This window comes from Paralichthys olivaceus, chromosome 17 (genome assembly GCF_024713975.1).
Source record: "Paralichthys olivaceus isolate ysfri-2021 chromosome 17, ASM2471397v2, whole genome shotgun sequence".
In the NCBI taxonomy this organism is placed as follows: domain Eukaryota; kingdom Metazoa; phylum Chordata; class Actinopteri; order Pleuronectiformes; family Paralichthyidae; genus Paralichthys; species Paralichthys olivaceus.
Window position 1 is genome coordinate 19,215,434 of NC_091109.1, and position 144,179 is coordinate 19,359,612.

Below are 144,179 nucleotides of genomic sequence, written 5' to 3' on the forward strand. Positions count from 1 at the left end.
TCAAACTCCCGCTAACGCGTTTCAGTTTAAAATGAGAACCTGGTTTTTTTATGTGGTTCAGCTGGAGAGGGAAAGTTATTTATCGACATTGGAAATTCAAATAATCGTAACCTCTTGTCGGATTACGATCCTCTTCTAGTGTTTTCTTCTTCAGCGACTTGTGCCGCTCTCTGAGGTGCAGTGAGAAGCTTCGGTAAAGTAAAGTGAGTGAACCGCGAGCTGAACACTTTGTTATTATTCTACCCTCCGAATCCTGTTTCTGCCATTTGTCTGTGTTTGAATCACTGTGTTTGCTGTTGTTTGTTGCGACGAGCATTTCAACCCGACAAGAATGAAGAGTCGACCTTGTCTCTCAAATCCTTTACTTCTGTCCTCAATCAGTTGTTGGTCTTCAGTCCTCTCACGTGTCTGTGGTCACATGTTGTTCTGCTCCTGTGAAGAACGTTTGTGGACATTTCCTCGTCTTCGTTGGTTTTGTCCCTCCGCACTAACACGGACAGACACATGAAGAAGTCGTGTTTTACAACATCTCTCACTCAGTTTGCTCGACACGCACTCGGTCGTGACTTTCACAGATTTGAGTCTGCCGCCCTGTTGATGGATGCACACTGACAGCGTGATGAGAATGAGTCCTGACACTGGGTCTGGAAAATGTGGGGGGGGGGGGGGGGTTATTTTAGGAATGGAACTTTACAAAATTCATATTGCTCAACAAGCAATCAGGATGACGGCACATGGCGAAGATTCACACTTCAAACTGCATTAAAGATTTTTGCATAATCGCTCAGATGTGTGTATAATTTTCCGGAGCCCATTTTGTCTGACTTTCTTTTCCTCGCAATTTTTTTTTGAGTGTGTGAGTCCAGCTGAGATCGTCCCGTCCGGACGGATTCAGGCGGCTGATTGAGGCGCTGGCGAGAGAGGCAAAGAAAATGTTGAAATTAAAACGGATAAAAAAAAAGTCTGAATACGTCACAGATTCCAATCAGCTTCACCGCTCTCACCTAAAAGCTCCGGCTTCTTTAGAAATGCATTTCTAAAAATCTTACAAAAGACAGTGACAGAAGAGAGCGATTCATGAAAGTCATGGTCAGAAGTGATCAGAGGCTGGAGGCTTTAGAACTGAAGCAGCTTGTTCATTAAATTTCTCTTTTCAGACGTAGGAGAACTTGTAAAACAAGAAGCGGAGGCCGACGCTGCCGCCCAGTGGAGATATCTTAAGTGATAAATGAAAAACAATTCGACCTTTGACACGATCACATCAATGGGTCGTTTGAGGATCTTTAAGATTTCTCTGATACCTGGTGGAAGGATGGAACATTGGAACTTTAATATTGTGAGATACTTGTTTTTATTGATTAATAAAAGATAATTCATGGATCTCGATGGAAAATATCCGACGTATGCGGTGAACTGATGTGTCCGAGTGTGACGGTGGTTTGGAGCAAAGATTTTCAAACCTTTAACGACCATGAATCTGAGATGATGTGGATTCAGCAGGAGACGCAACAGTTTATTTGATTCTTCAATATTTTGAGATCTACGTCCAAATGAATATAATCTGGTGAAGAATCTCAGGGACAGTCCGGAGGTGTTCAGTCTATCTAATGTCACTTTGAATCACAGTTACTCAAACACTGCTGAACCTGTTTACATGGTATTTGTTGTGAGGCTGGGGCGGAGGGAAAAACACGTTCCATTCTCAAAGCAATCTTTTCTCAAATGGCGACTTTACGGAGGTTCATTTCACTCCCAGTTTGATTTCGTCTCCTGCAGGTGATTCCAGTATCTGTATCGTCTGTGGAGTTCCGTTCTGAACTGTACCCACTTGATGTTGGAGGAAACACAGAATACTAAAGAAACTTTATTTTAAAGAAAACTGATTGTTATGTTTCAACCTCCAGCTCAAGTCGTCCATTTGTCCGGATTCTGTTCCGCGTCCATTCTCGCAACTTAAAAAAAAAACTTTTCAGAGCTTGTTCGTTAGGAGTCTGTCACCGTTTCACTTTGAGTTCGGCCTTGTTGCTCATTTCGAATGGAGCAGCCACTGTGATTTGATGGAGCTCTTACTGCTCTTTAGGAAGGTGGATGTGTTATTCTGCACTCGGACTGCAGCTGTATGATGACGATTAGACCGGTTCTACAGAAGCCGTTCATTAACTCTCAGTCTGGATCCAGGATCAGTAACGAGTCGCTGCTGGAGCCTGCGACAGAGCCTGGGTCTGCTCCGCTCCAGCGGCCGGTCACTCAGCTTTAAATAAACCTTATTACTTTCATTTCCACCGACTTCACTGCTCAGCCTGCTGGAAGCTCCTGCTTACAAAGTCCAGACCCACAAGCCTCAGAGTGGATGTGAGCTGGATGTTAATGTGTACGAACGTGTGCAGCGGACGTGACGGCTCATCAAGACCATGACATGTCACTTCAACTAACAGAACACGGCCCTGCAATTAATATTATATAAGATATTTGAATGCATGACCAGTGTACGAAGTGGTGCGTTTGTTAATTGGTGCAGCTGCCGTGCACAATGTTTTCTGTTGTCCTGATTACATGCGAGATGCGTGTTCATCATCTCCATCTGGTTCTGAATAAACGACACAGAGGAGGTTTATTCTGCAGCCGTCGGTACGTGATGTGTTGAATCACATATACACAGGAGGTTGTTTTATGGTCGTGGTTATAAACAGTATGTTTGACGATAAAGTCATGGAGCATTCTGCCTGAGAGCAGGAGCCAAGCTCCACCGACACTTCACATGATAGAAGCCTTGTAATTCAATTATAATCTGTGTTTATATAAATGGGTTATTCATCTTCATCCTTGGAGCACAGAGCTGAAGTCCTTGTTCGGTTTGAATGATGTGTTTTCATGTTCCATAGAACCTCATGTAAAGCATCAACTCAGAGCGACGTTCAGAACCCAGGTTTAATGAAACTCCGCAGGAGACAGATTCTGTTTCGTGAATGAGATTGAGATTCGTTTCTCGTTCTGTTGTCGTGTCAAGGATTCGAGAAACAAACCTTTTAGTGAAATACAAAAACCAATTTCTGTTCATTTCTTTTGGCTGATAAATATGAAAAACCTTTTGTTTGTTTGGAGTCCACGTCCATTTTTATAAAGAGTCTGTGTTCGGAGCAGATAATTGATCAGAGGGTCTGAGGATAAGACACGTTCAAATCTTTAAGTCAGGAGTGAATCTGTCCCGATGAGACCTGAGGCTCAAACACAACTTCACCTGCTCAACAAACTGTGGGGCTGGAAATGATCTCTGCATGTGTGTTTGTATATAAATGTTTGACATGATATCAGTTGGTCCTGAATCTGCCTCTGAATGATCAACTCTCCCAGGTTCAGGGCACAAATCCAGGCTCTGATCCGCTCGGCTGCTGCCGCCTCTGTGAGGAGGACGGTTCTTACAGCAGCAGATTTGTCAAAGATTTGAAACAGCTGACTGGACACATTAAGGAAACACTTCACTAAAGTCCTGAGAGCTTAGGCCGCTCATGAATTACAAAGTGCAGCTCACAACTGTGGCAACAAGCAGCTTATTTAGGAGAGACTTCATTTGACAAATGAACAAAATGTTATTTCCGTGCACGGCGACGTGATGAGAAGTAAATGGTTTCCAGCGTTAACAGTTGATCCCAATTTACATCTCAGCCCAGTTTGTCAGCGACTTGAGGCTCTTTCACTCCTCAGGCTCTTTCACTCCTCAGGCTCTTTCACTCCTTGTTTGGTTCAGAGCTTGAGACTTTTCAGTTTAGTCTGAACCTAAATATCTGCTGTGAAATGTTCCTCAGACCGCGGTCGCTTAGAAAAGCCGCCCATCCATTCACCAAACAGCATCTGTATTCTGCAGATATAGAAGAAAAGGAAACGTTCACCTCTTGAGCTCCACATCTGGAGTTTGCTCTGTAATCTGACAGATTGCGAGGGCGTCATCACGCCGCCCCCTCGCTCGGCCAACTGGGATCGAACAGTATTAAACTGGTACCTGTGTCCTGTCTGGATCTGCTCTGATGTGAGTGGTTCAACCACTGACAAATTTCTTACAGCGCCACAAAAATATCTTGACTAAGATTGACGAGGTGCAGGAAATAAGGTGCTCAACATGAGACTCTCGGGTGACTCCGGTGTGGGAGCGTCACTTTACAGGGAATCAATCAGACGGGCCCGTCCTCTTACTCTCGACTACACACTGTGATTAGAAAGCACATTTCCATTTCATTTTCTTTGAGTGGCTCTGGAAGCCCTCAAAGAAAATAACGTCTCATACCGAGCTCCGGTAAAGAATATAAACACACCTGCGTTCACACATTCAGCAAGAAAACACATTAGTATTCACAATAAGTACAAAGATGAGTAGCAACAGACTGAAACCTCACCTGTAAGAACATAAAGTTTTATAAATCAGTTAGTATTTGAGATTATCTGAGATTAATCATTGGGTTTTAAAGAGATTTTTAGCGTGAACTTAAAATAGATTTGTATTTATTCCGATTGTTGTAATATTACTGACATTATTATTTCACAATAACCACATTGTGTTGAAGTAAACAAGACGAGGACGGATGACAACATGAATTCCTTATTTTATTTCCTACGCTGGGATTTAAAACAGCTGCTGATGCGTTCTTTGTTTTTTCTCCTTCTCTTTATTCGGTTAGTGTGAAATATATTTCTTTGCGCCTCCTGTTGTTTCAGCGTCTCACGGCTGAAAAACAGTCCTTGGTTGACGACTGATTGAGAATCCTGCACATTTTACATTTTAAAACCAAAGCAACAACATTATAAGACAAACCTTCAAACCCTCTGATCTCGAGCTTATTGTGCAGGTTGCATTTAGCTGCAGGATGTTTGATCAACTTAAAACGTAATCACGCACCAAACATTAGCATCAGCGAGGTCGTCGGTACCTGAGCCGAGAACAAGTAAACTCGCTGGCCCGTGTTTTTCTGTGAAATATATTTCCTCTTCCCAGCACTCTAATATAAATGATGAAACTGTGCTCCGGTCTCTGCATGTTACTTTTGAAATGATGTGTTTCCATGTGTGTGCATGCACTGCACTTCACAGCGAGCGAGAGGACGCTGCTAAACTAATAAAGAGCATAATGTCATTTTCTTCAGATGCAACATTTTTTTTTATCCTTTCATCATTTTTTTAATATATTTCAGTAATCAGAAATGTTTTTTTTTCTCTTCAACAACAAATCATGTTTTTCCAATCATGGTTATGGTCAGAACGCTTTTACTAACTCAGTGACTCCCGGTAGTTTTCTGAAAATAAGACATTCACACATTAGACACTTCTGTCCTTGCGCCTCCACATCTGGACTGATTCTGACTGTCAACCACATTTTCTGTCCCAGAGTCCAGATGTGGAAGCTTGACGGAGGTATGTGCATACTACGGGTATAGATACACACTCTATCTAGCTCTACGCAGCAAAACAAATATATTTTCTAAAAATGTCTGAACCATCCTTTCAATTCCATAAACGTATGTACTTGTATATATGTCACAGGTTTTCTGGTTAATTCTGCAAAAAGCCTCGGGCGGCCGACAGTTACTCTCCCTGGAAAACACATTAAGCTTTTCCTCCCGGCTGTGTGAGGGAGACTAAGTGTTTCTCTGCGCGCTTTGACCGGAACATGGGCATCAAAGCCCGGACAAATTATCACAAACATCATGCATGTAAGTTGGAAACATCATTACTCGGGAGCAGTAAAAGCGAGGACCTGAGTTTGGCGTTTTCTCCGAGGTCAGACCCTTTCTCCCCGATTAGTTTACAATGATGAACCATGTTGGATCAAAACAGAACCAGAACGCTGCAGAGAAGAGCTCCTGAGTTTTATTGGACCTTGAACACAAAAAAAAAAAAAAAAAAAAAAAAAAAAAAAAAGCTATTACAGCAAGTAAAACTCATCATTTATCAAAAACTTGAGAGAAGTTTGTGTATCTGTGGAAACTCGGGTCATTAGAGTCGTGCTGTCGTCTGGTTTTCTGTCACTGTGGTTCATGTTAATACTCAGATAATCATCCTATACACTGTGTGGCTGCTGCATCTTTCATTTGCTGTGAAATCAGCATGATTTCACACAAAAACTGTTGTATGACCCGTAGAGCTCATGCTAAGCTGTTGATGAGCTCGTATACCTCTTGTATTTGGATTTTGCATTTAAATGATGCCTTACAGAGGAGATCTGTGCTTCTCTGCTGAAAACAGAAAACTTTCTACAGAATAAATCCGATTTGATTAGTTGTTTATTCGATTTGCAAAAGGGGGGGGGGGTTGTTTTGACCTCTGTCTCTCTCTCTCGGTTGGTTTGTTTGGTTGTAAGAAAGATTACATGATCAGGGAAGAGCCTGTTAGATGTTGTGGCTCAAGATCAGGATTTAACTTTGTCAGATTTATTTTTTAAAACGTTTTTGTTGAGAGACTAATTAATGGATCTTGATGAAAACATATCAGAATTCAAAATTTCATGGGTATTGGTTCTGTAGCTTGTGTGTAATCCTGCTAAATAACAAACAAACGCCTTTGAGAGAAGAATAGATGATTAAAAACCTATTTACACTCTGACATGTGAAGTTAATTTGACATTGATTGTAAATGAGTTGAGGTCAATCAGATATTAACATTCAAACCCATTGATTGAATCCTCCTGGGGTGTGCCACGCATGTAAATATTCAACGGTTCAACCTTTTGCACGAGGACACTTCTCTCCACTTTCCCACCGTGTCACAAAACAAAACCCCATTTCCTCTTCCAGCCTGACTCCGTCATTACGAGTGAAAGTAATGTACGTTTCCACGCTCGCTCTGCGCAGCATGTTTGTACGATCGAGAGGAAAATTGCAGTGGATCTTTTGTTCTCCGCTCGTTGACTCACTCTGCAGAGGTGTCGCTTCTACACCTGCCAGCACTGCAAGGTCAGCACTGCGTTTATTTTAATGAATTCAATGGTGTCACTTTTCAGCTCCTGATCTTTTGTGATCACTGAAATAGAAATCGTAGAAAATGATGAATCTGTTGAAGGAGCAGTGCAGTGAGCAATTAATTAAATGAAAACTGTTTTCATTATGTCACTTCTCTGTGCTCTCGTTCATATCATTCTCTGAAGTGCAGCAGATGCCAGGTTTTGGGTTTTCTCTTGAGAGAGAGGGTTTTTTTTCTGTTTTTGAGGAAGCGGGGGGGGACGACTGTCACCAACACAGAGAATATTAATGCACCCTGAGGCGACCTGAAGTGAATGATAATGAACATGTGCTGACCATCAGACACCTCAGATGAAAACCAATAAGTCTGATAAAAGTCAGGTCTTTTCTTCAATAAAAACTTTGCTGATATCAAATCTCTGACATTTATTCCTGTAAATATGAACGTTTTTGTTGTGAACAAGACATTTTGGTGGAAAACACACGGCAGCGACAGATTGATCTGCTCCGACTGGAAGAGTTTGTGGTTTTTATAACTTAGATCGAGCAGTTTGCTGAACTTGACTTATAGCATGTTAATCAATTTAGTTTTACACTCTACACACACTTGAACAAACATCAGTGTGATGACGACCTTAAATGACAGAAACCATCGTGGAGAAACATTTAATTAATTTGTGCATTGACTTTTCAGTCTGGTCCCTGTCCCATCTGTTAACATGGAGGGGCGGGGTTTATGACCTATGTTGCAGACAACCACCAGGGGGCTTTAGACACTTTGGCTTCACTTCACAATCTATGATATTTTCCATTTGGTTAATTGGGAGTAAAAAAACAATCAGTAGATTAACCAGAAATGAAAATGAAAGTTTCAGTGGCTTTTGAAATTTTTCCACTTAATTTCACTAAAACCAGAGAAACAAGGGAAAACAAGTGCGCAGTGGTGTCCACATACTTTAGGCCACAAGACATGATTTCCCAAGTTAGATAATTAGTGGTCAGTACACAATGTGAGCGTTTCCTCAGAGGGAACTGTGTGGGCTCGTGAACGTTAACCTTCAGCCAGCGAGAGCGTACTGTGCATATCATCATCGCAGAGAACTCAACAATGGTACCACGGGTTAACAAGTGGGCGCCGAGCCACGTATCCAGACCGATGTCTCCTGAGACGGGTTTGGATCAATGGTCCGATGGTTTCTGCTCTCGGAATAAAGCAGAAGATTCATGACTACGAGCAAAGGTCTCCCCTGGTTCCTCAAGAATCCACTAACAGAGTTTAGCCTGAAGAAATGAATGTAATGTTTTAGATGATTTGTTCTGCGGCCTCCTCATTCATTCAAGAGATGAATGGTTATTTTGTGTGTTTCCATAGTAATGTTGCACAGGTTCACTCTCATGCATCCAAAAAACTCTGCCGCTCTCTAGTGTACATATGGTGGAAGTACACAATGGTCCTTATTTTCTTTTTTTAAATGATTTATTTCAAAGGATTTAAAAGATAACAAGACGGTTTTAATATTAAACACACAGCTGCCAGATTAAGATAAGAAATATTATAAAAATAATTCCTTAAACATCTCGAACAGGTCAATAAATACACAAGACTTTACATTGTCAGGTTAAGTTTTGAGCCTCGACAGCACAAATGGAATTTGTTCTATTGTTTCTATGTGGAAAGAAAAGACAATGTGATGTTTTTAGTGTGTGTGTATATTTGTTTTCTGTTTTTAACTTTGTGACTCTGTGGAAATGTCCTGTATAAATAATCTGGATTTATTTTTCCAAACCCAAGAAAACTGAGATGTGGTGCATCCTGTCTGATTTAAATGTGTAAAAAGACCGTCTCATGTGCCAGTTCCTTAAAAAGTCATAAATGAAGCAGAGTTCAAATGTTGATTCATTTTTTAATCAACAAACCTCTTTAGTTTACTATAATTTATTTTAAATTTGTTTTATTTAATTTCATATTATTTTTATTTTATTTTATTTTATTTAACTTCATTTGAATTTCATTTCATTTTATTTTATTTAGTTTTATTTCATATTTCATTTCATTTCAATTTCATTTTATTTATTTTATTTTATTTTATTACATATTTTATTTTATTTAATTTTATTTAATTTTATTTCATTTCATTTTATTTTATTTTATTCATTTAATTTTTATTTAATTTTATTATTTCATTTGTTTTTGTGCTACACTGAGGATCGACCCGGCCGGAAACAATTCCCGGCCTCTGATTGGCCGGCAACAAACCGCTGATTGTGATTGGTCAACTCCTTTGTCCTCCCCCGAAACGTTCCGGCCAGAAACACGGCCTCACGGAGAGCGTGGTACCCAGCAGGTCAGTCATCGCTCTGCTCAGCATCGTTGAAATGAACTGAATTAAATCATCATTAAAAACATCTCAGCCTCGTGTGAATGTTAGTTTGTGATCAGAGGATGAAGATGAAGAAACAGTTCTGTGGTTTTATCTCTTCTTCTTCTTCCTCTTCTCTACCGTATCTTCTTCGTAGCCTAGCATGATGTGCTAGCTGGTTTGCTACCGTGTTGCTCAAACTAGCTTCTGGAAACATCAACACGAGCACAGAGTCGGTTTCTTCTCGCGGTCACACGGACTCTCCTGCTTCCAGACGCTCCCCTGTACTTTAGCATGTTTTTGTATTTGTGTTATATTTGCTGTCGCACTCGACACCTGCTGTAGTTCGCTGGCTAATGAAGCAGCAGCGGTTCATTTGCGCTGTTTAGCTTCAAACCCTGAACTCTCGTGGCTCCTTGTAACTGCGATTAAATGACACTGTGATAACAACGAATCCTCAATGAAGCCACTTGAATCTCTCACACAGATTAAGTTGATTAAATAGAGGAACCTTTGTCAGATATTATCCACTGAAGACATTTGATGTGCACTCAGCATCTAAAGATAAGAGAAGTAAATACTAATCTTTGTTTTACTGCTCAGCTGAAGAAATGACTTATTGATAATCAGACATGTGCACATGAGACTACTGGCTGTCTGCTGACTTGACTTGGTTTTTACTTGCTGTGGTTTGTCTCATATGTTCTTTATTGTTATGCATTGCACCTGTGTGTGTGTGAGTCTGTATTAATTGCTTGTATGTGTTGACTACAACAATTCTTATGTTAGGTTGCTATTTTAAAAACAGATGAGAATTAGCCTCTTGAGCTGTTGATTAATGAGCATTGTCCCGGTCAGATAATTGATGAAATGAAATGTGAGATAATGCTGAACTAATAATTCTTATTTTTTAACATTAAGCTGTCGTAGTTATACTGTGTAGAAACAGCAAAACGCAACTGCATGAGTTAGTCTCACAAAAATAATCATCAAACATCTGCCTGGCTGTAAAAAACTGGATTCAACAGTTTTGCGAAAGGTGGAGCACTGTGCTCGTTTATTTGAATGAGAGAAAAATTGCAGAAAAAGCTAATCAGCTAAACCTCTTACTAACATTACAAAGTGCTGTTGTGTTTCCCTTAAAATATTGATTTCTCCTTATCTTAAACATGACCTGTACACAAGAAGCAGTGTGAAACTACTCTGTCATAGCTCAGAATTTGTACAGTGGCCTTTTGAAACTAATGTATTATGTGATTTAATTAATCATCAGTTAATGTTCTTTTATCAGTAAGTAAAAGAAAGTGAAGTCATCATCAACAGGTTGATCTCTAGTTTTATTTTACATGTGATATAAAGGCAGTATGAATTTTAACATGATTTTTTTTTTTTCACCTCCACAGTCATGTCTTTCCACCAGGATCGTGGGGGAACCAGGGGCGGAATGCCTCCAGGCCAGCAGGGCTCCCCTCAAAGCTTCCGACCCACCAACCTGAGACCGCCCCCTCCCCAGCCTCCTGTACCCCCATACCACTATGATCCACAGGCTCCTCCCAGCTCAGGCTACCATGGGAACAACAGCTACATGCCTCCGCACTCTGACTTCATGCAATACCCTCCTCCGGCACCATCCCAGACTCCTGGTTCTCTGAACCAGTGTCCAATGCGCCCACCTTTCTCCAAGCCTCCTGTCCGGCAGGGCTTCTTAGAACCCCCGCCCAACTTTCCACCCCCTACCTTGCCCAGCGCCACAGGCGGACCGACACCAGGGTCCCAGGTGTCTGCTCAGAATGCCTACCACCCTTACATGATGCCACCTGTTCCCCCACCACCATTACCACATCCGCCCATGCCTCACCCGATGGCTTCTCAGTCGATGAACTATCACCCTCCGTACTCCATGAACTACCCTCATCCTCCTCACCCTCCATTCCCGCCTCCCACTTTCAGTCCTGGCTACACACAGAACCCGAGCTCATTTAAACCAGACCACGGCTACAGGCACGGGGGGCAGTACAAGTATGATAAACCCATGGAAAACAGGAGGTCTCCAGAAAGAGGCTATCGCCATGATGACCACAGGCAGAAGGGCTACGCCTACGGTAACCATGGTGAGAGGCACAAAATGGAATTTCCCGGAGAGAGGAAAGATCGTGGGCGGAGTCCAGACAAGCGCATGAGGCCAGAGGGGGGAAGGTACAGGTCTGAATACGACAGAGGCCGGACTCCTCCCAGACACAGGAGCAGGGATCGCAGCAGGTACTCAGACAGCACTCTACTGAATCACATCCATTTGTGAAATGTGTTTTTGTTCCTCACCACACATGTGTGTGTGTGTGTGTGTGTGTTTGATCACAGAGAGAGGCATCGTCACAGAGAAAGTCGGAGGTCCCAGTCACCTGACAGGCACAGGAAGAGGCCTCGCAGGTACATGTGTAATCCTTTATTTATCATGTTAAAGCTGATATGAAATGCTTGTCCACCATCATTTTTTTTTCAGCTAATTGTAAGTTGAGGTTCTTCTATTTCATAAGTCCCACATTTATACTTTTTTTTTGTTGATGGATGATGATTCAGTTTTGAACTCTTTATGTTTATGTTCTTGCATGTAAAAAAATGGTCTTTGAATATATGAAAAAGCTTAATTGTTAAAACCTCGTGGAATCTAACCTTAGCCTCAAACCCTAAACTGAAAAAACAGTTTTTACCTGACAGACACACTGAATATGTTTTCCTGACATGATTTATCGCTCATCCCTGCTCACTGCCGTCCTGCTTTTTGTCATTTCCAGTCGTTCCTCAAGCAGAGACAGGAAACGTGGCCGCTGGGAAGACGAGAGGGACAGGAGGTCGGAGGGCTCCTCGGGTCTGAGCAGGGAGCGCAGCCACACGTCCGTCAGGAGCAAGGACTCTGAGGAGACCTTCAGTGACAGAGACCGAGAGCGAGACAGGGAGCGGGACAGAGACAGAGAGAAGGAGAAAGAGAAGGGGGACGATGAGAAAGAGGAAGAAGAGCTGTTGAAACCTGCCTGGATCCGCTGCACCCACGCTGAAAACTACTACTCCAATGACCCCATGGACCAAGTGGTACTGTTTGCACTGTGTCCTCAGTTATACGTTCTACAGTTTGTCGTTTGTAAATTACACTTGGCCGGCAGTTTGTTAAAGGGGGTCAAGAGAAGTGCTTATTTTGTTTGACTGGATTTAACACGTTATCTAACCTTATCTTGCGTCTGCCGTTATAAATATGGTCCTTGGTCGTGGTGTTAAAGTTGGATTCGTTTATATTTTCGGCTTCTCAGATTATATCGAGCGCTTAAAAGGCGTCTTGGACGCTCTCCACAAATCACCGCCTGACCCTTCAGGTTCTTTTCTGATGTGTCTGAATCTTTTGGACTTTGGTGACTCATTCTTCTTTTTTGAAATTCTGACCTTTATCTCTGAACGCTTGCTTCACGTTGTCCTCGGCTTCTTTCTTCACATGAATTTCACACTCTGGTCGGGACCTTACCTGTCCTTCAGTTAACTTAAGTGCAGGTGAATGTTGAGATGGAGCCCAACTTTATGTCTTTGTCCGTCCGTGAACAGATCAATGACTGTTAGGTCTCACTTGTGACAGCTGGAGTGCGACCTGTGGGAGTCGGTTACTGTAGCTCCACTAAGAGGGTGTTGAATCTCCCTTACGCTCGATGACACTTTGAGTTTAAAGCACAACCTCTAAATCTATATGAATCGCTCATAAACAGATACATGTACGTCTTCTTCATATCATATTTCAAGAGTGTATTAGTGACATCCATCTAACAGCCAAGGTCAAACTCGACCATTATAATTTTCACTAAAAGAGTGACTCACAAAGTCAAAACTAACTGAAATGAATTTGCTCTTAATCTTGAAAAAAAGTTTTATGGCTTTTGTTTTCGAGCCACTGACCGTGTAAGCGCAGCATCTCTTGGTTCTTATTTGTTTCACAGATCCTCATGTTGTATTTTAATGTGTTTATTAAAGGGAGACTCTACCGTCGTGGGGACCAGTAAACTGCGCAACCTTTACGAACGCTTCGAGGAAGAGTTGGTGAGGCGGCAGGATCGAGCCAAGGCTGCTCGACCGTCTTGGGAACCGCCCAAGACCAAACTGGATGAGGATCCAGGTGGGTAGAGTGGTGAAGCGTTTCCACCTCCTTCCCCGCGTCCTTCTGGATAATCTGATATTTAAAAAGACCTAAATCCTGGTGTTTTCGAGGGACGGATTAAAACCACGAGTGTGATATAATCTGAGATATAATTTCTGTTTTAATCTTCCAGCTCTAAAGATCACTATTAGTTTTTTCTTTTACCTCTAGCAGCCAGTGATTGATTACTTCCTGTCGCGTTATGTTTGTACACGTGTAAAGTGTTGCTGGTAAGTGCAGCAGCTAAATAACAATCAACAGTTAATACGTTCGTCGACAACCTTTCGTTATTGATGCACCATAAAAACTGGCTGCGTTCTCAGCCGTGCGTTAGGCCGAGGCAGAGATTAAGTTCGGTGTTTATGATGTTATCTGCGCGGCTGTTAGCTCGATTGTCTCTTTCAGCGCCTCGCTAGTACCAGTCTCGCTCAGTGAGATCTAATATAACTAAACAAGTAAGAACAGTTTTATGCTCGATAAAAAATCTGCATCAACAACGTAATCATTTATTTTACTTCGTGGATTTGGTTTTATGGTAAATTTCTCAAGTTAAATGATAACAATAGAAGTATTCACTTATTTAAAGCCACAAACTATTCTGCTGAATAATAATTATAATCCTCATTTGGTTTCTTTGTAGCGAGTCGGAGGACTGTGACAGAAATACAGAAAACATGAAAAAAATGTCTGTGTTGGAAACCCTGCTGCTCTTTAATCTCACAGAATCATATAAATCTGCAGATGGTTAAGAAAATATAAAGTGTAACGAGCTGGAATATTTAATCAATGAATCTAACATCGTGATTGATAAATGATGAAAACACGATTTGTTTCCCTGAAGAAACGTTGAAGAGAAGAGAGTTTGCTGTGTCATCAGCGTTGTGTGGATAATTACTCCTCTGAAACAGCTGACAAGGACATTTTGACACGATGCTTCACTGTGACTATGTTGTATAATAGTGTGCGAGGGCACAGCTGAGCTTAACCACTCGACCAGCTCCGGCTCAGCGAATTATGTTTAACTCGTCTGCCCTACGACGTTCTAATGATGCAAGACCTTTTCTGAACTTTGGTTCCAGACAACAGCAGCAGTGAGTCGGACTGTGAATCAGACGGTGAAGGAAGCACCTGCTCCAGCAGCTCCGACTCAGAGGTTTTTGATGTCATCGCCGAGATCAAGAGGAAGAAAGCGCACCCCGACCGCCTGCACGAGGAGCTGTGGTACAACGACCCAGGACAGGTCGGTTCGTCTTAACGAAGGGATGTTTCAACTTGTCGTGTTTATTATCATAAAAAAACACATTTTGCTATTTTATCTTCGACATTGTGTTCTTCTTAAGTTACACCACAACATAAGTCTCATACCGTAGAGCAGCGGCAGGTAAATAGAAGCCTGAGGACCCAAACTGAATATTTGGGCCTAACACCAGGGGAGATTTTGACGTATAGAAAGAAAATAGATGCTGACTTATATGGATTTTTAAGGCTGATACCAAAATTATGGAGAAATGCAGCTATGATGTAATTGAGACTTTATTATAAATGACTATAAAAATACAAACAAAAACATAGAAGAAGAAAATAAACTTTTATTTTTACAGGAAACATATATGCACATTTCTCTATAAGTAAGAGCAGGAATTAATCACATACTTTATTTATTCCTGGAATTGGTTTGGTTAAGTTTTACTGAGTTTTGTAGAAATCTGAGATGAATAAAAAGTAAACTTTGACACCTTAAGCGATATGCACAGCACATATATGACTTCATTCAGTTCTAAAACAGACAAAATGTGTCTATAAGACCCAAAATAAGATCTCACAAGTCGTGCTGAATGGTAAATAATGCAGAGAAACATGAGAATAAACTCAGACGCTTTGACTTCAGGTCAAATAATATTATTAATTTAGTCTTGCAGGATGTAGCAAGAAGAAACGTGCAAACGTGAATTGACTCTAGGTCTCATCAGGAAGGAAGAAGAAGTAATGGAAAGCTGCACCTCTGCTCCGTTAAAGAAAGAAAACGTGTTGGGATTCTGGTGCCAGTGAATGTATAATTTATATATACATCTAGATATAATACTTTATCAATCATTTAATGCATTTCCAACAGTGTGTGTGCAAGAGTAGCAGGTTCAGGTCTCTGGGAGAGTTTAAAAACATTCTGGTAAATAATGCTTCAGTAGACGAGGCAGGAAATTGAAGTTTGATCTGATTCAAAGTGATTGAATTTGATTTCCAAGTGTTTTAAGATGCAAGAAACGGTCAGTGACATTAAAACTGAAGACACACTTGTAGGCCAGCAGTTTTTTTATATTGTGTCTCGGGTGAAACCTTTTTTGTCAGTTTGCCTTCACGTCACCCCGACAACCATCACACAGGAAAACTTTAAAAACTCCAAGCTCCACTGGAGAAGTAAAGGTCAGGAGTGTGCATTTAGGAGATGCGAAATGTTCAGCGGCTCCGGTGTTATACATGGCAAGTGGAGCGGTTGTGTCTGATTTACGTATTTTCTTTCTGTCCAGATGAATGATGGCCCCCTGTGTAAGTGCAGTGCCAAGGCCAGACGTACAGGGATCCGCCACAGCATCTACCCGGGGGAGGAGGTATGACACGCTGTGAATAAATCACCCCTCATAACCTTGAAGTTCTGCCGCACGGGTGCATGGATGTTATTCCAGTCGGCCCAAATATTCTCTCAAGTCATATCACTGGTTCCATTATAACGTAGGAACATGTGTAATGGGCTGAGTTCGCTTTTAAAGTTGGAATTAAGATTGTGTTGGTTTTTTTTCTTTCAGCCGGTGAAACAGTGTCGCACAATGAACAACAATGCAGGGAAACTGTTTCACTACAGGATCACTGTGTCACCTCCAACCAACTTCCTGGTGGGAACTTTTTTTTAATACTCTTTACTTGTTTTTAGTAGAAAAACATTAATGTGAATATCATCAGCGGTGTCATTAATTCAGAGTTGATTCTCACAGTTTCGGTAATCACTGTATAAAAACATGACCTGCTGTTTCCTGTTTTCAGACTGACAGGCCGACGGTGATCGAGTACGATGACCATGAGTACCTGTTCGAGGGCTTCTCTCTCTTCTCCCACACTCCTCTCACTAACGTAAGCCTGCTTTCTATCGTTGACGGTGCAGCCATGAATGTTACACCGATATAGTTTCAGAGTTTTGACAGTAAGTGGGTGTCAATGTACAGTCATTTCTGTTTCTGTATTTCACGTCATCCTTGTTTATTTAGTTACCTGGAGTTTGTGGTTTCTCTCAGGGTGTTTTTCAGAGGCAGGTGTCTCAATGAGTATATTTGACTGTTGTATGTTTACTGTTCAAATATCACAGAGATAAAACAAAACACTTTTCCATGAGCTAAAATCAAATGAGACATTTCACTGATGGAAACTAATTACATATTATTATTACATATAAGCAAGTATTTGTCTAATAATAATAATAACATGATTAACTTTATTAACAATTGATTCACTGAACTGAAACACAACTGAAAGCTGCATATTACCCATGATCCCCAGCCTCCTAAACCAGAGGAGCTGCCGCTGCAACAAATCCTCATAACTTAACTCTTCAAATCGACATTTTGGTTTAAGCCTTGGTCGTTTGTCGTCTTTGTCTCCTGGACAACGTCCTCTTCTCAGTGTGCTGACCTTGTGCGGAGTCACTTTTGAAGGCCCCGTCAGTGACCGTCAAATATGAGAGGCCGCGACTTAAAAGGGCCGCTGCTCTTTCTGCAGCCATTTGAGCCACGAACCCGAGTTTAAGTTCAAACGAGATGAGAAATCGACGGGAGACGACAAAACCCTGTTTCTTGAAAATTCCTTTCAAAGTGTTAAAATTCCACGTGCGTCAGGTTTTGTGGGTCAGCGTCTACACGTGTGTGTTCTCCTGCATGTTTGAATAATAAACTACTTGGTCAATATCTGCCTCGTCTGAAAAGAGCCCTGAGGATTAAGCATGATTTGAACTGGATAATTTAAGCAGTCCTTGTTAAAAGCTGGGGTAAACGCTTTGTGGCAGCGTGGGGATTAGAAAACCTTGGAGCGTGGTGATATTAGCCCCCTGCTAGTTAGCCGCCAGGACGGGCAAGAATGAATGTGACTCCCAGGTTAATCCCGTAAAATGGACCCCTGCGCTCAGACAACAAAGACCGTGTAACTAGGGAGATTAAACACAGAAGAGCAGGCTTATCTATTTAGTGAGATTTGAGTTACTTAATTTTCTTAAGAGTCAGGTGCATGCGTGTGCGTGGAGGCATGTCCTCCTGTCGGGGCCGAGTGCTTGTACATGTCTTGGTGTTTAATTTGACCGAAGGTTTTGCATGTTTATTCACACCACAGTGAGTTCGAGTGAGATTCCTTCAGCGTGCATACATTTTCTGTACATCTGAGTGCGCCATTTTGGACAAGCTGTGCAGTGGGGATGAGTTTTTAATGAGTTTCCTCTAAAAGCTGTAACCTCTACCTAACGCCATGGTAATGAGTCAGCCTGTCCTTTCTTCTCCCTGTCCTCTGTTCCTTTCATCATCACAGATTCCATTGTGCCGTGTGATCCGCTTCAACATAGATTACACCATTCACTTCATAGAGGAGATGACACCGGAGGTCAGTAAAACCCCACTTTATCTCCCAGCTCTTTTTCACCCCTTTTGTCTCTTTTTTTTATTTTCTTATTTTATTTTATCTCAAACGGCTCAGTCTGAGCACAGCTGAGCCGAACGTAACCCTCACACCTCAGCGCCCGGGCGAGCGAAGGTGCTAATCCTTTCAGAGGAGGGAGAGGAGATCCTTTTTAACCTGCTGAAGTTGATTACACCGATACAGTGGCTTATGTGATAAAGTTAGAGGGCTGGATTTACTTATCACTCATATCTACACCAACACTTGCGGTAAAGTCTGTACTGTATGTTCTCACACTGTCACACATCGTCTGTCTCCTGTGTCCAGAACTTCTGTGTCCGAGGCCTGGAGCTGTTTGCCTCCTACTTGTTCCAGGACGTTCTTGAGCTGTATGACTGGAACCTGAGAAGTAAGAAGAGATGGAGCAAGTTTTTACAAATTGTGTTTTGCAGGCAGTGCTTCCACAGAAATCAGAAATAACTGTGGCAGACATGTGATTCACAAATGATTGTCCACCCCACAAGTGATATAATCGAAAGGAAATAGAGAATAACAACACAATGATTTGTCTTGTTATTTAAATTAGATAGTGTTGGTCTGACTGACTAAGACAAATGTTTCCAGTCAGAAAAAAGATTCGAAATGACGACAGAACAAACTCCTGCTACGTTAAAGTCTGATTCCCGGTCATGAAATTGGGAGGCAGCAGAACTGTGGTTGTCATTCCAGCCACAACTTTTCACTCTAAATCTAAAATGTGTGTGAAAAGCATGTCAGATTTGTATTGCGAAAAGAAACAAACAACCAAACACCAAAACAATTCTGCTCCTTTTCCAGGTCCTGACTTGGACAACGAGACCCCTGGGTGCCAGGGTTTCCATTTCATGCCGCGTTTTGTCCGATTCTTACCTGGTAAGACTCTTAACGACCTGCACACAGCGTCCACTGCGTCGCTGTTTGTCTCCCTCTGTTGGTCGGTGGTAACAGTTGTCCAGGTACAACAATGCAGGGGAAAAGAAAAAGCAATGCACGGCTCCAGCAGTCATACATTTCTGCATGCGATGCTGACATCAGTGGTGTGTTCCTGAGCTTCGGCTGCAGAGCCTCGGCAGCTGTGTGGCTGCGTGATATTCATCTTCGATGCACATGATGGTGCTGGTGCACTATGATATCGCTGCTGAGTTTGTTATGACAGCCGTGCCACCTACCTTCTTTCCATCAGAAAAACAATTTCTCTCCCAGCTCTTCCAATTTGGTCCGCTACAAGCATGTATCTGCCTCTTTTTACAAAAGCACAAAAAAAAACAAAAAAAAAGTGTCCAATCCAATGTTTGTGATGTGTAAAGAGAGAGTGAGAGCACGGTGATGTTTGGAAGTTACAGTCTGTGTGTGTGTGTGTGTGATTGTGTATTTGTTATTGACTTAATGCATTTACAGTGCACACACATAAATGGTGGTCAATCAATTTTGCATGAGTGTCTATTAAACGGAGTATGTTTGACTTCACGTGTGTGTGTGTGCTTGGTTGTATGTCTCTGCACAGTCATATGTGACTTCCTGTTCCTCCCTGACTTTGTAAATACAGATTTGAATGTTGACATTATGTCCCTTCACGTATTGTAAGGCGTCCGACCTTTCATCGGCGCCTGTGTTCACCTGTGCGTTACCTGAACAATGCAATTGTGATGCATCGGGACATTTGCAGGGCATGTAATATTGGCTCAAAAACTCTGGCAGAGGTGAAGTGAGGTGAGACGCTCAAATAAAAACAGAGTTTTTTTTTTTTTTTTTTTTAACATGAATGTTGATTTTTGGGCCAAGGATTTAAGCAGCGAATGAAAACACGGTGCAGGAGATCAGTGAAAGACTTTCCCCTGTGGAGCCACAGCTACTGCAGCCATGAAGCCTTGTCTTTTTCAATTAGTCGTGTCTATTTATTTTTTGTGTGTAATTCCCTTATTAAATATTTATGTCTTAGATGGCGGGAAGGAGGTGCTGTCCATGCATCAGGTGCTGCTCTACCTGATCCGCAGCAGCAAGCCGCTGGTCCCCGAGGAGGAGATTGCAGACATGCTGCAGTGGGAGGAGCTGGAGTGGCAGAAATACGCGGAGGAGTGCAAGGGCATGATCGTCACCAACCCGGGCATGGTGAGGCCTCAGCTTCTCTGTTACGACAGGAGGTGGCCTTGTCCACAGTTTCAAGGGCATTTGTCGCCCCCAACCCCGACGCTGCAGGATTAAGGCTGTTGTCGTTAGCTTGTGACACGGGCAGCCTCACCTATTATCCCCAAGGGCGTTTGCTGTCATCAACACAATTCGGGCCGAAGCTTTTATGTCACAGCGATGCTGGTTAACCTCCTTGTCTGGCCCATATTTTAAAGAATGTACAGTAATTGTGTTTGGGTAAAGGTGAAGATGTCATTGCTAGCTAAGAGGTTGCGTATGAACAATGAATATGATTGTATAACCTTTGGCGTGGTTGAGTTATTGAATCAACGGCTCTTCCTGACAGGACTGAATTGTTGCTGTCATGTTTTGCAGAGAGGTGGGTGTTTAATAGTCTTCCATCCTCACACTCAAGTTAAAGATTGGTCTGCCACTCAAACAAAGTATTAAAAAGGTCATGCACACAGACTTACTCTGTTTGCTGAAAATGGAACAATCTATGGAAACAGTCGACAGTGGTCATCTTCACTGTCACTCTGGTGGTGTGTTGGTTTTTATTACCTCCAGCGCAGTGTGCTTTGAAAATTCATTTTAATCAGCTTTTTTGAGTAAGTATTGTCCGAAAGACACGTATATTACAGATAACTCACCAAACGTATGGAGTTACAGAGCCCTGTGGGAAAGAAAAGATCCATGTGAGAATGTGTAGGCTGTGGGTTTTGTATTCTATGTGCAGGGATTTATAGTCTGTGCCCTCAGATTTGTAAACTGTTGCCTTGGAGCCAATCACTCAGACAACTTGGTATTTGAGAGCAGAGCAGAGTACACACAACAATACTCTATGAAAGAGCTGAAACATCCAGTGCACAGCATCACATAGCATCAAATCCCTCCTTAAACCCTGCATGTAAACAACATTACACGAGGTCAATACGGAAGATATTGTGTTATACGATGAAATCAAATCATGACATGCGCATGCAGTACCTTGCACTGCACTTGTTGTTCGTTGTTTTGCTCTTTTCTTTTGTCATGTCACACGTAGAAAACCAATGTTTTTAATTGCATGCCTTCAGTTTTATTCAAAGTTCGGCAACAAGTAGAACCGTCCTGCTGCCGAGCAAAGAGCTGTGCATCTGTTCATTCCCAATTCAGAGAAGTTGGGTACGCGGAACCTGAACTGTGTGTATCATATGTCTGCACAAGTGTGAAGCTGAGAACATGAACGGTTCTTGAGATTTGAGAGCCACATACAGACGAGATTTCTGGAATTGTCAGACGGATCAGTGAATCAGTAAACTCTTAAAAAGTAAAAAATACAAACCTTTGCAAATGGGACCGTCCCCTAAAAGTAATCGAGTCGATGCATCAGTCGAGAAAACAACGAGTTGACTCATATTTTCACAGTAAGGAGACGCTGCGTCCAGCTCAGCCCACAACCCGGTCTTGTTTTGTAGAAATCAAACTACTGTGTTACGTCAAGGTCAACATGTTTGCTGCCAATCAAACATGGCGTGCACAAACGATCGTTTCACACAGTGCCCTGCCCAACAACCTTCAATCAGCTATGGCCCATTAAAGCGCATGTAAAGAACCAGGAGACGTTAAATGGCCTCGTATATGTATAAATTAGCATTAACAACACATTTGCATCTGGACTGTAAACAGTCATCAAGCCGTCCAGCGCACCAATCAAACCTGATTATGTTGCCATAAAAGGCAAGAGCAAAGTCGGCCGGTGACCTCTTGCTCTCGAACCAAAGTTAGTATGCAGGTTGTGACGAGTATGCGCGGCTAATGTCAAGGTGAGCCCGAGCGCCTTGGGCCATCTGCCGTGCAGCTACTCACGCCTTATGCTCCAGCCCCCTTCTCTGATCTCGCAGAATGCCTGACAGGCTAACTGTGATTGGGAGTCTGCTGAGGACATGTTGCTTGTCAATCTTCTCCCCGATAAGAGCGTCAGAAGTTAGCTCGCCGTGCCTGACATCCTTTTATCATTGTTGTGCGCTCGCTACCAGACGAATCTGGGCCTCATCTCATTACGTCCCTGTGACAGACGACCCTCCTGGCGTGGATTATTTGTTATTTCACATATTGGTAGCAGATGGTTGAATGGTGGCTGCCTTGTAGTCATATGATTGTGTTCATACTGTAAAGTTTGACTTCTTTTTCCTCCAGAAACCCAGCTCGGTGCGTATCGACCAATTGGACAGGGAACAGTTCAACCCAGATGTCATCACCTTCCCCATCATCGTTCACTTTGGAATCCGTCCCGCTCAGCTCAGCTACGCCGGAGACCCTCAGTAAGATCACATACGCGCACACAGACCTACACGCTCCAACAAATGCCATCCAAATAAAGATCCTTCCCCTTATAGTTCCCACCTGCTGTGTACCGTCTCCCTTGTTCCCACGACTCCTTATTCACAACTGCTCTCCCAGGAAGCTGTGACGGCAGAATCCTTCGTGTTGCACACGGAGGACAAGAATGGCGTATGTTGAGTAGAGGGGGTGGTGGTGGAGTGGGACGGCGAATAGATTGAAAGGGGGAGTTGAGGGATGAGAAAACGAGTGGCATGACATTTTCAGGTGCGTCGTCACGGGTCCCAGGTTTCCGCTGGGTGCCTCCGCCGTGGGAGCTGCTGTGGTTTATGTTTTGTGAATAGTAATGCCACACACACACCACAGGGCTGCAGCAGGGAATACTGTACTGTGCTGCTGCATAATTAACAAAAGCAATGTATAAGACCATCTGAGCCGCGGCCTCTGGAGGTGTTCCGAGTGATGCTACAACGCCACGCCAGGCGCAGATAAAAAGTCGGCATTCATCTCTGTTGGTGCACTCGTTCTAAATTTAACCATGTGAACTTCTTCTTAAACTCAAATATCTGGTCTCGTTTACAACATTCAAGAGGAGGTGAGGGGGGGAAATTATTTTTGATGAAGATGCAAACTAGAGGACGACCAGTAGGAAATCCATTTAGACAGCGTTAGTTTGCTTCCTTCCTCCAACTAATGTCCTCTCTCCCCTGCTGCTACATTTTAGCTGTCTGTCCGCTTAGCTCTTTCATCCCTGTGCACCCTGCTGCCATGTCAAACTTCTCAAAGCTGCAGACAACGACAAATTTATGGATGTACTGGGACATCATTAGCTGATGCAGACACAAGTAGTAAGAGACCAGTGGAAAGGATTTCCTACCGCTGCTAATGATGCATGTAGCGAGGGCAGAAGTCGGTGGTGATTGCGGCGGCAGTCTCTCAGAGAGGGAGCCTTGGACACAGCAGAAGTATAAAGTCTATTTATTTACTCGGGAGACTGAAGAAGCTGTGCCGTCTCCCTCCCTTCACACACTGCCCACTGGACACATTTGTGTTCAGGGCCGCCACTCGATCTCCTGCAAGCGCCATCACAACCGCTGAGGCAAGAATGATGACATGTCAGAGGTCAGCGAATGTAAAGAAAAGGCACCAGGAAAGGAAGGGAGGATGGAGCAGGACAGAGAATGACAGCAAAAGACAGATGAGAAACATAATGACGGGACGGAAGGAGGGAGATGTAAGATATGCAGAGATGTGAAGGGAATTTAAGAAACCTAGAGGAGGATGAGACAAATCTATTGAACACGTGTCTATTTTCTGTCAAAAGCAGATCACGGAAATCCTCTATTGACCAAACCGTCTCAATTTGGCTCAGCCTCCGCGCTCTAACCAGTCCACAAAGACTGCGTCCTCCGAAGGATGCAGCCCTTTAATTGAGACACAGCTTAGGCCTTTGTTATTCTTTTGATTGAGATACCCCCCTAGTGGCAGAAGTTACATACTGGACGTTTAAAACCTGTCACTTCATCAGCTGCCATGTTTGAACGTCGCTATCCCCGAACAGTTAGTTAAATTCTAAAAAGCCATTACTTCAGCAGGTAGATGAAACCAGTGATGTTACAGATGCTGCATCTGAAAACGGCAAAACACCGGAGAGAGGGGAGGGAAGAGACAGGAAGCGGTAGCATATGCTAATGAAAGCTTGTGCAGACCTACCCAGAGAGCACACAGTGGATCTGTGGAAAGGTCATTGGAGCAGATTGGGGACGGGGGGGCCTCCCAGGCTGGATAGACTCACTCTCTCTTTCTCTTTCTTCCTCTCTCATCCACTCCGGCAGCTTCAGTGCGGAGGTGGTGGTGAGCTGATAATCGGGGCGGTAAAGCCGTCTCATTCCCTCGTCTCAGTCTCTAATGAAGTCTCCGCTATTAAAGCTCTATAATTCTTCTGTTCCTCAGTACACCCTCTCTCCGTCTTTCCATCTTGTCTCTCTCCTCTCTCTCTCTCTCTCTCTATGCCTCAGTCAATGCAGCGTCATATCCCCGAACAACCCCACCACCTTACCCCTCCGTCCCACCAATCATAATTGAATAACTCTGGGTAAATGAGGAGAAAGTCTCCTGAATGGGAGCAGAACGGTCACACTCGGCCCTCAGTGCATCAATCAGGGGGTCTGATTGAAAAGAGAGAGAGAGAAGAGGGGCAGAGATGGGGGAGAAAGGGGAGGCAGTTAGTGCGGCGGCTACATGTCACCTTGCCGATAACTCCCTGCCTCTTTTCAGATGCAAATGAGGGTAAAAGACAATAGGGTTTCACAGAAAATGAGAACGAGGAGGTTGTAAATTTGCTCTTGAGGGCCGATCAAATGTTTTATGACTTACAGCTTTTTCATCAGCAAAGAAAACAAGTTGAAGTGCAAGTGGTCAACGTGTGTGAACCTCTGCTCGCAGTTCAAACGGCAGACGTGTGCAACGCAGAGAATCCTCAGTGTACACAGGCCTCACATAAAGCAGCTAATGCAATAACGGCCCCAGGCAACTGTTAAATTATGTTTAATATCAGCCAGGCCGGCGATGAAATATTGATGTCTTGCTGCAAATCAGCAGAGTGAGGGTGAGACGGACTCCTGTCAGCCTGACATCCCCTTGTTCCCTGTCGACAGGTACCAGAAGCTGTGGAAGAGCTACGTGAAACTACGCCATCTGCTGGCCAACAGCCCCAAGGTCAAGCAGATCGACAAGCAGAAGCTGACACAGAGAGAGGTGGGTTGAAAGCTTACAAACGTGCTTTGATATTCCTCGTTGCCTTTGACACACTCGTGTTTTAACGATGCCAGCCGGTAAATCGTTTGTTTTGCGTGGATGTGGTGCAACGTGCTTTCAGTTTGAATCCTTCGGAGAGTTCATCTCCAGCAGATGAGAAAGGTTATGTTAAAAACACTTGCTCGCTCGTCTGTTACGAGAGATTCGCAGCCATTGATTTAAAACACCGAACTATTACCATTACTATTACTCCTGCCGTGAGTAAAGCCCTGACTCAAATGCTGCTCGTCTGGAACACGCCGCCGGTAGTCAACTTCTTCCTCACAGTAACAAGGAAGCTGGTTAACTGGAAATGTGAGACATGAATTTTTGGAAAGGCCACAGCCACACTTTAACACATTTAGAGTCATTAACCTTTGGAGTGGATTCGATTAAAAGAGTTGCTGCAAAAATAGTTTTTCACTTTCTTTAACATTGTGCGAGCAATTAGAATAGCAATCACAGAGCTTGTACCTCCACCGAGGCCCAACAGTCCGCTTATGAATTTAAACTCACTTGATACAGATTTAGATATCAGTCTCCCTAAATACGTCTGATTTAAACAAATGTTTAAATCCATCCATAAAGATCCATGAATTATTCTATAAAGAGACAAAAACTTAAACTCCTTGGCAAAGGTACTAACATGAAACATCCAAGTCGTTTTTTTCTTTTAATTTTAGATTTAAATACTTTGTTCTTATTTTCATGTGAAGGGGAAGGTGACATCTTTGTTAAAACAATAAAAGGATATGTTCATGTTTGAACAGTAATCAGGATTTAAATAATTGTCATATGTTGGGGTGAAACAGTTTTTCCTCTTCTTCATAGTGACCTTTAAGAAATAAAGTCCAAAGTCTGTCTGAAGGTAACACGAGGCTTCAGGTTAGTTCGACAAATCAAGGACTAATAATTGTTTTAAGACATCTTTAAAAAATGGGAATCCGTCCCTCAACAGCATAATTTAGATGAAGTTACAGCTCAGAATAAGACGGCGGTAAATGCTCCCCCGAGTTGAGAGTGAAGGTCAAATCACCGCCAGGGACTGAGGATGGAAAAGGTTCGGGTTTAGTGAAGTAATGACCGTGCAGCCACAGGGAACAGGTGCTGCCTGTGTGGCCCGAAGCAGCCGAGCCGGAGCGCTTTGTCCCGTCATATCTCTCCTGGAGGACGGGCCGCGATAACTTCTCTGCAGCAGATACAGCTCGTCCTCTCTCTGAGGACTTTTGACTGCGCCGCAGATCCAGTCTCCCCAGTTTGATACACTCTGAACCAATAATGAGCAAGAACTCTGAGCTCAATTAGCTTGTTTCCCAGGTAGCTCGGCAAAAGCTCTCCGGCTAACAGCCCCTGACAATCGTACTGTCAAACTGCACTGGAGCAATTAGCGAACCCAAACACATGCACACTCACACACTGGGTCCGTCAGGCTCCTGCGTGAGCATTAGCCGTGTCAGTGTCTCTTCACTGGAGTGGCAGTGTGGCATCGCTACTTATTTAATGCCGCGGGGAACGCTGGAGCTTCTGGGTGTAAATGGTCTGTCACTGACTGAACACCTGTTCCTCTGATAGACATTTGCTTCCATTAAGAATCAGCCTGTCAGAGAAGTGTGCGCTTCTCCGGTCGGACCTGTGATACCTTTGTGCTTGGTTTGGCGTTCGCTGAGCTGCAGGGAGATCAGAGGTGTGTGAACCACGGCGAGAACTGGACTTCACACCAGGGTGCACGCCTCTGCTCCCGTTTCAAGATCTGACGCTGAGAGCATGGAGGGTTGTCTGGAAGATTTCAGGAGAATGTCCACAGTTCAGTGCAGGTTTGAAAGCAGCATTAATACTGAATTCCTCTGAAACCTTATTCTGATGTTTGTTTGCTTTCGTAGTTTTTAATATAAATTAGAATCTACTGCACAATATAAACCTTTAAAACAAGACGAGACTGTGTCATTAAGAAAGTTTTGTAACGGTAATAAAAATGAAATACAGACGTATGTTTCTTCATTATCTCATATCTCTAATTTGAATAAGTATTAGCTCCCGAGTTGGTACTTTGGCAGTGAATTCAACTCTGAGTCTCCTCCATCAGCTCGGCATATGTGGATTTGGGGATTTGCTCTGATTCCTCCTTGCAGATTTGGCCGAGCTCGGTCGAGCTGTATGAGGAGATTCTTCACAAAGCTATCTTCAACTCGTTCTGCAGATTCTCTTTTGGACTTCAGTCGGGCCACACGTGAACGTGAGACATTAATTCATGGGATAAAGTAAAGAATGTAAAAATTAAACAATTGCTTGTCTTTACTGCATCGTAAATATTGAAAATTTGAAAAGTTTTAACATAAATGCTAAGACCAATATGTCTGTGGAACCCCTCCTTACAAAGACTAAAAGTTAACTGTGTTAAAAAAAACATTTGTCCTCTGGAAACCTGAAAACCTACGACAAACTATCTGCAAGTCCAGTAGCTTTTGTCTTCTCTCTTTTTCGTGTTCAGACAACGTGATGAAAACAAACCGACACCACTAAATTAACCTGCAAAGGGAGTCAAGTGCAACAGATGTGTTCTTTGCCATCAGCAGGCATTGAATTTCAGACGGTGTCTTTGGTGTTTGACCTCCACCTGATCCAAAAAACACAAGCACTCCTCTCGGCAGAAGGATGTGATGATACAAGTCAAATGTGCCGTGACTTGCCTGTTTGACCGGCGGAAAGTTACTCTCTCTTCCTCCCCGTCCCGGTTAATTATTTACTTTTTCTACTTCTGTCCATTCCCTGACCCTGTAGAAAGCCCTGCATAATAAAGTATTTACATATCGTTCGCAGTTCTCTGTGATTACTGCTTTCCGTATACAGCAGCTGGCTGTGCATGGGAAGATTTGCAGCGTGTGGTTGCACATGCATGCGTTGGCGCGTGGGCGAGCGTGTTCACTTTGATGCACAGTTCAAAGTAGGATGGCATTATTTATTCATGCCTTTGTTGTTCTTATTTTCTCTGCGAGTCAAAAAATTCCTGGCGTTCCATTTTGGGCAGATCACGGCGAACTCAGACGGAGTCAGTGGCGTCTCAGTTGAATGAAACACATGCGTACACACACACACACACACACACACACACACACACACACACACACACTTTTAGGAGGCGCAGTCTGTCAATACATCTCCCATCTTGCTTGTTATTTGTAGGACCCTCTTGTCTCAAACTCAACCACCCCCACTGAATTTGCAGTTATTTGCTTTAGGGCTGACATGATGCTGTGTGTGTGTTTCTGTTCTGATTCCTGCTGCTGCTGATGGAGCATCCTCCGGGCTCTTGTGTGGTTGTCTTAATGGGCAGGCAGGTGCCTCTGCACTTGGTGGCTGGGACCGAAGCTTCAGCAGCAGCCCTCCTACACCCTGTCCCACCACCACCACTGCCCACAACCATGCTGACCCATGGCAGCGCCTCAATTAGCCAGGACCAACAGAGCTGTCACTTCTCCTGCAGCTCCTGTCCACTGCTGTACCGTATGCTTGTCAGGCCATGTGGGTTTCAGTTTATTGCATGTGCCAGCATATCTGTTGGGAGAGCAGGAGGGAAAGAAGGGAAGGGGTGAGGGTGGGGTGGAGTTTTGAGGATACGAGCTGTCCCTGTGGGCTGTGTTCCAGCGGATCAATAATTGACTGGCTGGTTGTTTGGCAGGAAGCTCTTCAGAAGATCCGCCAGAAGAACACTATGCGCCGTGAGGTGACAGTGGAGCTCAGCAGTCAGGGCTTCTGGAAGACAGGCATCCGCTCCGACGTCTGTCAGGTAACACCCATCAACTGTATGCATGCACAAACACCGGCACATATACATGCTGTCACACATACTGGTGGATCTAACAATGTGTAGATTTGTACAGAGGTTTACATTGACTCACTCGCACAGACACACAAAATGGTATTTACATAATATAAATGAGAATCATTCAAAATCCTAACTCCATTAAAAAAGCCTTTAAACAAGAAGATTCATTAGATCATTAAAAAGAAATAAAGTGCATCGACACAACAGAGGCACACAAACATTAATATTAATTAAAGCAAGAAACTTAAAATGGTTTATGATCACAAGTTTCAATTTATATATTTTTAAGAAAGCGGCATTCAAAAGTCAAACAATGCCTCAAGCTCCTTGTTTTGTTTGCATTTTTCATTGATATGAAACGAAGAAAAGAGCAAATACTCACATTTAAGATGCACATTTTTGTTGATAATCGACTCACTGAGGCCATTGTTAAATAAGCCCGTTAGTTAAACTGTTAAGTAGACGAGGGGCCTTGTGTTTGAAAATACCTGTGCAGCTGTTGACACCGAGTCCAATGATGAAGAAACAGAGGATTTCAGATCCTGCTCTGGTGTGTGTGGGGTCAGAGTCTCAGCAAACAGGAGCCAGCCGACCAAGAGCCTCAGAAGTTGTCAATAAATTATTAAAAATCAGTTCTAAAGTGACTGAGAGCCAGAGCAGCTAAGTGCTGTGGTCATATTTAATGGATAATTCTTCCTTATTGCAACTTATTGTTATAGTTTTGATCATGTTTCCTGTCTGTAATAATTAGGATGCAGTCGCCAGGTGAACTGCTGACAGTAAGACATCCATTACCATTTACAGAACGATTTCCTGCTTCGGCTTTAACCTACTGTTCTACGATATACAAGCTGTGTCCCAACTCAGGGGCTGCGTCCTTCAGAGGCTGCGTCTGAAGACTGATTGCAGTTTACAGTGTGTCTGTGAATATAATAAAGTATGTAGAAAAGCTGTCCCGAGCTGCAAAGCATCTGTCGTGCTCTGCAATTATCCTTTAAGCGTGCACACATGCATGCACACAGACGCACTTCCACTCAGACAGACACAGACCAGTGCTCGCTGCACAAACACAGCCAGAAACTTGGCGTCTGATCTTTCCACATGTTGCGTCACTTCACCATTCAAGTGTCAAAAATCTGTGTTAGGAAAGTGGACTCCCACAGAGCCTCGGCTGCCATACCCTTCATTAAGTAATGTCTCAGAGCTGACACTTTATATACAACTTGAGCACCGCTGGCTATGGCAAGAGGACATGTACCGTTAACTCCTTCAAGCACTTGTTAGAGGCAAAATAAACCAGGACTTTTTCATCTCCACATACTTAAGACTGCACGTAATCTGGATCTCGGGGAAGTGGCTACAGCGAATGCAGCATTCAGTTTTAGCATGAGCGGTCCTAATGAGACTTGAACCGTAACCCTGAATGTGTTACCCACTGAAACATACGGAGCTACATGTGTTCACAGTCTCGTGAAGGTACTAAAATGCACTGGTGTGGTTTATTCCCTAATTCTCTTATTTATTGTCTGTTCCTGTATTTTCTGCCTGTTACTCAGAAAATAATTGGCGTCAGCGTTGAACATCTCTCTCTCTCTCCCTCTGAACACATCCCCTCTCCCTGTGTGCAGTGTGAGGATAGCCTACAGCTGATACTCGTGCTCACACTTGGAGACGAATGACAGGAAAGTTCTAGCCTCGCAAACCAGACCTCTCTTGCAGCAAGGTCTAGCAAAGAAGGAACCAATCCATAATTGCTGCCCAATTATATTTGCTTCAAGCTGTACTGCTACGACTAATTGGTTCATGAATAATTTCACTTCGAACTCTGCACAACATGTGACACAGACAAGAGATAATGGCAAAACTGACCTATAGTTTCTTGATTCTAAAAGCAGCCGCTCCATTTGGAACAAAATCAGCCCCCTTGTTACTGACAACGTTCGGCTACACCAAGGTTATTTCACTTGAAAGGCTCTGTCAAGGACCACGCTGCATATTACAGGCAGGGAGGGGATTTATTTATTCATCAGTGTTTCATTTCTAATTTTCATGTTTGCTCATTTATTTTGCATATTTGTTTTCCTGCCTCTTTCTTTTTCAAAACATCTCAAGTTAAAAACACAGCTTGTTTTCTGTTATGTCACAGAGAAAATCAAGTGTGGGTGGGTCTAACAATGCAACAGTAAGAGAGAGGGACAGGCTGGAGACACAAATAGGAAGTCCTCTGTAGAGCAGAATGTCTCACTTTGGCTCGGACTTCGTGGACCGAGTCCTCTGAGGGATGTGTCCCCTGCATCAGGACCAATGTAGATGGAAGACGCATCTCAAAGGACCAAATTATCCTGGATATGAACTGCACATTGGTGTTTGGGGGATAAAGCCGTGGTAGCGAGGTCCCACCGAGCTGTCGATCACGAGGTTTCACCCTGTTTTTTATTGCATCAGATAACTAATTAAAAACCAAACCTGAAAATACTTGTAATATTTCAGCCAGGGGAAAAGAAAACTCGCCTCTGGTCTTGTTGGACACTGTCCAAGCTTCCCAAGCGTCATCCGTGACAGTAAATTAGAAATTTCCCACCTTTTAATTACCGGAGTATCAATTCTAACAAGCCCCTGCCCTGCCTTTCTACACACACTCACACTCACACTCACACTCTCAGTCATCAGAACAGGTCAGGAGCTGTGGACACGACCAGGCCCTGGCTTTGTTAATTGGCTGCTTAACAAGGCCTGGGGAGTGTGTCACCACGGCCCCTGTGATGGCCCCAGGGCTACGTGGCAGCACTGCTTGTAGCTCCCGGGCCCCGCGTCCTCCCTCCCCAGCAGCTCTAATTAAAACATGCATGGCTCCCTCTTCTCTCTTGTGGTGGCACGGGGTTAATGTGTGTACACCAGCCTTTGCTACAGTTCCTCAGCCGCTCTGACTGGCCGCCTTGATACGCCTCCACTAATGATTCTGTAGATTGGCTCTCTGACTGTCGGACTCATTTGCTGACCACTGGCTGTTTTCTCTCCCTCCTTCATTCTCACTTTCCATGTCGCATTCCCTCGCTGACACCCACGTCTCCCTCTCTCCCTCTCTCCCCCCCCCTCTCCTTTTCACTTTTCCTTCACTTTGTTGCACTCAAACTTTTTCTTTTTATATAATATATACGAGGGTCACAGGGGGCTGTCAGTGTGTTTGTCCGAGTGTAAGTGTGTCAACATGTCGAGATGGGCTTTGATTTGACTGTCCAGACCACGTGTGGATTTCCCTCCTCGCTGTCATTCCCTCTCACAGTGCAGCGATTGGGTTTTTGATTATTTCATCTCTCTGTTGCAGAGCACCACTTAATAAATAATGACTGGCTGATTGATTTCTCCCTCCCTGTTCCCTCCATCAACCGTCTCCCTTTCTTTCTCTCAATCTCCTCATCACACTTTCTCTCAAAACATGCTCCCCTCTCTCCTCTTTCATGTAAGTCACAATTCTGATTCTCTGTCTCTTTCTTCCCCTCCCGCCCTTGTTGCCTTCTTTGTCCTCCACAGCACGCCATGATGCTGCCAGTTCTCACACATCATATCCGGTACCACCGGTGTCTCATGCACCTGGATAAGCTCATCGGTTACGTCTTCAAGGAACGCTGCCTCCTTCAGGTAAGGCACAGTCATGGCTACCTCTTACTCCCAAAGCTTTGAGCCTCTCACACCCTAAACCAAGCTGCATTATTTAAAGCATAGTGGAAAACTTACAGGGTGGATGATGGTAGGCACATCCCCTCAGTTCTTTATAGGAAGGGTGCAGTCTACAACTGGTTAGATAGTCAGATTTTAAAAAAGTAAGCACTTTGTGCTGTAGCTTCTTGTGCACAGAGATCCAGGGAGGCAGCATTTGCCTCATTACTGTTTCCCGTTCCACCTCTGCAGGGATAGTTCAGGTAGAAGCAGGGCCTCAGAAGTCAGCTGAGGTAACCCACACAGCGGCCTCAGTCACATCTCTGCAGCGAGCAGCCCGGGTCTGCTGTGAGTCGCAGTGACAGTAGTCAGGACAACAACAGCCTCCACCGTAATGCCAGCTCTCCCTTGTCAGGTCTGCAGCCTCAAGCTGTGTGCTCTTGGAGTAAGCCCCACGGCTGCCTCCAGCAATATTGAAGAGCTGTCATAACCTGATACATTAGAAATCAATGTGTTGTAGCCTATACAGAGTTAAAAAGGGAAAGGATGCATTAAGATTCGCTCAAGGCTCTTTGTGTGTGTCTGTGTGCAGCGCTCTGGGTGTGTTAATGTGCATGTATTTTCACGTATTGATCAATGATTAGCCTTTTGGTCGTCTGTATAATGACGACCTGTCGTTGTGAGCACTGAAAGGGAAACACTGACCCGCTGCCAGCGGCCGACACGCTGTGGCCCTTTCACTGAGGAGAGACGCCCATTTGAGTTTGACATCTCTGTCTCTTGGGGACAAGTTAATGGATTTATCCCTCCCCTCCTTTTTCTCATTCGGTCCCTTCATCTTCCAAAAAAAAAGACAAACAAACAAACAAAAGAAAAACGCAATCAGTTTGATCGTGACAGCTCACACACACACACACACACACACACGTCTCTGCAGTGTGTGTTGCCTGCCTGTCTGCATCACAATGCTATCCACTGAGGTGTTAATGCCATGACATTGCTCTTTGTGTGTACGCGTGTGTTTGTGTGGACAAAGTCAGGGCTGTCAGCACTGCACCACTACTGGGACTGAAATGGCCGAAGTCGGGAGCCATCATCGCTGGGCTTATAGCACCCTCCTCATCTACTGCACACACACATCAGTGGCTAATGTCCCACGGTACACACACTTCCTGCCCAGATAGGTTTGGACAGAATGGCTGCGGCGGTGAAATGGTGCCTGTTCAAACAGCCTTCTTCGAGTCAGAACTCATTTCAGATCCGCCATCACTTCCCATTTGCCTCCTCTCTGATGGGATGATCACATTTAATGAGTTGAATGTTTTCCAGTGGCAGTGTATTCATTGCAAACATGAGACATGGCACCACTCTTTGATTGCATTACAATGGATTGTACTCTGATACAGGCTTTGCGTGCTTTGAATTCATTTAGCAGTAGTTGTGTATGTGTGACTTATGGGTGAGTTTAAACTTTTTCAAGCTGAGAAAGTGGTTGTAAAAACAAAACAATAATAAAAACAAAATGAATTATATAGTTTGCTTCAACATTCAGAGCCTAATTTACTCTACTGCTACAGAATATATTGAAGTTGACAAATTTCTTGATCTCTTGTAAAAAGACCTGTTCTTTATGAAATATGGATATTTTCTAGTTTTTCATGTCCTCAAGTATGTTTTGGTTTCCCTCTGCACGGTTTAAAGATATTCACCGGACTCCGGTTACTCAAATTTCACGAAAAAAAGGCAAGAATGGGGATGTATGAATGACAGGCCCAACTCTGGGAACAGTCTCCTGAACGGTCCTCTTGAGTTCTTTTCCAGGATGACTGACACCGGCCAAGCGAAGAAATATTAATAAGCATTGGTCGAGCGTGGCCATGCAGGAGTTTCCCCTGGAGAACGAGATGATTGCCTCTATGCAACTGCGTGTTGTTAAGAGTAAAGACACTGACAGCATAATATAGACCAGTGTTAAGTGTTTTGACATTAACAATTCAAACACACACTCAGTCCTGGTGATCGGGAGCACGGGAGTGGTTACTCTTAAAGGAGTGTTTTCAGCGGCGGGAACAGAACTTGGGTGGTCGTCCTCGGCGTGGGACTGTTTAATTGGTTTCTCCGAATCGGAATCTCTGTTCTTGCCATGAAGAGTAATGACCTGTTCTCCCATTGAAGGAACGATAATTTATTTCCCTTGTTTCATATTTTCCTTTAGAAGCGATGAAAGCAGCTGATCATCTGGGAAACCACAGAGTCAGTGCAGAGTCAGTGCTTGTTTCCAGCTTGTTCTCTCTAATGTTTTAATGAAAGAATATCTGTGAATCAAAACTGCAAGGAGAACATATGTCGTAAATTCATAATCACCGTGCCAAAGTCAGGGAGAGCATCATTTGATCCTCTCTGCAGCAACACACCTGTTATTGCGTTACCGTGCAGCGATCTGACCGTGGCATGAGGCAACTGACAAAAACACAGCCTCTGCACTCGAGACCCCCCCCACACACACCCAGTACCAGTGGAGCAGCGGCCCTTTGAAGCTCCTCTTCTAAGAGCCTTCCCCCGTTAAACATTTAACATTTAAAACTTAGGGGGTGGGGTGGGTTTGGAGAGACATGTGTTCATGGTCGCCACATGCTCCCGCATCCCCACATCCACCACACCCTCATAATCCTTCCCACCCCCCATTGTTTCATCCCCATTCCTCACTTTTGCCTCATGCTGGCAGAACGAGAGGCATCACAGAGGATCTCAATAATTTAACTGTACAAGTCCTCGGCCCCGGCTCTGATGTTGCATGCTTTTGTTTGTGTTCCGTCATGAATGCGTCTGTGACTCCGTATGCAGAGTACTTGGGTATTTTTATTTGTTTTTCTCATTCATGGCGAAGCGTGCCCAACCCTGTGATTGAGGTGTCCACCTTCTCTCAAGCAGGGCTGGTTTGAATAAAATGTCAGAAGCTTTGAATATATCCAGTGTTTCCTCTAGGATTTATTTTAGCAGCAGGGGCAGTGCGGCCATTATGGAACCTTAGTCTTAAATGCTGCATATCAGATATATATATATATATATATATATATATATAAGTATATGAAACATTAATCATACAGGCCATGCAGTCGTGAAACACATCAACTAAACATCAACGTTATTATTGATGCCAGCACGGACCAATCAGTGACCTGGAACACTACCCAGCACCTGAGGTCGCATCTTGAGCCTGACTCAAACTTGTTGCAGGGGGTTAACAACAGCCCCCAGTGCAGATTTTGATTTATAGTTCAGCTTCGAGTTTCACCAGATGATCGCGCCACGAATGGACGTATCGTATGATCAGGCTGTATAATTACATTTCCCACAATAGCCATGTTCTGTGATTTACTGTGATGGATGACTGTTACTTTCTTGCAGGGTTTGTCCATCGCCGCCTTAACCTCAATGAGCAGTAACATTTTTGGGGCGTTGCACACCAGCTGTAGTGAGGCTACGTGTGTCGCTCTCTTTGGCTTGGAAGATAACACACAGATATAAATCCAGCCTCAGACTGCAGCTATGTCAACATGTCTGTCGTAATGATTAAGTAGTGGACCAAGATAGAAAAGAAGAAAAGAAAATGTTAACCCTGCAATAACTGTTTTTGGTCAACTGAGGGCAGTGGAAATAAAGGAAATGAGCTGTGAGTCCTTGAAATACAGTGGGTTCCAAACTAAAGACCCCGAACTTAAAAGTTGCTTATTTACACTCCCAGCATTATTAACTTTAATTTGGAGTCATGCTGTTTGTCTCTCCTCCAACTCCGAACATCTTATATTTGAGCTCTGCTTCTCACATTGTCATTTGTTGTATTGTATTTTTAGAAATATCAATTATAGCTGCTTTTAAGAAAACTAATAACATTAGAGATCTCTTGGAGGAAGTTATCATCACTCCCACAGAGACAAAATCTTTAAACTATTACCTCAAGTGCTCAGTAAATCAAACGTAATTACACTGCGACCGAGTTTAGAATGAAAGTGACAATAATAATATTTTGTTCCTTCGCTGTTTTCTGTTTGTACTTTTGAATCTTTTCTTTTTGACCAAAACAACAATGTGTGGACAATGAAAAGGTTGTTTTCCCGTGTTTTAATTGAATACAGAGGATGATAATGAAATATGTGCCCTCAGTCCATTCAAACTGTTGTTTGTACCCCTCACTCCTGATTTACTCTGCCACACACGGCGTAAACTTGATATACATAGACTGCATTAGTTGCTGCGGCACACAGTGAAGACGTCGTTGTCTTCAGGGTAGTTCGCTCATCAGTTCCATGAGTGGCTTTCAGTCAAGCCTCTCGCTCTCCACTGAGCGATGATGTTTATTCCTGTTTAGCCAAAGGAAATTGAGCAGCAGTAGTGTGATCACTAAATCCAAATCCCTGCGATACTTTGCGGAGTCATTATGTTGACAGGAACAGTTGCGGTTGTCAATCCCCTCCACAGACTGGGCTCTAAAAGCCAATGCTGTTGTTGGATGTTTTCCTTAACTGCGAAGGACCTGCAGTGTTTACAGAACAACTGATGTATTTTGCTTGATACGTCTCCTTTAGACTCCAAACTCTGTAGTTCAGGCTGTGTAGTAGGTAGTCATTGACTTGTGTCTGACATAGCACGATGGGGGAGTAGAAATTGGAAACTGACGTGGTGGTTGTTGTTGTTTTCATTTATATTTTTATCGAACTGTCAACGCGGCGCTGAGAGTTCCTAGATTTCTGCTCGTGTCGTGTCAAATTACCAGCTCTTTTTCTCACTCAAAAAAAAAAAAAAAAAAAAGGCTGCTCCTCTTAACCACAGGAAAGAAATACAACTGCTGTTGAATTTGTCGTGTCTGTGTTCAAGGCTACAAAGCTGAAGGCCTCTTGAGCAACCATAAATATTGAAACCTCTCTGTTAACGTTTTACATATATATCTCATTGGAGCTTGAAATTGATTTGAAGTTGGCTGAAAGGAGACAAGCATTTTGAAAAGAAAGCCCAAGGGGGAGTGTAGATGGATTTCTTTTTATTTTTTGGGGGCTGAGATTAACATTCTCATAATGTAAGATTGATAAAGGCTTGACATATCCTACTGAGCCCTATCTTTCTCCTTTTTCTCTCCTCAGCGAGTTTGAGTTCAGCCGCAGCAGTCTTTCTAGGCACAGCAGTTTTTGTCTTCTTTTCAAACAAAGCTGAGTGTTGACTAATGCGCCTCGTTTCCTTCAGGGTTATTTTACCTTAAATTCCCACTTTGGGAAGGTTTGAAAGTTTGAGTCGTAGATTTTCATACAAACAACTTTCACCATGACAACGAGGCAGTAGGGACATTCACTGTCTTTCTGTCATAGTGGCTCCACCTTTAGTTTTTTGAGCCAGTGCTAATCTAAACTTGTTAGCTCTGATCAGTATTACTGTTTAAAATAAACAGTAAGGATCTAGATTTGCCCCTTGTGACCAGTAACGTAAGACCGCTGTGACAACAACCTTCAGACTCTTCTAAACCAAAATATCAGGTGTGAAAAGTTCCTTGGACCCGGGTTCCAGACCAACGGACCAAAATTTAGTCTAACCACAAGAGACGATGTCAATGTCAAGTATAGAGACGACAGGATGTACGTATGTCATACACAAAGACTTAAACCTACAGAACCTCGAAACCTAAACTCGGCAACGACGGTGTCTGTCCAAAAGCCTCTTTTGTGAGTTCCTGTTCTCGACCACATCTGAATAACCGTGAAGCTGAGGTAATTTAGACTGAGACAGAAATTGCTTTTTTGCTCTAGATAAGATGACACAATCTCCCTGCATGTTTTTGTGTAATTTTCTGCTCCGATTTTTAAATAGAAGTTGCAAAGCAGATGTGCAGAGGTGAGATTAAAAAGACTGAAATTGCCACAAAGACAAGATGCCAAAATAAAGTACTTGTTTTTGTTTTGAGGAGAATTAGTCTCAAATTCAGTCCCTGGCTTCTGTCTCACCTCTGCGCAGCGGGCCTGTCATGGCACGAAGTAGGTGTGAATGTTGGATTATCGGATTCAGAAAGTCACAGATGCGGTCGGACACAAGCTTTCTTTATCCCGATGTCAGAAAGGTGCGAGGGGGATTTAGTTGCCGAAGCTAATGGACCGTCCAACGAGCAGTTGACAGGCCGCTTCAGATTTGTTGTCTGGAGTGCGTGTGTTTCACAGAATAGGCCGACGGCTGAAATTTGTATCCATTGTTTTGCAGAATCCAACTTGCTTTTCCATGGTACTTCTCCGTTACTGTGTCGCTCAGCACAGTTCACTGGTTCCTACAATTTCACTGGTTTCTTCAATTTCTCTAAACCACGAGGAAGACAATGGCCCAGAAAACTCACGGGGCAACAGGGCGCACAAGAAGTCGCACTGCATCTTGTGAATGCCTTCTGGGGCGCACTTCATAAACCCTGTGAATGTTGAACTGCAACAGAACGTAACCGCTCTCATTCCTCCAGCGTTTAAGCGAACGTGAGGCTTTTGTTTCTATCGTAGGACTTCACAGTGAGATTATTTTGCAGAATACAAAACACAGCAAAAGGAAGAACAGTGTATTGAGAGTCTATTTCTCAGGGGAGGTTTCGTTGGTTCATGAAAATCGTCCTGTAGTTGAAAAGTGATAAATCTCCTGTTTGCTTACCTGCGTCCTCTCTCTCTTTCAGCTGGCCATGACTCACCCCAGTCACCACCTCAACTTCGGCATGAATCCCGACCATGCCCGCAACTCGCTCTCCAACTGTGGCATCCGCCAGCCGAAGTATGGCGACAGGAAGGTCCATCACATGTACATGAGGAAGAAGGGTGGGTGTTTGTGTTTCATTCTCTCTCTGCATTGTTTCTTTTCACTCTGGCAAATGACCACTCCGTCTCTAATAGTCCCTGACCCTTAGAACCTGCTGATTTCTTTTCTTACTTTTTTTTTTTTTTTGTCAGGAATCAACACATTGATTAACATCATGTCTCGTCTGGGGCAGGATGACCCCTCCCCGTCCAGGTAGGCTGCCCGCCGGCACATATCTGTTCATGCCATCACTGACCACAGGAGCAATCAAAGGGACGATTCTTGTGATTAATATACCCGGCAGGCCCGCTGACAAGAAAATTAACTTTAACTGTGAAGAGAAGGGATATCTCGGGGGAAATGAAATGAGCTAATTTTAAGGGCAGTGACTACTTATTATTGAATGTGAGCTGCTGTTATTCTCAGAGCACTGATGAGGTGAGCAGCAGTGTGTGTGTGTGTGTTTGCCTAAAGTCCGTCTTTCTTGCAACTTCTTCAACTGCCTTCACATCTCCAACTTTTCCTCCCCCGCCCCCAGGATCAATCACAACGAGAGACTGGAGTTCCTGGGCGATGCTGTTGTCGAGTTCCTCACCAGGTGAGAAAGTGCTGGCGCATCTTTGATGGAAGCAACCGCTAATTGAAGCTGACTACAACACTATCAGCCTTTCTTATCCCCCTCCACTCCATTTCTCCCCCTCTCATCGTCTACATCTATCTGTGTCTGTCACAGCCACGCTCCTCTCCATATTTTGGACTCATTCATAGACAGTGATTTACTGCTAATTGGAAAGGGGATGTAATTTTTTTCCCCTCCCTTATCACACCCTCTAACGGGCTGAAATTCTCCATGACAACTTGCAATTAGCTGTCCAGAGCTGCTGTCTGGAATGCTGACTGTGTTATTGACTCCCAGGTGAGTGCGAGCGTTGCTGCCCGGCACTTATCTAAGCACAGCGCTAATTATATGTAGCTATTATTAATCGCATAGACTACCTGGTAGTGTGTGAGCGAGCTGCCCGCTAACCAACTGTACCTCCTCGTTTTTCGTCTGAGTGGATGTTATTTGTAGAATATATAAGAAATCGGCTTCCTGTGTTTCCGCACAGCTTAGCACACTCTTGTACACACACAGGTTGCGAAAAGGAGGAACAGATTTTTATCTGACTTTCATTTGCCCAACAGCATAACTCCTGCGACCAAAATGCAATTTGTAACCATCGATGCTAACACTTCCACAACAGTGAACATTCAGGAGCAGGATTAAACCTTAATAGGAACTGACACAGTAGTACACAGGACACTGCTTCTGCTCCTTATGCAGCGAGAGCAGTCTTACTAAGAAGGTGGTTAGCCTCCGTTTCTCTGGATATCTCTGGGCATGTTGTGCCACGTTCCCTCCTTCTTCCCCCTCTTCCTCTGCCTTCCTCCTTTGATTGTTAGCGTCGGACGAGACATGCTTGGCCTACGCTCTGGCCCTCTGAATTATTTATCAGCCTCTTGTCCAGTTAAATGGGTACAGCAGATCCAGCCAACTGCCTCGTGCAACGCCAGTGCACACTGCCCTTGGAGGCTATCTGTGCTTCTGCTGTCTGCTCCTAACACAGGGAGTTAGTGTTGAACAGAGGAGGGTCAGCAAACGATGACAAAAAAGTGCATGTGCAATATTTGTCGCCCGTCGCATGAGAAGGATTAAATATTTAATCAGGGGTTAGCAAAGATCAGGTGAGTTTAAAAATGAGTAATGATTATTAAAGGCCTGAAAAGGAAAACTAGAAATCATTATTGTAGCTGCCGTAAGAAGATATCACATCTGTTTTTGGGGTCTGCGAGACGTAAAGTTTAAGAATGACTACTGCTGAAGATGTTCGGAAAAGCACATGAAATATTGATGACAGACGAGACTCTGAGCCGCTGCCGGCCACAGCCTCTGTGTTCACTTAATGACCCTCAGATGTAGAGTGTGGTCAGTGAGGTCAGTAGTTCACTGCATCTTAAAGAACAAACGAACAAGCACTTGTAAAGGAAACGTATTCTGCTCACGTCCGGGTTCATAAGTTTTATCAGTGTTATTTTTTTTTTGAAAAGGAAAACACATCACTTTCTTCAAACTGTCCTTGAATGCAGCTCCTCTTTTCAGCCTGAAACCCTTGGTTTTTTTGTGAACGTAAAACTTCTGCAAAGTTAAAACCTTTGTGGTAAAAAGGGAAAATACTGAAGCTCCTAAAACTCCTCGTCAGTCGTCCAGACCACACCTGCGGGGAATCATGGTGACATGACGTCACATCAGCAGAATTTGCCATGTTTAACTTCATTATAAATTCAGAATGAAGCACAATCATCACTTTCTTTAAAAATGAATTATTCACTGAATAATGTGAATAGTCAGGTGACATCACAATGTGGAAAGAAACACTGAAAAAAATCAAATGTCTCATTTAAGCTTTCGGAAAATAAAATCCCAATCTGCTTCTGATGAATATGTACAAACATGATGTTTTTGGTACCTGGAGAACGCGGAGCAGCCCAGTCAGCTAGTTAGTGTGACTGACACGTTTGCCAGCAAAAAAAAAAAGAAGGGGTCTCCGCTGTAATTATTTTTCATCACTCTTAAGTGTTTTTTTATTAATTCCAAGTGCTTTGTTTCCACAGTAAGATCACAATACCCTGACAAATAGACCTCTCGTGAATTTGGAAAACAGAACGCCACCTGCTTTCCTCTCTTTGCATTGATTAGAAATGACTGAATTAAATGGCCTGTTTTAATTCAAATGAAATCAAATGACACGCAGCGGTTAGGGAGATGCTGGAACGTAATGAAAATGGAACCTGCTCTCCCGAAACCCAGCTGTGGAACCAGTGAAGCGTCTGCGGCCATTTCTGGGTTCCAGCACAGACCTGGAGAGGCTGGAAATCTCTGGAAAATGGATTAAGTGGTCTTGAGAAATTGGGTAAATGCAGGATGAGGGTGAATGACAGGAACGTCTCTTTACATTTAGTACATTTTTTGATGGTTGCGTTACCGCTGCGTTTTGGAAAACAATCCTCAGAGAAGAAATGAAGCGATCCTATGAAGAAACAACATGAAATCTGAGATCCAGTGAGTCTAACCTGTATTTCATTTCTCTTCCCACAGCGTCCACCTCTACTACCTGTTCCCCAGTTTAGAGGAGGGCGGCCTGGCCACATACAGAACAGCCATCGTGCAGAACCAGCACCTAGCCATGCTAGCCAAGGTAAACTCTGCTCCTGCACCTCATAACAAGTCCTCCCTCCGCAGGTCAATACGATGAAAGGTCCGCGAACTGACAGGAGAACATGTTTGAGACGGTGTTATTGTTTTGAGTCTCGCTGTTATGACTTGGCTTCTTTCTAAGGGGGCACTTGGGAAAAGTGTAATTTTGTCTTGCTGCCATTCCAACCCCTTTTTTTGCCTCTTCAGGTTTGTAATTGGAGATAAAAGGTTGTTGTTCTGGAGGACTAGACTAGTGCAGCTGGGGTCCCAGTGGGCCCCTAGAGGTCTCCCTGAAACACTCTCCAGTTCCTGTTATCACCAGACCCCCTTGCTTCTCTCCCTCTCTCTTGCTGGCAGAATGGTAGAGCCAAGCCGCACTCACTGGCACGTTTATAAAGAACACAACAATAATCGTCCCGTGATGTGAAGAAAGCAATTAAAAACTTCAATCTTTCATGTTGCTCCCCGCTGAATACAAAGATGCAGCCGCCCGAATCTGCATTAGTGCTGTGTAGCAGTTTGGCTTGTTTCAATTTGCCGCTCGCGGTAAAGTGAGTGTGATACAGTGTTGGACGTTGCCAAGTTGTTTACCAGGCTCCTCTAAAGCCTTCTGCTCAAGAACACTCGCAATTATCTTTCAAAAAATATCTTCGGCGAGCAACAGCACAATCCACCACTTCACTCGGAAGGCTTTAAAGTCAGAACGGTTCCCTCTGAGTTGGAGTATTTATGAATTGTGATTTAATTTGTGTTTGTGCAATCACGGGAGGTGGGATACCACCAACGGTTAGCAGCCATAATTAAATAGCACCCTGACTGTTTTTTGGTGGGTAATCATCTGTGGTGCACTGCCAGGGAAGTCAAGTTGGGCTACTTCTGACTTGGCTCAGAGAAACAGTTGGAGAAAGTTTGACTGACCCACACATTAGAGACTTGCAGACTTATTTACATGAAGTGCAGACGTAAACACTATTTTTATTGCAGTCAGAATGTCTTTACGTGAAGTCCTGCTTTATCCTCATGTAGTGTCATCAAACCTAGAGGTTACAAATATAAATAGAGCCACTGAAAGTTCAGTGTAAGAACTTCTTGGTTGAACAAGTCTGACTTTCTGGTTGTTTTTTAAACAACTCTGTCAAGTGCCAAATTCCAGAGATGCCTTTCCTCTGTTCCAGAGAAATTTACTTTAATATTCCAAATGGGAAATGATGGTGTTACAACAGCTTCGTCACAGAGGTAGAATAGACACAGGAGCTAAACACGAGGACCAGTACTTAAAAACTTCTGGACGAATTTACCATGAACCCAAGTGGAAAGATGAGGAGTCGGTCAAGAAAAAACTCTGAATCTTGAAAATTGAAATGTTGGTTTCATGAGGAGGCTTCTGGGCCCTGGTGGAGCTGTTACAGCCATTATCTATTTATGATTATCACAGGTTGCTAAACAAAGATAAAATAGGACTTTGGGTGTCGGGATAATATTACAAAAGATGATGGAGTCGGACGTTGTGTGTTTTTTAAAAAATTTGTAACATCATTTATTTTAGAAAGTGTTTCACCAGTGGAAGAACTGACTTACTTTTCATAGAGAATGAAGGTCAGCCACTGTACCATGTCACAATTTGTCCAGGGATTATCCATCGTGTGTGTGTGTGTGTGTGTGATTTTGTGAATGCATGTATGCACATGTGTGAACATTCTCCTTGTGTGCCGGCTTAGTGCATCATGCCACAGCTGGACAACACATGGGCACATCTGTCAGTGCCATGAAATAGAACCTTTTGCAGCAAGGTCGGGCAATCTTTCTTATTTCCCTCGAGTTTTTTCTGCCCTTTTTTTCCCCCTCTCTCTTCTTTTCCATGGAGAGCCTACGAAAATGTGCAATACCAAAAAATGCTATTACTTTTTAAAGAGGCTATTACTGAGGTGGCGGCGGCAGCGCGCTGATATGAATGTGTTTGTCTTTCACAGAAACTGGAGTTGGATCGCTTCATGCTCTACGCTCACGGACCGGATCTGTGCCGGGAGTCGGACCTGCGACACGCCATGGCCAACTGCTTCGAGGCTCTTATCGGTGAGACTCCCACGAGACAAAGATAGAAGCCGGGGTGATGGTTGTGAGGGAGACCACAAAAAAAAAAGAAGAGGAATACATATTTGAGTGAGCTTGATATGTAAATCTGTTCCTAAAAGGACTGATTTGCATTCTCTGAAAACAAATACTGTCTCTCTGCTCTTATTAACACAACACAAAAGTTAGTCGGGGCGTAACACTCTTTAATGCGACTAGTTTTACTGAAGTGCTGCTTTGCCGGACTTTGATTTATCTGAAATGCTTTTATGCATAAATGTGTTAAATGTACCTGCTGACTTCATGTGCTCGGATTAAAACGGAGTCGTTTGATAGTTTAATTCAGGTTTGTGTGTGTGTGTGTGTGTGTGTGTGAGTGTGTGTTAAAGTGTGTAAATAGCTGCAGTGAATTTCCCATCAGGCCGAGGAAACATTACGCATCGATCTCAGGAGATGTGGTTTGACCTCTGGCTGGACAGGCCATCCCCAGAGTGCCGCTCTCCTTTGCCCACACCAAACACATACACAAGCTCGCTATTCATCTTGATAGCGGTTCCGTGATAGAGTTTGTGCAGTGATTAGGACCCTGTGCTGGAAACCACACACTCACAGGAAAGTCTCTCACACACACACACACACACGTCTCTCGGTGGCGACGATCTCCCTCTCTCCATCCAACCCCATGGGCAGTGCTAAGCTAAGCCTCACTCCTGGAGAGCTGCAGAGTCGGCAGCTTTCCTCGTCTTATCACCATCTTGATTGAACCAGTTCAGCCATCTCCGCGCTCCCCTGATGATAGATACAGAAAGTGGGTGGCTTTAAAGAGATCTTCCTCGCCTCCCTCTTTCCCCTGCACCGAAAAACAGCAGCGCGCGAAGAGCGGCGGGGGAAAAGTGCTGACTGGCTCCATGGCCCCCTGTCGGCCCCGGGGGCCCCCGCACTTGTTACGGGTTCATTATCGACAGAGACAAAGTCATAATCTATTCTGTCCCGTGGCTGTCCCCGCCTCATTGCTGCACACGTTCCACGGAGGTAGCGGGGGCCACGGCTCTGGATGCCTCGCTCCGTTCCTTCCTCTTCCTCGCGGTCTCGTCTTCTGTCTGAAATTTTCAACTTAATAAATGTGATGAATAAACAGGGTTGTGGTTATAAGGGAACCTGTGAGAAAACCTCTGTCAGAGAGCACCCTGTGGTGACGGGTTTTAGATTACTAACTCAAAAATATCAGCAGCACCCCCGCCCCCACTCCGCCCCGCTCACCAGAGACACACATGCTGAGGGGCAGAGTGCGCGCACGTGCACACACAGTCGAGACATTCAAAGTCACTTGCATTGAGAATGCCGTCTGATGTTGCGTCTCTTCTTTCACAGAGAGTTTTGTCATCTTCATTTCAGTCTTTCAGCTCAAACGCCTCCTTTAAGACCTCGCTGTCGAACAGTCTGTCTCCACCCTCCTCTCTCCTCGACTTACCCTTTGTGTTCCTTTGCATTCCTCCGTCTCTTCCCTGCCCACCCCCACCCTGTGATCTAGAGTTTGGGTGTTATTAGGTGAACGATGTGCCCCACAGATGATGAGTCATCCTGTCACTCTGTCATCTCCTCCTCCTCCTCCTCCTCCTCGCCCTCCAGCCCTCCCGATTCTCTCACTGAACTGAGCATTTTCCACTTACACGACAAACTCCGATTGCTCGCACGTGCCGTCAGATTGGTACAGGGGGCACACGAACGCTGTCATTTCATCCTCACACGTGCCTCTCTGTCTGACATCAGACGTCAAACCACCACCTTCCCAAAAGCAGCAGTCTCCACATCATGCTCTTGCAGATGTGTCGCTGGCTTGTTGTCTAAAGGTACCATCTTCCTTTTTCCTTTTTAACAAGCCTTTTATTTTTTTTATTTTTTTCCTCCAGCACGCACATGGGTTGAATTCAAATCTTCCTCTTTTTCTTAGACTCCTGTTTCGAAAGCTGCGATAGAATATGACCCGCTCATAATATTTCCAAGGCCCTGGCAGATAGCTTTAACGGCTTACTATGCATGTTTTCTGACCTTTGTTTTATTTGTTTCTCAGCCACAGTGACCGTTGAACCTGGGCTGTGTTGGAAATGGCAGATAATCTCCTGCTTTGCATGGGCAAAGCTTTCTGTGCACGGAGCCGAGAATGTGTCTATCTGCTAACCCTGAGGCAGGGCCATTCTGCTGCTCGAGACACAGAGAAAGAAAGGGAGAGAGCCGGAGAGAGAGGAAGAACGGAGGGAGTGAAATAGAGGAATGGAAAGCAAAGGCATCTGCAATGCAAATGGGTGCCCTGCAACCCTGAATAATTCAAAGTGTTGAATGGAAATCTTGCTTTTCTGATCCCCCGTCATTAACTTCTGCCGGAGTGGGCCATTCTCATTTAGGCTCTTTTGGCCTGTGTGCCTCCTATTCTGTACCGCTGCCTCCCCCCTTTCTCTCTCTCTCTCTCGCACCCTCTCCCTCTGTACTTTTGCTCTCGCACACTTTACCTCTTTCGTCTTTAGAAACCACTTCTCCTTCTGCTTATTCATAGAAACTCGGCGCGCCTGTTGCCCTCCCGTTTCCCTCTCAGGTCCTCTCCGCTGATAAGCCACGTCGCTTCCCTCCTACCGAACAGTTTGAAAAGAATTGTGAGAGAATAAGAAAAGAGGCCCCACTCTGTTTTTATGGCCCTAATTTCTCTGTACAGTTGATCGGTGGATTATACGCTGCCAGCAGCCATGGGGGATACAGATGGTGAACCTTTGTGAGGGCCCTCTCTAAGCTCTCCCTATTAAAAGAACGGAGAGAAAGGATTATCTCTCACTTGCTGAATATCAGATTCATACACAATACCGCTGCTGTATTCACTGAACAAGTGCTGCTCCCTTTGTTAATTGCTGCGATGGTAGCAGCAGTAGTGGAGTTGGTTTCTTTGCACGCCCTCTTTTTTTTTTGTTCTTCCTCCTCAGCCTCTGCTCCGAGCCTCACATTTGGAGAGTAAGATGTTTGATGTGACAATGCACTCCTCCCGCCTTTGTCGCTGCTGTGGTGAAAATTCTATTTTCATGTTTTGGTTTAGTTTATTTTATTTATTTATTTTTTTGCCTTTAATATGTTGCTTTCTGTGTCCGTCTGCTGCTTCAGCCCCCGTTGAGCTGAGAGGGAGCGGCTTAATATATTATTTGATGGATTAGAGCCTGAGCGTTTTTGAATAATTCATTCTAGGTTATTAATGTGACTGTCAGCCGCTGGTGTTTCATATGCCCCTGACTCTGGGTTTTTATTGGTCACTGAAAGCCCACAGACATTGGAATTCCATTCCTAAACATAACAGTGTACAGCCGGCGTGGCCGTCTGAATTAGACTTGTGACAGATGTGGAGATTCATTAGTCGCTGGCCTTCTCTGGCCATGACTGATAGTCTCTTCACAGCACCGGATCAAACTTGGGTTAAAGTTTGTTCTGTTTGTGCTGTAGAGTATTTTAATTTATCAGTTCAGAGGTCGAGCACAATCGGGTCCAGGTTCCATTATTATGTCCAGTTCATAATTAGGAACATTTAATTATCTTATGAATCTTTAAATGAAAGAAAGCATTCAAAGTGACCTGGTAGCCGAATAGTTAGTGTGCATACCACATGGGGATGAATGTCCAGAGTAGCAGACCTGGTCAGACCATTTGCTGCACATCACACACTTTCTCTTTGAGTTTCATTTCCTGTCTCTCCACTAAATACAATTCTTAGATTTAGTTGAGCAGTTATCACAAGTTACTTTCACACAGAAGTCAGGATTTGTTTGAATCTAGAGAGAGACCATATGAAAGTTTGAGAAGTACACGCTCAGGACAATCATCAAAATTAAAGGTGTAACTGTTAAAGGGGGAAATGTTTGGAATCATGTCTCTTGCTGCAGTTGAACTCCTCCACAGCGTCCCTATGACCAGTGAACCCTCAGATCCACCGTGATCGTTCATAAACATATCGAGGCAGGTTTATCTCAGTTGTGGGCGTCGGTGGATTGAATGAGCTCGGAGACTGCAGAGTGATTTAGCCCGGGCATGATGTTACTGCACGATGAGCTGCAGGGAGATGATAGCACAGAACTTTGTGTTGAGCTGGCTGGGCGTTTTTTTTTTTGTGGGCTGTGTGTATTCGGGGCGTCAGCTGCAACTTTGCAAGTTGATGGGTTGGACTGTGAAGCACAGATCTCTGTTTAATGATTGCGGCAAGTTGCGCGATTGATTGAATCGCTTTGGGGCACACTTTTTGCACGGACAGCCTCCTTGTCAAGAGTGTTCTCGCTAGAATTAACTGCATACCTTGGTTTCTTCATCCACGAGCCCTTTGATTGACACCAAAGGTGTTGCTTTGAGATTTTTAATACCGTTTTAAATCCCTCGAGGCTCTCCTGGTCTCCCCCTCCCTCCCCTGCGTGCTTCCCACCTTCTCCTTCCTCTTGGAAAAAAAAAAAGTTCTGAAAATCTAATAAGAAGCAAGAAGTTTGGGTTTCAACAACTTTGAGGCCTCCATTTGTGGAAGTTTCTGAATTTGCTGTGTCATCAAAACACAAAGAAAAACTGCCTCCCGGCCCCACCCAGCTATCCTCAGTGTTCACACACACATGAATGCTTCATGAGTGGGGGGGGGGGGTTGAAAGACATTCAGAACTCGGGCCTGCGAGGGAGCTCTTATCCTCCCACAGCTGGTCTCCAGAGGAAACATCTGTTCCGTAGTAGCGTTTGGAACCGAGGTCCACATTATGGTAAAACCACAAATCTCCACGCTGATGCTTAGTGGAAAACATCCTGTGATGAACCGCTCCCCTCCAGAGCCTCCTGCGGTTCGGCCTCAGTGAGACGCTCGCCCCATCACCCGAGATTACAGAGGCCTCGCTTACTGATACACATCTGTGGCGGCACGCTGCGTTTGTGGACCTCAAGAAGAGTTTAGATTTATGGGTATTGATTTATGGGCTTTTTGTGTTTGGATTTTGAGCGTCACAGGAAATTACTTTTTTTTATTTTTTATTTTTTAAAAACCCTCAGTGGCCGGGACCTTCCAAAATACACAAGCCGCTTCCATCCCAACTAGATTTTTACATTACATTAGTGATGAGCCGCCAAAGTTGCTTCCGGGTGAGACGAAGTTGTCAGGCTTAATCAAATTTTACGAACATTTGGGCAATGGCTGGTTGTAATTTCCCACTCTGTTCAGAAGTAAAGGGCATGCGAGGAAGAAAGAGGGGGTGTGTGTTTGTGTTTGTCTTTGCGCTACATGGTTTGTTTGTATTTCTTTATGGGTTTTGGCTATGCAGACTGCATCTTCGTTGTGTGTGTGTATTTGTGTGTGTGTAAATGGCCTGTTAGCCATCTGAACACAGTTTCCCACCCCAGATGATGAATCCCTCATATGTTTTTGATGTCATCCATGAAAGCAGTTTGTGCGTTTAGACTTGCAGCCGCAACCGCACCCCATTTCCACTGCTCATTTATGCACATAATAAAAACTGCTGCACGATTGTATACCCAATTTGCCAGGTGGTTATTGCTTTCTAAATTGAATGAGCCACCCTAAGTGTGATGGTTCGAACTTGTATGCAGCTTAAAGGCACCATGATAGTTCCACTGATTTCAGTAGAAACAGTAGAAGAGCGAAACAACAAAAACACACAAAGGAGACTTGACTCGTGCAAATGAGCTGACGATTGGTGCAGAATGAGCTGGAGATGTTGCATATCAGTCACATAGATGGAGAAATTTGGGAAACGTGTCTTGGTCTTGCTGTGGCAGCAGCTCTCTGCAATCTGGGACCAATTTTCCATTGAATTTCTTTCTTTGTCCCTCGTCTTTTGTGGGGTTGCAGTTTGTGTGTGTTCATGCCCAAGGTGATGTGTTTTTTTTTTTTTTTCTGTCACGGTTCAAGTTGAATTCAACACATTCTGTGTTGTGTGTCTGCAGAGATAAGTTATACCTGAGTGTAGGCGAGTCACAAAGAGGACACTGCACTTTTGTTCACGCTGTGCATGAATGGGTTTGAGCACAAACTACACAAGTCTGCAAGTGAACCTCTATGTGTTTGTCAGTATGGCATGCGTGTGACACACACTCAAGTTTGATGTTTATGTTTATATGACCTTGGCCACTTCCATCTCAGTGTGGTGGCTCCGTCCTCCTCCTCCTCCTCCTCCTCCTCGTCCTCCTGCGCTCTGACAAGGGGGAGGTGGATCTGCACGGGAACCCCGAGGACATTTCACCGTCAAAAAGCAATAAAAATGCACTCCTACTTTTAATAAAGCAATTATAACTCATTACCGAGTTCAATTAATTTTAAGCTTTCCATTAGGAGGAAAGTCTGGAATTGCCTCAGAATTGCGAGAAATTTTTTGCACCAGCAATGTACTGGTGCAGTGTCATGGTTTTTTACTGGTACTTTGAATCTGTCTTGGAGGGGGTTGGGTTCTAATTTACAGATTTTTCTTCCCCCAGGTGCCGTGTACTTGGAAGGAGGCTTGGACGAAGCTCGGCAGCTCTTTGGTCGACTACTTTTCAACAGCGAGGTGAGTGATAAAAATCCAAAGACTCTGAAGATAAGACAAAATGACAGCTCCCAAAAATCGCCCGCCATAAACTCCTCCATGTTAGCAGATGGAGTACACGTACACGTTAAACATGTTTTTCTCAAAGATGGTTTCCAGGTAGTTCTGATCACACTGTTGTATGTTCATGTTCTCATTCTCCACTAAGTTTGGTTTTAATTAGTTATTTAATTACATAAAAGTGGTTTGAACGTCATGAATATCTGGATACCACGGCTCTACCGCCTCATGATTTCTGTGCAACACTCACGTGAATGTGCACATCAGTCACAGAGTTGAGCCGCAGACACACTAGATGAAATATTCCTATTTCGATCTGCGGATATCTTTCGCCTGTGTCCCGTCACCAATCTTGTCTCTATTATTTGTGCAAACTCAGACCGTGTTTAGGCGAAGGGCCACATATTGCACGATATTGAGGCCTCTCTATCCTTGAACCTGAGATCTCACATAATCTCACTTTATCCTGCAATACTATTCCCCCGCTGTGTGTTGGGTGAGCACTCACATGCACAGTGATGACAATATACGAATGAGGGGGGAAAAGATTTGGATAAAGCCCTGGCAGCAAAAACAGGTTGATTGTTGCTTGTATATCTTTCTAAATGGACTGGAGGTGTGTGTGTGTGTGTGTGTGCGCTTGAATAATTGATGAATGGATCAGTATTTGCATTTATCTTGGCGAGAAATGTTATGAATCAATTAAATGATTGCAGCAGGTCTAGTATGTAGCAGCAGGCTCGTTTATAATTGGCTATTGAGGGCGTTTGTCTAATAATCGGGCGGCGACTCCCACACGCCGCAGCACACACAAGGGATATATCAAACATGTTTGATCAGAACCGGTCGTCTTTGAGAGACCACATCAGAAGCCTCGGGACTGAATCTTTAAAAACTTCACATCTCAAAACAACAAGGGAAATTATAATTAATTAGGAATCACCCACCTGAAAGAAATTGCTTGGAGAATTAAAAAATAAAGCAGGTGTTGCACTGAATTGTTTCTTTTTTTTTAATCCAAATTTAAATTTTCAAGGTTCCAGATCAATTATTCAACGCTCTGTTTTAATTTGTTTTCTTTTATTTGTATTTGTATTTTTTATTTAACTGACAAGGTTTGGTTTGTGTGCAGGCACGAGTCCCTCGTTCTCTGCGGCCGGCGATTGTGTTTTAGTGCTGAGTGTGGAGTATTTCTTTCTGTGTGGAAAGCTGAAACGTCCTTGGTTCTGTTTTATTGTCGTCCTCTGGCCATGACAGCGGTTATCAAATTATAGAGTGGCCATGATGTGGAGGTATTTATTTGTTTCTTAGGAGCTGCTGAACAGATGTATATATATATATATATATGTGTTTTAAACTGATAACATTTCAAAGATTCAAATATCCTTTCTATAAAGAGCAGTGCAGCATCTATCGGAGCATAGAGTACATTGTGATAAAAAGAAAAAAGAGTCAACATATGGACAACCAGAAACACACATACACTAGTTTGTCTTCTGATGCAAAAGAATTCAACAGCATCAATATCCCATGGCTACAAAAGAAACCTGCTGTTCCACGTCTTCTTGATAGTCTCGCTGATGTGCGGACATGGAGTGCAGGTGTGTGTTTCATCACTCAGAGACAACAGATGAGAGGGAAATTAGTTTTGCTTACGATATAATTTCCAGATGGAGCATCCTTGTACAAAAAACACAGGGACAGGTTGTATTAACTGTTTATTCTACGGGAGAATTAGACAAAAGAATATGATACTAGGTGCAGAATCTTTAAATCCTTCAATAAAATCATTGTGTATGGTTGATGATTGATTATAATAATACAAACTCTAAAACCACATCTCGGGATGAACGCTGAGCAAGGACATTCAAGCTCACAGATGCAGACAGGACTAGACAGGAGATAAACCGTTCAACACTTAAGTAATCAGTGAGATCTTAAAATCAATTCTAAATGGAGGCCTGTAAAACGGATGCCCAAATGGGGGATATGTGATCTATATGCTTTGTTCTACTTAAAAGTGCCTCTTCTTTTGGAGAGTGCAAGCTCTGCAGCGTATGCAAAAACATCCATAGAGTTAAAGTTTTCAATAGAAGACCATCAAGAAGATAATGAAAGCAAAAGTGAATCTCTAAATCTCGAGCAGATAAAGAACCTGATGTATTGATCTTTTGTATGTGACCTTCGAACTTGATAATAAACACCAGCACCGATGTGAGAAACTGTTTAAAGACAATTTACTAATTCAAACATAAATATTTATCAATGTGAAACAACGAAGGAGAGGAGAAAAGAAGAAGAATATAAAATGAAATGGAATGAGCATCGTCAGATCAGGCTCTAAATGATAAATGTTGATGTTTCTCAGTATCTGTTTCCACCGCTGCTGAATATCGAGTCAGCGACGACTGCCTGACCTCGTCTTCCAGCTTGGGTTAAACCGAGTCTTCCATCTCCCGCAGCATTTTTCCTGTTTTGGACGTTGGAGTTTGATATAACGTGGATGTAATTTAAATGGAAACACAAAAAACCATTCATATGGAGTGGAAGTCTAAACTCTTCGGGGGCCTTGATAAGGAAAGGGTCTGAAAAAAATTCACTTCCGAGGTCTGCTGCTTCTTACCGAACCAAAGAAGGTCGATCTCCTCCAACCTGACAGCCAATCATGTCAAGTGTGCACATGTGAGAATATTTTTTCCAAGTCCAAGGTGCGTTACAAAGACTCCTTTACAGTGAGTGAGGATATTAAACACAGTGAAGTTAAACCACAGGTCAGGTTATATAGAATATAGCCATGGATGCTGAAGGAGCATTGGCTATGTTGCATGTGACTCAGATGCACAAGAGAAGTTATGCAAATCAAAGTTGAGTTACTTTGATTTGCAAGTTTTCAGAGACGCAGAGCGAGGATTGAAATAGTTTCTCCTCTCACCCCCTCGCCCCCATGCTGAATCCTCCTGATGGCTGTTCTGTCACACAAACTGAGAGGAGACAGATGGACACAGACCAGAAAGCCAAACACCAGCCAGGTGGTATGATGGGTAGGGGGGGGTGGGGAGCTGCGGGGCGGAGCAGAGACGGACAGACCGAGTGTGAGATACATTTCTATGGTCTGCAGGACCGCATGCATCCTTCTAGATTTCTACCTTAACATGTCAGAATGGGTCTTCACACAGCACATTACCAAACTAATGAGATGCTGTGCAGAACTGAAGGACAATGCATTTTTCTCCATCGCACCGGGTTCTGGTTTTGTCTCTCCTATTTGCCAGTGTGCTATTCCATTCACACACATGGGTGATCACTCCCTCCTCTTCTGTCGGGGACAACAGGATGCGTCCCGCTATCTCTTCTGCGACCTCTTGTTTTCGTTCGTCTTTTATTTTTCCACTCTCCTCTCTCCCCAACACTCCAGGATGTCATTACCCTCACAGATGTTTCGCACCAGGCCTCTTATGACAAGTCAAAGTAAAGGCTTCACAACTCCGGAGGTAAAATTCAGAATTGACTACCTAAGGCAAAGCCCGCATGTCATTTCCACCTCAAGACCCAGCCAGACAAACAGTGCCCCCTTTTTTTTTTTGTCTTCCCCCCCCTCTCTGTTATTCCTTAATTGGTATGGCATTCATGGACTGGAGCGCAACATTTTATTTTTTTTTATTTTTTTACATCCCCTTGTTTTTCTCTCAACGCATCACCTTTGCTGGCACCAGTTCCCAAACAATACAGCCCTTGCCGATGATGGAATCTAGCTTCATTGCGCACAGAAGCCCGGAGGAGACGATAGATTCTAATTTGCTAATGACATTACTGTGGAGGGTATTAAAGCGTCTCCTTCAGGGGGAGCTGCTCAATTGCTCCCAACCTGGACTCAACAGCAGTTCAATATTGCCGGGAAAAGATGTTGATGCCACTGTGATGTCCTGAGGGAAGTGCTTCTTATGAGGAGCAATCACGATAATGATGATCTCACCAGTTGCCCATGGGCTAATCTGCTGGCTTTTATTAACACCACCTCACAAGCATTCGCACTCAAACACCAAATCCAACAAAGGTTGCCTTGACAACTGAGATGGGTCACCATGGCGCTGCGGTGGTCGGTGGTGTGGCATCGCAGCCTTCTCCTCGGAGCAGCACCAGAGAGGGTTTTAGGGCAGCTTGCTTTCGCTCACGCTGGGAATCTTTCAAACGTTAAATTTCAAACCAACAGTGAAATTGTCTCTAAATCATACATATGATAACCAAGCCTTTTTTATTTTGATCTCCGGGTGCACCAGTAGAGTGTGCTAGGCTTACATGATCACACGGGTTAAAGGCTGGATGACAACTCCCTGCATATGAAGGCCACCTCTCCCCTGTGTTAGGTGGATTCAGCGACACATTCTTTTTAAAATAACATCCACTGGACAACAGTCCGTCTGATAATAAGGTCGTGTTTCTATTTTTCTGTTGCATGAACCGTGACTGCACTTTGCTTTTTACGCTCAGCCACATTTCATCAACGCCCCTATGTCCCAGTCTCTGTTGAGATCTTTGTAAATATTAGCCGTAGTTGTCAGAGGACAGAGTGCACAAATTGTAATGTTTGAATGAGAGCGCGTACGCCCTCTCCGCTCTGTCCTTGGTTCGGTAAAAGCCTGGAGAACGAAAGCATGTGCACATTCACAAGCCATTTTTCCATTCACACGCACTCCTGCCCACACACAAGAACTGAAAAGGGGGTCTGTTCTTTACCTCCACCATAAATCGCATGATGGACTTCACCAAAATGTCCACATTAGTTTTCCCATATTTGGAAGAGCACCTTCACCATTCACTGATAGAAGCCTGCGTTGCGGAGGTAGAGCTGCTTCTATGTTGGTATCGATCAGCTGCGCTATCTCTTAATCGATTTCTCTGCTGCACTACTACATTTGATGGATTGATTGGCAGCCTGTAGCTAGAGACCAATTTGTCAGGGAGCACTGGACCTTGTCAGAGAAGAGCACCAGAGAAGAGCACCATTATGTCCCAATCATGGATGGCCAAGAATCCCAGGGGTGAGTGAGGCTAGAGGGGCTAGAGACTATGTGGGTGGATAGAGGGAATAAAGGTGTTGCCTATTCACGGATGACTTGTGAGCCCTGAGTTTCTGCAAGCCTAAGCCTGTGTATGGATTCCCTGGGCTCTGATTGAAGGACACCTTTAAATGGACATCATATAGGTGCTTTCACCGAGTTGCTTTTCATTTCAACTCCTATTATGAGTAGGTTGTTGACACTCAAGTAAACATGTTTGAATATGTTTTTGTTTTCTTCCTGTTTGTACCACAAGAGCTCCATCCTCCAAATGGCTGTGATTCAACTGCTGCACATGTTGATTTGTGCCCCCAGTAATTATACCTTCCTCGTGCTGGGAGAGAGAGAGAGAGAGAGAGAGTAGGGAGAAGAAAAAAAAAATCTGTTGTTATTCTTAAATCCCCACTCGATGCTGGCTTAATCATTGTCTGCCTTGTCTTTGGAATGCCTGTAATTGAAACATTAGCTGTTCGGCTCTATATACAGCATGTGGGCGGATCACGTGCGCCCTGTGGATGGATTTTAATCATAAGCCGTAGCAACTTGTGTGTACTTCACACCCTCTCTCTTTGTTTTTATTCTTTGTTGTGTTTTCCTGTTCCCTGTCCTTTCTTCCTCGTTTTCCGAAATGCCTGGATGTGCGACGTATGTTCTAGATGCATCACTTTCACGTGTTTTATGGCAATTTGTGATCCATTAGTCAGTGATATCGACTTTCCATTTAAACGACGCCATCCTCAGCCTGTGTTGTATTCACAAGCAGGCTCCGTGTTGACTACTACCTGCTATGAACTCGGAGCTTTTCAACTCCAGTCCTCGGCTGAGACAAGCAACAAAAAGGAAGCATTTGCTCAAATGTATTGACCACTTTCATGAATTTTTCATTGGCTGCTCAAGGCAATGGGTTGCCAGCTGGGTGGGTTGTGAAGCTGAGGCACCCATTTGATGCCGTTGACCACACACAACTCCCCAATAGAGCAGCGCCGCATTTTACAGTTTTATCTCCTTGAACCTTTTTAACACTCGAGTGATACTGTACTTTAGAGGCCCTCGCTTGGTCTATATCACAGCTGCGTGTCAGCTAACATAGACGCCAGGACAGAATCTACTTGGTTGTTGTTGTCCCTGGCAAGAACTTGTGAGCTGCACGCAGCTTATGCAAACTGTTTCCCCTCTCGCTCTCTCTTTCCGTTGTGTTTTCTTTACAGCCTTGGTCATTCTACCATTCAGTCTTGTAGCGTTACCCCAGTGCGGTGTTGAGTAACCTTGTTGATCTTACACATGTTTCTCACAAGAAAGAGGAGGCAAAAGGAGTCAGACACTGTCAATGTGTGTCTCCAGAGACGGCACGCATATCCAGGGCAGATCCCACAACCCCTCCCTCTAACACCCCTCACCTTCGACTCAAATCCACATCCCAGACCCCCTGCATCACTCCCCGGTGGGTGGTCCAGACACAGACCTCTGGGTCTGAAAATGAGATGCTTACTCATTTGCTCTTATTCCGCTGCCTCCCACTGGGGCTGCTGATCGCACCTCAAAGCACTCGGAGTAAGGAATCCGGAGTGTCCCCCTACACAGAGCCATCAATGGCATATCGTCACAGGCTATTCTTCTTTTTTTTGTATGTTTACCGCATGATAAAAGAAATGAATGCATATTAAATGTTGAGAAACAGAAGCGCTGTCGCTGATAAGGAGTTTTTTTAGCATCTGAATGGGAGAAATTTGGCAAAATCCAGGTCTGCGTTGTTGGTATGGACGGACGGAAAAGGAAATGTTTGACAACCCCTGTCAGCTTCCTGTTTTGTTCTCATCAGTCCCGTCTCGACTATTAGCGGTGAATGCAAAGCACTGCTAACACCTACTGTCACCTGGTTGTCGGTCCAAGAAATAAATAATCCCCGTTCTTACTTTCCACCATCGCTGTTCGTCATTCATAGTGTTTTCTTCAACCAAGTGCAAATCTACCTCCGTTTTATGTGAATGGTCATATGATCTGTGTTTGTAAGGAACGGCTATTCTTAGTTACTGAAATCGTATGAGTTTAAAAATTGCTGTTTTAAAGCTGCTCTGATCAATATTTCGACATCGCCCATTACTGTGTAATGTGAACAGTTTCTGCCACAGAATCCTGCACAGATTCCTCCTCATCTCTATGAAGCATTTTAGTGTCTTTCAGCTCATTGCTTCAGACTTACGACGGCAGTGAGACTCACTCTCACAGCTTTCATTAAGCAGCAGCAGGTGGCAAAAAAAACACAGATAAATCCACTACTCACTCCCAGCCCAGCACCAAATTGCAGACTGACAAAGTTAGCAACAAGCTGGTGGAGTGTTTAACTGCTAAGTAGCCAGATATTTCCTCTAGGAGTTGTTGGAGAGCAAAACGGTGCGATATTGAACCTCGAAACTCAAAATGAATGCTGATGTTAATCTGTATCTGCTGGATGTTCGTTTAAATAGGAAACTGTTTTCTTATTATTCCTAACTGTGAGGTGATTATATGTTGTAGGTCGTGTTTACATGTTGTTCTACTGCCGTAATATATGGCCAAAAGAAAATCCATGAATGCAGATGTAGTAATTATGTTGAACCAGGTTGAGCGTAGTTAACTGGGGCCTTGTTATTTGTTTTGGACAGAATTGCATCCTGTGCAATTAACAGTTTGTGTTGCTAAGAGACGACACATTCCCCCGACTATTATCTGACACATCTACACATATATATCAGTTATATAAAGCAATCACGGTCGAGACGTTCTGGCTTTGGGGAGCTGTCATGTCCTCCATCTTTAAATTCAATCATCTACGGTCTCTACCCGTTAAAATTGTCAAGAAATATCTGAGGTGAACTTTTACGTTGTTGTTTTTAATTGCTTATTTCTTTAGAGAGTAAAATATTTATCAAATATCAATATTATGCATTGTTTGAATTTTTTATTAGCTAACTACCCTGTTTACTTTCTTGTTAATGAATAATAGAATGATATTTACTCACATAGACGACCCAGGAAAACGCTATAATCTCGTCCCTCTGACTCTTCATCTCTCTCTTCCCCACCTTCTGTCTTCACAGGACCTACGGGAGGTCTGGCTCAACTACCCACCACACCCCCTGCAGGTCAGTTGAGATATGTGTTATTATTGATGTTTATTTTCGGCTTGGCTTCGTTGAAACTCACCTTACCCTCAAGACACATCTTGAACATCTCTGTTCGCCCATCTTTGAAGTTTTTCCAGCCTGAATGTATGTTTATGTGTTTGAATGTGTGTGAGTGTTGCAAACAGAGGTGGGCATGCTGTTAGTTATTTTGCCTTAGGCTGAGTGAGTTCTTTGTAGCTGTCACAAGGCCCCAGTAGCCTTCCACTAGTCTCTATTGTCATGCTCCTATGTCTCGCTGCTCTCCATTTTAGACGAGACCCTAATCCCCTTTTTTCATTTTCTCCGTGTCTCTTCCTCTTCTCCATCGCTCTTTTCTCTCCTTCTGCAACATCATGGTTCTTGCACTCGCCCTCGCTGTCTCTTCGCTCCCTCTCTCTCTGTTCTCCCGTTCGTTTGCTCTACATGATCTGCCCAGAAACATTGAACATGTCAACAGTGTTTGTTTGAAATTAGGATTTGGAAGAAGAGATCAAAGATGCCATAACAGGATTACAGTCCCGAATCACATGGGGCCTCCAGGGACCGTCAGGCATCCTTCTCTCTGATGTTTTTGTGAGGAGAAAGTGTTTCTTTGTGTGTACGCAGAGACTCGTCTTTAGGCTGTTAATTCTCTTCATCTTCCTGCGTGTGTCGCTGCGTTTTCTTATGTGCATTTTTGCATATCAGTGCTTGGCCCAATTAAAGAAAAACATTGTGTTTCTGTTTACGTTAATCTCTATGGATATATTTATATATATATATATATATATATATATATATATATTTGTTTTTTTCCACATCTTTGGCTCCTCACGCCTTTAATTTTTCATCCCCAAACGCTGGAGATCAACAGAGCATCTGGATGTTTTCATCGAGCTCGTCATTGCTCAGAATAAACTCGTTTTATCCAGCAGGCTGTTTTGTGCCGCTCAAGCGGCCGGCACCGTGGCCTGGGTGGTGCCCCGGGGTCAACCCTACAACCGCTCTGTGGTGCGACGAGAAACCTCCACAGTGTGCTGCATGGGTAGTGATTAGCCACTTCAGAGCGGCGGCCTTATTACCACTCACCGCGCGTGGCTGAGGTTTCCTCTGGGTGGTCCTCTGCCTGTGGGGTAATGCCTGTTAAAGTGAGCCAACCTCCCTGTAGCTTGATAGCATCCTGACCTTTTGGCTCGAGATGATATAAACAGATTCACACAATGAAAAAACATCTTTCATTTATTATTTATTTAATTGTTCCATAATTGATGAACGCTCCTCCGAGTTTAGGCGAGACTCTGATGCCCAAAACTCTTACTACGAGGTAACAAGGTGTTAGCCCCCTCTCTGCTCGCCAAGATGACAACAAATCGGAGGTGAAAGAGGAGCTGCCTTAATGAGATTTGAGAGGATGGCTATGGCAGCTCGCCATGGCGTGGGTAATTATGCATACAGCCATCTTTGGCATACACGCATACATTAGCTGTGCCACCGACGTGCCCTACAGAGCGCAGTGGTATGCTTAGCGGTTGACAGGCACATCTTTATGTCTTTCGTGTTCGCTGGATTCGCACCAGCGCATCATCACCCGCAGCTCTCCAAAATAATTTATCAGAGCGTCATTTACGTTGAGTCTGGATTTCAAAATTTCTCCTTTGGTTTATCAGGGAGTAACACGAATGTCAGGCTTTCTGGGGCCTCAGAAGACCTGGGCTCTGATTCTGCTTTCTGTCTGGACTCAGCTGAAAGTGATGCTTTGAAGCCATTTCAAAAGTGGTTTTTATTTTTTTTTTATTTTTCATAACCGCTGTTGATTTTTTTTTTTTTTTCCCTCCCCTCTCCTCACTTCGTTTGAAGCCTTGCTGCCGGCCATTCCCCCTGAAGGATAGCTTGCGCCTGTGAGTGCTGAACTCGTCAGATGTCGTTAGTTTTGATGCATGACATTTAAACGGCTTTCGTTAATTAACAGAAGGAAAAAAACGGGAGTTTGGACGTATTGGAAGATGGAACCATGACATCAGCACTCCAATTAAAACACTGAGTTTGAAAAATACATCTCTGCTTTGCTAACTGGCTTGACATGAAGGACTCTGAGGAAGCTGTTTACTTGTCATTTCTCAATGAACAACAAAGACGCTGGAAAAAAGAAGAAAGCGACCATCGTTCCCTGGAGAGCCTTGACAGTAGCTTTCTTTATTCTCACGTGTGGGATACTTTATAGTGTACAGCTAAATGGATCAAGCTAGGTCAACTGAATGTGCTGCCTTTAAATCTCCACGTGAAATTATAGGGGCTCAATTTTTCCTTTTTTCCTCTTTCTTTGGAAAAGATGTCTTGGTCAAGCTCACAGTTGCACCACGCAGAGACCAATTAGATGTTTCTAGCTGCCTAATTAATGCACCCATAAGGATATCTCTTGATTCAACAAACACTCATGCCCATATTTTCTCAGCATATAATTTCTCTTTCTAATGAGCATAGGCATGAGCGAATACTGCAGTTAAAAAGAGCATCGTGATTTTGCTGAAGCAGCCTACCTCTGAACTCACCAAGCCGTAAAGCCAATGTTTAAAGCGTAATCTGCAGCTGTTTTCCCAACTCAAAGAGCCATTCTTTAAAAGACTCATCAGACGTCAGCCTGCTTTAAAAACCAGCGGTGCCACAGAGTCACCAGAGATGTTAACTGGTCCGATTGAATCTCCAGATTCAGGAAGAAAAAAAAAAAAAAACGCAAACAGTTTGACTTAACACTTAATGACTAAGATGTTCCATCTGCTGCAGATCTGAGTTTGTTTTGAGACGGAGTAAAAACACACACTCTAAACAAGCCCTCGAGCAGCACGTACTGTAGAGATCCATTTCAGTTAAGGAATTTATCTGACGAGCCTATGCAGAGTGACTTCATTGAGTAAGGAGGGTTTCATTTGCGTCTGGTTTCGAGGATCCATGAAGTTGTTGTTACTGACACTCTGCAGAGAATGGGTAATACACATGCAAAGACCAAAGGAGTAAATAAATCAAACAAAGAAATGAGATGTTTACGCCAAATTACACAAAAACAAATCAATGCCATCATTAGAATCATAACGGCAAAGACTTCCCAGACCATTTATCCGTCTCCTCCTTTTCCGTTCCGAAGTGTCCTCATCTGGGAAGCTGTTTTAAATCTTGACCCATTTGTCACAGTCTGTGGACAAAAGTATACGGACACCAGCATGTTGCACAATCTCATCCTACCAGTTAACCCCAGTCGTTAATGGAGCCTTGTCCCCGTGTTGCTGATGTTTGTTGTCTTCATTGTTTCGTCCAGGTCCAGGAGCCTCAGACAGACAGGCAGCTAATCGAGACGTCTCCGGTCCTTCAGAAACTGACCAGCTTCGAGGACTCTATCGGAGTCCTGTTCACACATGTGCGTCTGCTGGCCAGAGCTTTCACCTTGAGGACTGTGGGCTTTAACCACCTCACCCTGTAAGTACAGTCGCAGTTTGTTTGTTTGGTAATAGAGTTACAGCCAATAAAAATGCAAAGTGAGGCGCTAGATGGCCAGATGTAATTTGCAGGGATGCTGCAGGAGTAGCCAGACTTTGTCCATAGCTCCCTGAAGAGGTGATAAGGAACGGTGCATTATGGTTAATAATGCGATCTGAGATGCTGGGACTTTTATCATGAAGCATTTTAAATTGTTTGTTTTTGTTGTGAGCTGTGGCAGCCGCCTCCTCCCACATCATCACATTTACCCCCCGCAGCTTACACATCCTCTGACAGTCTCCGTGGCTTCCTGGATGGGAAGCCATGTCTTCAATGTCATGTTTAAATTACCTCGGTGAACTGTTTCTTCTGCCATGTTTTTAATCCGAGGGTCTCTCAGCTGACAGAGAGAGGGCCCTGAGGGACTCTGAAGTCACCATATCTGTAGTCGGTCTGGAGCTGCGAGGCCATAACCCCACTGCCCCATGGGAAATGGGGTTTTGATTCACTGGGTTGTCCAGGGCTGGATGTTTAAATTTTCTCTTTTTTCATTCATTGCAGCCACATCTCTTGTTTGACAGTTTTCTTCCTCTCATTGTCATGCTTCAGCCCTTCCTGTGAAATCCTGGCTTCGCATTTATTTAGTCCAGACTTAATGTGGACGGCTGCCATGTCCCACTGAGGATGCATCTGAAGAAAAATCCAACAAATTTGATATGACGTGCGATCTTAAGAATGTATTCTAATACCACCCACACCCCCCTTCATTTACAAAAGCAGTTAGTCGAGGTTGAACACTGTCCGCTCATCCGTGGGGCCTCCTCCGCTGCCTCCCTCGGGTGAACCCGCAGATCTGCTGTCGTTGAAGAGTAAGGCATTTGTTACTTTGCCATATTTCCGCACGCCGCTTATGAGATGCTTCGGTGTCCTGACTGTCTGTGCTCGGGGCAGCTTTGAATGCTGGTGTATTCCTTTTTTTTTTAGCAAAACAATGTAATTCTTGCGTCACAGCGGAGCGACCATGCTGTCCGACAAATGTGTTCCAAGTCATTGCACGCCGGTGACAAAGCTAATAGGCTAGCTATGCAGGTGACGGAGCTGCAGTAAGTTCAACCGATCATAGAAGCTAATGATGCAACAGCACAAGCGGGACAACCAGGGGACGTTAATAAGAAATCCTCCGTACACCACCGTCTAATTTCGTCTCGCCCTCAGTCGACTACTCGTGTCTTCGTGGACCTTTGAAAGATGCAGCCCCTGAATTTGGACACAGTTTGCTATGTACATAAGCTGCCCCAATATATTCTGCCAGAGGGGAGATTTTAGTTTAGTGTTTGCTCTGTTCCCTGCTGCATGTCACAGTGCTGCTGTGGTGATTTAGCACTGATACCGCTCAGCTTCTGCTTCTGACATTTCTGCGATAGTCGGTAAAGTTGCAAACTTCTGCAGGGAGGACTCGGAATTGATCAGAGAGCGAGCGGCTCGGTCAGTTTGCAGCACAACCTCGCTCGTTTACTTGGGAACAGAAGATGGCAAGTTTAAAAAAAAAAAAGATGGCTATTTTTATATGAAAATGTTTCCACTAATGAGACTGTTCACTCCAATTTGAGGTGTTTTTGATTTTGAGAATGAGAGGATTATCTGCAATGGAAGCTTAACTCACTTCTGAGCTTCACAACACAACACAATAGTGAGTTTGACAGCTAAAGCAAATTAGTCTTGGCAGCACGACTCTGATATCTTATTGGCAGGCTGCAGTCCGTAATTGCTTGCTTAGTTTTGCCACAAGGACATTGCCTTGTGTGTGTGCATGTCTGTGGTTGTGTGTATCTTGCCCACATGCAGTACAGTGCCGTGTTTGCTCTAATCCATCACTTAAATGTCAAACCTCTCCTCACTCATGGTCAGTGAAATCGACAAGAGGTCCAGAGGTTCGTCTGCCGCCGAGCTTTACTTTGAGGTGTTTCTTCTCAAGGTCGATGGCGATGATATTTTTTAACATGTCGGCATCACGTCCAGCAGTTTGATCTTTGTGTGAGCAACAAGCAGTACTTTTAACCCAATTAGTTTTTTATGTAGCTACATATTGTTGTTAATTTTCCCGAAGCAAAAACAAATAGATCATTTACACATTTCCAGGGTAATTGATGTTCATTAGCTCATTAGTGGCCAAAGGCACGTTGACCCAAATAGAGCCGACTGACTTGAAGATGGAGCCTAGCAACGGTTGCCCGTGAGGACCAAAGGTTGAACCGAAGTAGGTCGCTCTGTCGTGATGGAAAGAAGAACGAGGTGAGATAAGGAAAAGCAAGGTCAGACAATAAGGTGGGCAGCAAATGAGGAGACAGGAACCAGGTTGACCTTTAGCCCAACGCTTTATGCTGGAGTAGAGGACAAACCGACCTAGAGGAGGACGGCACAAGAAGGAAGGTTGGGAGTTGACCCTGTGAGAGGTGGAGAACGTAGGCTTGCATCTGACAGCACAAACAGAGCTGCGGCCCCCAGGCACCGGGCTTCTTCTTCTCTCACAGCGGAAACGCTGGGTGTTGCAAGAATTTCACCATTTGTGTAAAAGTGTCCACCTCGCTTGGTGTTCAGTGTTGTTTGTTGAATCAAAGTGAATTTTATTATGCAGCTTTGAAAGTGGTCATTTGAAGAATATACACGCAATTAAGTTCTATTAGCCAGATTTAGGGGACATTAAAACACGGATCGGTAAATGCAACATTTCGGCGTGTTGCAGTTTTTATAAGCAATAAAATTAAAGGAATTTTATGAAAATAAATTTTAATGTGTTGCAGCTCAGAGTTTGTTGTTGTTTTGTGTAGAAAAGGGGATTTTTAAAAAAAAAGGGTAGCAGGCCACTTGCAGAAAGGTACAAGATATAGCCTGAAATAGAAGCTTGTTATCAGGTCTGTACTTAAGGTTCATATCTGGTGATTCAGTAAAGTGTGGTGAAACATCTCAACTCATTTTCTGTTGGAAGAAAAGTACGAGTTTTGAGTTTTGGCAGTGGATTAAATATCGTGTCTGTAAAGATTTTATGTCATTCATTCTAAAACTTTAACTCCAAGGGAATATTTTTCCTCTGCAGGAAAAAAGTAATTTTCTGTTTTGTGCATTTTTTAGAAAGAGACCCTGAGATTTCATTACACCAAAGAACCTTTTTGAATTCATATTGATCTTTTGATGTGGCAAAATGTATTCTCAGAACCTCCAGTGGATTTTTGCTCCTGAAATTACACAATCGCTGAATGTTTGAGTCCAGAGTCACCGCTCCACTTGTCCTCCGCAGTTACATTTTTGTCCAAAGTAGCTGCGGTTTACACATTTGAACCTTGCACAAGCATGCACATTTGAAACAAGGACATAATTTCCCTAAGAAGCGAGAGGAAAAATTGCCTTACAAAATGGAGAGCTCCCCACTTTTGGAGCGAGCGGCCTGTCGCTGCCTCTTCACAGAGGCTGTTAAAGGTATTTTAGATCAAAGTCAAAGGCGAATAAAGACCTCGGCTCCACACTTTACTTCAATTTCCCCCACCTTACTGGAGCATTGTGCCTCTGCTGTTGAAGTGAATAAGGGATGGCTCTTTGTGCTGCTTCACACAGCAACGCATTCCTCTTTGACCCGTTCTATCTCTCCTCTTCCCCCTCTATCTCCTCTATTTTTTCCATTCGTCTCTCACCGTCACTCGACTGTTCCATCTCTCGCTCTGCCTCCTATTGGACGTGAAATTAGGTCTCTCCACACCTTCTCAATCTGTTTCTACGCAGCATGAGCTCCCTGGCAAACCCCTTCCCCAGCTCACATACAGCGTATCTGGTAGATTTTGATCAAATCCGCAGCGAACCTGTTGACGTCTGGCCTCCACCTCTCTCCTCTGTCAGTCTTCTCTTGCCTCCTCTTCCCAGCCTCAGCTCTGCACACGTGTTGTGGCAGATTCTTTTTTCATTAAGAAGCTCTGTGATTTTTAAATGTAGGAGTACGCGTCAGGCAGCGTTCCTTGACTTCCTTCCCTGCTAATGAAGCTCAATCCTGGGTCTTTCAACCCAGCTGTGAAATATAAAGCAGTCATTTAAATTCTTGCTTATTCTCTGTCCCTGCAACACCAAAACTGATTTGTCCATTTACAGAATATGAATTAAAAGTGTTAAATTGCTTATTTATGTGGCAAAAATACCAAACAGTTGCTCTGATGTGTTTTGTATTAAATTAAAAATCTTTGGAATCCAAAATATGAAATTTGAAAAAGTCACCTTGAGTGTGTTACTGCTGGATATTTAATAAACTAAATAAAAGAAAATAATCCTGCTGTTGTTGACCAATATCTTGAGTTGGAGATTTGTTTTTGTCTTGATCAAATTGTGATGGACGCCAGTGTTTTTTAAAACATTTAGTCAGCGGGAAAAATAATCATGACATTAATTGAAAACCAAATCGACTGACAGCTCAGCCCCGTTAAAGACGCTCAAACAGCTCGTTCGCCGAGTCTTTGCCTCAAATCTCTTTGGCTCAGATCCGCCGCGGCTCATAAAAGGTAGCGCCGCCAGGAATCGGACAATAAACTTTGACCTTTCTCTCTCTTTGATGTCAGCCGCCTCCTCTCGTCTTCTACCTCTGCATCCTTCTCTCTCTCATCTTCAAACTTTCCTCCCCTGTGAAGAGCTGGTTTCTATAGATGGATGTGTGCTCAGCTGCTGTCTATACCTAGCTGCTTGTATGGCACTTACTTACGCCCCCCTACACTTCCTGCCTGCCTGCCTGGCACAGCACCAGCCCCCTTCTGCAATGCTAATCTATAATTCTGTTTAATTAATGACCATTACAGCAGCAGCAGCAGTAGCGTACCACCCCCCCCCTCAGCTCCTGCTGCCCTGTCTAGCTCTGTGCAGGGAGCCACAGTATGCTCGCTGCCTTTCAGCGGTGGCGAGAGAGGCAGGAAGCTGATGTACAGTATCACAGTCCTGCTATTAGCTTTTTCTAGGAATTGTTAGAAGGTTGAAAGTTGTTCTCCAAACCCGAGTGCACGCTTGCTGCTTTTCATGGGCTCAGGAGTTTGACAGGCACTCCTGCAGGTGCACCGGAGGTTGTTTTTTTTTTTTTTTTTTAAAGCGTGTATTTTTCCCATTTATATTTGAATTGCAATCAAAGCTCGACGTTTTCTTCAAAAGGGCTGGTACTTCAGGCGGCCTCCGAGTTGTCACACAGCCTGTCAGTGCAGCCGTTCCCAGAGGCCACCCATGAAATGTACATCAGCCGGTTTCACTGTTTCTCTTAAAAGACTAAAAGCCTTGTAGATTTGTCAAGAGAGTGCGATGCCTTTCATGACCCACTGATGTATGGTTGCGTAAGTGAACCCCCCCCCCCCCCCCCCCCCCCGCCCCCTCTTATTACCCCGTTTCCCCTTGCTCTCCTACTTCACCCCTACTGTGTCATATCCTTCTGCAACCTGTTCTTTTTCTTCCTCATCGTTTTACCTCTTTAACTTTATCCATCCATCCATCTTCTCCAGGGGCCACAACCAGAGGATGGAGTTCCTGGGAGACTCGATCATGCAGCTGGTGGCCACAGAGTACCTGTTCATCCACTTCCCTGATCATCACGAAGGACATTTAACGGTAAGATCAAATCACCTATATCATGTGTCATCACACACGCACGCTCCTCAAATCCCCAAATTTTACATTTAACAGTTTCAATATATTTAATAATATATTTAATTTTAAAAAGTAGATTGAAGCCGGCCACTTCTGGGTACGTGTTCAACTGCCGCTGAAACTATGAGGTCTAAATGTATGCGAGGGCGGTAACAACTTTATGGATGATAGTTTTACACAGTATATAATACACATGATTAATATTGTTTTCAATCATGTGCTGCTTGTGGTCTCAGAATCCTCTCACACGTAGCCACACGTTCACCGTTAAGCTTTAGGCATTTTGTTGTGGTGTCGAGTTTAAATATAAAAAAGGTAACAGGGCTTGTGCAGCGATGTTTATATTCACTGTACGAAAGGCAACTATTTCAGATTTCACTACCCAACCCTACTTCTCACAGGCTTGTTCTCCTCCCACACACTTGGACTTTTGCACATTTTGTATCCATCCTCTGTTTCCGTGCCTCTGCCGTCTGAAGTTACCTGAAACCTCTGCTCGCTGCTTCTTACACGGGTTTACGTGAACTGAAGTTACAGCAGAGCTGTGATTGTGTGTGGAAGCTTTTTTATTGTGTATCCTTCCTTCCCATCAATCTTTGAATCTCCAAGTGGCAGCCAGGTACTCACCCCCTTTTCCTCTTTTGCTCGCTTCCACAAAATAACTCCCCACAGTGCGCCTGTGTGTTTACTGTACTTCCTTGTGATGGGCATTGTCACGAGACAAAATTGTTCAGTAGTTTTCAATAACACGTCTTTGTCGGCACATTTTTTGCAGAAGCTGTCAAGTGTGTGAAAAATAAAGTTGTGTGAGTGTGTAAGTGTGTGTGCGCATGGCTTTTAACACAGGTACAAAGCAAATGATCACACTGTGAACATGTAAGCGCATTTTCTGACAGCGTCAAACGCCGTTACAGCTCGCTCTTTTCATTCGACCATCAGCACTTCTCTTTAGAGGAGCGACTACTCAAGGCTGGAGGGATTGAACGAGTCCTAAACTGAATAAGAACCTCTGCAGTTAGATGCTTATTCGTGGGTATTCCTTATAGATGGAAGCCTTGATGTTAGCTGTATAAAAGCTTCCATCAAGCTTTCGTTGAGAGCCTGAAAGCTTCAGCGCTGTCTATGCCCAAGAGCCAAGATGGGGTACATCTGAAATGGATTTCAAATCGGGGAAAAAGTGCTCATTCAACTAGTGCATGTGTGTGTGTGTGCGCTTGTGTGGCTCTGATTGCGATGGCGTGCGTACTGTTAAGGAGGGCACATCACAGCAAGCCAGAGCCAGTCAGTCAAACCGCTTCCATTTGCTCTTTTACTCATCTCGTAGCTATATTTAACATGTTTGTGTTTTTCCCTTTTAGAGACGTAAATGTACCTCACCCAGTCGAACATGTTGTCATCCGCTCAGCCTCGAGTCACAATGCAATATTCAACAGAGCAACGTGCAATCTCCCTGAAACATTTACTCTGCATTACCGTTCGGTCTTTTGATGAATTATTCCACGTGGGGCTTTATTTTGATGTATTTGTGTACTTCTGTATTTTTCCATCTGCTTGAAGTGCTTCTGCGTTCGCACCTTGAGCACGATTCTGACGTCTCCCCCCGTACATTTTTGGTCCGTAGCTGCTCCGCAGTTCGCTGGTGAACAACCGCACGCAGGCCAAAGTGGCGGAGGAGCTGGGCATGCAGGAGTTCGCCATCACCAACGACAAAACCAAACGACCGGTGGCGTTGCGGACCAAGACGCTGGCTGACTTGTTGGAATGTAGGTTCACGGTTCTTTGATTCATTTGCAAAAATATAAAGCGAAGAAAAATAATTTATTTAGTTTGTATAACCCCTCCGCCACATTTTTCCGTATCTCTCACTCCTGGTGCAGTTTAAGAAAGTCAACATTAAGTGCCAGTATTGATTTCTCTGCTCTCTTCGTGTTAGATGTCAAACACTGTCACTTCTCGGCTGCAGACACTGGATGATGCTCCCAATGTGTCACAGGACTTAGTGGTGATTTTCCTTTTCTTCTTTTTATTTCCATCAGTTGCAGTTGCCACTTCTAATAATCTACTGGTGGTGCCCTGCTTGCTTAATTTTTCTTTCAATCAAATTAGAAAATATGTTCAGTTGCGGCTGAGTGACGACAATATTAATAATTATCCCAGTATGATTTTCACCAAAAGCAATATAACAAAAGTTAAATGTCTATAAAATATTCATTGTACATTGTGCACAATGGTATAACATAGTAGGTTTTAATGTTCTACCTCAAATTTGTATTTTTTATCCATAAAGAAGAGTTTAAAACCAACCACCCTCGCCCAGGAGCAAAAAACAGTTTTTATAAATAATAATAATGAATTTAATTTGTAAAGCTCCTTTCAAAACACAGTCACGAACTGCTTTTCAAGCCAAAAATTAATAATTGAAGGCAAACGATAGGAAACAATTAAAAGCAGTTTGAAGACCACACATTAGCCAAACATAAGAGTGAAAATTAAAAATAGGAGCCAGGAATTCAAATTGAATTAGAATTTTAATTTTTTATTTCTCTAAACTTGAAATAATGAATAAGTTAAATCATAATTTATAGTAATAATTGTCAACACAATCACACACTGCGTAATCCTCCTATTGTTTATTTATTTATTTAAATTTAGAAAAAGAAGACGTGTGTTCCAGGGTAGCAGCTGCTTACATTTCAAATCTGTTTTCGTATGTTATAAATTGAAATGAGTACGATTGTTAATATTGGAATGAAAACAATGTGCTGCGTCAGGTGTGAAGTTTACAGAGACACTTTCACCATGAAGCGACTTCAGTCACTGACTGTGCTGCCTCTGGTTTGTTGTCAAACACATTTGTCAGTGTCTCTGGGTGGGACGCCTGTCAGGGATTATCTCGTGGTTCTCCCGACTCCAGCTGGAATCGTCAGGTGGTGAATCTCTCTCCTGAGGTGTGGTAAAAGAAATCCATGGCCCGTTCTCAGATACCCGCTGACTCGTTCTTCATTCAGGATGAAGTCACGCTCATCCTGTTCTGGGTAAACTGTGACTTGCTACAAGAAAACTGTAGAAACTCTTTCCACCACTTTCCACCGTAACACATAGGTTTGGAGGAATAAATCAGCCTGGTCTTTGTCTTCCGGTAAACGTGTAGATATAAGAAACAAGAATTCACTTGAAGGAATGGCTTTTCCATCATTTCTGAAAACCAGAGACAGTGACAAGTTTATATTTCACTTGTTAAAATATGGATCTCCATATATAAACTGGTCACAAGTCCAAGTTCCAGCTACTGACAAAAATACTGACAATGATATATTTCACAGTAGTAACTGACTTCATAAACTTCATAATCATTCCTCTGAAAACTCCAGGATTAGTTCAGTTTGAAAAGAATCTGAAAGACAACTCTCCAGTTTTCCATTTTGAATAAACAATGTTTGTATGGTTTTCCTTTATTAGTTCATGCATGTGATTGGGAGACAAATTAAATACATGTAGTTTATCTTCAATGCACATGAAGTTAATTTAAAAGCCTTGAATAAAAGACAATCTAAGGGAAATGTTGTGTGTGCACGTCTTGGATAATATATGCAGAGGAACATACAGGCAGAATAAAATGTGTCTGAGCGTTACTGGGACTGAAGTCATGCATTAGAGGAGACCCAGTACTCTCCACATTGGGCCAATAGGGGGCGCTAGCAGTGACAAAGACGAAAATATAGAAACACAGAGACTGAGAAAATCGTTAATATGTTCCAGGTCTGCATCAGACAGTCGGAGTCATGCATGAATCACACACACACACACTGAAGGTTAAAGGACAACACAGAGCTTCGTATCATTTGCCTTTCAAATTATCCCTCAGAGTTCAGGCCAGAGCAGAGTTGGCGACACGGGAAGGGGACGAGGGTCAGCGCTGGAAATGAGTGTGGCGCTTCTGCATATGAGCAGCCGTGCCCCGCGGCTACGGCAGGCCCTCGCTGGCCCCCTGAAATATTACCTATTATCCCTCTCTCGTGTCCCGCTGTCTTAGTCACGGAGATGAGTGAATGCAGCGGCAGCTAATGGAGGAGGGAAACAAAGGGAAAACCACGAGATGAAAATGACACCCGGCACCTACCGCTCACATTTCCAATCTTTTTCACTTCAGTCAGATCACCAGTTACTCTCAATTCAGCTTCCCATACAGTTTTATCTTGTGTAGATGTTTCGGTGAACTCTGTGTGGCCCTTGCCGCACCAATTTCCTGTTTGATGGAAACAGACGGACGACGACAGCCATCCTTTCCAATTGTTTACATTAACATCACATTGCTCGCAGTGGAGGTTTGTCCTCTGGTCTTTGTTAATGGTTTATTTGTTTCAGCAGGGACCGAGGCAAGTGTTTAGCAGAGCAGAAAAATAAGCTGCACATCCACAGACATTTTTTTTTTTTTTTTTAACGCTTTGTCCTTTTTCTTTTCTCTCCTTTTCTCTCTGCAGCTTTTATCGCCGCACTCTACATAGATAAAGATCTGGAGTTCGTGCACACTTTCATGAATGTCTGCTTTTTCCCCCGACTGAAGGTGAGTCTCTATTGATAGCTATTCACCACTCGCACCTGATCAATGAGCCGCTGAGCTGGACGCCTCAGAGAGAAAGAACCGGGGAGATGATGATGATGAGGAAGAGGAGGAGGAGAGCTAATGGCTGGACACTAATGGTGCCACCATCGACGCGGCGCCTGAAGTGGTGCTCGGCCCTTGAACGCCTCTCACGCTGACGGCTCAAATAGCTGTCTTAGTCATCTTTAATGGGAATCACAACAGTGTCGGGTTGTTGACGTTAGTCGTCAGTGTTTTTCCATTGATCCAAGAAGTGCTCTGGCTGTTGATGGCGTCCACTTCCAGGATTCGGATAGATCGAGCCCATGGCCAGATGTGAGCGAGGAAGGACGAGTCTTTTACTCGAGCATCGTTGAATCGTTCAAGTTAAACAAAAAAAAAAGAGCCTTAAAAGCCGTACTCCCATTAAAACTGCTGCCGTGGTAAAAGACACAAACTATTACAGTCTCGTACCTAAACAGGCATGTGCACGAGTGTTCTCGCACACACACACACACACGCGCTCTGTACGAGTCTCCTCATAGCGTGGACCTCTCCTTGTGAAGCTGCTGCAGTGGTCTGATATGCCATGCTAATTGCTGTCTTGGTGTGTCTCTCCAGGGAGAATCCCCAGCTCTAGAGGAGCTGAGCTTTGCGTCATGGTCGCTGCAAGAGAGCACCTAATTTCCACTTCCAAGAGAAAAGTTGTGAAACAGCCAGCATGTCTCCTTACATAGCCTTCTGGAAACCACAGCGTTGCACACTGTGCTGCTTCATCCAATTTGGATGGAAATAGATACGAAAAACAAGGGACATAAACGCTCCTTTCCTTATGTTTGCATTTTTTTTTCCCCGCTGCACTGTGTGATTACGCATATAGAGGGGTTTGTGTGAGTGTCAATGCATCCATGCACTTGAAATTGCTTGTACTAGCACCGGGGCTATACGCTGCGCTCTTTTCAAAAACAGCCAAATTCCTGCGCCTTAGGCAAAAGGAGTGAAGATGCCCCCCAGAGTGAGGAAAAGTGGGAAGGAGAAAAAGGGGAAGTTAAGCACGATGGCAAGAGATGGAGGGGTTGTGTGTGTGTGAGCTGGAGTGTAGAAGAGCGAGAGCAACAGAAGCAGAAGCACTCTTTGTAGAAAATTAATAGGAGCAGACAGTTCTGGATTCAAAGTCTGCCTTTTTATGACAAGGCTGCTTCCCTGTTAATGGAAGGGCTTTTAGAAGTCCCCCTTGGATAAGAGAAATGTATCAGGGCTGCACACCTGGGAGACTCCCAGACGCTCTTTATTTCTGGCCGGGGATTGGCTTTTGTCTTAAGTAGCCTGTGATTTGTACTCAGCGTGAAGACACGGATGGAGAGCCAGTCAGAGCGAGGGCAAATAAGTGAGAGCAAAAAGTGGTGGGGTGGAGAGGGTCATGGCAAGAATGAAATAAAAGCATAAGCGACCAGGGGGGGGGAGAAAGAGTTTGTAACCGCAGATGTTTTTTTAAATTTATTTCTGGTGTCTCTGATTCTTTGAATGAAGTCTGAGAAACGGGGAGCGTGATTAAGTGTGTGCTGTGTTCGGTGTGTGTGTGTTGCAGGAGTTCATTCTGAACCAGGACTGGAATGACCCAAAGTCCCAGCTGCAGCAGTGCTGTTTGACCCTGAGGACAGAGGGCAAGGAGCCCGATATCCCGCTGTACAAGTAAGACTCGAGAAAAACACTCGGAGGCTCCCTGACGCTGCTCTGAGCCGACGCCGGTGTTACATTTGTGGAAGTAAAACCAAAATGTTATCTGTCTGTCAACACTGACTTTTAGTTCGCCCTGAATTGAGGTTGAAATATGTCTAAAAGTAAAGTTTTGAATTTAAATGATCCAATTTAAGAAGAAAAAACATAATGAAATGGTGTTTTTGTATTGATGTGCACAGGGATACTTAGATTCTGTTAAAAATCATAATATAAAAAAGAAATGACAGTTTTGGATGATGCAGAGAATCAAATACCTAACAGGCACTTTGTCACATTAATTAAAGAATAATATAAAAATATAAAATTAGAATAAATAACACCTGATTTTTATTGAATTTTTTGCCTATATTTGTTAATTTCGGTTTAAAATCTTCAGCATACGATCCACAGCTCCTCCGTGGAGATGTGTTCAGCTGAGCGCCACATGTGCTGCAGTCCACGTTTAGAAAAAATGAAATGGAACAAACATTATTTACTGGACTTTCATCCTCGTTATTGGTCCCTGGACGCTGTGTAAAGGTCTCTGTTGTTGTGATAAACACTCACGGCCAAAGAGACCTATTTGACAAAAAGGTCAAGGAGCAAGTGTCATTTGACAGAATGCTTTTCAGAGCTGCCATGAAGCGATGCGTTTGTCGCCATGGAAACTGACAAACAGTATTTTTCTCTGATATAAAAAGAAATGGGGGGGGGGGGGGGGGGTCAGCTGGAGACGGAGCAGTTTTATGTACAATGAACATTTAATCCGTCGCCTCTCTCTCGTCCTCGTATTCATTCGACTGTCAGCTCTCCTCCTCTGTTTAGTATTTGCTCTATCAGCCCGACGGAGGGAGATTTTTGACGCAGCACAACTCTGACACGACAATCAACACTTCCCTCAAACTCAAGGACGTGAGCGAGAAACCGACGGAGCTCTCGGACGACTTGAATTTCGACATTTCGCCACACGCGCACGAAATTTGACGCCACACCCTCGAGTGTGATTATTTCGCTGAAAGTACAACGGCAGCGGCCGGACTCCTCACGAGGTGACCTGACCCCGGCCGGTCGGAACCACGCAGCTTTTCTAGAATTTCACGCAGCAGCTGCTGGTGTCACGTCTGAATTTGTTTACAACACCGGATGAGACAAGGGTGTGAGTCAGACAGAGAGAGAGAGAGAGAGAGAGAGAGAGCGTAAATGGCCGAGGCAGGTGGAGGGAATGACGGAGAGAGTTAAAGGAGTTAATGCCCCCCCCCCCCCGCTAAAGGCCCCCCCGGTGGACGTGTCTGGCTGAAGACAGATCCACACCTCAACCCCAGCTCCATCACGTTACTGTACATATCGTCTGTGTGTAGGAGACACCAGGGAGCAGACACATGCCCACTCTGACATTGTGCAGAGAACGGCCTGAGTCACTAAGTAGCTGCTTTTAGTGCGAGCTCCGGCCCCTGCAGACCCCATGCGCTGCTCTTCCCTCTCCCTCGCACACTTCCATCTCTGTGTGCAGCCTTGGAGTTGATAACCCGAGAGCCTCGCAGATTTCTTTTTCTACTCCTGTCTCGTTCTGTGTTATCGAAGCTGCACAATAATTCCAAGTGACACGTCCTCCCTGTTGAGCTTTGGCTAGAACGTCTCGCGCAGGAGTCTTGTTTGCTCCGAACATGCGACGTGCCACTTCATTTGTAAGTGAGAAAGGGAGCTGAATTATTGATAAAGTGTCATAAGTGACCACAATGCATTAAAAATTGACTGCGCTCCTGAAATAAGTAAATTGTCCGTGAATAATTTAGGTGACTCACAGCTTGGGTCTGAGATGTTTATGCTAATGTTAACATTTCAAACATCTCCCAAGTTTTGTCATCTGTCTTGTACGTGCGTCCCAGCTGAAATCGAGCAAAACTGACGGCTTCTGTTTTTTCTTTAAATGAGCTACATCTATAAACTAATCGAGTCTCTCATCGTCCCTCTCTCAGATTTCCCCCCCCCCCCCCTCAGCTTTTCCAGTGTTTACCCTTCTAGCGCAACCAAAAGCTCGTGGGTCTCTCAAAGACGAGTCATTCTTTTATTTCAATTCCTCCCCCAACATGTCATTTTTTTAAAACCACACACAGATCTTTGTATCTGACGATGATGGGTGTGGGGAGTAGGGGAGGCTTTAAAAGTTGTTTATACTGCATGTCCCTCAGATTGCTTTGTGCGCTCTGAAAGCACACTAGTGAATCAAAGCGCTATTCCCCTCGCCTAGACCTGCTGCTTGAGATGAATTATATTTGTTCTGATTGAAAACCTTTTTTTTTCCCTCGCCCCCTTTTTTTTTAATGTTATTTCTCTGAAGAACAATGTCCCTGAGTGTCCTTGCGCCTTTCTCTGGGGTATTATTGCTATTTCTCAGCTCCGCCCTCCTCCGTCTCACGCCATATTTCTGTGTTTGAATTTGCAGGACCCTGCAGACAGTGGGGCCCTCACACGCCCGCACCTACACCGTTGCCGTGTATTTCAAAGGGGAGCGAATCGGCTGTGGCAAAGGCCCAAGGTGAGTAAGACAGTACAATATAACAAGACACAACAGGACAAGGCGCTCTCCCTCTCAGTGCACCGCTAATGGGCTCCAGAATAATGGCTGCGCTTTATTGATGGTGTTTATTATAGCAATTAAGCTCTTGTTGGCCTATTCTATCGGGAGAGACATTATGCAGAATGAAAATGAATCGATTCATTATTGATTTGACGTAAATTGTGTTATGGAAATATCACTTTGTGCAGAAGAGGAGTCTGTGATGAGGCGACACTGCATCTAGGGCTGCATTAGGGTCTTCCTGGGATTTTGTGCTCACAGCAGGACAGGTGTGTGTGTGTGTGTGTGTGTGTTAAACCTTTGCTTGTGCTCACACACACACACACACTCTTGCTTTTGTTGAGCGAAGAAAGTGAATCTCCGCACGAAGGCCTTTTCAGGGCTGGGGGGGTTGACGATAAAGCCGCAGCTGAGCCTGCGAGAAAGGAAACCTAAATCCATCAAACATCTTTTGCCCCCCCACCCCCCTCTCTCTCTCTCTCTCTCTCTCTCTCTCTCCACATGTGGAAATCCCCTCCGCAGCCCCCTACTTGAAAGCGTTCTCTCTTGCTCTAAGCTAGCGATAAGTTTGTCCCTTCCATAGGATCTTTGACAGCTTACTGTTTTTGTATTTACATGACTTAAGCTCCCATCCACCTCCACAGTGGGCTATGATCACACAGCACATAATGTATACGCTGGGACTGAATTGCAGGCGTAAACAGTGCCCGGCACCACAGCCGCCAATAGGCTTACCTTTTTGAAATGTGTGCACGGCGCTACCTGTTATTGTTAAGCAAAGGGGGGCTCTTTCAAAACAAATAAAAAAGCACTTTTGATAATCCGCTCAATATTAGGCCTGGTTTTCTTTTCTTTTGACAGAATTTCAGAAAAGGGACATCTTGAATATGCTAAAGACCTTTTCTCTCTCTCTCTCTCTCTCTCTTTCTGTCTCTCTCCTTTTAAAAATATTTCTAATCTAGCATCCAACAGGCGGAAATGGGAGCTGCGATGGATGCACTCGAAAAATGTGAGTTGTTTGGCAACACGCACCCCTCCTCTCCAAACACACACACACACACACATTTTCCACATTTTAAGCCTTTCACACTCTTTGCCTCAGTGGTGAATATTAGCCTTGGCTGTACAGTAGGCAAGATGGCTGGCGGAGAGCTGTGGCCTGACCAGGCGGTTGGCTGCGGCATACAGGACATTAGGCTGTTTGAAGTGCGAGCCCAGAGCACAGGCATGGGGCCGAGCCAGAGATGGAGAACCGACAGAACGAGGATGAGGCCAGCAAAGCATCCTCGACCGTGTCGATCAATCCCGAGGGAGCGCAGGAAGTTTATGTCGAGGGCCGTACAAAGTTTTTGTTTTTTTCTTGTGTTTTCAAGCCCCTTTTGTCGACCACGAGAACGAGGCTTCACACTCTGAGCGACTCTCTCGTGCTCGGCGCTGCTCTTCAGATTGCGGCTGATGCGTCCCCTTTGTGCCGCTTCTCTCCTCGGCTGTTTCTCATCTTGTCATCAACCACCACTTAAGGAAAATAGATAGTGATATTTCGACATTTACTTGGCATTCACTGCCAAGTAAAAATACAATTACACGCCTCTTAGAAACACATGCGCCACGAGCCATTTCCATCATCTCCCGCCTCTTGTACTCGATGCATATGTATGCGGACGCGTAATGTCATACATTACACCGAGTGCGTTAAGAGTGTGCTACGTATCCCAGAGTAATGTTTGAACCGGACGCCGCAGCTGTCCCTGTGACCACGGCATTAATCAAATGTTCGTTTTTTTTTTTTTACCATTCCTCAACTAATTAGTCTGAAGCGAACACAAATGGCTTTGTTGGAACAAACCTGTGGAACGCTCCGGGGGCAGGAAGGTCAAACTCTGATTTCATTTGGCTCGTAAATGAGGCCTCCAGCCGCATGTGATTGATACTGTTTGTGCACCCGAGCTTTACTTTTTATGAAACATTAGTGTTGGGGGTTGTTACTATTTAAAACTGTTGATCTCCTTCTCTTTCTGCTCCCGACTCCCTCGTTCCTTATCAGGGGGCGTAGTTCAGTGCACACTCTCTCTCTCTCCCGCGCCTTCCTTCCTCCCTTAATTCCTCCCACTTCCTCTCCCCGGTGTACGCCTCTGTCACCATGATTGATAGATGCTCATTGCTAGTAAATGAACATTTCCCCCCTCATAAATTGCAGTTTCATGTGACTAGATTAGCAATTCCCTTCTAAAAGGTCAGTTAATTTAAAATCATCTCCTAAAGTCTTCCTCCCTTTGCTGCAAAATACTTCCAGTTCGAGGGCTTTGTTTGACTTTGTGTTGTCACTTAATTTAAACCCCCTCAGCACGATGTACTCTTTTTCTCTCACCCTGTGCACCAGAGTACCTGAGGTGAGTCCATTATATTAATCAAATTAATTAACTGGCTGAAAACACAGAGAGGGCGCTCAGTGTGAAAGATTGAAAATACTGTGATAGAATAAGGACAAAATGTTGATTAAATGATCGACAACAATTTGATAACGAATAAATCATAGAAGTCATTTATTGGGAGGAGGGGGGGGGGGGTCACTGTTCTGTATAATTGGAAGTTGAAGTTCATTTTGTTTTGGACCACTGATTACACAGAAACAAGTTAAAAACCTTGACTTGATTTCTAGAGACTATGTGAAGGTTGATTTATTAGATAAGGAAACGGATGGAACCTTCTGTCGATAGCTCACAAATACGGACAACGTAAAAAAGACGCTTGTAGATTTTCGACCGGTGACGTAGTTACTTTCTCATCATCCTTGAGATTAATCGCTCAGTAACCTTATTATTTAAGACTAATCAATACTTAAAATTCACGAGTTGTTGCCCTAATGTGGCTGAAAGTCCCGAACCATTGAGTTTTCGATGGCGGTTGATCCGATCTCCTCCTCTGTCCGTCATTTACGTCCTCGTTACTTAGAGGTCACGTTTTGAATGAAGTGCAGCCGGCTGATCAGTTTATTCGCATTTTCAGAATCCGCTTGTCAAGGCCTGGATTAATGATTTTCCGTGCGGGAAGTCTCACCACAACATTTACATTCTGTTCCTCGCTGTTGCAACATCATCTCGTTGAGATAAATATGGAAGGTCAGTCGACGGGGTTCAAACGCGTCTTTGAAGTACGAGTGTCTCTCTCCCGACCGCACGCTCGTATAATGAGACTCGGCTCATCCGCCGCCTTGACGCATCAACTCCCGTTGGAGCTGCATTGTCTCTCCTGTGATTGTCGAGGGCCTCGCTTCATTTGTTCACATAGCAAGACTAATCAAGGACATTAGCCCCGGTGTCATGTAATTCGTCATTGATTGTCTTGTTGGCCCTCACTGCAGCATTGGCTTCACCATTACTCGTCTTGTACGACAGCCCCTAACTTGAGTTACTCTTGAATCGAAAACACCTCCGCGCAACGTGTCAGGATTCATTTCCATGTTTTATTTAAGGCCTTCTGGAGCATCAGAGGCGCTTTGAGCAGGACGGAACTTTTTTGTTTCTGCCGCAGAGCTTTTCCTGGCTGACAGAACCAGCGGTGTCGGAGAGGTGAGAGACATGGCTGTGTTCAGTCAGACAGCTCAGAGCTCATTAAAGAGGCCGGGGCCCGATATTTGGTGTGTGCTGTCTGTAGCCGAGCCGCTGGTGGCTCAGCTGATTCACATTTCATTATTTGATGGCCCACGTTTTGACAGTCTCCTGCCTGTATCTGTCAAGGCAGAATTAAATGTTAACCAAGGCCCAGGCCGGGAGAAACATGAGTGCAAACAAATCGAGCTGAGAGCAGCCAGGTAACGGAACAGAATCGACGGAAGGAGGGAGTCTGCGGTGCAGAGTTTCTCGGGCCCTCAGGCTCCGAGCACCACGCGCCGTTAGGTCTGAGGCGACATCAAATATACATGGAAACGGCTTAACCATTTATCATTCATCCTTGCAGATAGTACAGTCTCTGTTTAAAGTCTGCAGTCGCTCTCTAAGACTCAGCTCCCTCCACTTCCTTTTTTTTTTTTTTTCCAGCTTCCTCGCAGCTGCTTGTTTCTCAAACAATGCAATATCTGTTGAATAAGAGAAGGAGCCTCGATCTGGCTAGTAGCTGGAAGGGAGCTACATTCTTTCCTCAGCTTCCTCTAAACCTCTTAATCTCAGGATGAAAGCACTGGATGGATAGAGGCAGAGTAAAGTACAGTATGCAGGATCTCTGTTCACCGGCTTGAGTCTTTTGTTTGCCCTTTGGCGTGGCGGGGAAATCCCTTCATCAGCGCTGCCGTACAGGCTCACTATTGGCTCGTTGACTGATGTGGCGCGTGTGAGCTCCGGGTGATAGACTCAGCCGATTGTGGAGTCGTCTCACGGCCCGAGCTTTGGCTGAACGGTGAATGCCTGAGTGAACTAACCGTGCGTGTTCTCGTGCGTCTTCCCCATCAACTTTCTGTTGGTGCGCACAACAGAGGCCGCAACGACCGCCCGAATTCCAATCCTGCGCCGTCGACACAGAAAGACCCGAGTCGAGCTCGGTGCGTTAACACCTCGGACAGAGATCAGTATGCAGAGTGAGATCTTCTCCAGACAGAGAATTCCCCACGTGTCTTTGCGATGCCTGACGCAGACTGAAATAAAAAGCCTTGTGTGTTCTTTACCGACCACATTCTCCGACGCCTGCTCTTGTGCCGCATGCTAAACAATGTAAATGGCGAAAGCTTTTTTTTTTTCCTCTTGAGTGGGTTATTCTCAAGTCATCTCCCAGGGAAAAATGCCGGTGATTTCCATATTTTAACCGCAATATGTGGTTTTCTCTCCGAGGCTCGCCAAGTGTTGCTTACTCACTGAAAGCATATTGAAATTGATTGTGTTTTTCTGTGTGTGTCCATACGTGTGTGTGTGTGTGTGTGTGTGTGTGTGAGTCCCAAATTTCCCTCTAAAGGATTTTTTTTTTTTTTTTTACTATTTGATCCGTCTCCTTTTTAATAGGATATTGTCGTTATCTTGCACTTTTCCTCTCTGTCGCCATAAAGACGAATAAGAGTGTTGCTCGAGGAGGAATACGTCCTCTTCTTCTTTTCACACGTCAAACACACATGTGAATTAAGACACGGGGTTCTTGAATTCTGATTGCTACGGGCGGTCGCAGATAAACAAACCACTTTGCAGCCTTTCGATATTTATGACCAATTCCTCCCGAGTCGAGGCCAAAAATACGTTTTGACTTGATTTGTAAAAAAGCAGAGAATCGTTAAGTTTGCATCGGAATGATTCTCTTCTGCTCCTGTGGCGCGTTCGTCCGATCGTGGGGCAGCAAAAGTTTCCCAAAAAAAAAATCACAATATCTTCAGCAGGTAGTTGAATCAGTGGCTCAGACCTAAGGCATCATATTATCAGCAGCGTCTGGACAAAAGCAATAATTAAATTTTCCCATCTATCGGAGGATAAGATCCACGATACAGCGCAGGCCCTTAGTCTCCAGACGGGGATTTTCTTTTCGTCTTTTGTCTGCTGTTGTTTGAGCTCTTTCACTGCAGCACATTCGATTTGAAATGAAACGATGCGTGAGGTCTAAGTGCTGACGCTCAGCGGTGTAAGAAGGTGACAACCTTTGTGCACATAGTCCCGACGATGCAGCAGGACAAAGAACAGCAGAAGAGAACGAGTCTGTAAACGAGTAGATATGATGCTCGTGCCTGGAAAGTCTACGAAAAGCTTTCCAGGGGAAGATACAAGTGTCTGCTGATCTCTGTGTTCTGCAAACGTTTACAATCAAATATTGAATATGACCTGATTTCTTTGAATTTTTAGGAATATGTAAAAAAAATGGCTTCTACTGACAAAATCCAGCTGCAAGTCAGCGTCTTGTTCTTGTTCCTCTTGTTTCACAATAATCACGCCTCCACAGTGAACCGTGGATCCTTCATCAGAGAGAGCTGGATATAAGAACTGTTGTGAAATCAAATTTTACCTCAGGTGCAGATCGTAGAGGACTCTGCTCCGCACGCTGACTTTGAGACTCGTGCTGCACGCGGTGCTGAAAGCCCAATTTGTTGAGCGATTGCCACGATCACGGTCAGTGACCGGAAAAACTGCACAGTCAAATTTGTGTCTCGGTGAGTTGACACAAACCACTGGGCAGCTGTCATGCGTGCGGTTTTAAATTGAAGTGTGCGGTGGTGAGACCCAGTAACGTAAACACTTAATGGAAAATTACTAAAGCTATGAATATCACAAAATTACAGTGTGTTTCCCGATGAGTCACTCGGCTGGAAACCGGAGCCAGGGCTCCCCTGTGATTTGGACTTTCTGGTTTGTTTTAACTAGAAGTGAAAGGATCAGTCGATTAGAAAAAATAATCAGCAGCTGTTCTCACAGTCGCTGGATTGTTTTGTTTTTTTTCAAAATCTGTTTCTGTTTAATATCATTTAAAATAAATATCTCAGGGTTTGGGACAAAAAAAGTTTCGCAATTTTTGACACTGTTGGTCGATTTTTTTTTTTCCAGAAGTAAGAGTTTGGATAATCAAATAATTGTTCGTCATTGTCTTACAGACATTTTTTTGTAAAACTTCTGGTTTTGTACAATTGAGACGATAATTTACAGAATAATCAATCAATCTCTACGAACCTGTTGAAAGAAATGAAATCATCTGAAAAGTACATTAGAACTGTTTAGCTTCTCATATGAAAGTACCTCAGGTGACCACTAAGTGTTAGCGTCAGCAGAAATTCAGAGAAACATCTTATGTCTTCAGGAAGAATAAGCAAACCTCGGAAACTGAAAAGAATTCCCTGGATCCGCCCGTGTGTTCATATCTGCTCGGAAATTAAATGGTTTCATTTTTGGGTCCCGTCCCAGCGTTTCCGCAACATCCCATGGAAATGGCTTCAGTCGGACGGATTTCTTTTATTTTTTTAATTTCAAAAACTTGACTTGTCTTTCAAAGTTTTCCTCCTTCGTCGACTGAAAGTTATTTGATTCAGTTGCTATGGTTTCCGCTTTCTCTCCCCTCCTCACATCCACCGGGGCGGCCTCCATGTTTGCCAGAAATCGGAGTTGTGTCTCGGTGGCCAGGATGGCAGCGAGTAACGAGTTTAAAACTTCTATTCGGAAACAAACGGCCGACGTTGCCAATGGTGCAGCCGTCGTTCCCGACAGTTTACCGAGCCAAGCCGCGGCATTTGTCTGCTATAAAGAGATGTGGATATTCAGCAGGTTTATAGGGGTTTTCAACACCAGACAATTAAACACGTTGTAAAGATCATCTGTTCCTCAGCTGCAGCAAAAACAAGTTCTCTTGTTGTTTTGCCTCATTCGCTCGCATCCTATTAACTTGTATCTGTTTCCCCCCCCCCTCCCCCCCTCTGCTGTCACCATCTTATTAGAGATCTCATTTAGAAATGTTCACTTGCGCTCGTGCTATCAGATCTCACAGCCATTGTGCTGAAACCAAACAAGGCTCGTCTAATTTCTTGTTGCTCCATCGCTATTAATGAAATAACAGCGTGGGGGCAATTTAACCACAACAGTGGCGGCAACGTCTTTTCGCCCATTCGACCAAAGTGACGGCGCACAGCGCTCGATATGAAAACTGTAGTCCGGAGCAATCTGAGTTCTAAACTGTCGTCCTGGCCCGGTTGGAAACTGACCTTGTCTCTTCACACCCCTGCCTCTGTGTCCCTCTCTCTTTATCTGTTCTCCGTGGTTGACTTCCCTGTTTCCCGCTCTGCCTCTCCCCCGACCAGATAACTTCCCACAGATGGCTCATCAGAAGCGCTTCATCGAGCGGAAATACAGGCAGGAGCTGAAGGAGATGAGACGCGAGCGGGAGCGGCAGGAGATGGAGACTGACGAGGTGGAGGAATGTAGGAAGTGACAGCACCTTTTCTCTTTTTGGGGGAGGGGAGGGGAGGCGGGTGCGGTGCCATCAGTACCTGCATCCAGAATGAAGAAACGCGGCGGCACGCGTGGCGGTCGTCCAGGAACGAGCTGGCAAAGCGGAGGCGTCACGGGTTTGATGAAAAAAGAACGTTGTTGGACCAGCTCAGGACGTCACTTCAGCTGGTAACACTCAAAGGAAGTTTCTTTCACACTAAACTCATAAATTGTGTTGATATATAACTTAACTTAATTTATTTGTGTTACCAGTTTAAGACTTTTCTTTTATCACCGTAAACATTGACTCACTCTTCTTAGTCTTTTTTTTTTTTTGTCCTTATGTTTAAAGTTAATCTTATGACGCAGTGTTACGGCCAGTCGAGAAAAAAAAGTGGTAACTTTACAAGAATAAAGTCAAAATTTGACAAGAATAAAATCTTAATTTTACAATTGTATTACATTTCACAATCTTGACTTTACTCCCGCACTGTTACTTCCTTTCTTATTAGATTACGACTTAATTGCCATATAATTATGACTCATTTATTCTCAAGCACGACTTCATTCTTGTAATATTACGACGTTCTCGATTACCGCTTTATCGTGCAAAACTTTTTTTTAAATGCCATGATTTCCTTTTCTTCAATATGTCCTCAACACTGTGGTGTAAAGAGAGCAGAAGACAAATGATTAGAGGTAAAGCCGCTGTCATGTTTTATACTGTTTAGTACTGTAGCGCTGTCGGACGAGGCCTTTGTGTGTTTGTTGCCTGAACTTAAAAGCTCATGAGAAACTTTCAGATCCAGAACCCACAGCGGGAGCTCACACTGTTACTGACACATGCCAAAAATCAACAAACCAGATAGAGGACATGTTTTTAAATGGAGTATGAAATGTGAAACAAATATCAAAGTAATAATATTGTAAATAAAGTTCCAGATTCAGTTCTGATCAGTGGAAAAAAAAAAAAAAAAAATCAGATTCACTGTCTGTTTTTGAAATCCCCTCTCGTCTAATCCAGAAAACGAGGGTTGAGCCAATTACACTCCATCACTTCTCCGTCACCATCTGTCTCACATCTGCCACTCATCCTCTAATAATCAAAATGTGATTATTTTTTCCCCTATTTTTAAACCTTTCTCTGAATCCTGATTGGCTGACGAGCAGATCTTAATTATAGATTGTCTAATTAACAATTTCCTCAGCTCGGTAGCCTCTGGATCCAGCTATTTAACAACAGCCAGCGCATTAATAACTATCTGACGCGTCGAGTCTTTTATTCTCAGATTTATTGAAGATAATAGAAACACACCTGAGAGGCTGGCGGATGTTTCGGCTGGCGGATGTTTCGCCCGCCGTGCGGCGGCAGCGGCTGCCGTCACATCCTGCCTGGATGAAGTCCCCGAGAGCTCGTGTGTTTGTGTGATTCAGGACGATAGAGAGAGAGAGAGAGAGAGCGTCACAAAGAGAAACGGAGAGGCTGATTTTTAAAGATATTTAATTGTGTCATATAAATATTCAGTACAAAATATCACGGTTTACAAAGCAGGTTGATGAATGGCCCCTTACGCTACCACGACCTCTCAGACGGTTTCTACGTTGACAAAACTCCACTGCTCAATCACATGGTCACCAACATAACATATCGTAGTAGAGGTGAGCCCCCGGGGGCCGACCGCGTCTACACATCAACAACCACAGATCTATTGTATCCGGAGGAAGAGGACGTCAGCGTCACCATCTAGTTAGTCGCCTCAATGTAGAAAGAGAAAACACACGAGTGAAGCCCGGGAACGTGGCGTGATGTGGCGTGTTGTGGCGGTGCGGTACGACGTGCACGTTTCTTTTATCTCAGCTGAGCACGGTGCCAAAGCTCGGAGGCAATTACACCCTCGATAATAAAAAAAAAAACCCCGGTCTTCATAACGGCGTTTTGCTGACATCCTGTATGAACAGAGAAAAAAAAAAAAGCGACGACTGAAGGAAAAAAGCGTTTGGCGAGCGCCGCTCGTCGTGTTGATTTCCATTTGAGACCTCACATCGTACCTGGAGGCAGAGAAGCAGTTTGTTTTTCAGAGTGACGGGTTTTTAAACCCATTAAATGCTTATCAGAGCGACAGTGCCACAGTCTGAGATGGCCTCTTACCCGATGGTGAACAAAAGCTAATAAACAAAAAAAAAACACAAAAAAACAACATGTGTATACAATAACCGAGCAGAAAGAATTTTCCAACCACTGTTGTCGTAAATTGGATTGTTTAATGTTTGCGATTCAGAGGACGGAGAGAAAAAAGTCGCTCTGTGGCAATTATGCCGTCGTGTTTTGTTATTACTGCTTCAAATGTCTGATAAATGTCAGCCTCTTCACAGGTCGGCCTTTCGCTAAAGTGAGGGCAGAGCTCGTTTTTAGCTTCGCCTGTTTCTTTTTGTTGTTGGCATCGTTCCGTCCGCCCACTTCATCCTGCCGTCTTCACTCCCGAGCCCTTTGCTCAGGAGCTCCTCCGTCATTTGAGAATATTAAACCGGTTACGCATCATTCTCACTGTTTTCCTCTGATCCACAGTTGAACCGCGTTGTGAGTTCTCGACGCGTGATAATGTTGTGACCTTCTCCCCGAGCCGTAGGAGGCGACCCCGGGTTCCGGGAAACTTATTCCGCACAGCTCAAAGGTCAGGTGTCCCTTGATAAGCATCTTTATGGAGAAGGCTCGTCGTCCCGCAGGAAATCAGCTGAGTAAAGCCCGAACACTCGGCCCCGGCTTCATGTTCGCCACGACACACAGGACATTTAATGAAAGACGGCTCATCTGAGGGTGTTTAAAGGAAAATACTGGTGTTCTTTGCTTTTTGGCACATTTCTGTCCGACGTGATATTTATTATCGTACACTCGACATTCTCTGTTTTCTTGTTTTTAATGCTTTAAGTCGTGGTATGAATTTATTTTATTTAAAAATCAAAAAATGGAAATTGACTTTTGACAATCTCATCGCTCTCGCTCGGGTGAATTGATTCAAATGCTCGAATTCGGTTGTTCCTAATCACCTGAGGAAATTAAATAAAACCGTTTTACAGGAAGAAATTAAAATCGCACGATGAATTTTAATGGTAACCGTCCACGAGACGTTTCATGGAATCTAATCTGACGCTGCAGTTTGAAGCTCGGCAGCGTCGTCTCCGCGCTGAACCAAAAAAAAACACCAGTATTTTCCTTTTAAAGCAACATTACGTAACTTTAAACCACCTTAAACCAGCAGCTTGGTTAACATGAGATCGGTAACTTGTTGTTCTGTGTAACTCTGGCGAGTGGGTTCGATCTCCACTCTTCAGCTGTCACCATCAGCTCCAGACAGTTGAAGAGCGAAGCTGAACTGTGATCAGTTAAAAACACTTGAGAAGTTATTTAAAAACCAGAGTTTATCTCCAATGTTCAGCAGGAAACTTTTAAATCGTGAAGAATTCCAAACAGAGTTTTTGGTGGATTTGTTACAGCAGCAGCTCTTCTGCTTCAGGGAGCCGGGGATCATGGGTAAATATCCAGAGTTCGGTCGGGTCATCGCTCGCACGCGAAGCCCGACGGAATCAATCCCCACGTGTGGCTGCAGAGGGCGCTGTGGCTCAGTAAACGTTACAGAGTGTTGCTTTAACCGAGCCTGGCACACGTCAGTGATTTTATTTTTTTATTTTTTTAAATCAGTGAATTGAAAATAACACTGTTGGCTTCACACAGAAAACTGCTTCTGACGACATTCAGCTCAGTGAGTATTTGGTATTTCCGCTCGCCTCACAGCCGACAGCTGTGTGGAGATGAAAATCAGATACTGTAAAAATGACAAACTGATGAGTTTGTGGCCCGAGATCCCAGAGTCCTTTGCCTCGGCTTCGTTTCAGCTGCCACTTGTCGACAGCAGAGCGCCGCAGCCGACACAGAGCCCGGCGAGATTTCTCGTGGCGCTTTGTGGCCGAGGCGTCCGCTGCGGAGAAGTGGCTTAACGCCGTCGCTGAAAGGGAGGCGGGGTCGTTGGGACGGTAGAAATCCGTAGAAAAAAACCAAACAACTGTACAGCGTATTGTATCATCTCACCGCACGTACACAAGCTAAGATAGAACTCACAATATGCAGCAAGTTTTTGTCCCGGAAACACTGAAGAGTACACAGGCGTATCTGTCGGCTCGCAAAACTGCTCGTTGAACGTGTCCATCACAGGCAGCTTTGGAAAAACAAACCCAAAAAAAAGAAAATGTCAGTATAGATATATTTGGGCCTCATGTACAACCCCCCCCCCCCCCCCCCGTATACACACACACAAAAAAGTCTCGACACAAAGTCTCTTCACTGTTCCCTCGCGAAAACGCAACTAACACTGACTGGACACACAAAGCCTACGTTTGGTCACCGGAGGGACGACTGAAAGGTGATCGACGGCGGCGAGAGAGAGCACTCGGACAGACAGGGTTCGTTTCTCCGCCCCCTCCGCCGCTCTTCTCGCCGCACGCGCACCGGAGTTGGCCCGAAAGTTTTTCAGTTTGACTTTTTTCGCTCCTCGTCCGTGTTCCAGGCTCTCGTTAGGAATCCCTGTCGCTGTCGTCGTCGTCGCCCCCGTACATGTCCGCCAGTTTCTTAAACCGCGGTCCCCACTCGCTCAGGTAGTTGTAGTCCTGGTCGCCCTCGGTGGTCACCGACTCCAGTGAGCTGAGGGACTCGGCTACGGAGCCGTTCCCCTCGTAGGCGTAGGTGGCCAGGGAGTCGTAAGGCGGCGCCGTCGGGTCGCTGTCGTTGTCCTGGAGCCTCTGGTTGATGAAGTCTCTCACGTCCCCGTTATTGTCCCGGGTCGGGGGCAGCGCAGGCCGTCGGACCGGAGGGTAGAAGGTCTCGGGGACGATGTCCCTCCGCTGCTTGCTCTCCTCGATGGCCTCCGGGTTGCGCAGCGTTCCGATATCAAACGCCTGGGTGTCCTCCTCTCCGCCCCCCTCGTCGTTGTAGCTGACGACGTTGTCTCTGACGTCCTCCTTGGAGATGATCAGAGGCTCCTTCTTCCTCTGTCTCCTCAGGGCCGCAAACAGCACCACGATCACTGCAGGAGAAACAGAGAGAGCACACAACTGAATCTGGTGACTGAGGTTTGATTCGTGCAGCTGAGATTCTGCTCAGATCAAACGTCGGCTGTGGTCTCGTCGGAATTATCCGCGGTGAATCAAATGAAGTGGTGAAATTCAGAACAGGCTCTGTAACACCTGTGAGCGATGCTGTGAGGCCGCGTGAAGCCCACTAAAATAAGTAGAGGGACACTTTCCCGCAGCTCGACTTGGAAGTTCAGGTGCATGTTGGGTAGTTTACTCACTGAGCAGAATGATGACACACAGCAGGATGGCCACCAGGGCTCCGGTGCTGAGTCCCGCCCTCGCCGTCAGCGCCTCGGCGTTGCACAGCTTCATGTTGCCCTCGCGGTCGCACGTGCACACTCGGATGGTCAGCGTGCTGGTGCTGCTCTGCATCGGGAACTCGCCGTCGGAGATGACCACGGGCACGTGGTAGATGCTCATCTGTAGACTGTTGTAGCTGTTCCTGCGCGTGAGGATCCAGGCCGTGTTGTCTGAGAACAACAGGACGTCCCGTTAGTGCGCGGCAGTAAATAACGTCCCCAACAGTAAAGCTGCACCACGTGTCAGAGACGTCGGTTCTCTGAATGATTTCTTTCTCTAAGATCCAGGAAATATCCAGACCCATCAAAATTCCAGATCTTTAATTCTTGTGTAATCTTGTTTACAAACAAACCAACCAAGAAATAAACAGACGGGGGTGGAAACGTAACCTCCTCTGCGGAGCTAATTCACACTCAGGTTAACATCTTGTTGAATTCAGCTGGAAACAGTTTAAAAAGTTAATCACAAGACTCTGAAACGAATTCAAGGTGAAAATATACTCAACACATGTTCGTGCTACTCGTCCTTGAACGTCATTGACCCAAGTTTGAAAGACTTTTTGTCACAGCACAAAAAAATAAAAGGCTTTTACCAGAAGAACGCTTCATTCTCAAGTCACCTCTTGTTCCTCTTGTTAATAAAATCATTTGTTTAGCGTGACAACGTTTCGAGGAAGAGACGTAAACAACGCAGGATTCATTTGTCCTCTTCTTTGTTCCACCAGAGAAGAGAAGTTCAATCTTTTCAATGCCTTTGATTTATTTATTAAATTGAACTGAAGACTCTCCGTCGTGTGTAAAAAACCTCTTGATGATATGCGGAGAGTTTATTACCTTTGTTATCACGGACAGAGAAGTTCGCCTTCCCAGCAGCCTCCTGTGCAAGACTGAAGAAGAAGCGGTGTCCTCCGAGGGGCTCGTCGGGATCTGTGGCGCTCACGGTTTGTATCCTCTGAAACGTGAAGTACACAGGGTGAGTTAACGCAAACCTCCACTTCCTGCCATCGATGTAAATGACACAGTCTCTGTGGGATCAGGCTCCGGGAGCTTTTCCGGAGTTCAGGGCATCGGTTCGGTTTTCAGGCGACAAGATGACGCCCATGAGGAAACAGAAAACCCTGCTCACAGTGAAACACGGGGGAGGCTGAGGACGAGAGCGAGGAGGCGGTTCAGACAGAAATGTGTTGAAGGTCTTCGTTCTTTCAGCAGAGCAATGACCCGCAGATGAAATGTTTTAAACTGACCTGAATTATATTGTGAACCTTTAGATAACTCAGATCTCACATTGTAGTTGAGACTCCTGCAAACTCTTGATGAAGGGAAGTTAGCGCTGGCTCAGGTTCGCTCGCTGCGAAGAGGCCGAGACTGAATTCACACAAATTCATGCGCGTTAACAAATTTATTCCGCAGGTTCTTCTTCATCCTCCCTGACCTGAGTTCAACCCTCATATATATATCACAGGCCGGTGGTTCCTCAGGGGAAATGTTGGGTCTCTATAAATTATGATTTGAAGAAAGATCCACACGAGCTCTGAGATCTTTCAATAAAACTTTCAGGAAAATCAAACGAGTGAAAGAGGCTCCGAGAAGTTTTTTTTTTTCCTCAGGTGCAAATGTTGGTGTTTATTTCTACAGATGGATGAAATGAAGCAAGGCCTAGTTTTTTTTTTTGTGTGTGTGTCTGCCGACTGCTGCGGCCTCCGCCCACATAAAACGTGTTTCTTGAGGCCGCGTGAACTTTTCCCTTTAAACCTCGAGCGTCAAAATCTAATCGCGTCGTCCGAGAGAACAAATGTGAACGGATTCTCTCGAGGTCTTCCAGAGAAAACACATTCACAAGGCAAAACATGTTCAGAGTCCAAGTGACCGTTTGGACCAAATATGAAGAATTCCTTGAGCGGATCTCAAGAAATCAAGCCGAAGATAAACGCACTTTGACCTTTAACTCCCGAAATCAAATCAGTTCGTCCTCGGGCCTGAATGTGAAGGGAGAAACAGCTTTCACCAAAAAAGTGGGAGGTGAGGACGGAGAAGCTGAGGGCGTGGCCACGGCTCACGGGACTCACCTGATTGGCTTTTGCGTTCTCGCACACGAACGTCTCGTAGTTGGTGGCGAACGTTGGAGCGTTGTCGTTGACGTCCAGCACTCGGATGTAAACCGGCACGCGGCTGATCTGTCGAGGATTGTCTGAGAAACAGAGAGAAGAAGAGGACTTTAATAAAGTTTTTAACTTCTTCACGTCACACGTTAGTTTCCAGGTTTGATTCACCGGAGACAGATAAACACCAAACATGTTAGAAAACGTTATCGGTGTAAAGTCACTGTTTTCATGTGAATCATTAAGAAAATTGCATTCTGGGGATTAATTAAGATAAATCAAAACCATGAAAATAAAACATATTGTTGCATGAATTAAAAACAGAAACCACTGATGCTATATTTATTATTTTGTCTTAAGGGACTTCAGCCCCTTATTCTACAAAAATAAAATCATTTCTGTCCTCACAGGTGTCCCTCCGTCTCAGTTTGAATCCTCGTCCACCTAAAAATGTGTCTCTGCAGTTTTGAGTTTCTCTGACAGAAACTTTTTAAGGAACAAACATGAAATGAGTCTTTTGAAAATGGAAATTAAAATGAAGTTTGAAATTCACTTTTAAAGATTCCGGAATAAAAGCAAGTTTCAAACACTGAAGATTTCTAAAAACAGACGTGCAGTTTTTGTTTTTTTTTCTTCCAGACGTTCGTGTCCGACCGTTAAGATCGTATCAGTTCAAAAACCTAATTAGTCCGAGAACGAGAGGAAGCAGACGAAGAGAGAAACTTACTGAACTCTGTGGCGATGACGGAGATGTTGTGCCAGGCGTTCTCCTCCCGGTCGAGCTCCCTGAGGATGAACACCGACCCGTTGCCCGCGTGGATGTTGAACACTCGGTCCATGTCGGTGCGTCGATCGATGGTGTACCTGCAGGAAACACACACAGAGAAACAGAAAGAGGAGTTATTCACACAGAGCTGCAAGAGAAAACATCCAAATCCAAACTGGTTTTATAAGAGAAGCGAAACTAAATTAGTTTTCACCGGCACACACGAGTAAACGCGAGTTAACGAGCAGCTCCAGGTTTACGTGAGTTTACAAAGACCGAGTCTGAAATTTGTTTGAGTTCGAGTTTAACAAAATAAATCTGGATAATTCACAGATTTGACTGAACATTAAAAACGTAAATTAAACAATACACACGAGTGTTTTTGGTGAATTGACCCTTTAACAAACTACATATAAAATCTTCACACACACACACACACACACACACACACACACACACACACACACACACACACACACACACACACACACACACAGTCGTGTTGTTTTCTCTTCCTCTCAGACGACTGTGATGCATCAGTGTGATTAATGGAGGAGCAGCATCAGGAGGCCGGCGTGAGGGGAAGAGACCCCGAGGGGCGACTATGAACCGGGGCTGTGACTGCTCCACTGCACCGCTCTCCTCCTCCTCCTCCTCCTCCTCCCAGCTCCTCCTCCTCCTCCCAGCTCCTCCCCGCTGCTTCTCCTGCATCAACCATTTTAGTGTCTTTATCCAAACACTCCCTCCTCGTCTCCGCTCCCTCCCGCCTCCCGCCACACCGACAGTAACTCTAACCTTGTTAAAGCTGCGTCGTACTAATTGCTTTTCTAATATTCCCAATAATTCAGCTGGCTGGGCTCTAACCCTTCGCCTGATTAATGACGGGGAGATAACGGCGCCTCGTCCTGAGCGGGCGTCCAGAGTGCTGCTCTCAGCAGGCAGCTGCCGGGAGGCCGAGCAGAAGGACACGCAGGGTGAGGGGAACGTTGGGCCGGGACATATTTCCTCCTTCCTCTGTACAGAAGGTGGATGACCGGCCGCTGCACCACAGTATTTTCACGAGTCACCGATCGTCCAGGAGACGCTTCTGCTTTGATTCGTGATGAATCCGGAGGAAACGATTAGATTTTTAATATCTGCTGGTTTCTCTCAATAAGTTCATTCAACTGAAAATAGTGAAGAATCTCTGGTTCCTGAATCACAAGACAAAGTCGTCCAACAACCAAAGATTAAAGCTGCAAAAACTGAAAAAGAAATGTTGGGACCACCCCGAAAAAAAACAAATTTCATGGAAATGGAACCAAAGTTTTTGCGTCATCTGTTGACAACAATCAGACGTGATGAAAACAAAAGTTCGGAGGAAACGACACGATGGAAACACATCAAACTTTCTTTTAGTTCAGTTTACAAAACTAAAAGTCTGAAACACTTTTTGATCTCATCATGAAATGAAGAGGACGAATGATCGTTGACATTTGTTCTTGATCCGTTAACGACAGAAACTTCCTGACGAGGCCTCGAGTCACCAACTTTCTGCCAAAAGTTTCACAATCTCTCTGTGGAAGATGAGAACTTTATCAATGAGCCACAGTGTCGACTCTGCTTGTGGCTCTGATGATGAAACGCTGTGGTTTGGTGTCATGTGCTTCCGATTGACCCAGATTCATTTCAGCCTCTAAAACCGTGTTCGAGTACAAACGTCGTCAGTGTGTTGATGATATTTAAACATATTCAGGCGACAACTTCAGAATTAAAAGTGTATAAAAGAGTTGTTTAAGTCGGAGCGACCCGTTACGCCTTCGAGGTCGAAGTGAGGGGTCGACTTGTGAACCTGAAAACAACGTGAGCGAACGTGTGAGAGGAAAACGAAATCTGACATAACTTCGAAAACTGCTGCGTTATTGTTTTCAAACTATTTCACTCAAACGATCCATGTTTCAAAATAAGAGCTCAGTTTGAAGCATCGCGGCGACAACGTCGTGCTTTTGCTTTCGCCGGACGGGGAGTGATTCTACGGACGAAAGCTCGGAGAGATAAAAATGATCAACTCGTCGGGATGATCTTGATTTGACGTTTGACCCCGACGGGAGTTTATCTGAGGACGCAGAAGACGACGCGTTCGAGCCCGTGGAGGAACTCGTGTGTGCACCGGGGCCTGAATGTGCACGTGTCAGCGTGTGCGGCGGCCGTGCGAGCCAATAAAGATAACCATCTCATGCCAGGCGGCCCTCAGGTTTCCTGCCGCTGCTCCTCCTCCTCCTCCTCCTCCTCCTCCTCTAAATGCCACCGGGTAGCTACCTCCTTGATGATGGGCGATAAAAGAGAATGATATCATATTTGACACCTGCAGTAAAGTGGTGGAACTTCAACCTTGAGAGCCAACTCCCTTAGTGCGTCGTAAAAAATGAAAAAGTCTTTGAGACGAAGGCGCAGCCTCACAACCCCGCTGCCATCACTCCCCTTCAACAGAACACGGGCGCAACGTCGACGCGGTGCACGAGTTAACTCTCGTCACATTCGAGTGCGGAGCAGCTTTTTGTGGGTTTGATAGAAAGATCCTCTCGAGGCCTCCTGACGTGTCCGAACACTGTTTGTGTTTATGCTGAAGGACAAAGATTCACTCTTTAAACCTGCGGCTCCGTCATGTATGACATGAGAGAAGAGAGGACGAGAGAACATGAGCAACACAACTCATCTGAAACTCAAGGTTCACTTCCTCTTCCTGACCGTGACTGAACGCTCTGGAGGAAGTGAGACCGTGAGTTCATTTTAACTCATTAGTTGTGTTATATATTATATTTATTTAAATCTCTCGTCTCACTGCCATTTATTTCTTCTTCTACTGTCACATTTGTTTGTAATAATAATAATAAAACCGTATAATTTGCATCACTTTCTTGAATTTAACTTCATTTATTCATAATTTCATTTTCTTTTACATGAATCACTTTTTGGTTTCCTCTGATTTTCTTTAGATTCACGCAGTGAAAGTATTTGCTTTATATTTGTCGATCAGCAAGTCAGAGTTTGTAATTGACGGGGAGGGGGGAGATCGAGGAAGTACATTTCTTTGGGTTTGGAGGTATTAGTATAAGTAGTATTTGTGTATTTGTATATTGGTTAAATACCCAGAATTCATTCCTTCACTGTTATTTGTGTTTAGTATTTTTCCCACTTTCATTGGTTTGATTCTTCTGATTGAAGCCTGAACGTTTTCGAGTCCCTCCCACAAATACCTGACGAGACTGTTCTTGTCGTCGGGGTCGGACGCGCTGACGGAGCCGATGATGGTGTTCCTGGGAGCGTCCTCTTTGGTCTCCATCACGTAGCTGGCTCGCTCGAACACCGGCGGCTCGTCCACGTCCTCCACGACGATCTTGATGGTGGCCTCGTCCCTGAACGGGCCCATGGAGAAGAAGCGGGGGTTGATGTGCACGTTCTCCACCTGGACGCGGAGGCTGTACTGACGCTTCCTCTCGAAGTCCAGCGGCTGCAAAGCAGAGGGAGAGAATCTCATCAGGAGGACGTTCGACTTCACACGTTTCTTTGTTTTCTCGCAGCAAAAAAGAAAAACGTCTCTGTGATGTTTTGTGTTTTTGTTTTTTAATCGAAGCCTTCGTCCCCTCACATTTACTTTTAAACGTTCATCTGTATGCAGCGGCATGTTCAGCCGTGGATTTTCAGAAAAACTAATCTACATTCAGAGCATCCGGCCACGTTTAACTTCAGGTCAGATTCTGATTTTATTCATTAAACTGACAAACTTTTCCAGAGCGTCGACTAATGAGCGTCAGTGACGGGTCCTGCTGCAGAACAACCCACACGCTAAACACACGTGGAGAGTTTCACTCGTTTGATTTTTATGATTTTACACTAATTGATTTTCGGATTCTTTGGAACGATCGATCAGAGTCGTCTCGGGATGTTTGCTGTGTGACATCTGTTCCTGTCTCAGTTGCTCTTTTTTGTCATAATTACGAGATCATTGCGCCTCAGAAGACACAGAGCGTCAGACTTCGTTGTGTTTCCTTTGACTTCATGAAGGAAAATGAAAAATAAAACAAATAAAACTATAAAAATAATCTTTTGTTTTGACTTTTTTTTAAGGTTTTACACATAAAACTTTGCTCACAATAAAGAGACGATGCAGATAAAGTACAAAGTGAGATGTTTTCCAGATACTGGACGACACACGAGTACTAACTTACATAGAATACTTGAACAGCTGTGCTCCTGACCCTGTTTGATTATTATCATCGTGACCTGCTCAGATTAAACCCTTTCAAAAACAAACACAGAATAAATAACACAGAACTAGTTTTGTTTTCTGGGTCATAACAGAAAAACAACTCTAACAAATAAATCTAAGAAAATATAAATATTTTTACATATTTAATTCTTTATATCTTTATTTTCTCACAATAACAAACGGTCCACCTCCGCAGTGACTCAACTCTTTTACGTTGTTTTACTTTCTTTCTCTTTTCTTTTACTTTCCAGGGTGAAATATTTCCGACTAGCTGACGCGTTCGCTCGCTCCGGTTCGCCGCTGTGAAGCGACAAAGAAGAGGGGATTTCTGGGAAAGTAAAACTGCAGCTTTATCTTGTTGAAAGTAATACTTCTACAAATACTTTAAAGACGTGGGATTGGATCTGCACAACGATTTTGCGTAGTCGCTCGACGGTATGAGAAGCATTTATCGTAACATGTGGAGAAATGACACGGACACACCGATCTAACAAAGGCGCCATGTCGTGGTCGCTGCTCGTGCCGGCAGGAGGTCCGACATTATGTTTGTTCTGGACTTTTCATTTCACCTTCATTTGTTTGCTTGAAAGGAATCAAACGTACGATGACCCTGACGATCGCTCTGCTCTCGCGTCCTACGACGAGCACGGTGATTAGCGGCCTGCGCGGCGGCTGAACTCCTCTGTTGTCGTGCACGTTAGCAGGATGTTATAGCTTTTATGTTCCCTCTGTGAACCTTGTTCTGAAGTCGCAGCCGCTGAAGGTATCCCCCTATTGATGGAAATAATTGGTGAGCGTTGCGTCTTAATGCGCCCGGTGGCGGGCGGGAGCAGCTGGATCAGAGCGAGCGCTCCTCGCAGGCCGCCTACTGTACATATGAAAGGACGCCAGCTCCGTGTTCACTGGTAACGACCCGTGAAAGCTCGAGAAATCAGGATGGAACAAACCGTTTTCTGAAGCCACGAATAAGAAAATACGGCGAGGGGCTGAGTTCTGCTGGTTTGTGTTTAGGCCGGGCGGGGGCCCCCCCCCCACAAACACAGGCTCCACCCGCACACACCACATCGCCACAGCACCGCCGCGGCTACAAAAGGCAATTATGTCATCTTCCACTTAATGGTGGCATGATGGAAGCCATCGATCGGAGGCTGCAGGGAGGCCGCTTGATAAGGCAGCTGCCAGATTCTGTTGAATACATCAGAAACACACCGCAGCACACCGCCCGACGCCGCGATCCATACTCAGCATCAATATTTCTGCTTCCGTCTCGGCTGAGAGGAAGAGGGAATCTCACTCAGAACACGTGTAGGGGAAGTGTCGGCGAGGGGAAGTTGAAATCTAATAACTCCTGCGTCCGTCTGGAAACATATAGAGTTTCTATGATTCGGTTTCTTTATCTGATCCTTTTATTTTTTAAATGTTTCCTTCTCATGCACGAAGAGCAGGTTTTGGTTTGAGGTTGAACAAAAGGAAGGAAAATCAAGTGCACGACACTTTGTGAGCTGCAGCAAATTCTGCAAATGAAGTTTTAAATTTATCATCCTGACGATTTTCATGAAATTGAACTCAGACAGTCAACAGTCTCTCAAACGTCTCCATAAAGTGTCTTCAGTTGCTCAAGGCTGCAGCTTCGCTCTTCTCCTTTCGACCCTTTGAGAAGCTGATTAAGTTCACATGAACGTTTTGTTGGACTTTTAAAACGAAGACCTGCGGGGAACTATTTAAGTGTTTGTTCCGCTGAGATCAGCTCCAACTAACCAGAGCGTCACTGGTCCTGCTCTGGATTTTAAATCTTCCAGACAAACAGAAAGGTCACGAGCGGCTGGGAAACATCTGACGTTCAGGTTCAGGATGAAACAAAACTTAAAAGAACTTCATATTTTAGATATTTGAATCGTGTGTGCGTAGTTTTGTGTAGTTAAAGATCCTCACAGACTCTGCGCTGAGTCGTCTTTTAAATCCCGTTGTTCCATTTTAATGACTGAACTGTTCCTCGATCAGTTTGTAGTTTCACTTATTGTGAAGCACTTAATAAAACATCATGTTCACGATCAGAACTGTTAAAGTTCTGGAGACAGAGCAGATTATTTACTGACTTTATCCAACAACTAGTTTGTTTGTATTTATTCTACGTATTCGTGTCTATTCGTGTTTTATTTCTGATAAAGTGACGAGTTTCTGAAGAGAAGTTCTTAGAGGAATATTTAGTCTATAAACAACAGAACGTCCGTGTGGATTACTGTAAATCAAAATGTTGATTAAATGATAATTTCGTCCCTGACCTTCCTCAGCACGATCATGCCGTCCTGCGTGCTCCTGTTGGTGGTGATGTCGAACACGCCAGTGCCGTCGCTCCCGATGATCCTGTAGTCCATCTCCGCGTTCTCGCCGATGTCTCCGTCCATGGCTCGGATCAGTCCCACCGTGGACCCCAGCTCGATGGACTCGGGCACCCGGAACTCGTAGAGGGCTGCGGAGAGAGAATTTTAAGAATTTAGATTTTTAACGACGAGGAGAAAACGTCAGGAAGGAAAGTGAGTCAGACGCTGAGGCCTTCACGACTGAAATCACATCCTTGGTTTTTCTTTTCTTTTGGTCTTTGTGGAGATTCAGTTTAATTTTAAAGGTGAATCAATGCTTCTATTTTGATTTGGTGAGAATTTAAATAATTAAAATATTGATTAAGAAGCGTTAACGCCCCAGAGATTCTCACGAGTGAGTCAGAACCAATCAGAGGGCGGCGATGAAGGGATGGAGAAGGTGAGAGGAGGAGAAGCTGAGTGGGGGGGTTCAGTATCAACGTATCGACTCACGACTCCAGTTTCGGGTTGTGACATAAATTCTGGGCCAATTTGCTCAACATAAATTAATTGCTTCTCCTTTTTTTTGTTGTTGTTATTGTGCGAGATGATTTCCTGGTTGGAGGCGGGTGAATTGATGGCCGCCTGTCAGCGGCGGCGGCGGCGGCCCCGCTCGCATCTCGTGTGCTTAAATAAATAGCCGGACTGCAGGAGGGAGCGGGCGTGATATACACACAGCCTGCGGAGACAAACAGCACTGACACACTAATAAAACATGCTGACAGTGTTTTGGCAACGCCTGAGTCGGCAGGTCGCCGTGACGCTGACACACACACACACACACACACACACACACACATAAACACACACACACACATAAACACACGCGCTGGAAGTGACGCACCACGAGAAGGTTCCCTAGGCTAACCGGTATTTAGCATTGGGTGGAGAAGAAGAGGCATCACTCCTGCAGACAACAATCATATCGCTTCCTGACACTCTACCTCCTCTGGGTTTCCCATTACAATATTTCTTTCTCTTTCTCCCTCTTTCAATCTTCCCCTCTGTCCGCCCGCCCCCCTGCTCCCTCCATCACGGCCTGTCTTTTTGTCGTCTGCCTCACTCTTCGTCTTTCTTCCTCTATCTTCCCCTCCTGTCATCTCCTCATCCCCTTCATATCCATCTCTCTCTCTCCGTGCCTCCTCTTGCTGTTCATTCATTGGCGGCGGAGGTGAGATGACAGCATCTGCACGCATCCCCCTACCCCCCTCCTCCACCACCTACCTAAACACTGATGGGAGGAGGAGGAGAAGGAGGAGGAGGAGGGGGGTGATAAATGGAGGGACAGCAGGAGTTCTGTGGTCGCAGGTTTTTCCTTTGCGCCGGCCGCTGTGCGCATGCGTCCCCCTCTGTACAGTTAGCTCTTAGCGAGGGGGTAACACAACGACACCGGTAATCTGTCAATCTGATCTGGCTGCTGTCGCCGCTCGGCAAACACACAAGAGGAGGCGAGGAGGAGGAGGAGGAGGAGGGAGGGGGTGGGGGGACAAAGGGAGACAATGTGTGAGACTGAAAGAGAGAGAGTGAAGAGGGAGGGATTGATGTATCATGAGTTTAACAAAAAAAGAGGGAGGACAAAAAAAAAAAAAACGCACCAAGGACAGTTTGGAGCACTAAATTGAGAACATTGGTTTTATGGAGTAAAGGCAGCAGGAGAAAGACTTAATAACGGCAGAGAGACAAAGAGAGAGGAAGAGGAGAGGAGATAAAACCCAGCGAATGTACTCTCTCCATTTAATAGGGATTACAGGGATGATCTGATGCACTTTGCGGGACCTTTCGCTCCGTCATATGGCTCTATATTTAATTATTCCCTGCCTTTAAGAGCCCGGCCTCAGTGGCACAAAACCCAGAGCACCCTGCAATAATCCAAATTCGTTTTTGAAACTGACACCAGATGGGGAAGGCTCACGCAGACGAGAGGTTTTCATGTGTGTGTGTGTGTGTGTGTGTGTGTGCAGGTGGCTGTACTCACTCTTGGTGAAACGCGGCGGGTTGTCGTTCACGTCGGAGAGGGTGATGCTGACCGTGGTGGTTCCTGAGAGGCCGCCCATCTGTCCGGCCATGTCTTTGGCCTGGATCACAACCTGGTAGTTCTCTTTGACTTCTCGGTCCATGCCGGGCAGAGCCGTCTTGATCAGGCCTGAGGGTAAACACACCGATTTACACGTTTAAACCAACATCCTCGAATCAAATCTATTCAATATTTTGTAGATTTTAAATGTTTATTTGCACAAAACACTGATTTCTTTGACTATTTCAAATAAATGTTTCCAGTATTGGGATTTAACGAAGTACATGTATCTAAAGTAGATTTATTTCCAGGTACTTTTCACTTTAACTCTGTTTTTATTCTGATAACTCGTTAACTGGTTGGACTCACTGGAGTTTCATTGTGTTCTATAGTTGTGTCTTATTTCATCAAATTAAAAGTGAAAATCATGAAAACAAGCTGCACAAAAGATTCAGTGAGAAAAATCCCATCTGTCATTGAATCATTTCAGACTCTTCTGTAAAATCATCAGCTCTTCTGAACGTTTTTTTTTTTTTTTTTTCTCTCTTCGCTTTCCAGAACTGAAAATATCTGACGAGTGCTCAACACAAGAGGACCCCGTGACCTCGTTGACCTTTCACCTTCGGGTAGTTTTGCTAATGTAACTTTAGGAATGCGTGGGAACATAAAAGTCTGAATAACTTCATGAAATCGGTTCCCAAAATTAAAACCCCAAATTAGCTCAGGTGGACTGTATCTGAAAAATCACTGTACCCGGCTGAGAGAAAAAAATAACCCTGTCTGCATCAGCTGTATTGAATTAAAGATATTTCATTTTTTAGATTAATGCATCTACAGGCCGCATAATTAAAGCACTGAGAACATTTTATCACTGAAAGGTCGGTGCCCTCGCTCTTTATGCGCAGGAGACCATGGTGGCGATCGTGTTCTCGTGATTTAGCCGATAAACTGAACCAGAAAAAAAAAAAACACAGAGTATTCCTTTAATTTTCTGCGTCTCCAAACGTTACATCATTTATCTTCTCTTTGGAATTAAGAGTCTGTTAATGTTCGGCCTTTCGAGTGCCGTGCGGTGAGCGCACCTCGCGGCTCCGACGTGTCAGATCTCCAGTTTGGAGTCAGGACAGAGAGCGACTGAAGCCGTAATTGGCAGCAGATTCAAAAGGTGCGCTCCATCTCCCATCAGAGCCGCACTCACATCCTGTCTGCTGTGGCGCGCTGTACGAGCGAAGCAGGTGGCGGGAGCGAAGACAAAATGAAGTGTGAGAATAAAAACCCTAAATAAACTGCTTTGACAAACTTCAGCTCTTTCACTTTGAATAGATGATTCATTGCAAATCAAACGAGGAGGAAGAGGAAGCGCCTGACGTGGCACATCACTCAGGCTCGGATCACGCCGGGCGCCACGACTCCCGCCTCCTCTTGCTTCCGTACAAACCCGTGACGCAATGCAACTTCCTCTTTCTCCACCTCGCTCCAGCAGCATCGGGCTCTGTCTACCTTTGTTGTTGCTTAATGACAACAATACAGACACACAGAGGAGGAGAGCAGAAACAAATCCTGCTTATGATGTGATGTCCAGGCATGTCTTTGTGTAAGGGGGGATGTCAGCTTACATACCACATGTGGGATAAACCATATTACTGTTAATCCCTGCGCTAATCTGCAAATGGCTTCTTTTTTTTTTTTTTTTTGTCGTTTCCCTTTTGTTTAAGCAAAAAAAAAGACACGAGCGGGACGCGTTCCAAAGCGCACATTAATGATTAAAACTAGCACGTGGCTACGTTTCGGGTGGAGTTGGTTATGTGCCACCGTCTCTTACTCCAAATCCCCCGTCGCTCGAGAGGAGGCAGACACGTTGTTATTCCGGGAAGTTTCCCCGAGTTATTTTCTGATAAATTGTTTTAATTCGCTCCGCCCGGTGAAGCTCAGCGTGCTTCCTCCGTTTTTTTAATGACTGGGTTCGTGATTCGTCACGATTCGCAAGGAAGACCACCTCCCGGACAAACGGTGTGAACGCGCGGCGTTAAAGCTGCAGGTTACGTAGGGGGAGGAGTTTTTGATCATCATCACACTCCTGACTCTGAAGATGCAGACGATCACACACAAGTTGCTTTCACACATATTCCGTTAAGAAAATACTTCATTTGTCTTTTTCTGTTCATTCAGAGAAAAACAGGTTGAAATATTATTTCATGTTCAAGCTCGTCACCGACCGGTGTCCGGGTCCACGGAGAAGTACGGCTGGCCCTCCAGGATGCTGTACACCACCCTGGCGCTGTTCCCGTAGGTGGCGTCGTCCGCGTCGGTGGCCGTCACCTGAATCACCGAGGTGCCTGCAGGGTGGGGGGGGGTGGGGAGAGAGATCAACTCTTCAATACATGCTAAAAAAATTGCCTGCTGGATAATCGGTTAAGCTGATGAGGTGTCGGATCCTCCTCTGTCCCTTTGCATTACCAGAACCAATCTTTACTCCTCGGCCACTTATGCCCTTATACGTGATTGATTCACGCGGCTAATCGATAAGTCCTGATGTATTTTTTCTAAGTATATCTCTCTGAGCATACGGGCGACCCCGATACCGGCTCTTTGCAAACCCCCAGCAGCCTGTTAGCGTATCCACGTATCTGTGGAGTGTAAGAAGATATCTGATAGCAGGAGAACGACTCTGATCCATTTTCTCTTCCAGAAAGGCTGAAGCCCTGTTTCAGCAGAACAAAAGAAAAGCGGTTAGCCAAGTGTTACCTCCCAAATGGCGCCTCGCAGGGCCAAGTGTTGCCTCATTACATGCAGGGGAAAATTAATTGAGTAGAAATATTTAATGACAAAGTGGTATAAATATAGAATTGTGCAATACGATGAGATAACGACCTCATGAAACTTCTGTTAATTTGGTGTCAGTTGATCTGTGCGAGTGCAGGAGGAGAGTTTCCTACTTTTAAACATCAGTGTGATGTGGAAGGATGAAGGGTGAAATAAAAAAAAAACCTGAGGGAGCCGAGGCACCACGGATGTCTGACTCGGTGTCGGTGACAGTTCGGCAGCAGGAAGTTCACCGAACCTTGATCACTAATACCTTTAACTAGGGAATTAGACTCAAACAGGCTTTTCTGACACGGTGGCTTTTAGAAAAGTATCACTGATCCACGTCGGCCATCTCATCGGCCGACTTTTAGGGACAAGAATTTTCCTGACGAACGGGGGGGGGGGGGGGGGGGGATTGCGGCTCTGGTGAAGGTGGAGTAAATTACCTTGACTGTAATCACTCAGTTGTCAAAGTCGCCCCTGACCGAGAGTCCGAGGGAAGAATGTCAGGGCTGCGAGACGACAATAAAAACTCAAAGTGTGTGTCACACTTAAAGGGGCCGCGTCTCCGCGCAGTCACTCGTGAACACATGCTCTGCCAAGCGGTGACATCACACCTCGGTTGTTGCCATGGGCACCCGTGCTGCCCTTAGATAAGTGCTGGCCTCTCTCTTGGGGTTGCTGAACCAAGTGACAACTCTGTCACATGTCTGGGCTGCGAGACCCACATCCCTCAGTCCCCGAAGCTGCAGCTGCTGCAGCAGCAGCACAACAGAGAGTTCACTCCATGTTTTCATGCAAGTATTGATTAGGAGCCTTTTTATATTGTTTATCTATATTCATGAGGCCGGTGTGTACTTTTAGACCAGCAGCCGGAGCAAAGTGCACGGTGAATTAAAGTTTAATTTGTTGCCGAATAGAGAGAACAAATGATAATGTGAAAAACAGCAAACGGGGCTGTCTGAGGAACTGGCAGCCCAGAAATAGAATCCGCGGTTCTTCGCTGTGATGACTGAGCCGACGATGTTGGTAATTAAATTAAATACTGTTTTAATAAGATACAATACTGTGTTTAAGAGATTATCTGCACCAGTGCTGTGACGCGTTACCTTGTTTATTCTCTGGTCATGAAACAACGTCTCTCTCTCTCTCTTAATTAGCCGGGCCGTCGTTGTCGAGTCGTTATTATGATTGATAAAGTCCCATTGATCCAGTAAGACTGGCATCTCCACATCATTGGAATGATAAACCTGTTAATCCAGCTCCTCGCACACAAACACCGTCACTTCATTATTGTGTCCTAACGCACTGAACGGGATTTTCTTTTCCAGCTTAAGTTTCTAATTCATTAATTTCCAGCGGCGGGAGAGAAATCTCATCTTTATGTTTTCTAACCTGATTTTTTGGAACAATTTAAAAAATCAGCCTGTACGTCTGGAACCTACCGATGTCGGACATTTCAGGGACTCGGGCCATGTACGGGTCCTTGGTGAACCGCGGCTCATTGTCGTTGATGTCATGGATCTTGATGATGAACTCGGACTCGCCCTCCAGCGCCTCGTTGGTGAAGCGGTTGACGGCTTTGGCGTGGAGGATGTAGTAGGCCTTCTCCTCCCGGTCCAGCCTCTTGGTGGCGTGGATGTCCCCGGACTTCTCGTCGATCTTGAAGAGGGACCCCGCCCCCTCCCCGTTGAGGACGTACTTCACGCTTCCGTCTCCTCGGTCGGAATCTGAATGAAGCTGAGACGGAAAAAAGAAAAAGGGAAGATCAGAATATGGATCCCAGCAGAAACCTCACAACAATTTAACGCAGCTGTTTGTGGTGCTTTTCGTTTTAATAAATTCCCACTTTGCCGCTCTCTGTTACTAATTGTTATGGCACAACAGTGACTCAAACTCCACTTCATGAAAGCTTCCACATTTCCTTAATTTGTCTCAGCTCGTTCTTTCAGGGGAAAAATCTATAGCAGTTAGCCTGAGCAGACATAACCACGTCCAACACAAAATGAATTTAAAAAAAAAAAACGAGTGCAAGCTGCTCTGTTTGATTGACGGGTGATCTCTGCGAGGTAGAGTGCAAAAACACATCCCGGCGATGAGCACTTTGTGCCAAAGATGTTAACAAAATCAACTTTCAGAGCAGAAAGCACTTAAATATTTCTGATACACTGTGCACATATCAATAATCGGACCAATCTGGGCCTTGGCAGAGAAACACTGACAGCTTTGATGAACGCTCTTCTGTGTTTCTTCTCACAGATTCACATCGTCTTCGGTAAACTGTCGCTGACGCTGCACGTTCGTGGCTTCACCTCGTGTCTGCGTCAGGAAGAAAACACGCAGCGTTTTCAAACCTCACATGTTCTGGTCGTCATCGTGCAGTTTTTTTTTTTTTAACTGCAGGGAGGCATTTCCACAGCGCTGTAAGAACAGAATGCCGGTGGGTCGGAGCCTGTGAAGTAACAGCATGAGCGCGCGCGCACATCCGCCCCCTGCCAATCCCTGATGGATCGGCAACGCCGCCGCTGTGCCAGAGGACCACGAGAGTCCACTCGTCTGTGGAGCTCCTCATATTTCCTCTCTCTATCTCCTGTTTTAATTTTTAAATTTTTTTTTTTTTTTTGCATGAGCAGCAGCTTAGCATGCTCTGACATTTTAATTCCAGCACCAAATCCCCTCCCCCCCCCCCAACATATTTATCTCAGAGAACTCATCAAAAGCTTGTCCAGTCAACCCCCCCCCCCCCCACACACACACACACACACACACTCCCTGCTTTAATAACCAAGGACATGCTAATAATTGCTGGGGGAGGTAAAGGGCAAAAGGAGGCCACATGTTTGCAGACACGTCATAAAATAAGCCTCATGCCGTGTGAATGTTTTCCCTGATAAGTCGGCGAGACAGGACGTAATTCTGAGTTCTGGTATTGACACCTCATTAACTCAAGTGAGCAGTTTGATTGTGGTGGTTCGAACTGCGTATCGTCCTTTGAGCGGCGAGTTGTTGTTGTTGTTGTTGTTGTTGTGCCGTGCCAAGCGTTCTTGGCTCGGCCGGTGGACAGACTGCGGGGGGGATATTGTACGTTGCAGCTGGGTCACGTGGGAGCACGCTGCAAAATCTCCGCGCTCATCATATATTCAAAAGCTTTTCATCCCAGGTGCTCGGGAGCTTTACTAATTCATGCTGTGTTATCAGCGCAGAGCTGGCACATGCGAGACGAACAGCTTTGTGGATTAGCATCTTTAACACTATTTTGTTCTCGTGCTTGAATGCTGGTTAAAAAATGACTGTTTTCATTCCTTTCTCTGTCTGACAGAGCCGGTCGAGTGTGTTGCAGAATTTTAGCATCGTCGGATTAGGATCTCGAGTGGAGCACTGTTTCATTCACCCACTCATGTGTGTGTGTGTGTGTGTGTGTGTGTTCTTACTCCCCCTGTCTAACCAAGCCAGGAGAATATCTTGCAGCATTTTATTTGTTTTCTGTTCCGCTTTACAGTTCATGCTTCCAAACAGAGACTCAGTTGGCTGAAAACAATCCACTTCAAAATTATTATCTTTCTCCTGCTGTTATAGCTGCAATGTTCTTTTCTATGATTGTCTATCAAGCTGCCTATCTCTGCCGGCACGACAATTCAGTTAATAACTGTTGAGTCCTCTCCTTTCGGGCTGAGATGTGCGATAGACAGTATGACATACGCGGCGTCGACTGTCATTTCTATGGAAACAGAGAGATCTTGTGGCTCTGAAGAGTTCCCCCCTCGCTCCCCTGAAGGATATTACAAGGCAGCGCGGAGCATCGAACCCCGGCGTCTGCTGCAGTGACCCCGTCCCTCCCAGTTGGCCACAGTGCCGGCGAGGAGAATTTACTGCCGCCTCTCTGCTCAAATTAAGAGGAGGGGAAAAAACCTCTCCCAGAAATCAATGTGGCAGCCCAACGTGCATTCACAATGGCCCCTCTGATCAATTTATATCGAAAATACAATTAAACTGTCACGGGGTGAGAAAAGAAAGCCACATGTGCAGTCAGTATGGTCACCAAGTAGCCCGGACACATCAATAGCTAGCCTTTTCTCCTCTGCCCTCCTACGGTTCTGACTCGTAAAGAAGCCAGAGAGCATGACGCTATTAACACTGGGACTCTTTGCAAGAAAGAAGAAGCTGTTAAAATCTCCATATTATCAACTCATTCCACAAAAGAGATATTCAGGGAACAAAAGAAGCAGAAATGAGAACATGTTGTCTGGGATTATTTAACAAAAGACGCTCGAGCAGCTTTGCAAAAACTCAAATAAATTTAATTTTATAAAAGGATACTGCACAAACATTTTGATTTAATATCCTGGTTCAATATTAACTGTTTGTTTTGTTTTTCATTTTTGCAAATCCTGTGTTCTCACATTGTCTCATTCGGACATTCTATGGAGTTTTTACTGGGGATTGACCGGAGAGACATTTGAGTTCAGCCCCTCCGGAGAATGTCAGGAGATTATCCGGAGTTCAGTGTTTGTCTGAGAGCAGCTTCATTTTATTTCTTGCTGAGCGTAAGATAAGATAAGATTGAAACTTTCTCTCATGTCTGTCTGGAAAACACGAGCCCGCAGGCAGCAGCTTGTTAGCCTAGCTTAGCTTTTTGTACTCTGGTTTTTTCAGCGATCAAATCAGTTAATTATAGTCTTCTTATCTAACTCTTTCCCAAAGTGTCAAACTATTTCAACCTGTTTGTAACAGAGGGAAAAAAAAGACTTCTCTAAAAGCACGTGTCTGTATCCCGAGAGAGAAGAAGATCAAGGAAAGTTGCGGAGCTCAAATCAAGACGAACTTAATTGCAGAGAAAACTTGAAACACGTTGATTTGCATCGGAAACAGGTTGAAATGCGCTTTGAGAGAACCAGACGTTAAGAACTACATCAACCTACTTTAAAAACCCTCGTACCTTCCATGACATGATATATATTTCAAAACCTTCCTCTCAATTAGCCTCCTCTGCTCCCTGACACCATAACATTTCCAAAGCGTGGCCTTTTTTCACAGGAGAAGATATTTATTTGCATTCCTACGTGCTCCATCTTGCAGTTTGAAGAGGGCTGAGAAGTGAAGTGGTACTCATCAGACATCTGTGCGTGAGAACTTACGAGCGAGCCGTCTTTGTTTGTGGAATTAATCAGCTTCAAGTGCAGCAAATGTTAGTGCAGACTCGGTCTGGCCGCCATTTGCGCCGCACTCGAGTCGGGCCAAAAAGATGGCACTGGAAATGGGCTGCTCGGGGCAATTAGCCAGTTAGCCTTTAAGGCCTTGTGTCCTGGCCTGTCGAGAACTGGCGGCCGTCTATGTAGCCAGATGGTAGCCTCAGACTTTGCACAGAAATAGCCTATCAAATGTCTGTTGATGTGTAAACTTGAGATATGTGGTCGGAGCTGCGGACACTTAAAGGTGAAATGTCAGTTAACATTTGTTTCTCTCTCGTGGACATCTGACGTGGTTTGTTTTCTGCATAATTTTCCACCATGCTTTCTTTTAGCGATGGACAATTCCCAACGGTTCGTGTTGGCCACGGATCGAGAAACAGAAGTCACATCCTCAGTGTCAGTCCAGAGAAACACATGCGAGATGCTGTAGATGTCTTATTAAGGGTTTATTTTATTCAGTTTTTTAAGAGTTTGTCATGTTTGTCTTTGAGCAACTGCGACGGTGGAAATAACTTATTTAAAGTTTGCGTTTTTAAAAACAGATAATAAATAAATTGTGCTTGAAAAGAGTTTATTTGTGCTGAACACCGGATGAAATATTCATGGATTTTCTGCGTTTTTACTTCACAGACTTTAAAGTTCCTATTTTATGAAGAAATTACTTCATAACACTGCGTTTTTTTTTTTGCAGCGTAGACCAGAGAAAGCTTTGAAACATAATTATACTCAGACAGAATTAGTTTTTTAAAAGCAAGGATCAACACTTAAATGACGGTTCAACTCTTTTTATTTCTGTTTTAATTGAAAATTCATTCAACGTTGGTGAGGCTGCACGGGAGAATTTGAGCTCCTGACCTCAAAAATCCTGGCTACGGCCCTGCGTCGCTCTCGTCTCCACTCCCGCCCTCTTTCCTAAACGACTAAACACTGTGATGCAGAGAAAATGCCTGATTGTTCGAGGACAGAACCCTGAATAAACCGCCGGGCGTCTGAGAGAGTCGTGATCAGGTGAAAGCAGTGAGACAAAGGCGCGGTGCTCGCTCAGACATGGCTTCGCCGCTGAGACGCTGTCAGACTGATGTTTGTGGGGTCTCACCGCTGCATGACCTCATCACACCCTTTCCTCCGCTGCTCATGCTGAGAGGGAGACGAGCATAATTGAAGTTGCCCCCTCCAGGCGCACAAGAGGGAACTTATCGCCTAATCAACAAACACAGCCAATGTGTGCTCCAGGTCGCCGCTGGAGACCGCAGGGGTTGCCATGGCGCGGTTACAGCCAGGCCTGTGCCATATTGCAAACTCCTCTGCCAAGGTGAGCAGCTGGTAATGGGGGAGCATGAGCACAGAGCAAAAAAAAAAACACCCCACCCCCGACAAACAAACATACAAAACCCTGCACCTTTCCACTCCGCTGCTGTCGCTCAAGTCTTTCCCCCAGGACGCCTCAACCACTGAGTCATGCAGGAGTGGGAAGCGTTTTTATGTCTGTGTTCATCTGCCTTCTTCGTTACCCCCTTCCTCTGATTTCCGGCCCATTTCCGGATGCTGGAGTTTGCAGGCGTGTGTGTTTGCGCGCACGCTAGCGTGTTTGTTCACATGCAGAGAACACTCCTCGCTTGCAAGGGACTATGTTGAGGAGTCTACCCACCAGGCCCAGAACCACTGGGGCCTATCAGGGGCTGTAAATACTTTATGAGATATGATAGTGCAGCACAAACACTCCTCAACCACAGGCCATTAACCATTTTCAGAGGATACGTGCCCTTTGGTAAAGTAAGAAATAATAAAATAAACAAACATTCTCTTCCCCCAGTGACAGACCAGGCCCTCGGAGGCCTGTATGCAGCTCGCCTGCTAATGAGAGGCAGTGTACGATTCCCCCTCCTGCAGGAAAAACACAGAATCGCTGGCCAATACAGCGAGATTAGCAAGATTAGCAGCCAACCAGCTCCCTGACGAGACGCTGCCAGAGTCTCCGTCTCATCTCCATCACTTCTCCTAATTCCTTCCTGTTCCGACTGCTTTTGTTGTGCTTGTTCAGGGAAAGATCGCAAATTTCATTTGTTAACTCGATAAAGCCTTTGTTTAAAAAATAAAGGAGAAGAAGAAGTAAAAAAGCAACAGCGGGGAGATCTGGTTTTAACAAATAACTGGAGACAGGATGCTGTAATTCAAGAGCAGTTTCATCATCTTCTACGTGTGAGAGCGGCTCCCTTGTTTGTAATAACATGCCATTGTGTTATTTCCAATTCTTTTTCTTTTTTGCAGCACAAACAAAAGTGGTTTCGTTCCATCTGTGTTCTCTGGTTGCCATGAAGTCACTCACTATGACAAAAACCCTCTTTTAAGCGCTGCATTGTGGTTTCTGCTTTGTGTTTTCTCAATTTCCGAACCCCGTCTTTGTGAACGCGTGGCCTCCACCTGAGGATACGGATGCAGGCAGTTGTTCCTCTGCGTTGAGCGATGTAGCTCAACTCAAAACACTATTCATTCCCTTCAGGGCCTCATTCATCATTTGTTCTTTATCTTGCAATTAACAAACAGTAATTGCAATCAGATAAGATCCACGTTCTGAAATCCTGCGTGACGACTGGCTAGCGAGCTGACGAGAGGGAGAAGCGCCCAGCTGCATGTGCTTTGGGGGAACAACAAGCGCTCAGAGTCATGATTAAGTGCGGCACTCGATAGTTGATGCCTTAATGGCGTCTTCAGGAGACAGGCTCTTAGGATGCGGCCTCTGGCTCTCTAAGTGTAGACCACACTCAGATAATCCATTCTTCTTTTGCTATTAGTCCTTTTACAAGCTAAAAGGACGAGTGGCACATCAATCACCACTCTCTAAAGACAAAGTGGTTTGATCATGCTTGGTACTTCTGATCTTCATTCACTACGTTTTCTTTTTTCCTCTCCAGCTTTTTTTTTGTTTTAGTTTTTTTGTTCCTTCTCGTATTCGCTCGCCTCGCACCGTAGCGGGCTCTGTAATCCTTTTAGGCCGCGGCTGAAAGTCAACGCTCACTCGGGGAGGACGTATGTTGCAGAATCTCATTTGGTTGGATGACTCTATCCTCCGCGGACACACGATTGGAATGCAAAGCACTGGCCCCATTCAGCTCCTCGCACAAAACAGCCTTTCTTCCTCCTCAGTCATCCTGACCTTGCCGCGACGCTTCACAATCTCCTCAATTACAGTAGCTTGGAAGAGGAGACTGATATCTCGACTTCTGCTCCGCTGCATGTAAAGCAAGCATTATTTGGCCCGTCTTCTTGTACATCCCCCAATGTTATCTGGGTCGACACAGTGTTTTCATTTTGTTGAAGCAATAATACCTCAGGAGGAAGTCGTATTTCACTGTAGGTCGAGACGGCTGCTTTGGAATCACTTGATGTGAGCGGAATGGACATAGTGCCCGAAGTCTGGGGACGGAGGGACAGAAGTCAGAGAATCGTGGCACGTGTGTCAGTGAGAGCAGATCGTTTCCTTGCTGCATCAGGAAATCCCTTATTCTTCTCACAAGAGGGACCACAGGGACGTTCGGTTCCTCCCACTATTACAGAAACTTAATTCTCCAAAATAGTCGTGTCAGAATTTTTTTTTCAGGTGAGTTTTTAAAATGTAAATGAAGCAAAAAAAAAAAAAAATCTGGTGGAATCTTCTGAGCTGTGGTTTGACGGACAGGATGGACTCAGAAGCTGCGTCTTCATAAATATGTATCAACAAGGGAAGAACATAATGAGACATTTTTTACATGAACGAAAAAATAGCAACTGTTCAAATGCCGACATGTAAAAAGTTCACGGCGTGTTGTGTTGACAGAGGCTTTGTGCGAAGTTTAAAAAAAGATTAAATCCCAGAAGAATCAAAAACACCAAATATGAAAAAGAGATAGAAAGCTGCAGATTCCATGCACCAGAGTTTGTGTGTGTTTGTGAGAGGGAAGTTGTTGCTTCATCTTTTGTTGCTAAAGCGATCACCTCCGTGGTGTCTACACTTGTTAGAGACCACTTATCAGTTTAACGGTGCAGCCCGTCACCCTGAGCCGTCTAATGATGAAGTTTAGAGTGTGTTGCTCTCTTCTGTCTCGGCTCAGCTTTAGTGGGTGGTGATGGCAGCTCGCAGCGACTACAGAGCACTTCCCTCTTTCATTCTGAACAAACTGCTGTCGAAACTGAAAAAGGGAGAGAGTTTAAATTCTGAGGGAGCTGAGCTAAGCTTCTTCAGGAGACCTAAGCTCCTCTGAAAACTGCCAGTGTGTGAGTGGCTGAGGAAAAGTGACAGTTTACCATCCGGGATGTAAACACAAACATTTCTGCAGGCGAGACGTTGGTTAAAGGAGAAACACTTTAAAACGTGGAACAACTCTTCAGAGCAACAGGTAAAAACTGGTTATAATAGGGAGATGATTCTTTTGCCACAACTTCCAAATATGGACAAAAAAAACCTGCTCAATCTTTTTTGTTTTAAATTAAAAAACTCTGTCGTACAAGACTAGTTGTTAGATGACGGCTGGAACAAGAATTCTGGATCCTCCCCCTGACCCAGACCACGCCCTTCCACTAAATTATGCGTTAATCCATTAATTGGTTTTTGCTTAATCTTGCTACAACAAACAAATGGAGAGGGTTTAAAACATTCCCTCGTTGTTGGATGTAACCAAAAAAACAATAAAAGCATCACATGTCAGCTTTCATCTAACGTAGGTTAACCGATCTAGATGTTTTTAATATGTTGGACTCGTCACGTGAAGCTGCCGTGGTGCAGGTGTGTGAAAAACAAGACTACCTTTCCGACATACTGCATGTCTGTCCCGGTGTACTCCTCCAGCAAAAAGAACTGGTTCCACATCCACCCTCGTTTGGAGCGTCTGAGCGGCACTCCGTTGGCGTCCTGTCCCGTCAGGCCCGCGGACCCCCTCCGCCCCCCTGTAGTCCTCCGCAGGGCCCTGAGCCCGTACCCCGGAGAGGTGAGGTGTGCCGCGGCCCACAGCACCATCAGTACGCACACTTTCCTTCCATCCATGACCACAACGCCGCGACCCGCTCTCGTCTCCGCCACTCAGTGGTCTGCGTCCGGCGTTCTTTGGTCAGAGCGTGGGATCAGTCCTCATGCTGTAATCTACTGAAGCAGGGACGGCTCCTCGCACTCACATAGGGAGGCAGCCAGCACCTGGAACATTTACACAGAAAAAAAGAGAGTCAATACAGGGAGGGGAGGAAGCAATTTGTTACAGCGCCAGCTCTCGACTTTTCTCACAACTTCAACTCAAGACCATCGTGATGGAGATTAGAGATTTCTGGAGAAGCAGTGGAAACTCAGTCAGGAAGAAAAAAAAAGAGGTTTCCTTAAAATCCATGAAGTTAAATATGTATGAAGTTAATAAAGATAACACTGTAAATAAGATATAGATTATTGACAGTTTAACCGATTCCTTTGTATATTACATCGTTATAAATGTGGGCTGCAGCCTGATCGGTGGAACGAGACATTTCCCTCCCTGTGCATTCTGTAGCATGTATAAAGCTGAATCCAAAAATCTCATTTCAAAGTATTTTGTTATTTTCAAGTTCAAAATCAGACTCTCATTCTCAAACCACCAAGTCTTTCTGCAGTTTGGAATAAAAATGTGTTTCTCGTTCCCTCTCCTCCATGTTTGAATCATGCAATTTTCCTCCCTGCATCCCCGGAGTGTGAAGGAAGGCAAAGCTCCGTCCAAATGACAGAGAAATATCACCGTAAAGAGAACGTGACGCACCACAAGGAAATAAACGATGGAGCGTGATATTAAAAAAGGAAAGTTGTCACGATAAATACAGAATATTGTCACATTGTGTAGCTCTACTTCTGATTTTAATGTGTCTTCAATCCCTCAAAAAGACTGTTAACATGAGATGAGTTTCATTTCAAATCCAAAAAAAGAAAAACAGACAACAACATGCTGCAGGTGGTTTACTTTATGAAATCTGCCCCTCTTCAAAAAGTTCTGTGAAATGCAAACATGATTTCACAGAACACGCTTATTGGCAGATTTCTTATTTGTTCATTTTTCTGACCAATTAGCTTCACATTTGGTGTCTGAGTTTCAGTTTTCATCTCATACTTTGGCCCAAAAAGAAATATTTAGTCACCCATGTAGTCAGCCAAGTCACTTATCCAGCAAATATTCCAAGGTTTCACTGAGATTCAGCGTCTTGAGTGTGAAGGTTTTTTTTCCCACTTTTTCTGTTGTGTGTCATTAAAATTCAGGGTTTTTTTTTTTTTTTTTTTCATTTGAGGGTAATATAATTCAAGCAATTTCAACACACCACCTTGAGATGCTTTTGATAAACCAAACAGTTAATCAGAAAGAAAAACCTGGATTTGGAATGATCGGGTTGAGGTCGAACACAGACTCCAGATCAAAATGATTAAAAGCGACGCGGACGGCCACTTGGAAATCTGCAACACGGCTCTGCGTGTGATTGATTTCTCCGCTCCCACACGAGCCCTGATATACATGCATGTGCACACACCTACTGTATGTTGAATGTCAGTCATCTGATTGATAAGCAGACTGAGTGCTGCCTCACCTGATAAATATCAGATTAGAAATTGTACACATCGATGTATAGAGTTACATCTTGTACAGCGCACGTGGAGCTGTTTTATCTCCATTAAGCCCCTGAATCAACATCTAATAGAGTGCGAGGCTCTATGTGGAGCAGCCCGTTCTATCTTTTTAAACAATCTGTTTCAGGCACACTTTGTTATCACACCAAGCAGAATGCCAATGGAGACCTGGGGCAATGTCAACCCCGGTTTATTACCTTAAGATCAGTGTAAAGATACTGAACAAAATGACTGTTTGCAAACCACGGAGAAAGGCCCCGGTGTGGGCAGCGGAATATCTCCAGCTCTCAATCATCTCTCCCACCACCCTTCCCTTTCCTCCGAAGGCCGACGACGCAGGAACACACTGGCAAATGTGCGAAGGAAACGGAACAAGAGGACGGAGGTGGAGGAGGAGGAGGAAGGAAGAGAAAGGCCATGTACTCTGCTTTTGTTCTCATTATTCCGCACAGGCCTGGGCGATATCCAGGCTGCCGGTGTTGCTCGGCTGGGGCTTGGTAGGAGGGTTATCAGCGGGTCCGCTGGGGAGCGTCTGCAACGTTCCATCGTATCGCTCGTTCTCAGAAGGCATGTGGAAGGGGCGAGGGAGCGAGGGGGAGGGGGGGGTGCAGTCTCGCCCTGATGTATGGCAGGTCTGGTCCACTGCCCTCACACAGTGTGTTAGTGAATGAGGAAACGTGTCTGTGGACATGAATTAAGTACGCTGACCTGCATGCAGAAGTGGAAACGGTCCGACTGAAGGGAGCGAGGGAAATGGAGCGAGAGAAGAGGAGTGAAAGGAAAGGTGCCGGCTTAAGGGGGGGTGGGGGGGGGGGGTGGAGGAAGCTGTCACAATACCACAGCTTTGTCTTGGAGCGCTAAGTTTAGTATCTGAAAATCTGCTACAACAGAAATGAAGAAAAGCCATCAAGCAATTTCACAGAACAACCGCTGAGCTCCATACAAACAGATGTCTCACCACATCGACTGGGACAGCTTTTGTAAAAACTTTTCTTTTTTTTTTTTTTTTTTTGCGCAGAGGTTTTGATGTCGACCGGGCGTCTTTGTCGGCTCGATGAAACAAAATACAGGAGCTGCATATTTCACTCCGGTGCCCGTCTGTCAAGCCATTCGTGGTAAAGAAGCAGTCTGCTCAAAACATAATGGAGAGTTTGATAGTGAGTCAGGCTCCGTCTGTTCCACTGGATCGTAAATACAGTTTGACTATCTTGTTTACTTTCGCTCATACAACCCTGTCCCAGAGTGCATCGGGGCACAGACTCCACTGTCTCGTAAGGGCACTTGGGTGTGGTTTAAATTATTTTATTCACAGTTCACGCAAGTCAAAGTCTTTGGAAACTCTTGTAATCGAGAAAGAAGCTGAGAATGTGGCGTAGACTGAGGACTGAATAATTGAATGATTACTTTTCAGCATGATTTCTTTTGGAAGGTGCAGTTAAGTACAGATAATCTTGACCTTTCAGTTGGAGAAGCCACCTTTGTTTTATTAACTTTAGCTGTTCAGGTGGATTATATTTGTATCAAGAGCCCGACAGGATTTTTCTGTCTGGGTTCAAACTAGAAACTTTGAAATTCTATTCAGGTTCAGGTTTGGTCACCTTGACTGGCTGTCTACTTGATTTTTTTAAGGCAGTAATCATGAATTGTTGGAGTCGGATATAAAAAACAGAATGCCTGTCGCGTTCAGCTCGGGCTCGGTTAGTTTTTCTCTCAGGCTCGGTCAGAAAATAGCAGCCTGAGCATCTCAGAAAATGTCAGGTCTGCACTGCGGGACGACCTCCGAGCAAATCGCCCAGCTCGACTTCGTGAAACAGATTCACGACCTCGAGCGGTGACGCTAATGCAGAAGCACCTGCTAAAAAGTTTTCGGGGGGGGGGGATCGGATGTAGTTACCGTGACAACACTCGGGGGCAAACGGGGCGGGAGAGGGAGTGAAGGAGAGGTAGAAACGTCCTGTCAGAGCAGTGTCAGCAGTCCGGCTGGGAGACTGGCCCATCCATTACGCTACCTGTCTTCCAGAGGCAGCCAAGGCATGCCCTCCTTTCCCCTTATGAGGCAAATTGCTAGCGGTTGAAGCAGCGGGGTTAGGTCCCCTCTTTCTCTTTTCCCTCATGCGATGCAGTTTATAGCACTCTCCCTCCTCCCCCAACCCCCCCCTTGTCTCTGCCTACTTTGCTTGCATGGGCCCGAGCTGATATGCATTATCGCCCGGCTTTTCGCTGAAAGCCAGTCACTTTGCATGTGTCCTCTGCCTGGCTCAGCACGGGGAGGGGAGGGGGGGTGGAGGCTGCCGGGTCAACAGTGCGTGTGCTGATGGAGGCAGGTGAAAGTGAGATGGACTGTCAGGCTTCTTAATAACACCCGTGGAGAAATAGTCTCTCAGACCACGGCTCTCTACCTTCTCTAAGCTGCAACTCTCACGGCGGAAGCTGTTTTCTATCTAAATGTGCGAGATGATTCTTGTGCTTTCTCTCCCCCTGTACTTCCCTTTTTATTTCCCTCCCCGCCTAACTCCCAGCACACTCGACTTTATGAATTTACTTAATTGACGCTGCTGAGGAGCATGAGGGACTTTGAGCTATTGATTTGCTCTAGGCTTCAGCGTGGTTGGAAATACCAGTCAGTCTCTGGGGTGGACTCATGAAGCTTTCTACCTCGAGTCCCCCAGCGCTGGGAAGCCGGCCTTTTCAATGGATTTCTTCATAATGTCACTGTGGAAAGCTAATGCTTTCACTGTATGGAGGGCTCTGCCGTCCCCGAGGAGCGTTCACCCCTTGACCACATTTGTCATACCCTGGAAGCTATATTGTACAGCTCCATGCCCTGATAATTCTCCTGACAAGGGACCGGGAGTAAGTCAGCTAAAGCTTTATTTTGCTACGTCAATAAAAAATGTCACTACCAGTTAAAAATGCTATGGTGCCGCATGTAGCCCAGTGGCTACGACAAAATGCCTGCCTCTTTACATTTGCACTGGATGACAGTGAGGTCAGAGGAAAGACGGAAGGAGACTTAAAGGGAATTTGAGTCCGCGGCTTCTTTCAACTCGAGTCTAATTCATAATATCAGCCTTCCTTCTTTTCCGTTGGCACAGAGTTAATTAAACAGATTAATGATGTGGCAACATTTCTTATAGCTAAGAATAAGTCTGAGAGGTCAAGGAGCACGAGCGCTTAGACAATACCGGTGAAGACCGGTTTAGCCACAATCATTTGAAGGGGAAAATACCAGGGAGAGATAATTATTATTGCATAAATTGTCCCTTGCAAGCATCCATCTAAGTCCAACTTTGACCTTTTGTGCTTTATGTTTTTATGGGCAGTTTTATCTCAGATTATTATCAACATTTCGAGTTTGCTCTGCTTCAGTTTTGCTTCCAAACGAAGCTCCTCTCACCGTCGGACCATGTTGAGGAGAGGTCACGGTGACACAAACATCCTCGCTGTAGCAAAACAAATGGAGACAGTGAACCAAAGTTGTAATTGGAAACAGAAAAAGTACCAAAGTGTGTGTGTGTGTTCTGGTTCCCCGGCGTCTTCCACGAACACCCGCCGCCGCTTTGGGAGATTTGTGAAAAAGAGCCACAGGTCTCGTCTTTGCCTTTCGCCTTCTCAGGGAGCACCAGCGTCATAATGAAGGTGTGTAATAGAACATGACACCATAATTATATTCTCCCAGTTAAGAGGCAGTGTTTACAACAAGCACAAGGCTGCCTTTATTTTCTCACACTCACTCGCTCTTGCTTTGTCTCGCTCTCTCGCCTGCCCTGTCTACGCTTCATATCATGTGCCATTTAATTGCATTAAAAAAAAAAAAAAAAAACAGCTTGATGAAAAAATGAAAAAAGTAAATTGCTTTAAATTGCCTGTCACAGATTGTGTGGAGTCGGCGTGGAGCAATAAGACTCGCGCATTGTTTTGGGTGCTGGGTAAGCAAGATTAATGCGTCTGCTGCCAATTTTCGAATGCCCCGTGATTCCACGCTCAAAGAATTGCCTGGGATAACATTTTGAATCACAACAATTAGCTATTAAATGTATCTATTGGTTTTATCGAACACAGGGCCGCGAGGATAGAGACAGGGATGCAGAGAGACCCACAAATGTATTTGTCAATACATATTGGATCTGGCCGGCTAATGGCTTTTCCAGTGCACATGTGCTATTACACACAATAGGCCTGGGTGGCATTTTAGGCTAATATAGACTTGAAAGTGACCTCTTAGCGTACAGGCCTCCTCCTCTTCTCTCTGTCTTACCTTCTCCTTGCCTCTCCCATCTTCTCCTTCTGTTTTTTTTTTTTACCCTAACGAGGGATATGAGCGACAAGGCAAAGCACCCTATCGCGCCTGTTGAGCTGAAGACTTCCACAGCAACCCAGAAAGAGCCCCGGGGGTGCAATTAAAAGTGAGAGAGAAGAATGTCAGCCAGGGGGGCAAGCAAGGGGAAAGAGAAGGTGGTGAGGGAGGGAGGGAGGGAGGGTTGAGCACTGGTGCCACAGGTAACGTGGTCATGTCACAATCCACAGAGGAGGCCCTTAAAGGCTGCTAATGTGTGGAGGTGTCTGCAGTAAGTCCTTCCACCAGCTCTACTCTCTTTGGCCTCCTCGCCTTCTCCTCCTGACCCTCCTCCTCCTCCTCCTCCTCCTCCTCCTCCTCCTCCTCCTCCTCGCCTCATCTCACACCGACTTTGTGAAGAAGCCTCGGACTCAGTGTCATTCACGATTCATGTTACTCTGCTCGCGGGAGAAGTTTACAGCCAAATCCCAGGTGTGGATTGGGGAGCCGGTGCGCTCGACCCAAATCCATGGCTTCCCATTTGTCTCACCGCCCATGTGGGTTAGTGGTTCACAACCAAGTTTCCAAAATACCAAAAAACGGAATAAAAACAAGCCCTTGTGTGTCCCTTGTCTTTACAGCAAAATTGATACAGATGCGACCACACAGGGAAAAAAAAAATCCCTCAGAACCCTGTCAATACATATTGATCTTTTATTTAGCTGAGAAACACCGTCTAGACACGCTGCCGCATTGTCTCGGAAATAACTTCACCCCACTCCAATGTGACGCACACGCCTCACAGATTAAGGCGAGGAAATGGATCTCTAAAAAGGAGATTTCAGACAGATGGGGGATATTACCACAAAGGAAAATAAAAGATATCTACGGATTGAGGAGGGCAAAAATCATCATCATGAAATGCTGGCGAATAAACAGCTGAAAATCCCTCAGTCAAATTGGAATGCAAAGCTGAAACGAAATTCCTCACTGGATGTCAGCAGCGCCGCGCAAAACACCGGAGTCCTCGAGTCGAAAATTAGGATTCAACATACAACACTTGAATAGCATCAAGATTTAGTTAACGGTTCTCTAAGCCCTCTTTCTGCTTCTAAATAGCACATTAAGTTTCCCACCGAGATGCGTCACCGACATTTCAACATACTCTTACCACTATGATTTGACGTAAAGAATCTTTTATCCACAAAACTTTTATCACACCTGAGAAAACGATGAGAAACAAACTTCTTTTCCTTCACAAAACAAACACGTGTGTTGAAAGAGAAGCATTCGGATTAAGGAGTTAATCAATTTCCCGATCGTACATGACAGAGGTGACACTGTAACCCAAACAAATTAGCTCATACTATCCCTGTCAAAGGCAGCTGTGTGCCCACAGCATTCATCCCGGTGCACCGCTCCAGAGCTCACTGCAAACACATTACCTTGCCTGGCTGCCCAAATGCATACCAAATAACCCATATAAATCATACAATCTGGGCCAAGTCAATGAGAGCCCCCTATTTTCCCTGTTTTCTAGTTATTTCCACGGTGCCATCATTCAGCAGAGCTCGCATCACTCAGGCCTCGGCTCTCACAGCCATCGTCGGAGTGGCCCAGTTTAGAACTCACAGAGGGGTCCTGAAGTAACCCTTCCTCTAGTGCACATGATTTTACGTCTCCACAGTCTGGACTAAATTGTGGGTTGCCAGCTCTTCGTACACTCCGCTCTCTCTCCTTGCAGCTCACTCCCTCTTTCCTTGTCGCCGTGACAAAAACAAGGCCGGGCTTCGATGAACTTGCACCGGTGTTTATGGCAGTGTTTACCACCGAGTGAAACAGCAGTTGAAGAGGCCCCTTCAGCACATTATTTTAAAGGCTCCCTCCACTCCAGTCACTCCTCCTCTCGGTGTATTAGGGTAGCATCATTTTGTTCTGACTCTGGTGCCAAATAATGACTTTCGGCCTTGAAATATGGTTTTGAACTGTGTCATCGTAAACAACACAGACTCTCACTTTTTAGCGAGCGGTTTCCGATTCCACTTCCCCAAATTAATTGACTAAATGGGAGCTTAAAGTCATTATCTCCCCTCGCCAGTTCTCCAGTCCCGCGCTAGGGGCTAATAAATGGAGGTCTGATTCCGCTAAATGTCCTCTCGCCAAGATTAATAACGCCTGGTACCCTGGTGGTGAACAGATGTGGTCGCCCTCGCTCCGTGGCAGAACAAATGGGCACGAGACATCCTTGTATGTAAAGAGAAAAGACATAATGGCTTGACGGCATTCATCCCGTGACGTGTGAGCAGATGAGACATCCTCGGGTGTTTGCTTTCCTGCACATGTTTTGTCACCGGTGCGGCCGTGTGGTCTAACACAGTTTTCTTCAGAGAGACTGACAATGAGAGGAGGGGGGGGGGGGGGGTGTTGTGGGAGGATGGAGGAGGCTCAATGGAGGGGTCTGCTGGCTTCCTGCTTTGCCCGCTGTGGCCTTTGTGGTAATACACTGGTGGTTATGGGAGCCTCCGTCTCTATGCAAATCAGTGATTGCTTCCCAAGTGCTTGTGTGTGTGGCGTGTGCAGTCGAGCGCAAGCGTCTGTTTTTCTGAACGTTTAGCCCCGGCACTGTCTGGAGCAAAAGGCTAGAGCTGCATCAACATGGAAAGAATACTTATGTAATAAATCCTCTAATTAAAATCTGTTATTTCTATATCAATAGCGTTGTTTACCTGTTAATAATACCGCCCTGGCTGCGTAGTGGATCTGGCTGCAGCCTTTGCTTTTAAATGAATAGAGTGTCTCTGGAAGCAGATACATTGATTGGACGATTCAAAGGTCAAACTTAGCACAGTGAATTGAAAATCAGTGAGGGAGTTGTGTTCCCACGTTTGTCTCAGCCTCCCCGTTGTGACAATTACATGAGAGGGAAGGACGTGGAAGCACATTTCCATCCAGGCGTATATATCGACTGTATCAGCGGGTCAGTGGCAAGACAGCTACAAACACAATTGTCACACAACACTAAATAATACATGGAGCTAAAACAAAGACATCACACACCTAAAATATGGCCCTAATAAAAAGCTGCGAGGAGAAAATGTGTTTCCCCCTCGACGAAGAGTAATGACCTTTCCTCGAAGCCCACCATAAAATAACACAGCGACAGTTAGGAGCACCTGTTTTTACATTATTAATAGAGGAGGCTTCACACACACTCGAACGCCAGAGACGAGCGACGGTACTCCGGCTTTTGACTGTTTTTAAATTGGACCAAAAAACTCTAAAACTGCACCCAACTAAAACCACTGAGGCATTCAAGTGTTAAGAAAGCCATTTGTCACAGGCAGGACTTCTGCCAGGGTATCAGCACAGCGCTGGGATGAGAAATAAAAAACACAAATGAAAATAATACAAATTGTATGAATGCCGTTCAAGAATAAGCCACAAGATTTGTAATGGCATCTGAATTCAAATGCCTCGTACAAAAACACACATTTCGTTAGCGATGCTCCGGCAGAAATGAAAGAGGGATATTTTCTGTTGTTTTTTTCCCGCGGTTCACTCTGAATAGATGCTGCAGAGCTGCTGCTGCTGAAATAAGGGTCTTTCTGCACAGTTTTCAATCCAATCACGTCAAAGGGGATTCAGGCATCCTCAGAGATGAACAACAGACGGCCATGATCTCCTCTGACCTTAAGTGTGACTCATGTTTATTTACCTCAGCTAGTTATCCCTGAGGGACAGCTGCCTCATCACTGGAATGAGCACTGTGATGGGTAGCGTTTCTTTTCTTTTTTTTTTTTTTTTATTGCCACTCCTGGGAGCGGACGGCTCTAATGAACAACGAAGCCCGATTGATCCCGGTTAGCATTTGATTCCAGAGCAGTGCAGAGACACACGATTCAATACGCTGGCATGCCGCTGGAGCACCCCTTGAACTTTGCTGTACACACATCTTTAATCACACTCACCTTTTCTCGTGGCTGGTGTGACTTCCAGCCTATTTGTAATTACCAAGCTCCTCGGGAGGGTTGGCTCAACAACAGGCCCCGGCCATAGGTCACGGAGAGACACTGTCCCTGGCCATATGGGCTCAGGGCCCAGGGGCAAGAGAGTGGGTGGACGCCGGCACTGGCATTGGGGAAGTGTCCAGAATGGTCAGAGCGGTAGATTGAATTATTCGGCGACAGGAGACACAGCCTTATCGAGCAGCGGCCACATTGCACTGACGTTTTCACCCCAGTTTCTATTTCCCATTTCACACCTGGACTACTGCCAGATAGGATATGTTCAGCCACCTCGTTTTACCCCCAGATTCACAATCGCCAGCCACCAGTCAAAAGAGGGTATAGTGTGTTATCTATCACCACCTTGCACCCGCCGCGCACCCTCCCCTCAATCCCCGGTCCCGCTCCGGTTTCCCCCCAGTCCCTCCCGTCTTGTCACCAGCGTGGCAACAGCGCGGTGTTATTACAGATAAACAATCAATACTGCATTAACGTGTCCACGGAGGCTACCTGGAGTTAAACAGGCAGACAGGGAAAATAATTCAACCCAATGTCATGGGCGGACATCAAGCCACTAATCTTTCTCAGGAACTGGAACACTGACATATTATATATATATATATATATATATTTAGACAGATATATATACAAACATGCATGTTGTATAAATCTTGAATTCAGGCCACTTTCCTTCATTTTCCTCAGCCATCATTTCTTTGTGTTTGAGGTCACCACATACGATTCTTTTCCTTCCTCTCCTCACTGGTCACAGAATGAAACCCCACTGCATTATAGAAGTAATACCCCACTTTATAGCAAAGGTGACCATGGATATTGGAGAGCAGGGACCCATACGATCGATTTGGAGCGAGGAATGGAAATTTTAACATGATTCCCAGCCTGGCATTTTAACTCAGAAGTACTGGACCCTCTCTTTTGATGACTGCTTCCACTGCAAGTTACTATTTCAAGATTCTGACGGCGTCTTTATTTGAGGAAAGGGGCGGTGAGGAGTGAGGCGAGCCCCCGGTGCCCCGCTGGCGGCTGTGTGGTCCTATTCCTCTTTGCGGAGCTTGTTCGCAGCCAATTTGCATCTACATTCCCAACGCTGCCATTGAAAAGAGAAGGGGGGGGGGGGGGGGGGGGGGGAGATGGCTTTTTTGTTTAGAACCTCTGTGAAAAAAAATGAAAACAAAGGCGTTCTTATGAGGAGGCTCAACAAATAGTCCCGGCCGCTCCCTCTTCTAGACTGGAATTAAATACTCCTCATTCCATTCCTCATTCAGTAGCCCCCCCACAACCCTAACACCATACGGGGGTATGAAATACTTTGCACACACACACACACACACACACACACACAAAATAAAGGAGATGGACTCTGCTGAATGATTGCAGAGACTGTTTACTAATACTGCTGCTCACTCTGCTTTATTACAGAGAGCCAGGCTTTCCATTACTGCAAAGGGAGAGCGGGGCAGGGGCAGGGGGGGGGGGCAGAGGAGGAGGAGGTGGGGACAGAACAGAAAGGAGAAAGAAAGAGAGAGAGAGAGAGAGAGACTGCCAACGTCAGATTAAAGAAGAAGAAAAAGAACAAGGGGGAAAAAAAAAGAATGGCTCAGTTGATTTACACCTTCATTACTCTCCCCTAACTCTGCTTATTGCAAATCATGATGCTGCTTTATGAGCTGAATCCTCTATTACGACAAGGCCGGGAAGACAGTGCTTTAGTCCATAAAGCAACCGTACAGTAACCGCCACCCGGCAGCACCCTACCCACTCATCCTGCCACCCAGCTGCCACAGGGGAAGGGAAGCAAGGCGGAGACGCAGGCCGCCACCGCCGAGAACTTGTTCCAGTGCACGAGCGCTGAGCTCGCTCGCTGTCCCCATCGTTGGCCTTGTGCCCGCGGACAACACACCCAGAATTCCCTGAGCCAGATGCCGAGCGAGTATGACTTAGCGAGTGCAAAGCTGTGTGGCTACACTGGGAAGGAACACACAGCGAGTGTTTAATGTTAAGTGAGCTGTGCCACGTTTAAGTCAACAAACATGTGGAGGAGTGTGTTTACCACGTCCCCGCCACCAAGTGAGGGGGAGCTGCTGGAGCGTTTACTCAAACAGCTTTTGGGGGAATATATGTGTGTATTTAAATAGAGAACAGACTGTATCTTTTAACTTTTATTTGTTGAACCAAAGGGAGGTCCTCGGAGCACCCATGCTTTTTTTCCCCGCCATGATTGAATTTGTTTTCCTGTGCATATGTGCGCGGCGAGCGAGTGCAAGAAGAAGCAGTTGGAGGAAGGCGAGTGCAGGACCTAATAAATCAGCTGATAAGTCGAGGCGTGTAGGTGAGCGGCGGTGTCAGCGTGCTGATGTAAACAGGGCGCGGGGGCATGAGGCACACTGGATGGAGGTTTGTTATGTGTATGTAGCACGCTGCTCCGACCTGGCCTGTCTGACTCCCATCTGGAACAGGGTTGACAGAAAAGTTGACAGATGCTTCGCCAACGTCCATTATTTATGAGACTGAGGAGATCCACACTGCATTTCACAAGTGTCTGCTTCTGCTAGGTCGAGTTCTGACATTGTATTCTCTGCGAGAGTGTGTGTGTGTGTGTGTCTACGCATGCACGCACACACACCCACGTGGTTCTTTCCCGGTGTTTGAGAAGAAGTGTGTGCTTACATATATCTGTGTTCACTCCACCTGCCACTGCGAGCCTCACCCTTGACCTCTGGAGTGTCACTAACTCCCTGCCAGACAGACGGCCCTTCAGCTCCTGCATGGAGGACCAGGCCCATTGCAGCTCTCTTAAAACCCACTTAGAGGCTTACAGCTGGGAGGCCCGGCCATCGGATTGAATTAAGGCTATGATTAATTGAATCTAGTGGTGAGTAACTTGAGTGACTGATGTCTCGTAGGACCAAAGGTCTAGACGCTATGCTTCAGAATAAAGCTTTCTTCATCCATTCAGTGACATCACAGGCAGTTTCAGTGTGCCTCAGGCATGGCTGCCTTTAATATTACAGCTCAGAGTGCCGCTTTAAGCCTAATACCACCAGCAGTACGGCTGCAGCTGCTAAGAGCACCGATGATAATGAGAGGCACAATATAATTAATACAAATGGAATGTTTAATGCAATTTTTCCATTTCAAAGAAATTCCCCTGGCATTTTCCCCAATTCAACTCTCCTGCATTGTCCTCGGGCAAACAATAACCCAAGTTTGGCATCGCCTTCATTAGATCAAACTCAATTATTGCAAAGCACTTGCAGCTCCTCCCGCGCAGCAGCGGTGGTGGTGGTGGTGTATTCTGAGGCTGCCTGTTACAACAACCTGAAGCTCCTCTGGCAGGTCCTGCCCCATTTGTCTTTGACGGACACCGACGTCAAACAGTAATTGGACAGGTACGCACCCGTTGTCAGTTAGTCATGTCAAACAGCCCAGTGTTCAGCTGCTGGGGGTCTCGGAGAATGACCTCTGGAAGAGGACAGGGTTCCCTTTACTGTCGGAGAGACACTCTGGGTTTTATTCTTATACAGAAGCACGCTGTTGTTACTGTACGTCCCATGTTGAAGCAGAAAGCTCATATTGTGACCATCCCTGAGGAATATACCGTCTCACGCTTTGATTCGGCAGGTAGTTTGTGCCGAGGTCTTTCTATCCTTCCTGTTCACAATGAACCATCCTAATGTTTTGAGAGGTTGCAGAACAATGGCAGAAACCTCTCTTTTCTCACTCTGGGGATATAAAATAAATAGGACCTTTGCTGATGTGTTTGCCTGTTCATTTACAGAACCTCAGAAGACAGCGGGCACATTGTACCTCCACCGGGGGAAAAAAATGAAAGGAGAAAACTCACAAAGGCATTCTGCAGGACAATGGTGCAGCGCAGGAAATGGGCACACAATGGAGTCCAGATATCATTCATAATATAGACAGGAGCCCATTATCCACAGAAGGAGGGGCCCATCTGAAGGTGACAGGTTTGTGAGACAGAAAGAATTGTGCGCACGATGCTGCCACCAGGACAACAGAGTCCCTAAAGCCTAACCTATAAGGACAGGTTTTCGCAGTGCCGCTGCCCGCTGGGTCGAGGTGTTACACGTCATCTGCAATAACCTGGATCATTACTCCTGGAGGCTGTTAGAGGGGAAAATCACATCACTCCGCTTTCACCGCTGCCAAGAAAAATTGACACGCTAAAAGTCACAGAAAGACACACCTCAGGTTTTCACACACACAAGCCCACAGACGGCATCGCTGTCACCATCTCGCATACTCGCAAACAAACACACACACACACACTCGCGCGTAATTACACACCCGCAATCTATCACATACTGTCAGTGGTGTCTGGGGGGTTAACATGCCAAGTGGCATCCCAACAGCGTCCCACCAGCCAGTGTTGCCTGAAGCTGACAGCTCTCACTGTGGCTGCCTTGCAGGAGTAAAGTAAGCATCATTATCGCCTTCTCTCCCCACACCTCGCTTTATTTGGAACAAGCATAACGCTCTTTCAAAGTCTCCCCTTCTTTCATCCACCACCCGACCCTTTTCCTCCACTGCCTTCTGTCTTCATTGTGCTCCAGTCAGGCGCTAATGCTCCTTGTCCTGTGGCTGGAGCCTCTGATCTCCTATTACCCTCCCGTCATCCCACAGTCAATATTATCCCCCTCCGTCCTGAACAGTCCTCCTCTCTCCTTCCCTTTGCTTTCACAAAAGTCTCAAAAGTCAGACAGACAATGTTGCCCCCACCCCTCAACTCCTTCATGCACTTGCTCGTCTTCCATACACTTATTAACTGGCTGTCATGTTCAGCAGCCTTCCCCCAGACAGTGTTTAGCGTTCCTCAGTCCACTTACTGCAGCCAGACTTAAGCCTCTGGGCTTTGCAGAGACAGGAATCCAACTAGAGGGGAAAGGCAGGACCTGCGGACATGATCTGTCTGCTGCACTCACTCACTCACACTCGTCCTCCTGCAGCAGCTACCTCAAGGAACTACTCAAACATGCATATTGTACCAGACCTTTAGTGCTATACAATAATAATCTAAACTTCATCCGGGTCGGAGGAGATTTCCCCACTTTACTTTTAGTCACTTTAAATTCAAAAACTATATTTTTCCTGTAATTATAATTCAATTAAGGTTAAGTTGCATCTTTAAGTTTTGACACTGCCCCCGCACTGGAATAAAAAGTCTCCAAGCAACTCTAAATATGTGATTTTGGCAAATCTATCTCATTTTTAATGACTGTGTTTTCATTTTGAAAAGTTTATCGGTGGGTTTATATTTAACCATTCCAAGAAAATTATACCGTCACCTCCCGTCAGCAGGGCGTCAGAGTCACTTATGAAATGTCCGTGAAATTTGGCGGCGCGCTCCGCCTGGAGCCACGGAGCAGTTGATTAGATTTTGATAGTGATCTGGATCTGTGATTTCCACTATTGGATGATTATTGTTTTTTTTTTCTCACCCGCACATATTGGATATAGAGATTAAATTCCAAATCCAATCCGGAGCCTAACAGTTCGCTGGCAGGGTCAAGAAATGGATTTCACCTCGCATTTAAGAAAGAAGGAACATGTCCTTGAAGGTGGCTTCCTCCCTTCCTCCCTTCCTTCCCTCCCTTCTTCTTCTCTTGTACTTTTGATGACACCCAGGCAGGATTCAACTCCCGCGGCTCAACTCAGCATTGTGAGGTAGCTACAATACTGGATTTGTCATCTGCCCTCTCCCTCCTCGTCGTCCCCCTTCCGAGGGCAAATGGTGTAAGAAATGAGACGTGGCTGGTGGATAGACTTTCATGCCCCTGCTTTACCAGTGTCATTTCCGCAACTCTGAAATTGTGCCATGGTCTACAGGGCTTTGTTGTAAATCACTATCTCCCACTGTCAGACTGCAGTCTGCTGCACACTGTGGATGCCTGGCTTTCTGCTGCCTCCTGGGTGACTAATATATCTTGTTAAATTGTGCTGAGGAGCGTGCGGAGAACTGTACACCTTCCCTCTTTGTACTATGTTTGCTTGCTTTTCTTTTGCCCGTGTGTGCTTTCAGTGTCCTCCTACTCCAAAATGTGTGTTTGTGGCTCTGAGTCTGCGTGTCATGACGGAATACATAGGTGGGCGACGTTACGTTTGCAAATATGTTCGCTAAACTCCACAAGTCTGTCAGGCTTTGTTGGTAATTCAGTTAGATTGCTATTCGGCCAGCTTCCACTCGCCGCCACTACAGTATCGGGAGTTGTGAAGCTATCTCTCAGCCACTTCATAATTAGAAAAGCTGTGGAGCCAAGCCACAGTTTGGGGGGGGAGAGGGAGGGAGGAAAAAAAGCTGCTGGCAGACTGCATTATTCAACATTGGCAGCAATTTACTCTGTTTCCCACCCCAAAGACATGAATCTAAGTGATTTCATAGTCACATCCGTCCTAGTGTGCCACACTGTATAAAGCTGGACTCTTCTCTTATCACCACGCACTGTATACAATCATCTGCACATACAGCACAGCACATATCTGTGCGACCACTTTGAAAACAGATTTATGAGTGTATTTCTGTGTAATTGGTGTTCTCCTGCACAAAGCCGGCAGAGATAATTACCCATTGTTAAGTGAGGTGTAAACGGTCTGATCCATGTGTATTTATCTTCTCAGCACACAGACAGCAGAATGGGCCTTTTTTTTGGATTTAGGCAGACTCCACGGTGACGTTTCTACTCTCTTGGCCACCGACCAGCTTTTAAATCCCTTTTTCTGAAACCTGTCGAGAAACAGCCTCTCCGTGGCTTAACTCTTTATCGTCTAATTCCTAACGTCTTATTTAACCGTGGAAAATTCAATCTGGGGCTCAGGTTGACCTTCAGAGAGAAGGTGATGAAGACCCCTTCCAGTAGCATGTTTAAGAAGAAAGAAACGTCGAGATGTGTGTGGTGGTGGATGCCTTGTTTTGGTTTCTGTGCAGCTTCGGTTCGGGCTGCTCCGTAAATAGGCATCTCTGAAGGGAATCTGTCTCATTAGCAAGTAGCAGATAGAAAGTTGTGCATTGTGCCGGCATGAAATTTGCTCCGCTGGTCACATGAAGCCTCGAGAAATAAAAAGATAACGTCACACAGCAGGGGGAGAGAAGTCAAATCTGCCATTCCGAGTGAAGAAGAAGTCTGCCCTGTGCAGCAAGGGGGCACTGCTCTAGAAGAGAAAAGAATAGAAAAGACCTGTTGGCTGGGACTGGAAGAGCCATCTCCAAATGAAGGAGGAATCCTGGAGCCCTCGAAGTGCAAACGTCATGATTTATTACCACATCACGCAGACCGGGACTAATGCACTCAAACAATCAAGGTGCATCTAGTGAACTACGAGGCCCAGGGGTGCTCTCTGCCACTGACTTCAGACATTTGTAAGCAAAACACACACAGGCTCCAGCCACTCGCCGCCCCCATGCGAGCCCAACAAATGTCCTCAAGTATCCAAACAGACGGAGAAGAGGAACCGAGGCCGGAGTCTTTTTCACAGAGGGTCGCAGTGTGCAGCAGCCACTGGGTTGGGATTTTATTAGCTCCAGATGCCGCCGTGCAGAGGACTCGAAACATTCAATATTATGAGCAGGACACATCAAAATGATGCAGCCCATCTGGAGCACAAATAATGTAATCAACTCGGGTCACCGGTCATAGTCTTCTGGCCGTCGGGTAAACCCACCATCCTGTGACGTCACCGCTGACAGGGACGGGCTGGAGCCGGCAGATTGAGACTTTTCGGAATATCCCCCAAGCTGCTGCGCTCGACCCGCGGAGTGGAGGTATTTGGGAGAAGAGGAAGATGAGAAAGATGAAACGTGAGGGACTGTCGACTGTAATCTGAGCTCGGGTTTTTTAAAAACGCACGTTTCAGATGTGTCTATTCCCCTGTCTGTCAAATCAGCTCTGAAATATTGCTTTTAACATCTTCATGCGAGGAAGTCATACACCTCGGACCATAAACACCTGCATGGTCCCTACACACACACACACACACACACACACACACACACATACACACACAGAGGAATTCTATTTGCAGATCCTTTAAATATTCAGTACCTGCCGTGTTTTCTGTATGACTTTGATCAGTCACAGATTCTACTCTGTCCCTTTCATCTCTGAACTTCAAACCATCGTGTGAAAAACCTGGACCACAAAACCTGCTCTGGCTCAGACGGTCTCCTTTCTCCGAGCCGCTCTACACATGCAAACAAGCTGGAAGTGGATCCACTAAAGAAAAACACTGAAATGAGCAGGGAATCGTCTCGGAGCCTCTTTTCCTCATCACCCTACGTCGTTGCCCAAATCTCGCCATCATGAGCACGAGTCCTTGTTTATAATTTAAAGAGTGTGTGTGCACAGAAATGTTCATTGTGGGTTAGATATATCCCCCCGGGTGGTTTGACAGCTCCCCCAAAACAACTTCTCGACCGCCTTCGGGCACATTACCTCAGGCTGGTGCAATAACTAACATGGAGCAATCTGCAGGCAACAGGAAGGACAGCGAAACTTTCCAGAGCACAGGATTCAATTTTCAGGATTGCACAGGCCTGGAAGATTCATATCAGCAGCTCCTGCACCCCCCACCACCACCATCACTCTATCAATACCTGCAACTTCTGAGCAAAGAAGCCAAGTTAATTCTTTTATAGCCCGGCCTGCATTATTCAGCAGGCTCATCAAATATTCACGGCCACATCACTGATATCATGTTGTTGTCAATAACGCTGGAGGACATGTTGTTTTAGAAAACTTGAGTCAACTCCACGAGTTCTGAGCCCCCCCCCCACCCCACCCCACCATCACCACCACCACCTCCATCATCAGCACCACCACCCCCCCCCACCCCCACCCAGAGGAGAAAACAGAAAAGCAGCTGATCTCCAACTGAAAGTACAGAAAAAAAAAGGCAGCAGAGCGTCAATGTGCGACTGCAGGAGAGACAAGTCATCCGCCTTCATCACAGCGCGCTGTCCCACCTGCATCGATCCGTATCCCGTGAATTTGCCACCGGCTGCAGGAGGATCATCGGTGCGGAGAGAGAGGGAGCGTTAGGGGGGGGTGGGGGGTGAAGTTTTGTAAAAGGGGCTAAGGAGAAAGCTCAGGAGAGGCGGATCAGAGGCTCGGGCCCCGCATGGCCGCGTCACTTTCAGCGCAAACGTGCTGCGTCGCGCAGGACCCCCGCGCCGGAAAGGGCACGTTTCGCTCCATCGCCGCACCATGAATGAGCGTGACGCACGGGGACACGCAACCAAACGCAAAAGTTGGCGAAGCGGCTGACCCGCACCGTGGTCACACAACGAACGAGGGACGCAAACAACTTCCCGTGCAAACTCATTTCCAATTCAAAGCAAGTTATTCCACTAATTAGTCTGCGACGCACACGGATTTCAGCGCGCACACACGCCCTGATACAAGCGACACAGCAGTTTTCACACCAGTCATGAATAAAGAGAGAGGAGCCAAGAATAAAACCCGGAATTAAACCCGACTCATCACGAGGCTGCAGCCGCGGCACCGGGGACCGGTTCGCGTCCGAGCGCGTAATGTGGCACAAAGCGACGCCAAGAGTTAAAGAAGCAGCGCTCACCTGATAATGAAGTTTATTCTCGGAGTAAAAAAGGTTCCCGGGCTCGGTGGCGGCGGCGGAGGAGAGGAAGAGTGTATCCGTTCGCTGCAGATTTTCTTTTTTGTGTGTGTGCGTGTCTATGTGAGTGTGTGTGTGTGTGTGTGTGTGTGCGCGTTTTGTTCCACCTCAACTGCGCGTCTCAGTCGCGCTGCATCACTTCTCGCTGTGTGGATGTCAGGGAGGCTGAGAGGAGGCTGAGGGGACTCAACCCTCCCATTGGCTGCCATTCAGCAGTCCCCAGCACCACACACACACACACACACACACACACACACAGAGAGAGAGAGAGAGAGAGAGAGAAAGGAGAGAAGAGGGGGGGAGGTATATAAAAAAAGAAAAACGCACGATGGATAAAAACAAAAGGAAGATGGACGGAGGGGAGATTGGAGCTGTGGCGCGCGGGGCTGCGTGGTCACCGCCGAGCGACGCTCAAGTTTAATAACAGGAAGCGCTTGTGCACGCGCTCTGTTCCTGTGTGTTTTCTTTATTCTCCATCGCGCACGCGCACCCTGATTGATAGTTGCAGAGTCAGAGGTGGAGTGTGGGTTTTGCATCAGTCAATACTCGGTTATGTTTTTGTGCAGGAGCCTCCAGTGAAGACGCGCCGCTTCCTATCAAACCCTGTGAGCCACAGATCGTGTGTGATTACGACACATGATTAAATGTGCTCTGTGTGAGGTAAATGGATAAATGCACCAGCAGCCATTAGGACAAATCACCATATGCTTTATTTTCCTCTCCCCTCACTGGGTTCGCGCCTCTTCCTGTGCCCTCTCGTGTTTTTCTTCTTCTTCTGTACAAACTTAGTTCAGATCCAACAAAAACAAACCAAGGCTCTGAACCACATGAATAACAATGCATGGCTCTGCTGCCTCTGTGTTAACACACCCTGCTGTTTCTGCTGCTAACAGCTCCTGACAAGTTCGACTCCTGATATTCTTACTTGCACAACAACTGTGGTTCTGATTATTAGCTGTAAAACATGATCATATGCACTCAGTTTCAGTTTATTAGGTACACGTGCAGCAATGCAAACCCAAAGACACACGGCAATGAAATCAAAAGTATTTCTATATATTTATGTCGTTTTGTTTTTACTTGCATATTTTTTTAATCTGAAACGTGGTAATTGCTTAAGTGGATTAATCGGAGAGCAAATCTCCGCCCAACAGTCGTCTCATGAAACATTTAAATTCACTCCATCGATTATTTTATCCTTTTTTTTTAATCAAGATCCACAAATGAGAAATCTGAGGAATCAATGAAAATGTAAAAAGGTTTTGTGCTAATTGCTCCGATAGATCTCGTATGATCTTAAAAAAAAGCTAAAAACCAAACAAATAGACAGGAGGCGATAAAACAACGTCGGCCAACAGCCCCTGAAGTTCAGTCGAGCTGCATCAAGTCTCACTCACTCATAGATACCGATCTGCTAAATATTACAGATTCATCATTATTATACAAGAAATTGGTGAAAAAGAATCTCACTACTGCCCAATTAGCTTCTTCTCCTCCCACGCCACGTCTTTTTCAGTTCTTCTCTGCGGTTCAAGTTCAAGTCTCTTATTCTGTTATTTAAACTTTCTGCAGGTGCTGAGGTTGTGAAAGTGTCAGATCTGATCTTTATGGTCCATCGACGTTCACGGCCCCATGACGTCAGAGTCCCTGCTTTTTTATTTTTTTTTTATTTGGGGAGGGTTGGATGGAAATCTGATTACTGAGCGAGCCTGTAAACTGCAGGATTTTAAAGTAATCAAACTAATGCAGCTCATAAATGCTTCATCCAGCGGCCATGCCCAGACCAGATTACTCACTGTAATCGGTTATATTTGTGTGTTTGTAATGAACTCTTACAAAGCGTCACCAGGACTGTGTCTGGGTTTGACTAATTATGGAGAAAAGAAATCACGCTCTCTCACGTTCATGATTAAATGATGGAGTTATCTTTAAGGTTTTCAGATCGAGGAGGAAGAATCTCACATTCATTTGAATGCAACAAAGCAAATGTGCTGTAAAAGTCAAATTGATGCATCTACAGCAGGCGACTGTCTGGAGCCCCGAACTGAGACGGAGTCAAATCACTGATTACGTCTGACGACAGAAACGACAATATTATGAGAAAACCTGTAAATTCTAGGATTGGATTAGAGGAGGTTTTCATACTCTTCAATTTGTGAATAAAGAATCATTTGAAGATTGGAATCATGTGTTTTTGGTTTAGTGTCATGTCTTCGACTTCACGTACAAACGCCAACTTTTTTCGCATGGCCAAGTTTTCGGAAAAACAAACGTGACCCTCCCATAGTCCCGCAGGCAAAACGTGAAGAGGCTGCGTAATTCTGTGTTTTCTGTTTAAATGTGATGTTTCTGATGATGTATGTGGAAGAACGTGCGCCTCAGGATGCAAGACGTCAGGATTCCGATAATAAATCCCACATGAATTGTTATATTTGGGGTTTTATGGCTGCAGTGATGCACATGCCCGATGATGCACAAGGAAGATATTGTCGTGATATGATTTTCTACCAATCACAGGCGATATTAATGTGCAGCTGCTGAGATATACTGCAAATTAGGTTTTCTTTAAAAATAAATTCAATGCATGAATATACATCAAAAGTTTGCTTCTGTAGCCTGTAGCAAAGAAAAGTGAATCACAACTGAACCATCCAGAGGGTTGCTGGTTCGAATCCCCTGGCTGCACGAGTGTGTGAATGTGTTGTGTAAAGTGAGAAGACTGAAATCACACAACATCAATGTTATTATGTAACACATGTTTACTATTTAAACGTCCGTAATAACCCAGGTAATCGTGTGTGTTTGTGTGAGTCTCCACCGCTGACCTTTAACACAAATCCAGTTACACAGCGTTGAATAGAGACGTGACATTTTGTCCGAGCACGAGATGTTTTATTGTAGCGCAGGTAACGACACAGCAACCACAGTCAGTCACATAATTAAGTTCTGAAGTCACGAGAGCAGTTGGCTGTTATCTTCCGACGATTAGATAATTAAATTCTACACACAAGTAAACAAAGTATGATTTCTTAAGATAGCGGGATAATTAAGTTGCGATCTTAACACAACAGGCGTGAAATAAGAAATGAGCCGCTCTCCACTTTGTAAACCCTTTGTTACATGATTTTATATTTCATAAAAGAGTGGGAATCATAATTCATCAAATCAAAAGCTTTTAAACGCTGAAATACAGAACTCCATCCTTTATCATCTAATCTGTCATCATTTCTCAAAACACGGCTTCAGCGAGACGTGAGCCACAAAACATGTGTCACGTCTAATAAAAATGTAGTGCGCGTAAAATGTGCAATATGAAGATGGAAGGAAAGTCTGCAGGCGTTTTATGGTTTCAGTTCTCCCTCTCTTTTTTTCTTCTTTCCGAGCCAAAGCCCCCACGCTGTGCATGCGTTACCACCCATGCAGTGTTTGTGTCATGATGACCACTGGCTGCTGTTAGATTCATGAGTTTAATCCCTGGAAGCGCTCCAAGCATCCACTTTGCTGCTGTCCTGTCCTCTCAACCAAACATCAAACTCTTGCCTATAGCGCAAAATGCAGCGAGCCAAGGGGATGTCTGCATTTGGCATCATGTTCTATCAGGAGATCAGCCCGAGATGAATAACCGCTGCCCTTGACTGCATCATTGCCACTGAATGAGCTTACACTGCCTCAGTATTTTGTGCAGTTTATTTAACAGCCTGCCTCCGTAAACATATCACAACAGTGGAAGCAGCGTCTGCAAACAACAATTCTGTCCCAATGACAAATCTGCTGTTTGTTAATAAAAAAAGAAAAAAAAAATGCTCGTCCTCACAGTGTAATCGGTGCTTCTTTTAAAAACTAACAGCAATTAATTATACCACAGGATCAGCTCTCCACAGAATCCATTAAAATTATGGAGGTCGCGGCACAAATGTCGATTTCAGTGCGACAGGCTCACAGACTGAAGAGGGAAATACAAGTTCTCGTGTGACGGAGAACTCCAGCTGAAGCTATGAGCTCAGACTCTCTGCGTGGACGGTAAACACTTTACGGACGATAGCTATGCAAAGCAGTGACAGAGCAAAACACCAAGTTGAACAGAGAACTGGTTTGCTTCAAAAAACTGTGGCAGGACAGATTAGACAGATATTTAGATATTTAATGGGAATCACTGCTTAGATTATTAAATGATGAACAATTTTCTTTTTTACTTCTAAGAAATCTGCAGGATTCGACTTCCTCACATTATAGCAGAAGACCTAGATATTCATCCTCGTGCACCGTGTGTTACTTTACAGAAAAATGACATTTATGGGGCACGGAGGTAGACAGGAGATGTGGAGGGCAACCTCAGTACAAATTCATGCTCCTATTATCCCTGACAGCTGTGATACTCCAGGATTTGTCAGAGAAAGGAGCTGTTCAAAGCAGCAGATCTGAAGATCCGACCTTATTTGTTACAGATGCTTCGCGCCTCTCTGTTTACAGACGTCCATATTTCATTCATCTGTGACTCAACTTGTCAGTCTGTGTGAGCAGGACAATAAAAATGAAAGATAAGGTGCGTTCACGCCGCCTGGAAGCAGAGATTCCATCTCACCTCAGAGCCGGTAGTCCAGGCCTTCATCCTGACCACAGCTCAGCAGCATCCGTCATTACCTCCGCAAAGAAGGTCACGTTTCCAACCTCTGTCCCTTTGTTTGGTTTTGAGCAGGATTATGCAAAAAGTACGAAACGGATTTGCACAAAAAATGGTGGAAGGACCAGAGAATAATTGACGGAGCTTGATGGATAAAATCAAATATATTTCGAGGACTGATATTGATGATGGTGATGATCATTGACACTCGACGCAGCTCTGAAGCCCATCGCTGTGTTTGTATAGCTTCTAGACACAGAGGAATAAACATCTCTATGTGAAGCTCTGGATTTTAATTGTTGGTTTTGGTGTTTGCATGCAATTCATTAAAATTCAGATAATATAGAATATCCAGTGCGTTATCCTCAAAACTAGGTCAGTTTTAAAATTAGCATCACACATTCACACCTCTTAGTACAAAATACAGTGGGTTTCTATTTTCTCTCCTACAGTAGTCGGAGTCAACACAGAGACAAGTTGTTTTTTTGGAATTAAAGACTGTGCAGCGATAGCCAACATTTCTAAATAAAAGAAAAACGTCACCCAGTTCGTTTTTCATTCGTAGTAAATGAAACACAACACCAGATATGTCCTGTGACAAAAACACCACTAAAAATGTCTTTTCTTTCCACTTTGGAGACTTATTATGTGCGATTAACTTGACTTATTTTATCGTGCATTTAATTTTACAGGTGAGACTTAAAGCTCTGCTGTGGCAAAACCCCAAAATAATGAAATCAATAGGTCCCCTTTTAGACACAGAGTCCTATAAACAATCCCTGGAAAAGATCAATACGCTACAGGAAAGTGAACAAGGGAGCGCAGAGGAGTCAGGCGCCCAAGAACCCGTATCACAGATATCATCGCCTTTTTTCTATAGAGACAATATCAGACGCGCTGTTGTTCTGTGAGGCAAAGGGAACTTTCTATCAACATACTTTCCCAACTCCCAAGAGAAATAAAAGCACAACAAAATGTTTGGATCCTTCGACTTGGAGGAATCCGTCGCATAAATATTCACAGAGTCACAAATAATGCGTCTGCTGCATAACCTGGAACTCTGCCTCGAGTCGAGAGCGTTCCTTCTGTCGTTCTGCGACTGGGACGAGGCGACGCTCGACACAAGGAAGCGTTTCAGTCTCAGACGTATTTATTGCACATATACAGTACGAGGTGTAATTATCTTCAGAGGCCTTTTCCTGAATCGTTGCACTGTTTTGAGTAAGTCATACGTACAACAGCTGATGGTCACAAGTTCTCCACTCTATGGCAGATTGTTTTCTCCGATGCTTCATGGTTTGACACGGCTATATGATGCACATTTCTTCTGACTGCTGACCGAGCTGCCTTTCTGAGAAGAGCAGGAGGAAAAACACAGACACCGTCCTTCTGACGGCAGGAAAACAGACCGAGATGGAAATACAGTATTTCTGCAAACACTCGGAAGCTGGAAGACGCAGCAGATGGAGGATTACAGCAACGTAAAATACAGCAGAGACAAAAATCAAGTTGTGAAATCTTTCTCTCTTCAGTGAAACACGACTGAAAGAGAGTTTGAAACACTGATCCAACCTTTTCCATCCGACGCAGAGCTGAAAATGAAACCCTGAGATAACTGTGCTCCTCTAATGACTGCAGAACATGTGACATTACTTTTGGTACATGTGAAGGAATAAGAGAAGCACTGTGAGGAGAGCTCTCTGCAGAGTGCAATTAAAGGCTCATATATACACACTCTTTCACTCTTTCACTTAGAATTCTGCTCTGGACTTGATCTGGCAGGGGACAATTTGCACGGAGAGTAAAAACTCTGCAGATCGTGTTCGGTTACAGAGAAGCAGTCGGTGTTAAAGGTTTCTCTAGATAAAAAACGGCCAGTCCAGCATCCCAGTGATAAATCTACGTTAGGGCCTTTTGAGTCGCTGAATATTGCTTTCGAGCAAAAAAGACGAAGCAGCACATGATCGACTGTGCAAATAAAAAGTTAAATTAATTCGCAATAAAGTGCAGCCTTGCTCTGTTTAGTCCGTTCAGGGATTTTTATCCTTCACGGACCCACACAAGCAGGAGGCCGTGACTTTATCAAAAGTAAAGCCAAAGTGTCTCGATCGCCATCTGGTGGCTGGCTGCAGTACAGGTCATAAATCGTTTCCGCGGAGCTCGTCCACAGAGATCCTGTCCTCTTCCCGTTAACGCATTCAATGGGAAATAGCTGCAATTCACCTAGAACAGTGCCTCCCTGTAAATAAAGTGTTAAAATATTTTAATAGGACAAACCTGCAATGAAGCCAATTAAAAAGTGAGACAGACCTAGTTCTGTTTCTTCTCTGCACATATTGCTAAATTGGAAAGGTGATAAGGTCTTTGCACTTGTGTTTGCCCTCCATGTGCACACACAGAACATGAGCACATGGCTTCCTCTGGTAATTCCCAATAATGAGATGACCTTTTTCCAAAATACTCTTTTCAGCCTCTGCAGGAAGTCATCAGTGAATAGTGTTGCAGATTCTTTCCTATTTAAAGGAAACACGCGCACACAAAGCAGGGATTACGACCTGTCTTTTACCAACTCTGTTCAGTTCCCACACTGAAAAATATTCTGATTACCCTCCACTGGGTGGGGATTTCTGTTCTGCAGAGGGAGGCAGAGCAATAACTGTTTCTGGAGCAGTGCAGATTTTCTGACATTGTGCAATAATCAACATAATTCTCTGTCGACAGAATGGCAGCCACACCTCATGCTGATCAGCAGATTAGTCAATACCAGTGTTTCAAAGGATTTTCAGCCGTGCACAGAGCCAACACACTAACTCACCCCAGACCATGAACACGCTACATCCAACCACTCGTACTCCCAACAAAGAAATGTCACAAAGACGTGACCTTTCTCTTTCAGATGAGTCAGAGGAACATCATCTGGTCTCAATTGTTATGTTTATTGAGAAACTAATGGAATAGCGTGAAAAATGTCTTGACTCGGCTGCTGCGAAGTTCTCAGAGACTCTGAGTTTGAAAAGGGGAGGGGGGGGGGGTGGCACTTTGGAGACAGTTCAGTTATGCCATTCAATAAACCACAGTGAGGCATTTGAAAAGGATTTAAAATGCCACTTAGACCCGGATTTGGGGACCTCATGCTCCAGAGAAACTAAAAAAGAAAGCGTCAAAACCATTCTTCAGGCCACCTCAACAATGGTGAGGAGGAGTGGCACACAGGGAGTGTATCAAACATGCAGGGAAATTGCCAAGGGGAGTTTATATTTGCATGACACTGTGACACCCTGTGTTTATTAGCATGCAACCTCAGCTTTTGCACTGTGCGTGTGCAAAAAAAAAAAAAAAAATACTCCCCCACCCCTTACCCCACCCCTCCCCCCCTGCAGGAGCCGAATCCATTCCACCTCTTTAGCGGCGGGCCTGGGCGTCCGGGCGCGCTCAGCGAGCGTAGCTAATCGGCCAAGCTGAGCCGTGTCCTTTGACGGAGAGAAATCCCTCTCCCTCCGTTTGGAGGAGCCGCTGCAGATGAACTGGTGGTGCTGCGGCTCGGCGGGGGCGGGAGGTGTGGATGAGCGTGCAGACGGGAAGTGGGGGTGAATGCATTCGCCATACATCTAAACACTTTCTCGTGTTGCATTCAGATCTGGCAGGAAACGCGAACAAAACAAAGTGTCCCGTTAAACGACGATCATTCCACTCATTCCAGAATTTTTCCTGGTTGTGTGGGAGTTTTCTCCACCGTGTCTTCAGAGGTTTGAAAAGCACAGCCTCATGCATATGTAGAGGAATGAATTCAGCGCTTCGCCATTTAAGGTGATATTCAAAGTCAGATATTCCCTTATATGTAGATGTGCAGCCCTGCAGGTTTCTGTAGTAATTGGTGCCAACATCTGACGACTAGTTGGCCGTATAGCATGTAAGATACCTCTCCTCCACTGCAACAAAGGTGGTGAGTTGCTTCCATTACAGCATGAAGGAACGAGGAAGAATATTGAAAATGCGTTGATTTGCATTTTAGCATCATATTCGGGGGCCGGCAGATAAATGGACACTGACTCCCGGAGATTAGTTGTTCTATTTTAGATGTGAGAGAGTCGCAGCACGCGGGGAGATAGAGGCATCTAAGACAACACAGTGACCCTTGGTGAAGCAAGAGAAAAAACAGTGTACATTTTGACGGCATCATAAATCACGGGGCTCATGGCAGGCAGCCCAATTGTGCTGCGAGGGCAGGTTGAAGTTACCATCATCCCTCCTCCTGTGTCCCCTGGCTGTGTCTGAAGAAAGAAGTGGAACGGCAAAAACATGTCTGCTCCCTCCGTCTCTTTCTCCAGGAGCATTGATCCCTCGGCGGGCGGCGGGAGCGGCCGCAGTCGTCACAGTGCTGCGCCCTCTCTGCGGCGTTTCGATGCAGAATTTGACAAAGTATGGACACAGACAGCACATGATCC

At 44.9% G+C, this 144,179-nt stretch overlaps 2 protein-coding genes across 3 annotated transcripts; one reads left to right on the plus strand and one right to left on the minus strand.

The window, feature by feature from the left end:
• The first annotated feature begins 9,148 nt into the window (after positions 1 to 9,148).
• Positions 9,149 to 86,642, plus strand: drosha (drosha ribonuclease III). 2 transcript variants are annotated; one of them, XM_069512460.1, is made up of 32 exons: positions 9,149 to 9,289; positions 10,708 to 11,563; positions 11,663 to 11,731; positions 12,097 to 12,391; positions 13,313 to 13,454; positions 14,555 to 14,715; positions 16,001 to 16,081; positions 16,277 to 16,363; positions 16,512 to 16,598; positions 18,036 to 18,107; positions 18,450 to 18,531; positions 18,960 to 19,034; positions 20,101 to 20,270; positions 22,467 to 22,591; positions 25,268 to 25,367; positions 29,083 to 29,190; positions 32,761 to 32,868; positions 39,578 to 39,716; positions 39,849 to 39,909; positions 40,235 to 40,294; positions 42,833 to 42,932; positions 44,902 to 45,004; positions 51,488 to 51,558; positions 59,732 to 59,776; positions 63,087 to 63,244; positions 68,758 to 68,863; positions 70,524 to 70,665; positions 73,384 to 73,466; positions 75,073 to 75,176; positions 77,647 to 77,739; positions 78,744 to 78,790; positions 85,529 to 86,642. In XM_069512460.1, exons 2-32 carry the CDS (start codon positions 10,710 to 10,712, stop codon positions 85,657 to 85,659), a joined length of 4,059 nt encoding a protein of 1,352 aa, XP_069368561.1. In that variant the 5' UTR covers positions 9,149 to 9,289; positions 10,708 to 10,709; the 3' UTR covers positions 85,660 to 86,642. The 2 variants fall into 2 exon arrangements, with proteins under 2 accessions (XP_069368561.1, XP_069368562.1); XM_069512461.1 differs by lacking the exon at positions 9,149 to 9,289 and adding an exon at positions 9,763 to 9,877.
• A 3,435-nt stretch (positions 86,643 to 90,077) lies between these two features.
• LOC109643615 (cadherin-6-like) lies at positions 90,078 to 115,712 on the minus strand. The gene is made up of 11 exons (XM_069512462.1): positions 115,344 to 115,712; positions 106,820 to 107,114; positions 104,786 to 104,905; positions 102,531 to 102,698; positions 100,478 to 100,665; positions 97,183 to 97,436; positions 93,908 to 94,044; positions 93,148 to 93,269; positions 91,916 to 92,033; positions 91,001 to 91,252; positions 90,078 to 90,733 (listed from the first exon to the last, which is right to left on the minus strand). The coding sequence occupies exons 1-11, from the start codon at positions 115,578 to 115,580 to the stop codon at positions 90,225 to 90,227; spliced, it is 2,400 nt and encodes a 799-aa protein (XP_069368563.1). The 5' UTR covers positions 115,581 to 115,712; the 3' UTR covers positions 90,078 to 90,224.
• Between the last annotated feature and the right edge of the window lie 28,467 nt (positions 115,713 to 144,179).

Bases quoted from the DNA above. Each gene is read 5' to 3' on its own strand.
- drosha (XM_069512460.1), top strand. From the start codon at position 10,710: ATGTCTTTCCACCAGGATCGTGGGGGAACCAGGGGCGGAATGCCTCCA. The intron at 18,108-18,449 runs GTCAGTAAAACC...TCCTGTGTCCAG, and splicing joins TAGAGGAGATGACACCGGAG to AACTTCTGTGTCCGAGGCCT. The intron at 39,717-39,848 runs GTGGGTGTTTGT...TTTTTTTGTCAG, and splicing joins CATGTACATGAGGAAGAAGG to GAATCAACACATTGATTAAC.
- LOC109643615 (XM_069512462.1), bottom strand. From the start codon at position 115,580: ATGGATGGAAGGAAAGTGTGCGTACTGATGGTGCTGTGGGCCGCGGCA. The intron at 97,437-100,477 runs GTCAGGGACGAA...TCTGCTTTGCAG, and splicing joins GCATGATCGTGCTGAGGAAG to CCGCTGGACTTCGAGAGGAA. The intron at 92,034-93,147 runs GTGAGTCCCGTG...TTCACGTTTCAG, and splicing joins AGAACGCAAAAGCCAATCAG to AGGATACAAACCGTGAGCGC.